This window comes from Phacochoerus africanus, chromosome 2 (assembly GCF_016906955.1).
Source record: "Phacochoerus africanus isolate WHEZ1 chromosome 2, ROS_Pafr_v1, whole genome shotgun sequence".
Classification (NCBI taxonomy): domain Eukaryota; kingdom Metazoa; phylum Chordata; class Mammalia; order Artiodactyla; family Suidae; genus Phacochoerus; species Phacochoerus africanus.
This window is the reverse complement of record NC_062545.1, coordinates 225,676,648-225,820,826: the sequence shown is the minus strand read 5'-3', so window position 1 is coordinate 225,820,826 and position 144,179 is coordinate 225,676,648. Positions and strand designations below refer to the sequence as shown.

At 36.7% G+C, this 144,179-nt stretch overlaps 1 protein-coding gene across 3 annotated transcripts; it reads right to left on the bottom strand.

Annotated features, from left to right (window-relative positions):
- Window positions 1-52,790: 52,790 nt before the first annotated feature.
- Window positions 52,791-142,512, bottom strand: SMC5 (structural maintenance of chromosomes 5). Of its 3 annotated transcripts, XM_047767756.1 has the most exons (25): window positions 142,203-142,512; window positions 137,638-137,779; window positions 130,078-130,130; window positions 117,004-117,166; window positions 110,306-110,440; window positions 108,669-108,809; window positions 107,136-107,297; window positions 106,258-106,329; window positions 93,419-93,674; window positions 90,954-91,108; window positions 87,143-87,256; window positions 78,444-78,538; window positions 77,435-77,567; window positions 74,861-75,034; window positions 74,584-74,753; window positions 72,339-72,462; window positions 71,857-71,979; window positions 62,192-62,317; window positions 59,914-59,958; window positions 59,380-59,475; window positions 58,774-58,878; window positions 58,429-58,548; window positions 56,750-56,929; window positions 56,574-56,669; window positions 52,791-55,144 (listed from the first exon to the last, which is right to left on the bottom strand). In XM_047767756.1, exons 1-25 carry the CDS (start codon window positions 142,397-142,399, stop codon window positions 55,001-55,003), a joined length of 3,321 nt encoding a protein of 1,106 aa, XP_047623712.1. In that variant the 5' UTR covers window positions 142,400-142,512; the 3' UTR covers window positions 52,791-55,000. The 3 variants fall into 3 exon arrangements, with proteins under 3 accessions (XP_047623712.1, XP_047623713.1, XP_047623714.1); XM_047767757.1 differs by lacking the exon at window positions 59,914-59,958; XM_047767758.1 differs by lacking the exons at window positions 117,004-117,166; window positions 137,638-137,779; window positions 142,203-142,512 and having other exon boundaries at window positions 130,078-130,131.
- Window positions 142,513-144,179: the final 1,667 nt, after the last annotated feature.

Sequence of the window (144,179 nt, the reverse complement as noted above, 5' to 3'; positions counted from 1 at the left end):
TCTGACTACATGAAAAGAACTGTGTGCACAGGAGACTAAGAGGTAACATACAGAGGGAGAAGAGCTCAGAAACAGAACCAGAGTGAGCTCTGAAGACCTGTGAAAACTTGGCTACAGCTGCGCCTGTTCCACCCCTAGTATGCAGCGGTGTGTAAGTGAATATCATATTTTGTCTAAGCTAGTTTGAGTTTGGCTTCCATTACTTTTTCAATCTTAATAAAGTGGTAAACTAAGCCAAGTTTATTCTGGAATAGCAGAAGAACTTCAGTTTGGGGAACACTTGTTCTAGCAAGCTACAGCCAGTCTGTTGAGGATTGGAGGTGGGCTGTATTTAGGGGTGTGGAGGGCGGGGGGATCCAGCCAGAGTCCAAGTAGTGAGTTCATGGGTTGAAGATGTGGAGAGATTCTTAGCAGATGTTCATTGGTTAGAAGATAAGTCTTGGTTCTGTGAGTTGGCCATTAATGGGAAATCAGTCTCTCAGTTCTTAAAGTTTCCTTCTTCAGAGGGCACATTTGTGAGATTCTCCATTTCCCAACTTCCAGGTACATTGTAGACTGAATGCCTCTTAAAACTTTCAACCAAGAATTCTACTGCAAATCTGGTAAATGTTTATATCACAAAGTTGACCCAAAAATGTTGGTCAAATAGCAAAACAGTAAAAAAAACTTTTCAGATCTCTGAGTTCTCATTTTTTTAGACTGTGATATTTAGTTTATCTATTATAGATCAAAGAGCATTGCAGTGTTTCATTGACCAGTGGTTCTTTTTGGGACTATTTTCTCCAGAATGAGAGTGGGGGGTGGGGTGGGGGTGGGGGGAGGACTTGGATGGTAAGTTTAATGAATGTCTGGATTCCCTCCCAGACTTTGTTGTTCCTCTCAATCTGAAATACTTGAGTTGTTTTAAATTGTTTATACCTATTCTGTTATGTAAGCAATACTTTAATTGTTTAAAATTTTTAATCTAGAATTCCCATTAAATTGCCCAAGAGCAAACTTGAATTCCTATTAAATTGCCCAAGAGCAAACTGGTAAACAAACACTGCTTCCTACAGTCACTTCACAGATAAATAACATCTGTTCATTCCAGGGAGCTTTTACAATTTTTTTTTTTAATTTTAAGCTACCACTTTATTCTTGTAAGTGCTGATTTTTTTTTTTTTCATTCAGGGATGCCACTTTGCCTGTTTGTCAACACATTCTACATTTTCTATTGGATATTTCTCTCACATTTAAGTAGCTTTAGTAGGTTTTCTTCAAAACAGTAAACCCCAAACCTCTAATTGGATGATCAATTCTTACAACATATTCCTGAAAAAAAAAATTATTAGCCTCAGAGTGTAAAAGCAACATGTGAGAAGCATTGCATAAATTATTTATCATTAAATTAATCTTCTATAGAGAGAAGTTGAGAAAGAACCTAAATGTCCATCATATAGCCTCAATTAAATAAACTATGACAAATTTAGAAAATGGAATAAAATTTGCTGTTAAAAAGAATGACATAGAACTTATGTATGATATGGGACACTTCTCAGGATAAATATTGTGAATAGCATTATACATTCAATTATTTATTGCACATCTACTAAATACCAGATACTGTCTGAACAGTGGGGACACAGAATTTAAAGTAGGCAAGGTCTCTGATTCTCATATGTCTACCTTAGTATAGCATGTTTCTATTTGTGATGGTTTTTTAAGTGTCTCTTTAAGTATACACAAAATTTAAAAATTTGCTTATGTATATATATACACACACACACTTATAATAAGTATATATATAAAATGTTTACTTTACAGTCTTCTGGAAATGTAGCTAATAAAGTGTTTCAGTAATTGCCTCTGGGGAAAGGGAGGGGAGTCTGAGGTAAGAGGGAGCCTTCCTTATCTACCATTTGTGTATTATACACATATATTTCTTTCTTTTTACATTTTCAATTGAAAATACATTACCTTTAAAATGCAACTTTTCAGTATTTGTATAGGCAGTATTTGTAACCTTCACTTTAAATATGTAACTTTCACTTTAAATATATAACCATTACTTGTTAAGGTAGAAGAGTCATTGCTGGTTGAAAAATTGCAAAATCATGACTGGAAGTATTCATTTCCCAATAGATCTGTCTGCTTCTTATGACACATGTCTGGTTTTGATAGTACTTGTGGAAGTGAATAGAGTACATGATAGAAACTGGAGCAAGAGGCAACCGAAAGTAGAAAAACATACACAGAAGAAAGGGGGAATAACAGTAATAAAAATAAGGAAGAACAAATAAAGAAGGGGCTGGTGAGAAGGTTTGGTCTACACTAAGAAAACAAGGGGAAGAGATCAGGAAATACACTGAGTTCAAGTGGTGAGGCAGGTCAAGAAACTTCTAGGTACCAAACATTATAAGGCAGCAAAAGCAGAAGGCAACTCAAGAGAGATAAAAAAAAAAAAAAAAAAAGGATTCCTTCAACACAAGGTGCTGTGAAGGCTCTGCAGGAACAGAATGGACCCCCCCCCACCCCAACTATGGTTCAGACACCCAGGCTAATGATGCCTCACTGTACCAAGAGGTATGAAAAGATTTATTATTCATAAATTAGGAGTAGGACTCATATAGAGAGTAGGCTCCCAAGTTTATCCAAAATTGGCTTGAGTGCAAGAAGGGGAGAGTAGCATGGGCTTTTACATGGTTACGGGTGAGGTTGGGTTGAGGGTTCCTGCAGGTGGGCAGAGACCTATGAGGTTTAAACCACCCACATGGAAGGAAGGGGTACCTGAACTCTCCATGAACTTGCCCAGATGTGTGGCACAGGCAGAAGAGGCTTACAAACCACAGAAGTCAAATGTCAACAACCAAGTCAGACTCTACTTCACCAGGGCCAATGAATTTAGAGTCATTTTCCATTATGCCATTTCCATGTGAAAAAGATAGAAGGGAGGAGAAAATTCTGAATTTCTGTTGCTCTATGTTTAAGATTGGTAAGGAGGAAGTATGGCTCTGGAGAGGAAAATACCCAATCGACAAAGATAAAGTATGACAAAGGCTTGGGAAAGATGAAAAAAATGAATTCAAAATGCCAGGTAATCCTTAAGATGATTTAAGGAGTCAATGAATTGGCAGGCAAGGTTGCTACAATGTCAGAAAATGGCTATAGAAATTGAAGTGTGAGGCAAGCATGGGAGCTCATAGGAAAGATTTTTGTACAAAAAGGCTTTTCATATCAGTATTAAATTTTTTTGTATCCATTTTGCTTGGCAAATATTTGAGGTGATAAGACCAATATCAAATCAAAGTTAGAAAATACATCTTAAAAAGAACAAGGAAAATATGATCCCCTCCAGAAGAAGTCGAGGGAGATCAGTCAGATACAAAAATTGAATACAAAGGCAGTCAGAAAAACAAGGCTTGGTCTCTGAAACAAGATAGGCTCAAATCTCAGCCCTGCCACTTACTGTGTAACTCTGAGTAAATAAGAGACCTGATATTCATAAGCCTTAAAGTTACCTTCTCTACAAGCTGCAGATGATACCAGGACTTACACAATGCCTGTATGGTTAAATAATATATTATATATAACTTATTGAGCACAGAGTCTGGAGTTCATTGTTTGTATTAATATATTAATATAAAAAGATTTTGAGAGTACTTGACAAAAATGGAGGAGTGAGGGTGGCTCTGTCTTGGCACATGTGTTATCTCATTTAATCCCTGCAACAACTCTGGGAGGTAGATACCATTTCTATCTCCACTTTACAGATGCTGAAATAGAAACAGAGGTGTTCTGCCACTGGTCCAAGGTAGGCATTGAAGGCAGCATCTATGTACAGGTCTTCATGGCTCCAAATCCTCCAGGCTGTCTTATACCAAGATGCTTTTCTTTGCTACTCATTAAGGCATATTTTTCAAGCAAGAGAGGAGAGGAAGGACAATGCATCTTAAAAAGAATAGAAATGCGAAAGTTTACAAATGTGTATGCATCAGAAGAATGGAACCAAAGTGCAAAATACACTTGAGAATTTTTTTTAAAAAAAGAGAGAAAAGGGAAAAATAATGGCCATATGTGTATTGTGTTAAAAAATGCAATGTTTGTGGAAAATTTCTTGGCTGGGTGATGGAGGAAATTGTATGTAAATGTGTAAAATGTTAAAACAGCTTTTACAATTAAAACCTGTGTGAAAGAGATAATGAAATTGCTTTGGCAAAATTAAAGATACTTTAACAATAAGATAGTATTAGAAGTGAAGTATTTTCAAGTGATGCTTGATACTGTTCTAATTCAGACAGGGTTTATGGACATAATCTTTTAACTGTTTTTAAAAGAAGAGGTTCACACACAGTAAGTGGGACGCATTTATCCAAATAACTGCTTAGAATCACTTCATTTCCACATTATTGTTGTTCTTGTTGGGATTTGGGGAGATGTCTCTCTTCAAATGATTGTTTCAAGCCAGTCTCAAAGAACGGCATTATTATTTGTATATTCATACCAAATCTATGCCTATAGCAGCCAATCCTGATCCCAGGTTTTTAAGGGTTTTTTTATTAAAGTATAGTTGGTTTGCAATATTCTGTCAATCTCTGCTGTACAGCAAAGTGACCCAGTCATTCTTTTTCTCATACCATTCTCCATCATGCTCTATCACAAGTGATTGGATATAGTTCCCTGTGCTACAAAGCAGGACCTCATTGCTTCTCCATTCCAAATGCAATAGTTTCCATCTACTAACCCCCAAATCCCAGTCCATCCCACTCCCTCCCTCTCCCCCTTGGCAACTACAGGTCTGCTCTCCACGTTGGTGAGTCTGTTTCTGTTTTGTAGATAAGTTCACCTATGCCACATTTTAGATTCTACATATAAGTGAAATCATATGGTATTTGTCTTTCTCTTTCTGACTTACTTCACATAGTATGAGAATCTCTGGTTGCAAGCATGTTGCTACAAATGGCATTATTTTGTTCTTTTTGTGGCTGAGTAGTCTTCCATTGTGTATATGTACCACATCTTCTTAATCCATTCATCTATTGATGGACATTTAGGTTGTTTCCCTGTCTTGGCTATTGTGAATAGTGCTGCAGTGACCATAGGGATGCATATATCTTTTTGAAAGAAACTTTTGTCCAGCTATATGCCCAGGGGTGGGATTGCTAGATCATATGGTAGTTCTATATTTAGTTTTCAGGAATATAATACTGTTTTCTATAGTGGTTTTACCAATTTGCATTCCCACCAGTAGTGTAGGAGGGTTCCACAATCCCATATTTTAACAGTTTTTAATATTCCATACATCTCACAGGTTGCTTCAGTGTTCTTGATGTAAATTCCTCAACATTTAGTTTCTGAAGAGCCACAATGTTTGGAACTGAGCAGCACAAACAATGTGATGAGAGTTATCACCAGATGACAAGTAATTTTGTACCACAATTCCAGAATACGCTGAAGAACAGTCAAATAGCAAAGTCCAAGCAAGAGAACAAGCTTTTGTGTCCTGTCCTCTGGTTCATCTGCTTTAGGTGATGCTCTCTGAGACATATCCCAGTCCTCTCTCGCCTATGTTTTCCTTAGACCCCAATCCAACAGAGAACTGCACTTCATGGTAACACACCTCTCTGTAAAGATGTTTCTTCCATTTGGAAGCTACAGCTGAGGCAGGAGGGCAGATAATGAACAGTCTTTCCACCTGATCTTTATGGGTTCCAAAGACATCCTATTTATTTTTGCAAAATGAATCCAGATTTTATATAAAGTAGTTTTATATTTCCACATTAGAATATAAAAGAATGAATAGACCTAATACCCTTCGTAAGACCCAAAGGAAATCAATTCACTAAGCTGAACATTCTACTCTTCTTGTTTATATACTCAGTAATGATTTTTAAGACTAGACTTTGGCTATAAATTCTGTCCATTTTAATAATATGATAGTTATTTTACCAGCAAAAGCAGGTTTATTCCAGGAGAGCCAGAGGAATTGTAATTTAGAATATATGAGGCATGGGGGACCGTAAGTGAATCCGGAAGCAAGGAAGGGGAACTTGCTTTTTATAGGAAAAAGAGGAGGGGTGGAAGGGGCTCTAGTAAATAAAAAAATCCCTTGGAGGAAGCTGAGAGTCCAAAGTCTGAAGGCTTCTCATTGATTAGGTTGCTACAGTTTCTGATTGGCTGGACTGTCATGGGGCAGCGTTCTCTTCTTCCTGCCTAATAGTAATGTAGGCAACACTTTCACTTTCCTGTCCCAGATGTATGCATAGGTTACTTACTGTCTGGAGTAATTGATAATGCGTAGAGCCCATGAGAGCTCCCCCTACAGGCTTGTCCCAACTCCAAGTTTAGCTGAGACTGCTTTAATTCCACGCTTAATAACAAGTATGGGTTATAATCATCAGTAAAGAAATTCTTCTCCTCCCTCTATAATGATGATAAATAGGTCATTTTTAATTTTAAATGAGAGGATGTCTTCTAGAGGGCTTTTAGACATTGATTTTTGCTTATTCTATATCAAAACCCTCTTATGGAGACCCCCCAGGAACTGGTATCAACAATAGATAAGGCATGGAGTTCCCATTGTGACTCAGCAGAAACAAATCTGAATAGTATCCATGAGGACGCAGTTTTGATCCCTGGCCCTGCTCAGCGTGTTAAGATCTGGCGTTGCTATGAGTTGTGGTATAGGTTGCAGACCCTACTCAAATCTGGTGTGGCTGTGGCTCTGATTGGACTCCCAGCCTGGGAACTTCCATACAGCGCTCCCACAGCCCTAAAAAACAAACAAAAAAAACCCCACAAAACAAACAGAAAAAAAGCAATAGATAAGGCAAAAAAAAAAAAAAACCCCAACAAACATAAACAGGTAAGCAAAACTTTGCAAGAAATAGCCTTCATGCTATGAGTTACTCTGGAATGAGAATCTCTTTATTAATTATCAAAGTCTCTTTTTCTCTGTTAATAGGGATGGTCAGGTTGATTTTTTTTTTAAGTTCTCAATATCTTATCAAATCAATGATTTTAATGTTTTTAACAGCTTTGGTGAGATATGACTGACATACAAGAAACTGCATATATTTAAAGTACACAGTTTATTTTGACATGTGATAACCCTCATGAAAACAATCACAGTCAAGGTAATGAACTTATCTACCAGCAGCCTCAAAATTTTCTCGTGCCCCATTATAATTGCTCCATCTCATTCCTTTCTACTCACCTCTGCCACCTACCCAGGCAACCACTGATTGTTTTCTGATGCTATAAATTGGTTTATATTTTTAAGAATTTTGTATAAATAAAAGAATATAGTTCTATTTATTTGGGGGAGGGGGGTCTGGCTTCCCTTGCTCAGTATAATTATTTTGATCTCTATCCATATAATATTCCATTGCATGGATATACCATACCTTGTTTATTCATTCATCTATTGATGGGTACTTGGATATTACAAAGAAAGCTTCTATAAACATTTATGTAAAAATCTCTCTATGGACATAGGCTTTCAATTCTCTTGAAATACCGAGGAATAGAATAGTTGTATTTTATGGCACATGTATATTTAACTGCTTAAGAAACTGGCAAATTGTTTTCCAAAGTGGTTATATCATTCTACTTTCCCAACAGACTTGTAGGAGAGTCTCAGTTCCTCCCTGTCTTTGTCACTACTTGGTACTGAATATCTTTTTAACTTTAACCAGTTCAGTGAGTGTGTAGTTGTTGAATTACGGTTTTATTTTTTGTCTTTTTGCCATTTCTTGGGCCGCTCCTGTGGCATATGGAGTTCCCAGGCTAGGGGTCAAATCGGAGCTGTAGCCACCGGCCTACGCCAGAGCCACAGCAACGCGGGATCCGAGCCGCATCTGCAAGCTATGCCACATCTCACGGCAACGCCAGATCCTTAACCCACTGAGAAAGGCCAGCAATCAAACCCGCAACCTCATGGTTCCTAGTTGGATTCGTTAACTACTGAGCCACGACAAGAACTCCTGAATTATGGTTTTAATTTGCACTTCCCTAATGACAAATGCTGTTGAGTACTTTATAATGTGCTTTTTTATTTGCATTATCTTCTTCAGTGGTTTTTCTGTTGTAACTTTTGCCCATTTAAAACTTTAGGGTATTTTCTCTCTTTTTCTTTTTTTTTTCCTTTTTGCTTTTTAGGGCCACACCAGCAGCATAAGGAAGTTCCCAGGCTAGGGGTCGAACAAGAGCTACAACTGCAAGCCTACACCACAGCCACAGCAAATCGGGACCAGGGCCATGTCTCTGACCTACACCACAGTTCACAGCAACACCAGATCCCCAGTGCACTGAGTGATGCCAGGGATCAAACCCGAAACCCACAACTAGTATCCACATCCTCATGGACACTAGTCAGATTCATTATGGATTCATTATGAATCCTAAAAATTTAGGGTATTTTCTAATTTGAAAGTATTTTTCATACTCTGGATACAAGCTCTTTATCAGATATATGCCTTTAAATTATTTTGTACCAGTTAGTGAGTTGTTTTGTTTTGTTTTTTATTTTGTTTGTTTGGTTGATTCCTTGGCATATGGAAATCCCCAGGCCTGGGATCATACCCATGCCACAGTTGCAACCCAAGCTGCAGCAGTGACAATGCCAAATTTTTAATCCACTGCACAGCAAGAGAACTCCCATGACCTGTCTTTTTGTTTTTTATTCTTTTACCAGTCCTTTCAATGAGCAAAAGTTTTAAAATTCGATGAAGTCTAATTGAACAATTTCTTATTTTATGAATTGTGCTTTTGGTGTCATGTCAGAGAAACAATTATCTAACCCAAGATCTCAAAAATTTTTCCATTTCCCTTTAGAAGTTTTACAGTTTAGGATCTTACGTCTAATTCTATAATCATTTTGAGTTAATTTTGTGTATATTGAAACTATGGATCAAAGGTGGTTTGTTTTTTTAAATGTGACTATCCAGTTGTTCCAAATGAAAAGGATATCATTTCCCCACTAAATTGTCACAGCAGTTTTGTTGAAAAATTAGTTGTTTGTATATGTGTGTCTATTTATAAACTCTTTATTCTGTTCCATCGATCTATTTATCTATTTTTATGTCCATGGAACACTGCATTGATTAGTTTACAATACCTTTTGAAATCTTCTAGTGTTAACCATCAAACCTTGCTTTCTTTTTCAAAGTTGCTTTGAGTATTCTCAGTCTTTCAAATGTCCATACAAATTCTAGAATCAGCTCGTCAGTTTCTACAAAAGGGCCTGCTAGGATTTCGATTGGGTTTGTGCTGAATCTAGCGATCAATTTAGGAAAAAGCTATCTTAACAGTATTGAGTTTCAGCTTCTGAACAAAGAGTATTTCTCCATTTAATAGGATCTGCTTTAGTTTCTCTCAGCAATGTTTTGTAGTTTTCAGTGTGCATCTTTCATATATTTTACTGGATTTATTACTAAGAATTCTGGGGTTTGATGACATTATAAACTTTTATTTTCAATTTGATTCTTCATTTCTAGAATATGGTAATACAGTGACTTATTTAATAAGTTCTTTTACATTTAAAGTAATTATTGATAGGTAGAGACTTACTGTCACTTGTTCATTGTTTTCTGGTCGTCTTAGAGTTCCTCTCTGTTGTTATCTCCTCTTCCTTTTTTCCTTTTTGGTTTGAAGCCTTTCTTTGCTGGTATATGTAAATTCATCTCTCTTTATCTTTTATGTATATATACTGTAAGATTTTACTTTTTGTTACTTACGAGGCTTACATATAACAACTTAAGTCAATAGCAACTTAAGATTGATCTCATTTTAAAGCTCTACAATTTTACTCTATCCCACCCAAATGTTAGGTTTTTGTTATTATATTTATATGTAATATATTTATATCTGTTTATCTTATGTATCACTTTGATTATTATAAGTTGTTTTTATCACTTTTGTCTTTTAACCTTCATACTAGCTTATTAGTGATTAATCTACCACTTTACCCTATATCTTTCTGGTGAAATTTAGTCTTTTGTATGTTTTCTTATTTTTATTTTTATATATATATATATATATATATATATATATTACTGTACAGCATGGTGACCCAGTTAGACTTACATGTATACATTCTTTTTTTCTCACATTACATGTTCCATCATAAGTGACTAGACAGAGTTCCCAGGGCTAAACAGAAGGATCTCATTGCTAACCCATCCTGAAGGCAATATTCTGCATCTATTTACCCCAAGCTCCCAGTCCCTCTCACTTCCTCCCCTTCCCCCTTGGCAACTACAAGTCTATTTTCCAAGTCCATGATTTTCTTTTCTGTGGAAAGTTTCATTTGTGCTGGATATTAGATTCCAATTATAAGTGATATCATATGGTATTTGTCTTTCTCTTTCTGACTCATTTCACTCAGTATGAGAGTCTCTAGTTCCATCCATGTTGCTGCAAATGGCACTATGTCATTCTTTTTATGGCTGAGTAGTATTCCAGTGTGTATATATACCACATCTTCCTAATCCAATCATCCATCAATGGACATTTGTGTTGATTCCATGTCTTGGCTATTGTGAATAGTGCTGCAATGATCATGTGGGTGCATGTGTCTTTTTTAAGGAGAGTTTTGTCCGGATATATGCCCAAGAGTGGGATTGCGGGGTCATATGGTAGTTCTACGTATAGTTTTCTAAGGTACCTCCATACTATTCTCCACAGTGGTTGTGCCAGCTTATATTCCCACCAACAGTGTAGGAGGGTTCCCTTTTCTCCACACCCCCTCCAGCATTTGTTGTTTGTGGGCTTATTAACAATGGCCATTCTGACTGGTGTGAGGTGGTATCTCATGGTAGTTTTGATTTGCATTGCCCTAATAATCAGTGATGTTGAGCCTTTTTTCATGTGCTTGTTGGCCATCTGTATATCTTCCTTGGAGAACAGTCTATTCAGGTCTTTTGCCCATTTTTCAATAGGGTTGTTGGCTTTTTTGCTGTTGAGTTGTATAAGCTGTTTGTATATTTTAGACATTAAGCCCTTGTTGGTTGCATCATTTGAAACTATTTTCTCCCATTTTGTAAGTCGTCTTTTTGTTCCCTTTTGGGTTTCCGTTGCTGTGCAAAAGCTTGCCAGTTTGATTAGGTCCCACTGGTTTATTTTTGCTCTTATTTCTGTTGCTTTGGGAGACTGACCTGATAAAATATTCATGAGGTTGATGTCAGAGAGTGTTTTGCCTATGTTCTCTTCTAGGTGTTTGATGGTGTCTTGTATTATATTTAAGTCTTTCAGCCATTTTGAGTTTATTGTTGTGCATGGTGTGAGGGTGTGTTCTGGTTTCATTTTTGATTTGCATGTAGCTGTCTTTTTCCCATTTTATATTCTTGCCTCCTTAGTCAAAGATTAATTGACCATAGCTGTCAGTATTTATTTCTGGGTTCTCTATTCTGGTCCATTGGTCTGTCTGTCTGCTTTGGTACCATTACCACACTGTCTTGATGACTATGGCTTTGTAATATTGCTTGAAGTCTTGGAGAGTTATGCCTCCCACTTGGTTTTTGTTCCTCAGAATTGCTTTGGCAATTCTGTGTCTTTTGTGGTTTGATGTAAATTTTTGGATTGTTTGTTCTAGTTCTGTGGAAAATGTCATGGGTAATTTGATAGGGATTGCATTGAATCTGTAGATTGCTTTGGGTAACATGGCCATTTTACAATATTAATTTTTCCAACCCAGGAGCATGAAATATTTTCCATTGCTTTACATCTTCTTTAATTTCTTTGATTAATGTTTTATAGTTCTCAGCATATATGTCCTTTACCTCCTTGGTCAGGTGTATTCCCAGGTATTTGATTTTTTGGGGGTGCAATTTTAAAAGGTATTGTATTTTTGTATTCCTTTTCTAACATTTCACTGTTGATATACAGAAATGCGACTGATTTCTGAATGTTAATCTTATATCCTGCTACTTTGCTGAATTTGTTGATCGGTTCAAGTAGTTTTGGGGTTGAATTCTTAGGGTTTTCTATATATAGTATCATGTCATCTGCATACAGTGACAGTTTTATCTCTTCCCTTCCTATTTGGATACTTTTTATTTCTTTTGTTTGTCTGACTGCTGTGTCTAGGATTTCCAATACTATGTTAAATAACAGTGGTGAGAGTGGGCATCCTTGTCTTGTCCCAGACTTTAGAAGGAAGGTTTTCAGCTTTTCTCCATTGAGTGTTATACTTGCTGTGGGTTTGTCATAAATGGCTTTAATTATGTTAAGGAATGTTCTCTCTATACCCACTTTGGTAAGAGTTTTGATCATGAAAGGATGTTGGATTTTGTCAAATGCTTTTTCTACATCTATTGAGATGCTCATGTGGTTTTTGACTTTTCTTTAGTTAATGTGGTGTATGACATTGATTGATTTGCATACGTTGAACCATCCTTGTGCACCTGTGATTAATCCCACCTGGTCCTGTGTACTGTCTTTTTGATATGATGTTGGATTCAGTTGGCTAAAATTTTTTTGAGAATTTTTGCATCTATATTCATCAGCAATATTGGCCTTTAGTTTTCTTTTTTGGTGATATCTTTGTCTGGTTTTGGAATTAGGGTGATGGTGGCATCATAGAATGTCTTTGGGAGTGTTCCTTCTTCTTCAACCTTTTGAAAAAGTTTAAGGAGGATGGACACCAGATCCTCTTTATATATTTGGTAGCATTCACCTGTGTAGCCATTTGGTCCTGGACTTTTATTTGTAGGGAGTGTTTTTATGACATCTTCAATTTCATTTCTAGTGATTGGTCTGTTCAGTCGGTCTGTTTCTTCTTGATTCAGTTTTGGCAGGCTGTGAGATTCGAGGAAATTTTCCATTTCTTCCAGATTGTCAAATTTGTTGGCATATAGTTGTTCATTGTATTCTCTTATGGTTTTTTGTATTTCTGCAATATCTGTTGTGATTTCTCCTTTTTCATTTCTAATTTTGTTTATTTGGGTTCTTTCTCTCCTCTTCTTAGTGAGTCTAGCCAGGGGTTTGTCAATTTTGTTTACCTTTTCAAAGAACCAGCTCTTGGTTTTATTAATTTTCTCTATTGTTTTTTGAATCTCTGTTTTATTGATTTCTTCTTTGATCTTTATGATTTCCTTCCTTCTGCTGACTTTAGGTCTTTTTTGTTCTTCTTTTTCTAATTCATTTAGGTGGAGGGTTAAGTTGTCAATGAGAGATCTTTCTTCTTTTTTGAGGAAGGCCTGTATTGCTATGAATTTCCCTCTGAGAACTACTTTTGTGGCCTCCCATAGATTTTGAGCGGTTTTGTCTTCATTATCATTTTTCTCAAGGTAGTTTTTAATTTCCTTCTTGATTTCCTCATTGACCCATTGGTTTTTTAGTAGCGGGTTGTTTAGTCTCCATGTAGTAAGTTTTTTCTCATTTCTTTTCCTGTGGTTGATTTCTAGTTTCATACCATTGTGGTCAGAGAAGATACTTGAAATAATTTCTATGCTCCTAAATTTGTTAATGTTAGCTTTGTGTCCCAATATGTGTTTTATTTTTGAGAATGTTCCATGTGCACTTGAGAAGAATGTGTATTCCGATTTTTTTTGGATGTAGTGTTCTGAAGATGTCAATTAAGTCTAACTTTTCTATTGTTTCCTTTAGGATCTCTGTTGCTTTATTGGTTTTCTGTCTAGAGGATCTGTCCATTAATGTGAGTGGGGTATTAAAGTCTCCTACTATGATTGTATTCCCATCAATTTCTCGCTTTATGTCTGTTAATATTTGTTGTATGTATCTGGGTGCTCCTGTATTTGGGGCGTATATGCTGATGATAGTAATATCCTCTTCTTGGATGGATCCCTTAACCATTAAATATTGTCCTTTGTCTTTCTTTATGTCTTTTGTTTTAAAGTCTATTTTGTCTGATATGAGCATTGCAACTCCTGCTTTCCTGTCATGTCTATTGACATGAAATATTTTTTCCCACCCCTTCACTTTCAATCTATATGTGTCCTTTGTCCTAAGGTGAGTTTCTTGTAGGCAGCAGATTGAAGGTTTTTGCTTTTTTATCCACTCAGCCACTCTGTATCTTTTGATTGGAGCATTCAGTCCATTGACATTTAAGGTGATAATTGATAGATGATTATTCATTGCCATTTTAAACTTCATGTTCCAGTTGATTTTATGGTTCTCCATTCTTCCTTTCTTTTTTTGGTTGGATGGTCTCCTATTATTTTCTGCTTGAGTGTTTGTTTTTTTTTTCATTTTTTGCAAATGCAATGTTTGGTTTTGGTTTGTGGTTGCCCTGTTTTTTAAGTATGCTAACCCCTTCCTATAATTGCGTGTTTTAGCCTGATGGTCCTGTAGGTTCAAACACTTCATTACTATACTAAAATTAAGAAGAGAAACAAACAAAAAAATTTTTTTAAAGAATCTATTAATTTCCTTACTTCCCTTGCCCACATTTTATGATTTTGATGACCCTTTTTTTCTTTTTAATTTTATTTTGTTTTAAACATGTTCATGATTAAATCTGTATGCTGGCTTATTTGAGTGACTGCTCTCTGATTGTGGATTCCTCAATCACCCTAGTTCTTCCTCTTTTTTTTTTTTCCTACTTTTTGTTCCTTTCTTTTTGGTTTAGAGAAGCCCTTTCAATATTTCTTTAAGCCTGGGTTTTGTATTGCTGTATTCTTTTAGCTTTTGTTTGTTGGAAAAATTTTTTATTTCCCCTTCTGTTTTAAAGGATATTCTTGCTGGATAGAGTATTCTAGGTTGCAGATTTTTTTCCTTTGAGCACTTTAAATATCTCTTGCCATTCCCTCTTGGCCTGTAGAGTTTCTGTAGAGAAATCAGCTGATGACCTTATGGGGGGTTCACTTACAGGTAACATTCTGCTTTTCTCTTGCTGCCTTTAGGATCCTCTCTTTATCATTAACTTTTGCCATTTTTATTATAATGTGTCTTGGTGTGGGTCTATTTGGGTTCAACTTGTTTTGGGCCCTCTGGGCTACCTGTATCTTGAATTCAGTATCCTTTAGATTTGGGAAGTTTCCAGCACTAATTTCTTCAAATATATTTTCCATCCCCTTATCTTTTTCTACTCCTTCTGGAATTCCTATTATGTGTAGATTGGCCTGCTTTATATTATCCTGTAGGTCTCTTATATTGCTTTCATGGTTTTTCATTTGGTTTTCTGTCTGCTGTCCTGATTGGGTGATTTCCATTATTCTATCTTCCATGTCACTAATTCATTCCTCTACATTATTCATTCTGCTCTTTATTGCCTTTAGCTCAGTTCGTATCTCTGCCAATGAATTTTCTAGTTTTTCTTGGCTCCTCCTTATATTTTCTAGTTCCTTTCTGAGGGTGTCTGCATTACTGTTCATATCTTCTCTTAATTCCTTCAGTATTTTCACTATCTCCCTTTTGAACTCCAGGTCTGTCAGACTGCAGAGGTCTGTTTCATTGTTGACTGCTTTAGGTGAATTTTCCTGTTGTTTTAACTGGGAATGATTTCTGAACTTCATCTTGCTCATGTTTTCTTTTTCTGTAAACATAGGGAATCCGAACTATAGTCGTGTAAGTATTTCTATGCAAGAATACCCCTTTGTATTTTTCGGGGGGGGTACCATTTATTTTTGGTGTGGGGATTTGGATCTTTGCTGTCTCTTTCTTTGGTATGAGCAGTATGTTATCTCCAGGATGCTCAGTGTGTTTTCAGGGAGAAAAGGGCAATGGGTAGGGCCAGCATTCAGAGCCTGGTTATTGGGCTCTCAACAGAAGCAAAGACCTGCAGGAAGGTGGCACAGATTACTCCTATTTGCAGGGTCCTGGGAAGTGGTAATGAGCTCTAGAAGGATATGAAAGGTGACCAGAGAATTTGGCTCTAGCTGCAGCAGGGTGCATGAGTTCCCAGCAGGGTGAGAGCAGCAACGGCTTGTGTTTGATTGCAATGCCTTCCTCTGTGGTGATTGGAACCACAGGTGGTGCCTGTTCAGGGACCCCTAGTGGGAGTGGGCCATGACCATCCCTGGCTTCAGTGATAACTGCTATGGTTTGCAACCCCCCCTCCACCACCACCTGTAAATCATGCAAGAAGCACCTGGTCCTGCTTAGCTCCCACAGGATGTGTTGAACAAGGCACTCTTATTTGCAGGTTCCTAGAAAGGGACAGTGATCAAGTATATGGGTACCTCCCAGGAGGTTTGGCAGTGGTTGCTGCAGGGAGGGTGTGCTCCCAGGGGAGTGAGAGCAACATCAAGTGGTATTCCATTGTAGTGTCCTCTGTGATGCCCTCTGAAGTGGTTGGGGCTGCAAGTGATTTTTGTTCAAATATCCCCAGCTGTGGTAGGCCACGCCTACCTCTGGAGTCAGAGATAATTGTGGTGGTTTGCTCCTACCACCTGCAGGCCTGGTTCACCATGGGCTAGCAAGAGGCTTCCCACTGCTGGAGACACCAGGTCTACAGTGTGCTAGCAAGTGACTTCTGGTCGCAAGGAGCTGCGCTTGAGATGCACAGTCTTGGGCGTGCAGCTTCCTATGGGGCCGGGGCAGCCGGGGGCACCGTGGAGCAGCTTCCTGCTGGGGCAGGGCAGCCCAAGGTGTGGTGCAGTGGTGCAGGGCTTCCCACAGGGGTGGGTTGGCCTGGGGCATAGAGGGCTGGGGTAGGCGCACACGCTGGGGTGCAAGGAACTTTCTATGGTGGTGGCCTGCCCCTTTTCTCCCCTCCCCAACTATGATGCTTTATCTCTTCTGCCGGTTTGGAACTTCTCCTGGGATCCCTCTGCCATGGCTTTCCACTCCCCAGTCCTCAGTGTACCACTTCTCCCGCTGATGGCACACTGCCTAGTCCCTTAGGCTGTCTCCACTGCCAAGCCCAGCCTGCTCCCATGGACTGACCTCCTTAGCCTAAGTCTCAGCACCCAGCCACCACCCAGGCTTCTCAGTCTGTGGTGTCTGTGCCAGTGGTTCAGATGATGTGTGCATCTCTCACTCTGCTTTCAGGTTCTTGGACCCGCTGCTGTGCTTTCCTCAGCATCTTGAAGATCCCTCTGACTTGGCTGATCTTTCTGTTGGTTAGGTGGCTTCCCAGGGTGTGGGTTCCTTTTCTCTTTCACAGCTCCCTCTTGGGAATGCTGTCCTGTCCTGATTCCTTTTCTATCTCTTTTTTTCTTTTGTTCTACCTAGTTATGTCAAGAGTTTCTTGCCTTTTTTGGAGGTTTAAGTTCTTCTGCCAGCATTCAGTTGATGTTCTGTATGAGTCATTTTACATGTAGATGTGTTTTTTTGATGTGTTTTTGGGAGAGGGTGAGAGCATCCTCTTACTCTTCTGCCATCTTGCCTCTTCCTCCCCTGTTTTCTTATTACCTACTAATTAATAGCCTTTCTTTTCATCTTAAATAAGTTCCATTAACATTTCTTTTGAGACCAGTTTAGTGGTGATTAACTCCTTTAGCTTTAGATTATCTGTAAAACTCCTTATCTCTCTTCAATTCTGAATGATAACTTTGTCAGAATATTCTTGGATGGAAGTTTTGGGGGTTTGTTTTCCTTTAAGTATTTCAAATATATAGTGACATTCCATTCTGGCCTAAGTTTCTGCTGAAAAACCTGCTGATAGTTTTATGGGGATTCTCTTGTATGTAACAAGGGGTTTTTCACTTTTTGTTTTTAAGATTCTGTCCTTGTCTTCAGCTTTTTACATTTTAACAAAATACGTCTTGATGTAGATCTCTTTGGGTTCGGAATTTTCTGGGCTTCCTGGATCTGGATTCTGCTTCCTTTCCCATGTTAATGAAATTTTCAGCCATTATTTCTTCACATAATTTTTCCTGGGAGCATTTAAGACCACTTGACAGTTTCCCATAAGTCCCTTATGCTATCTTCTCTTTTTCATTTTTTTTTTTCCTTTTGCTACTCTGGGTGAATTCCACTGCCTGATCTCCAAGTTGATTTATCCTTTCTTCTCTTCCATTTACTCTCCTGTTGAACCTCTCTGGGTATTTTTTCAGTTCAGTTGTATTCTTTAGCTCTCTGGCTTCTATTGGGTACTTTCTTAGGTTTTCCATCTCATTGTTGAAGTTCTCCTTGTGTTCATTTATTCTACTCCCCTGTTTGGTGAGCATTTTTATAATCATTAATTTGAATTCTTTATGAGATAAATTACTTACCTTCATTTTACTAAGTTTTTTCTCTGAACTTTTGTTCTTTTGTTTGGAACACGTTCTTCTGTTTCTTCATTCTGCCTGGTTCTGTGTTGCTTTCTATGCAGTAGATGAAATTTCCCTCAGTCTTAAGGGAATGGCCTTGCATAGGAGATTCATCACTAACCTAGCCCCTGGTTGTCTCTCAAACCTTTGTGACCATCCAAGCACCTATTACATTTTTAATAGCTCCCAGTAGTTAAAAGTGTGCCAAGACCTATCCATATTCCAAAAAGGGATTCAGGTGATTGGAAAACAAACCCTTACATAGCAGCTTTTTCTTTTTTTTTTTTTTTTTTTTTTGGTCTTTTCTAGGGCTGCACCTGTGGCATATGGAGATTTCCAGGCTAGGGATCAAATTGGAGCTGCAGCTGCTGGCCTACACCACAGCCACAGCAACACAGGATCTGAGCCGCATCTGCGACCTACACCACAGCTCATGGCATGCCTGATCCTTAACCCACTGAGTGAGGCCAGGGATTGAACCCGCAACCTCATGGTTCCTAGTTGGATTTGTTAACTACTGAGCCACGATGGGAACTCCAATAGCAGCAGCTTTTAACCTATGGAAATATCTGTAGTTCTATGGGACCACAGGTATAAGTCCCACTGAACACCAGAGCCAGGTGATTTGGAAATGTCCCCTCAGCAGAAGTCACAAGTATCTGGGCTCTAGACATGTATATAAGCTCTTTTCTGGGACGTACTAGTGAGCCTTGGTGAGACAAAAGGAAAGCACAAGGATGATGTCCACTTGCCTATGTTCCCTGAAAACAGTTCCATAGACCCCTAGATGTTCATCAAACCTGAAGCCTGCTCTTTAGGCCAGAGATCCAGGAGATGCAAATAGGTTTATGACACAGTAAGACCGAGGGTGTGTTTCAGTCTGTTGTCTATGCAGGGCCCTGGATTTAGTAACCTGCCAATTAACTACGTCTCCAATTCTTTCTTTCTTTTGTTTTTTATGGCTTCTTCTGTGGCATATGGAATTTCCCAGGCAAGGGCTTGAATTGGAGTTCCAGCTGCTGTCCTACCCCACAGCCACAGCAATACCAGATGCAAGACACGTCTGCAACATACCTCATAGCTCTCGGCATTGCCGAGATCCTTAACCCACTAAGCAAGGCCAGAGATCAAACCCACATCCTTATGGACACTATATCAGGTTTTTAACCTGGTGAGCTACAACGGGAACTCCTCCAATTCCTACAGTCCTTTGGGACCCAGGAACACAAGCCCCTCTGGCCGATAGAGCCAGGAAGTCAAGGTATGTCCCCTGGATGATAGCTGCAAAAACCAGAGCATAATATGTTAAAGCCAGGGCACCTGATACATGTAAGAGCTCCCCTCTGGGAGATGCTGGTGCTCTAGATAAAGGCAGAACCCCCACCTCTGAGGTCTGTGGGAAGGATTACAGTCAGTCTTTAGGTGCGTGTTTAATTAGGAACTCGCCCCCCTCCCCAGGGTGCATCTATGATGGTTAGTTAATAGGCCTCTATTGCAGAGAGACTGAACTCCTGGGTCTGTTGCTTCTTGCTGTTTAGGATGCTAGCTATTTAAGAATTCTTCTTCTTTGGATGTAATTCCACTAGTCCCCGAGCCAGACCATGTAGAAGTAAGTGTCCCTTGGATCCAGCTAAAAAAAATTACGGTGCCACACAAGTGTATATGCTCCTTTCTGGGAGATACTTGGGGACGGATGAGGCAGAGGGAGACTGCAAAGATTGTGTCTAACAGGCTTTGTTCCCTGAGAGAACTTCCTTAGGCCACTAGTTGTGTAACAAACCAGAAGCCTTTCCCTCAAGCCAAAGCTCCTGGACCAGCAATAGTCTTCCTTCACAGAAAGACTAGGAGGGTGTTTCAGTCAGCTGCCTGTGCAGTGTCTTGGGGGTGGTAGCCTGCCAAGTGTCTCTGATGGTTACAGTCCCATAGGACCCAGCAATGCATACTCTCCTGGCCTCCAGAGCCAGGTGATCAGGGGACATCCCCTGGGAAGTGGCTGTGAAAATCAGGGCATCAAACATATGTAAATGCTCCCTTCTGAGAGATAATGGTATTCTGAATCATGGCAGAATGAGAGCATGAAGGTACCCACTGACTGTAGTGAATAAGACGGGGAGCAGAAAGCTGATGACTATAGGAATTTAAAAGAAAAAAAAGAAAAGAAAAAATTGGTACCTGTTGGTTGAGCAAGGCAGAGTGACAGCAGATAGGTGGCACCTGCTAGTCCCTGTCTCCGGAGAGTGTTCCAAAAGGTCTCAGATGTGCGTGTTAAATTATGTGCCTGTCCCTCAGGGCAATACTTTAATATATGAAAATGAACCTCTTACTCAAAGTCTAAATGCAATCTACTGCCTCTGAGTTGGGCCATGGGGCAGGTAAGTATAAGTGTGCAAGCCCTTCTAGAGCCATTTCTCAGATTGCTACAATTCTGTGGATCTTGTGGATAGGAGCCAGAATGGTTTTCAAAGCTAAAATATTTTGGGGGCTCATCTCTCAGGAGCAAGTCTTAAAAGTTGGGGTGACTGATGTGGGTTCATACCTTTCATCCCTCAGGGAGAGGCTCTGGGTTTGAGTACCCTCCTGATTTTTGTGTGCAGTGGGATTTATGACAAGCTTGTGTCCTAGCCTCTCCTACTCATTTCAATGTGGTTTTCATTTCATTTGCTCAGCATAGTCAGTGCTCAGCCAGCCTTTAGTCTTTTTCTGAAGAATTTGTTCATGTGCAGCTGTGTAGCATATGTTCAGTGTGTCCTTGAGGAGAGGAGAATTCAGGATCTATGTTACCATCTTGGGCCAGAAACCTAATTTTTATATATTGATCTGGTATCCTATAAATTTGCTTAACTCACTCACTGGCTCTAGCAGAGTTTTTATAATTTCATCAGATTTTCTATATATTAGAGTATGTCATTTGTGAAAAAAGATGGTTTTAATTCTTCTCTTTGCAATGTAGGTGGTTTTTATTTCTTTTCTCTTGCCTTATTGCACTGCCTAGAATCTTTAATATTGAGGTTAGGCATTGTCTCCTTCCTGATCTTAAGTTTTTCGGTTGTTCACCATTCAGTATGATGCTAGGATTTTAAGTAAATGACCTTTTATCAGGTTGAGGAATTTTCCTCCTATTCCTACTCTTCTGACAGTTTTTCTTTCCTCAAATGATTTTCTTCATCTATTGACATAATCACAAAATTTACATATTTATATTTTATAGATATATTTTTAGTTTGTTAATATGAATTACATTGATGGATTTTCAAATGTCAAGACAGTCTTGCATTCTTTGGATAAACTTCACTTGGCCAAATGTATTAACCTTTTTATAAATTTTGGATTCAATTTGCTAAAGTTTGGTTCAGCATTTTTATTATCTGTTCATGGTAATGGGATATCAGCCTGCAATTTCCTTGTAAGATCTTTATTTGTCTGGCTTTGTTAGGAGGGTAATTCTGGAATCATATCATGAGTTGGGAAGTATTCCCAACTTTTCAGTTTTTTGAAAGAGTTCATGAAGAATTTGTAAATGTTTGGTGGAATTCACCTGTGCTGCCTTATGGACCAGGAGTTTTCTTTGTGGCAAAGTTTTAAACTATAAATTCAATTTCTTTAATAGATACAGGCTATTCATATTATATACTTCCTCCTGGGTAAGCTTTGGTAATTTGTTTCTTTTAAGAAGTTTGTTCATTTCATCTAAATTGTTAAATTTAGAAGTATAAATTTTTTCATAATGTTTTTCTTGATTATTCTTTTAATATCTGTGGATTCTGTAGTAATGTCATTCTTCTCACTTCTGATATTTGTGTCTGGTGTATTCTTAGATTCTTTCCTGATCACTCTGATTTTAGTTTCATTGATTTTATCTTTTGTTTCAGGTTTTTATTTCATTGATTTCCACTCTGATCTTTATTATTTCCCTTCTTCTTGCTTGCCATGGATTTGCTCTTCTTTTTTCAGCTTCTCAAGGTAGAAGCTGAGATCATTGGCTTGAAATATTTCTTGTTTTAATATGGATATTTATTGCTATGAATTTCCCCTGAATTTCCCCCTAAATCTTGCTTGTTATAGGCATTGTACAAGTTTTGAATTTTTTTATTTTTATTTTTTTAATTCCAAATACTTTCTAATTCCCCTTTTGATTTTTTTTTTTTGCACACATGTTATTTAAAAGTGTTTTATTCAGTTTCTATCTGAAGATGCTCCATAAGTTTGGTATTAATTTCTAACTGAATTCCTTTGTAGTTAGATAAGATACTTTGTATGACTCAGATCTTTTTTTTTTTTTTCTTTTTTAGCCAAGCCATAGCATGTGGAAGTTCCAAGGCCAGGGATTGAACCCTCATCACAGCAGAGACCCAAGCCACATCAGGGACAGCACTGGATCCTTAACCCACTGAGATACTAGGGAACTCTTCACTCAGTTCTTTTAAAAATTTATTGAAACTTTTATCAACTAGAAAATGATCTATCTCAATAAATATTCCATATGCACTTATAAAAATATTCTGTTGTTGAAGCGTTCTACACAAATTAAATAGGTCTACGGGTTGACATTGTTGCTTTTCTTCTATCTTTACTGACTTTCTGTTTAAGCGTTCTATCGACTATTGAGAGCAGGGCACTGAATTGTTTAATCGTGGATTTGTCCATTTCTTGTAGAAGTTTCTATCACTTTTGTTTTATGAATTTTTAAATTATGATATTGGGGCACTGCTGTTTAGCATTGTTATGTCTGATTGAGTAATTGATCCATTTATTTTTATTTATTTTTTTGTCTCATGATTATTTTTCCTTTTTCTGTTGATTTTAGCTGAATATTTTTAATGTCTTCATTCACTTTGCCAGCTTATTAGCTGTAATTATTTGTTTTGTTATTTTGTTGATTGTCTTAGGGCTTTTAGTATACATCCATAGCCCACCACAGCCTACCCTCAGGTGTCATTATACTACCTGACATACTTTATTAAACCTTACAGTAACATGCCTGCCTTTCTCACTTCCCAACCTTTGTGTACTGTCCTACCTCTTACTTTCATATATTTAAACTCCACACTACATTGTTACTATTAATTTACATGGTCAATTATATTTTAATAAGTTTTAAATAATTTAAAAATCATATATTTACAGATGTAGTTACCATTTCTAGTTTTTTATTCATTTTAGACTTCTAGATTTCCATTTGATAAACATTTGCCCCTTGAACAGAGGAGGGTTAGGTGTGCCAGCCCACACAGCTGAAAATCTGAGTATAGTCATCACTTGTTATCTATGGGGCATTGGTTCCAGGACCTACCATGGATACCAAAAATCTGTGAATGATGTTGTCCATGAGTCAGCCCTCCATATCCATGGTTCCACATTCATGGATTCAACCAATTGCAGATTCATATAGTGTTTTCTTTATTGAAAAAAAATCCACATAGAAGTCGATCTCTGCAATTCAAACCCATGTTCAATTCTAATTTTCTTTCTGCTTAAAGAACTTATTTGAACATTTATTATGTTGTCAGTGGGCTAGTGATGAATTCTCTTGGCTTATGTATGTCTAAAAATGCCTTTATTGACTTTTGATTCAGAAAGATAGTTTTGCTTTGTATAGACTTATAGGTTGAGTTTTTTCTTTCAATATTGTAAATATGTTGTTCTGTCATCTTCTCACCTTATCATTGTTCCTCTGTATGTAATGTGTCTTTTCTTCTGACTGCTTTTAAGTTTTTCTTTATTTCTGGTTTTGAGCAGTTTGATTATGATTACCTTGATATAATTTTCTTCTTGTTTCTTTTACCTGGGATTCATTAGAATTCTTGGACCTGTAGGTTTATAGATTTCATAAAATGCAGAAATTTTTCACTTTTAATAATAGTAACAAATGTTTTCACACTCAATCATAAAATTATGTGTTTTATGGCAGTAGGTATCAATACCCTGAAAATATTTTACATGTTTTCTAATATATATTTTTGTCTTTTTAGGGCTGCACCTGTGGCACATGGAAGTTCCCAAGCTAGGGGTTGAATCAGAGCTGTAGCTGCTGGCCTATACCACAGCCACTGTAACACAGGATCTGAGCTGTGTCTGCAATCTACATCACAGCTCATAGCAACACAGGATCCTTAACCCACTTGGTGAGGCCAGATATTGAACCTGATTCCTCATGGATACTAGTCAGATTCATTTCCACTGAGCCATGATGGGAATTCCATGTTTTCTAATATTTTTTGCCTATGTATATATTTTTACTGTTCAAATTTTTGAATAATTTTAGTCTAGGATCTGTGGCTTTGTATCAAATTTTATGAAAAGATCACTGGAAATGAGTATATGTGTGTTATTTTTTTTAATATTATGCACCAGTGTACATTATCATTTTAATAAAGTGAGTCAGTGAACAACTAATTGAGAGGGAAAAGCAAGGGCTCTCCTGTTTTAAAAGATGGTTAGAAAATATAATAATCTTGGTATGTTGCCTTTCACAATAGCAACTAAAAAACCACCAAAATTGATTAAATATGCTTTATAAGAAACAGGAACTATTTTCATGAAGAAAATCCTAAATATTCCTGGGATATAGGAATGTGACTAACTGAAGGGAGACATATCTTACCGATATGTCTCATATGGATAAGAAGATCCAATATCATATAAAGTCATTTTTTAAAATTTAATCTGTAAGTTAATACAGTCACAAGCAAAATCTCAATAGATGATTTTAGAATGCCAAAATGATTCTAAAGTTTACCTGGAAACATAAACCATAGGAAAATAGCTTGGGGAATTTTGTGAAGAAAAGTGGACTACTTCTACAAGGTAAGAATATGAATCAATAGTAATTTTTTAAATATGGTAAGAGACCAATGTAATCCAGTGCAGATTGGGGTTTTATATGTGATAAATGTGGAATTTCAAACTAGTGGAGAAAAGACGGACTATTGAATATATAGTATTGGCACAACTACTTGGGTTTTTTGAGGGGTAAGCTTGGGTCTTGATCCCTGCCTTATCCATATATCAAAATCAGTTAGAGATAAAACATAAACTTAAATGTAAAAACCAAACTACAAGAATAATTAAGAAAATACAAGTTAATTACTCATATTCTCTAATAGTAGGAAAAAGCTTTCTTAAAATGACATAAAATACCAATTTAAAAAATCTGATTAAGGAGTTCTCACTAATACAACAGTGTAGTGGGATTGGCGGCATCTTAGCAGTGCTGGGAAACAGGTTCTATCCCTGACCTGGCACAGTGGGTTGAGGATCCCGCATTGCCACAGCTGTGGCTTAGGTCATGTCTGTGGCATGGATCTGATACCTGGCTCAGGAACTCCATATGCCATGGGGCAGTCAAAAAAAAAAAAAAAATCTGTATAAGACAAATTGGGAGAAAAAAAAAAACCTCACAAATCCAACAAATCTTACCTAGAAAAAAACATTAAAAACACTATAAACAAAATCAAGAACACTATTTATAGCTTGTTTATAACTTATATCATGGGTAAGTGGAAATATATATCCTAAAAATCAGCATGAAAAAGTCCCTTGTAGAAAATAATGAGATAGAACATGAATAGACAATTTAAAGAAGAAATAAAAAATGATTGAAAAATATAAATATTGGCTTAATCTCACTAATACAACAGTGGTTCAAATTAGAGCAAAAATAAAATGCCATTAGAATTCCTTGGTAGCCTAGCAGTTAAGAATTCAGTGTTGTCACTGCTGTTGCCAGGTTTCGATCCCTGATCCAGGGAACTTCCGCGTGCCTTTGGTGTGGACAAAAATATACCATTTTTCTTGTCTATCCCATTTAAGAAAATTTAAAAGAGTTGCAATATCTGGTAATGTCAGCCCTTTATATTCTTTAGTGCTGCATCTGCAGATTCAACAATCTGCTATCAAAATAGTCCAAAAAAATTTCTGGAAAGTTCCAAAAAGCCCAACTTGAATTTGCTATGGATTGGCAACTATTTATATAATATTTACAGTGTATTTACAATTATGTACATAGTATTTGCATTGTACTAGGTATCATAAGTAATCTAGAGATGATTTAAAGTATAAGGGAAGATGTGTATAGGTTATATGCTAATACTACACCATTCCATATAGATGTGAACATCCATGGATTTTGGTATGCACAGGGGTCCAGGAAACAATCCCACTGAGGATACACAGGAACATCTGTATATGGGAGTATGTTAACTATGCTAAGTCTGCACTGCTGTAACAGAGATGAAACAATGAAGTATGAAGTAAGTGGTTTAGCAAAGATGCTCATTTCTACTTACTACCCTCTGTGTGAACAGTTCAGGTCAATTTGAACAACTTTGCAAATGGGAACCTAGCCCTGGGACCTGTGACTCAGCCTCCTTTATAGGCTCTGAACTGCATGTCAGGCTGTCCTGGGATAGCCTGTCTTCCTGATCTCAGGGCTTTGAAGACTTTTGCTTCGTAATTACAACAGCCCCTTCCAATCTATGTCTTGTTTTGTGTCCAATTGATGTGACTCCACTGTGCTCTCCCTGGTTGGTCTTAAGTCATGCCCAGCAAGGGACAGACATTTCTTGTGTGAATTGGGCTGCTATCATCACATTGCACATGGGTCCTTTATTTGTCCTCTCCTAGCAGTAGCATGTGGAAGGCAGGGGTGTGGTCAATGGAGAGTGAAAACATGGTCTAGGAATGCAGTGATTCCAGCCTACAGAGCTCAAGAAAAGGCACTTCTGGGAAATATGTTGTTCTATTTTCATGCTGTAAAATTCCGAATGGTAAATTTAACATGTCCAGAAAATGGATGTTTCCTATTTTCCTGCATAGCCAGGGTAAGACCTGCATTTGTCCCCGTCATCAGTGAAGTACTATGATGCTCTGACAGTCACTGGGAGTCACTGGATGCTGTACTCTAGGGAGTCATAATGTAACCAGCATTAAATAAAATGACACTGAGAGCCTGCATAGGCAAGATAACCTATATCGTTTCAGTAGAAACAAATGCCCAAGAGCTATGGTGTTTAAAGTAGTAACAGCATTGCTCCTTCTTCTCCATGTGGAATATAATTATTAGCCAGGAAGGGTGATTTGACAATAAAGAAGTGCAGGTTCCTGGACCCGAACAAGAAAATATTATGCACTTAGTGAAAAATAAGCAGATATTTCAGTACTTCTCTCTCCTCATTATTCTAAATATTCATCGGTAAACCACTACACCTTACGTGGGCCGATATATTTTGTACTGCATTTTAAAGTTATTTACTTTGTAATTGGAAAAAAGTAAAGCTTTTGCAAAAGACTAGGAAGATTTACAACAAAGTTTTTTGTTTTTGACTACTCCACGGCATATGGAGTTCCTGGGCCGGGGCTCAGATCCAAGCTGCCTCTGTGACCTAAGCTGCAGCTGCAGCAATGCCAGATCCCAAATCCACTGTGCCAGGCCAGGGACGAACCTGAGTCCCAGGACTCCCAAGACACTGCTAATCTGGTTGTGCCACAGTAGGATCTTCTATATCAAAGTTTTATAGTGATTGTATCAGAGGGTTGACTTCGTAAGAAACTTTGTTTTGTTTTTTTATATGTTCTAGAATGTGGTCACAATAAACAAGATAATAATAACTTAGATATGGCCACATGGCTAGCTAAGTAGAAGAAACAAATTCTCCTTAAGTCTAAAACTCATACTCTTTTCTCTTAAAATAAAAAAAAAAGTTTAAAAAATAAGTAAATATAAGGTACATAATTCAAAACATACAAAAAGGCTGGTGAGAAATAAATCTTCCTCCCACTCTGCTGTTCAATTTTCTACTTCTTTTCCTCAGAGGCAGCCACTGTTGGCTGTTAGTTTCTTTGTATCCTTCAAGAGGCAGAAAATATAGCTCTGTGTGTGTTTGTATTTTTTCTTTTTAACTGTGAATAATAAATGCACACACACAGTTTAATAATTTGCTCTTTTCATTGCCATAGCTTGGAGATCTGATCATGTCAGAACATAAAGAGCCGACAGCTGTACTGTATTCTACTACATGAGTCTTTGCATCATAACTTATTAACCCATTCTCAATCTATTGCTATTTCAAACAATATTTATTGAACATAATATTCTCACACATATGCTTAGAGATACATGTAAGAGTATATAGGTGGGATAAGTTGCTGTAAGTGGATCTGCTATGTCAAAGTAGATATCTGTTCAAAATATATCCCTAAATGACTCACTACTGAGGTTATCCCAGTTTTACACTCTCACCAAAAATGCTTGTATATCTTTCACCACAAGCTTGCCTACCTCTTGAGTGTTGCCATTCCCCAGGCTCTTTTCATAACAGCATACTACCTGGCTCTGAGTCCCAATTCCAACATTTCTTAAGTCTGTGACTTTGAACACTTCAGCTTAATCTCTTTGATTCTTCTTCCTTAATGAAGATAATATGCATTATCCACAGCTACTATCAAAATCAATGGTGATGTGTGAAAGACCAACAGTACACACAGACTCAATATTTTTATATATTCTACCTATAAATAGCTCTTGGATTTTTCCTCCACTTCTTCACCTCTATTCTTAGCACAGCAACTGTTCAGGCTTTATTATTTATCTACTTGCTTTCAGTATCTTTTTCACAAGCCCTTCCTCCCTTCCCTCTAATCTAATGATCAAGTGGATCTCCCTGAATTCAAGTTCTAGCTTCTACTCTCCCGGTTTAAAAAAAAAAAAAAAAAAACACAGCAAAACCAAACCCAAACCTGTATGGGTAAGAGAATATTCTGTACTTTATTCTCCATTACCTACCCCCACTCTACCTTCCCAAGCAATTTTTCACTATTACAATTGTTGTATTTATAATTCCTTTTAAATATTCCTGAATAAGCAGAGTGATATTACAGGTAGGTTAAATTATCAGTGAGGTCAGTTACCCTAATCAGTAGTTTACACATCAGCATTCTAAACAGAAAGCCTGCATTAGAGAGGCAGGTGTCACAAGTGTTTCTACTATCCATGTATCGATTAATGCCGGATAGATGCTTTGCTAATTGGTATAACGAATGTCGGAAATGGGTTTTTATTATATTGATGGCTTGTAATTAGCATGATGAATGTTAAAAATTGACTCTCACTGAAAAATTATAGGTATTCAAGATATGTATTAGTAGACTGGCTAAAATGTTCAGATATTCCCCTATTATTTTGTGAATTGGGGATAAAAATCCAGTAGGTTCAATGTGCTTTACCCGTAGAAGTCATTTCCCAAAGTGTGAACCCCCAGTAGTTCCACGGCCAGACACTAGGTCTAAACATTCTTGTTATTTCATGCCCATTTAAAGGAATATTATCACATCTGGTATGAATGAACCTGTCATGTAAAGTGTGATCAAATTTACCCAAACTAATAAAGAGCTAGGACTTCATTATGCTTACAAAACAAGATACATGGACAGTTTTGTGCTTGTTTGTTATATGCTTAACAAATACTTGAGTGGCGGAATTTGAGCTAAGAATTTCATCGCATCCTGTTAAGCAAGGATATTGGGGTGGGGGGATAACTAACTTTCATCCATACTAAATTTAGTTTTTTGCCAGTAAAATTCCTCAGAGTTGTACATGACAAGATTAGATCATCTGGGAATAATTGGATGTATATTTTCAACAACATAAACTTCTTTCTACTTCCTATAAAACACCCTATGACAATTTGTTTTCAAGTTCTGCTTTCCCCTTTTGGAAGGTCCACTCTGACTACCCAACTTCTGTATCTTCATGAAGCCTTCCTAGTTTTGAGAAAGATCCTATCCCCTCTTAATTCCGATAGTATTAAATCTGCATATTACTTAACTGCATTTCAAAATTTGTGTTCCACTTGATACTACTTGGTTCATTGTTTCTTTAAAAACTTGTTTTATTTCTTGCTTTTCTTCTTCATCCATTTCTGCCACTTCTCACCTTCCCCCATCACCAGCAACCATCAATCCATTCTCTATATCTATTAGGTTGGTTGTTTTGTTTTTCAGTTTTGTCATTGTTGTTGTTTTTAAATTCAGCAAATAAGAGAGATCGTGCAGTATTTGTCTTTGTCTGGCTTATTTCCCTTGGCATAATGCCCTTGACATCCATCATGTTGCTACACATAGCAAAATCTCATTATTTTTTATAGAAGAATAATATTCCATTATCCACATATATATGCACATTTTATTTATCCATCCAACTATTGATGGACACACTTCAGTTGCATCCATATTTTGGATGTTGTAAATAATGCTGCAATAAATATGGGATGCATGTATCTTTTTGAGTTAGTATTTGCTTTTTCTTTGGGCAAATACCCAGAAGTGGAATTGCTGGATCATATGGCAGTTGTATTTTTTATTTTTTGAGAACAATCTATATGGTTTTCCATAGTTGGCTTCAATAATACACAACCCCATCAACAGTGTACAAGTGTTCCTGATACCCTGCATCTTTCCCAACACTTATTCCTTGTTTTTTGGTGATAGGCATTCTAACAGGTTTGAGGTGATATCTTGTTGTGCTTTTGATTTGCATTGCCCAGATCATTAGTGATGTTGGGATTCTTTTCATTCACTTAGTCATCTGTATGTCGACTTTGGAAAAATACTTACTCAGATCTGCCAATTTTTAAATAGGTATGTTTATTTTTTCCTGTTAAATTCCTTACACATTTTGGATATTAACCCCTTATCAGAAATATGATTTGCAAATATTTTTCCCATTCAGTAGGTTGTCTTTTCATTCTGTTACTGGTTTCCTTAGTTGTGCAGAAGTTTTTAGTTTGATGTAGTCCAAACTACATTTTTTATTTTTTCTTTTGTTGCTTTTGCTTTTGGTGTCAGTCAGATTAAAAACATCATTACTAAAACCTATGTTGTGGAGCTTACCGCTTACCTTTCTTCTAGGACTTTTGTGGTTTCAGGTCGTGTGTTTAATTTTTTAATCCATTTGAGTTAATTTTTGTGTTATAAGATTAGTGGTCCAGTTTCATTCTTTTGCAGGTGGTTGCCCATTTTCCCCAACATCATTTATTTTTAAAATTTATTTTATTAAGGTATAGTCAATTTACAATGTTATGTTATTTCTGCTGTTCATCAAAGTGATCCTGTTATACATACATACGCATTTTTTTTCATATTCTTTTCCATTTTGGTTTATCACAGGATATCGAATATGATTCCCTGTGCTATACAGTAGGACCTTGTAGTTTATCTATTCTGTAATATAATAGTTTGCATCTGCTAATCTCAAACTCCGAATCCATCCTTCCCCACCTCCCCAACATCATTTCTTAAAGAGACTGTCCCTTCTGCATTGAATATTGTTGGCTCCTTTTTCATAAATTAATTGACAGTTAATTAATTTCTGGGCCATTTTGTTCCATTCGTCTATGTGATTATATTTATGCTGGTAACATACTGGGTTAATTACTGTAACTTCGTAATATACAGTTGACCCATGGACAATATGAGTTTGAATTGCATGGGTCTGCTTTTTTCTCTAAATACTCACTACAATACTACATGATTAGCATTTGGCTGAATCTTCAGATGTGGACCTGCAGATATGGGAGATGACTGTGAAGTTAAATGCACACTTGACTGTGCGAAGGGTTGATGCCCATAACTACTCTTCTGTTGAATGGCCAACTATAGCTTGAAATCAGGGATTGTGGTGCCTCCAGCTTAGTTCTTTTTTCTCAAGTTTGCTTTGGCTATTCAGGGCCTTTTATGGTTCCATACAATTTTTAGAATTGTCCTAAATTTGTAGAAATTGTTCTACTTCTGTGAAAATGACATTGGAATTTTGATAGAAATTTCATTGAATCAGTAGACTGCTTCAGGTAGTACAGACATTTTAACAATATTCTTCCAACCCGTTAACACAAAATATCTTTTTAATTTCTTTCATTAATGTTTTGTAGTTTTGAGTATACAGGTTTTTCACTTCCTTAGCTAAATATATTTGTTTTTTTTTAATTTATTTGTAAATAGGATTGTTTTCTTCATTTCTTTTTCAGATAGTACATTATTAGCATATACAGATGTAAGAATTTTTTTGTGTTGATTTTGTATCCTGAAGTTTTACTGAATTCTTTTATTAGTTCTGATAGTTTTTTGGTACAGTCTTTAGGATTTTCTATATATTACATCATGTCATCTGCAAGTAGTGACAGTTTTAGTTCTTTCTAGTCTTGTTTTTTTTAGTCTCTTGTCTAGTTGCTCTAGTTATGACTTTAAGTACTATCTTGAATAAAAGTGGTGAAAGTAGACATCTTTGTCTTGTTCCTGATCTTAGAGGAAAAGCTTTCAGGTTTATACTGTTGAGCATGATTTTGGCTGTGGCTTTCTTACATATGGCCCTGGTTATGTTGAAGTATGTTCCCTCTACATCCACCTTATCGAGAGTTTTTATCATGAATGGATATTGAATTCAGTCAAATGTTTTTCTGCACCTAATGTGATGATTGTATGTTTTTATATGTTTTGTTAATGTGGCGTGTCACACTAATTATGGACATTGCATCATCCTTGTTTACCTGGAATAAATCCCACTTAATCTTGGTGTATAATCCTTTTAATGTATTGTTGAATTTGGTTTGCTAATATTTTGTTGACTATTTTTGTGTCTATGTTCATTAGAACATAGAACATTTCTTTCCTTGTGGCATTCTTGTCTGGTTTTAGTATTAGGGTAATGCTAACCTCATAAATTGAATTTGGAAGAATTACCTCCTCTTCTATTTTTTGGAAGAGCTTGCTAAGAATTAGTATTATTTTTTCTTAAAATATTTGGTAGAATTCATCAATGAAGCCACCTCCTGAACTTCGGGGGTGGGGGTTAATTACTAATACAATCTTCTTACTAGTAATCAGTTTGTTCAGATTTCCTATTTCTTTATAATTGTCTTAATAGGTTGTATCTTTCTAGGAATTTGTCTGTTTATTCTGGGTTGTGCAATCTGTTGGCATCTAATTGTTCGTACTGGTCTTTTATAATCCTTTGTATTTCTGTGGTATCAATTGTAATATTTCCTCTTTCATTTCTGATCTTATTTCTCTGACTCTTTCTTTCTTATGAGCCTAAATAAAGCTTGTCTATTTTGTTTATCTTTCCAAAAAGCAGTTCTTGTTTTCATGGATCTTTTCTATTGTTTTTTAGTCTCTGTTTCATTTATTTTTGCTCTGATCTTTGTCATTTCCTTGCTTTTACTAAGTTTGGTCTTTGTTCTTCTTTTTCTATTTCCTTTAAGGTATATTGTTAGGTTGTTTGAGACTTTTGTTGTTGAGGTAGGCATTTATCATTAGGAACTTCCTTCTTTAGCTGCTTTGCTGCAATCCATAAATTTCGGTATGTCATATTTCCATTTTCTTTTAATCTCAAGGTACTTTTGGATTTTTCTTTTGATTTCTTCTTTGACCCATTGATTGTTTGGTAGTATCTTAATATTCACATGTTTGTGCATTTTCCAGTTTTCTTCATGTAATTCATTTCTAGTTTCAAACTGCTGTGTTCAGAAAAGATGCCTGATATAATTTCAGTCCTATTAAACTTAGTAGGACTGGTTTTGCGACCTAACGTAAGATCTATCCTGGAGAATGTTACATGTGCATTTGAGAAGAGTGTCTATTCTATTGTTTTTGGATGGAATACTTATATATGTGTGTGTGTATATATACATGTGTATATAATCTGTTTCATACATGTGGTCTCATGTGCTATTTAAGGCTATGATTTCTTCATTGATTTTCTGCTTAGATGATCTATCCATTGATGTAAGTGGGGTATTAAAGGCCCCTACTATTATTGTATTGCTTTATATTTCTCCTTTCAGGTCTTTAATATCTGCTTTATACATTTAGGTGCTACTATGTTTGATATATAAATATTTACAAACACTACATCCCCTAGTTGGATTAAAACCTTTGTTGATATCCCCTTTTTGTCTTTATCTAGAGTCTTTGTTTTAAAGTCTACTTGTTGTGATAAAAGTATAGCTACCCCAGCTTTTTAAACTTTCATTTGCATTGGACATCTTTTCCACTGATTCACTTTCAACCTATGTGTGCCCTTACATCCAAAGTGAGTCTCTTGTAGGCAGCGTGTAAATGGGTCTTTTTTTTTTTAATCCATTTAGCCACTCTGTATTTTGATTGGAGAATTTAGTTCATGTATGCTTAAAGTAATTATTGATAGGTAGCATCTTATTGTGACTTGTTCATTGTTTTCTGGTGGTTCTGTAGTTCCCCTCCATTCCAATTTTCTTCAATTTCTCTCTTTTTTTTTTGTGGTTGGATGACTTCCTTTAGTGATACTTTCTTTCTCTTTGTCTCTTATTTATTTCCTACAGGTTCATGCTTTGTGGTTATCATGAAGCTTACACATAACAATTTATATCTGTAAAAGTTTTTAAAGGTGATAACAACTCATTTGATCACATTCTAAAGTCAATATTTTATCCTCCACACACATTTTTATGCTTTTAATCTCATATTCTACATACTTCTACTTGAATATCCCTTAATTATTATAATCACACTTATTTCTACCATTTTTTTCTTTTAACCTTCATACTAGCTTTAAAGTGATCAATCCACTACCTTTATATCTTTCCAGTGAGATTTATTCTTTCATATGTTTTCTTATTTTTAGATAATACTCCTTAAAGATGTCCCATTAACATTTCTTGTAAGATCAAGAATGACGGTGATAAACTCCTTTAGCTTGCTTGTCTGGAAAACTCTTTCTTTCGATTCTATGATAACTTTGTCAGGTAGGGTATTCTTGATTGGAAATTGCAGTTTTTTGTTTTTTTTTTTTTCTTTGAGGACTTTAAATATATAATGTTACTCTCTTCTGGCCTGTGACACTGTTGCTGAAAAATCTGCTGATAGTCTTTGGGCATTCTCTTGTATGTAAAAAGTTGCTTCTCTTTCTGCTTTTAAAATTCTCTCCTTGTTTTCAACTTTCTATGTTTTAACAAAATACATCTTGATGTAGATCTCTTTTGGGTTCCTCTCATTTGGAATTTTCTGGGCTTCCTGGATCTGGATTCTGATTCTTTCCCCAAGTTAGTGAAATTTTCAGCCATTATTTCTTCACATAATTTTTCCTCCCCTTTCTCTCTTCTCCTTCTGGGAGCTCTATAATGTAAATTTTAGACTATTTGATGGTTTCCCATAAATCCCTCATGCTATCTTCTCTTTTTCATGATCATCCTCTTGCTGCTCCAATTGGGTGAATTCCACTGCCTTGTCTTCAAGTTGACTGATATTTTCTTCTCTTTCATTTAGTCTCCTGTTAAACTCCTCTGTGTATTTTTCAGTACTTTCTTATATTTTTTTATCTCTTTGTCAAAGTCCTATGTTCATTTATTCTACTCCCCAGTTTGTTGATCATCTTTATGATCACTACTTTGAACTCTTTATCAGCCAAACAACTTATCTCCATTTATTAAGGTTTTTATTTTTCCTTGTACTTTATCTTGTTCTTTTGTTTGGAATATAATTCTATGTTTCTTCATTTTGCTTTACTCTATGTTGGTTTTTATGCATTGAATGAAATAATACTTCTCTCAGTCTTAAAGGAATGGCCTTGTGTAGGTGGTAAAACTTGTCATTCAACACTGACCTAGCCCCTACTTGTCTTTCAAACCATTGTGACTATCCAAGCACCTATTATATTTTTAATAGCTCCCAGGAGTTAAAGGTGTGCCAAAACCCATTCACATCCCAGGGGGAGGTTCTAATTATTAGATAATACTCATTAAAGAAGTCCCATTAACTTTTCTTGTAAGATCAAGAATTATGGTGATAAACTCATTTAGCTTGCTTGTCTGGAAAATTCTTTCTTTATAGATTCAGGCTAATTGGAAGCCAGACCCTCAGGTAGTATCCTTTAAAAGTATGGAAATATATGTTTTCCGTCAGACTCCAAGTGCAAGCCTTGTTGGCCACTAGAGCCAGGAAATCTGGAGGTATCCCCTGGGCAGCAGTCACAAAAACAGTGGCTCCAGACAAGTGTATAAGCTCTTTTCTGAGAGATACCAGTGGGCCAGAGCAAGGCAGAGGGAGAGTGCCAGGATGGCATCCATGGCATGCATCCCCTGAGAACAACTTCATAGGCAACTTGATGTGTGACAAACTTGAAGCCTGCTCCTCAGGCTGAAGCTCCAGGACAAGTACAGCAGTGTAATTCATGGAAAAATTGGGGGAAGGGCTATATTTCAGTCTGCTCTCTGTGCAGTGTTCTGCCAAGAACTATCCCTATGATTCCTACAGTCCCACGGGACCCAAGACTCACTCGGCCATCACAAGCAGGCAATCAAGGGGTGTCCCTTGGGTGGAAATTGCAGAAAGTGAGGGCCAGATGTATAAACCAGGGTATCAGACATGTATAAACTTCCCTTCTGGGAGACAGTGGCACTCTGGAGCATTGAAATGGCAAAGCTTAAAGATAGTACCCACTCTCCCAGATATCTTGAAAATATTCAGACAGCACCCAGATGTGTGATTAATTGGAAGCCTGTTTCTCAGGCTGCAGCCATAATGATTTTTAATAGGCTTCTTTAAAGACTTAAGCTCCTGGGTCTATTGGGTCTTGCTGTGCCCTGGGTATGGTAGCTGTTTAAGAACTATTTCTCCATTGGTTACTGTCCTATGGGACTCACTGCCATAAACCCGATGGCTGGCAGAGCCAGGCACCATAGAGGTGTCTGCTGGCAGCAGCTGTAAAAATTGTGGCACCATATTTTTCTGGTGACACTGATTGCTATAGTCCCAGAGGGCCAGGGACACAAGTTCCTCTGGCCTCCAGAGCTTGGTGGTGAAGAGGTTCTAGCCCAAAGCCAGAAAATCAGGGCACCAGATGTATGTGAAAGGTCTTGTCCAGGAGATATTTATGCTCTAGAGTATGGCAAAGGGATAGCATGAAAGCACTTGCCAGTTTCTGTTCCCACTGAGTGTTCCAGCCAGCTCCTAGATGTGTATGTCAAATTAAACATCTACCCTCAGGCAGACTGCTTAAATTTAAGCAGACAAGCCTCCTTCCCTTTATATTTGGGTGTGATCTGTTGTTTCTAAGCTGTCCCCTGGGGTTGGTGAATATGAGCACAGTAGCCCTTGAAGAGCCATTTTTTCAGATCACTGTAGTTTGGGTCTCAGGATACAAGCCATTTTGGTTATCAAAATTAGAGGATTTGAGGGCTTGTCTTTCAGATGCAGGTCTTAAATTTTAGGTGCCGTATGTGGGGTTCCAACCTTTCATTTCTCATGGAGAAGCTCCAGGTTTTGGGCCCACTGAGGGTGGCATTTATGATGAGTTTGTGTCCCAGTCTTCCTACCCTCTTTGATGTTATTTTCTTTTTTGTCTGATGTATAGTCATCATTTGGCCAGTCTTTAGGTTTTTTTGTTGTTTTTTTTTTCTTTTTGGGGCTGCACTCATGGCCCGTAAGATCTGAGCTGCATTTGCGACCTACATCAGAGCTCACAGCAATACCAGACCCTTAACCCACTGAGAAAGGCCAGGGATTGAACCCGCATCCTCATGGGTCCTATTTGGGTTTGTTAACCACTGAACCATGACAGGAACTCCTAGGGTTTGTTTTTTATTTTTAAGAGGAAATTTTCCATATGAGGCTCTAGACTCAATGTGTATATGGGAGGAGAGTTCAAGATCTTCCTTAGGAATATCTTCGATATGGGATTTGCCATCTTGAACTGAAATCCCTACCCTAGACCAAGTTTTTTGACAGTGAAATCATATTCAGACCTCCTCTTCTTCTTGTCCTTCTCCTCCTCTCCATCCCCCTCCCCCTCCTGTTGAGGTAGCAATCAACACAACAAAGTCTCTGTGTTCAGAGAACTCACATTCTAGCAGAGAAGAAAAACAGCAAACATAATGATAAGTAGTGATAAGTGCTATGAAGAAAAATCAGGGTAAGAGAATAGCAGAGGGGATTAGGGATGCTGTTTTAGATGAAGGTAGAATGGGGAGATAAGTAGAAATCTTGAAGGCTGTGACATCTGGATTCTTATGAATGTGATGGAAAACCTACCAACTCCTTTCTCTGAAAACATTGCCAACAGGCCATAGGGTAATTGGTTATCTAACTGGGTCTATGGCAGAGATTCCCTAATATTCACCCTTCGCTTTTTTGAGTAACAGAGTGGCTGAAATTTAACTAGGCACATAGCCACATAGGTAAAGATGACATATTTAAGGCTCTCTTTCCATCAATGCTCTTAAAATGTCTTCCCCTTATGCCTTTCTCCCTTCTTGATTGTTGGGATAGACAAGTTGGCAAGAGCTGAACAGCCAACTTGGACCGTGAGAAGAAACCTGCAGGTCCTTGTGGTTGGCAGAGCAACAAAATGTGAGTTGGGTGAGGGTCACAGACTGCTTTATGCTTTGTTTAGAAAGGAAAAAAAATTGATCTTTTTCTTGGGGAGAGGGTGTTACAATGGGAGTAACTTGTACCTTAGTTCAGGGACATATCGGAGAAGCAATATCTTACCCACAAGGAAGTTAGTTACATAACCAGGAACTGTTTATTGTCTAGATTGAGTAATTCAGAAGGCAAAGTATCTTGATAAAAAGGCAGCATGGTATTCTAAAATAAAAATAAATCTCATTTTTCAGCCCCACCTCTGCCATTTACCAGTAGTAAAATCTTGAAAAGTCATAATAATACTAAGTTCTGTTTTTCCATCTACAGTACGGGCATATCCCATTTTATTGTGCTTTGCAGCTATTGTGTTTTTTACAAATTGAAGGTTTGTGGCAATCCTGCATCAAATCTATCCGCACCATTTTCCCAACAGCATTTGCTCCCTTTGTCTCTCTCTGCCACATTTTGGTCATTTCTGGCAGTATTCAAACTCTTTCATTATATTTGTTATAATGATCTGTTATCAGTGATCTTTAACATTACTATTGTAATTGTTTTGGGACATCACGACAGGTCCCTGTAAGACACAGAACTTAATAAACATGATTATTCTGACTGTGCCACTCACCAGCATTTCCCTCATCTCTTTCCCTTTCCTTGGACCTCCCTATTCCCTGAGATACACTATTAAAATTAGGCCAAGTAATAACCCTACAATATTCAAGTGAAAGGAAGAGTTGCATGTCTCTCACTTTAAGTCAAAAACTGGAAATGATTAAGCTTAGTGAGGAGGGCACATTGAAAGCCAAGATAGGCCAAAAGCTAGGCCTCTAGCATCAAGCATCCAAACTGTAAATGCAAAGGAAAAGTTTTTGAAGGAAATTAAAAATGCTACACCAATAACCACACAAATGATAAGAAAGCAAAACAGCTTTATTGCTGACATGGGGAATGTATGAGTGACTGGAGAGAAGATCAAACCAGCCACAACATTCCCTGAAGCCAAAGCCTAATCTAGAACAAGGCCTTAACTGTCTTAAATTCTCTGAAGGCCAAGAGGTGAAACAGTCACAGAAGAACGCTTTGAAGCCAGCCCAGTTTGGTTCATGAGGGGTAAGGAAGATGCCATCTCTATAATATCAAAGTGCAAGGTGAAGCAGCTGATGTAGAAGATGCAGCATGTTATCCAGAAGATCTTGCTTAGATAATTAAAGAAGGTGGCTACACTGACAACAGATTTTCAGTGTAGACAAAACAGCCTTCCATTGGAAGAAGCTGCTATCCAGAATTTTAATAGCTAGAGAGGAGAAGTCAATGCCTGGCTTCAAAGCTTCAAATGATGAGATTATTCTGTTAGGAGCTAATGCAGCTTGTGTCTTAAGTTGAAGCCAATGCTAGGGCCCTTAAGAATTATGCTAATTAGACTCTGCTTGTGTTCAATAAATGAAATAATAAAGCCTGGATGACAGCACATCTGTTTACAACATTGTTTCCTGAGAATTTTAAGCCCAAAGTGGAGACCTACTTCTTGAAAAGACTCCTTTCAAAATATTATTCCTGCTCATTGACAAGGTACCTGGTCACCCAAGAGCTCTGATGGTGATGTACAGTGAGGTTAGTGTTGTTTTAATGCCTGCTGACACAACATCTATTCTGTAGCTCATGGGCCAAGGAGTCATTTTGACTTTCAAGTCTTATTATCTAAGAAATATATTTTGTAAGGCTACAGCTGCCATAGTTGTTCCTCTGATGATTCAAAGTCTATTGAAATCCTTCCGGAGAGGATTCACCATTCTAGATGCCAATAAGAACATTTATCATTTATAATTCATGGAAAGAAATTAACACACATCATTAACAGGGAGTTTGGAAGAAGCTGATTCCAACCATCTTGGGTGACTTGGAGGGGTTGAAAACTTCAGTGAAGGAAACAACTGCGGATGAGATGGAAAGAGCAAGAGAACTAGAATTATAAGTGGAACTTGAAGATCTGACTGAATTGCTGCAATATCATGATGAAACTTTAATAGATGAGGACTTGCTTCTATGGATAAGCAAAGAAAGTGGATTCCTGAGATGGAATCTACTCCTGGTGAAGGTGTTGTGAAGATTGAAAGATTTAGAACATTACATAAACTTAATTGATAAAGCAGAGGCAGGTTTTGAGAGGATTGACTCCAATTTTGAAAGAAGTTCTAGAGTTGCTAAAAGGCTATCAGACAGCATTGCATGCTACAGAGAAACTTTGTAAAAGGAAGAGTCAATCCATGCAGCAAACTTCATTTCTGTCTTAAGAAACTGGTATAGTCACCCTAACCTTCAGCAGTCACCACCCTGAAATGTCAGCAGCCATCAGCATCAAGGCAAGACCCTTCACTAAAAAAAAAGATTATGACTTGCTAAAGATTCACATGGTTAGCATTTTTTAGTAATAAAGTATTTTTAAAGTATGTATTTTTTAAGACCTAATGCTATTGCACATTTAATATATTGACTACAGTACACTATATAAACTTTTCATATGCACTGGTAAACAAAGAACTTCATGTAACTCAATTTATTGTGATTGCTTTTTATGGCAGTCTGGAACCAAACTTATACAATAGCTCTAGGTGTGCCTGTACAGGGTTGTATTTTAATATATATTAAAATACATCAAAAGTATATCTTATAAACAAATTACTATAGCATCTAGTTTACAAAATAACTTATTTAGGCTGATCAGTGCTAGCCTTAGTCACTCAAATGATGCCTTTTCATGATTTAGAACTGAAGAAGATGACGTAAGCAACCTGGAAGGTCCTTTCCCAAGTCCAACAACCTAATATGTGAAGGTAAAGAATACGGCAGGTCACAGAGATCACTGGGATGAAATTGAGGTTTCAAATACATGAAAGAAACTAAATTTTATTATTCTATCACAGCATTCATTGGAAGTTTGTCCTAAATCTTCCCTCACCCTGGAATGATTTGTCTCAACCCATTCCTTATTGAATATTTGTCAGGAATGACCATGTGACCCCCTGGCATCCTTGTCCCCTCAACCTCCACTCTAAACACATGGACCTGAATGCCAAGAGGGTGAGTAAGCATGCTCCTCAGAGGCATTTTAGTTCAAAATGAAATGAAAGTTTACTAACCAAAGGGCTATCAGAAAGACAAAGTAATAGTATTTGTGGAAGGAGAACATCCTGCATCCATTTCTGACCTGCCTAAAAACAGCCAACTTATATCCCAGTTTCTCAGATGACCCAGGGGCCCACAGTGCCAGAGCAGTTTTTAGATTGCTCTTGGTTTCATCAAGTCCTCTTAAGTGCAGTTCTTGAGGCTAAGTAGAATAACACTGCTATTGCTTTTTTTTTTTAATTATAGTTTATTTACAATGTGCCAAATTCTGCTGTAGAGCAAGTGTGTGTATATATACATATATGTACACACACACACACATATGTACATCCCCTTTCTTATCATTCAGAATGGCCTATCCCAAGAGATTGGATATAGGTCCTCATTTTTATCCATTACAAATTTATTTATTTATTTATTTTCATTTTTCTTTATTACTCAAATGAATTTATCACATCTATATCCATTACAAATTTAATAGTTTGTATCTACTAACCCCAAATTTTCAGTCCACCCCGCTTCCTCCCCTCTCCCCCTTGGCAACCATAAGTGTTTTTTCCATGTCTGTGAGGCTGTTTCTCTTTTGTAGATAGGTTCATTGGTGTCATATTTTATATTCCACACGTAAGTGATATCATATGGTATTTGTCTTTCTCTTTCTAACTTGTTCCACTTAGTACGAGAATATCTAATTGTATCCATATTGCTCCAAATGGCATTATTTTGTTCTTTTTATGACTGAGTAGTATTCCATTGTGTATATATATCATATCTTCTTAATGCATTCGTCTGTTGATGGACATTTAAGTTGTTTCCATGTCTTGGCTATTGTGAGTAGTGCTGCTATCAACATATGGGTGCATGTATCTTTTTGAATGAAAGTTTTGTCCATATGTGTGCCCAGGAGGGGGATTGCTGGATCATATGGTAGTTACATTTTTAGTTTCCTGAGGAACCTCCATACTATTTCCATAGTGGTAGTATCAACAGTGTACAAGTGTTCTCTTTTCTCCAAACCCTCTCCAACACCTGTTTTTGTAGACTTATTAATGATGGCCATTCTGACTGGTGTGAGGTGGTACCTCATTGTAATTTTGATATTGAACATTTTGTATGTATTCTTTGGAGAAATATCTATATAGGTCTTTCCCCCATTTTTTATTGTGTTGTTGGGTTTTTTGTTGTTGTTGAATTGTGGGAGCTGTTTGTTCTTGCTTTTTTAAACAAAACTGGCTTTTAAAAAATACCCAAACCTTCCATCTAGTCATCAATAACTTATTTTGGAGCAATGAGTGAATAGTTATTATCAACACTTTAAAAAAAATTCCACTACATTTGTCTTTTCCTTTGGGAATAAAAAATAAGCCCAAATTATCAATAGAGTCTAATCTCTCAAATGTACAAACTATTAATTATAAGCTTTCCAAACTATATGGTATGACTATAATTATTGAGCTGGATTGGTATAAGCATCTTCAGGGCAACACATCTGGCTAACATATAAAGTTCATGGTAGGGGGAGGATCAAGATGCACCAAACCCTTTTCACCCTCACCTTCTCCCACAAACATATTGAAAAAAAAATCTAAATATAGAACAGTTCACACAGAACATCTACTGAATACTGGTGGAAGAAATTAAATGTCCATATGGGCAAGAAAACTTCCACATAACTGGGTAGAACAAAAGAAAGAAAAAGAGAGAGAAAGAAAAGGAATCAAGATGGACCAGCACCCTTGAGAGGGAGCTGTGAAAAAGAAAAGGAACCCACACCCTGGGAAGTCACCTGACAGGGAGTCAGCTGAGATGGAGGGACCTCAAAGTCACTGAGAAAAGTGCACCAGCTGGACTGAGGAGGGAAAAGCAGAGAGAGTTGCACAGATCCTTTGCACCACCACCCCAGACACCACAGCCTGAGACACTCAGGAGGGGGCTAGGCACTGATACTCAGGGTCCAGAGGTCAGTTCTGGGAAGAGTACTAATGTCTGCTGTGTGGAGACAGCCTGAGGGGCTAGGGATCAGTGCACAATGGGCTAGGGAGCAGAACACCACAGCTGATGCAACCTGGGAGGAGGTCTGGACCTGCAGGAGAAGCAAGGTGCCATTGTTGGGGAGGGCAAGAGGATAAGGGGCAGACTGCCATAGGAATCTCTTTCCCTGTGCACATGCGGGGTCTCAGAGGGTAGGGTGCCTCTGGCACAGGCTACAGGTGTTGAGAGATTACGTACTTGGGCTACGGGAGACCAGACACCTCTGGTGTGGGCTAAGGGCAGTGGGGGGGGCTAAGTGTGATGTGGCACCTCTTACATGATCTACAGACAGTGGGAACAAACCATAGCAGTCATCTCAGAAACTAGAGGGGGGCGCTGCCCACCACCACTAGGGGGTCTGTGAACAGGCTCCACCTGTAGCCCTCATCACCTCAGAGGTTGGCAAAAAAGGAGGGCACTGCAACCACTCACCACCCACTGATGCTCTCACTCCCTTGGGAACACACCTGCCCTGCTTCCACCACTGCCAAACACTCCAGGCAGTGCCCACACATGCTTGATCACCATCACTTCCCAGAACCCTGCAACTAGGAACAGCCTGTGCAGCAAGTCCTGCGTGGGCTAAGCAGGATGGGGTGTTTTTTGCTTGGTATACAGATGACAGGGGCAAAACACTGCAGTTATATCTGACTGATGGGCGTGGTCCACCACCACTAGAGGTCTGTGAACATGACCACTTGCAGCCCTAAACACCTCTGAGGGCACCACAGAGGAGGGCATTGTGACTGAACACCAGCCATTGTTGCTCTCACTCCCCTGGGAACTCACACATCCTGCCACTGCAACTGCCGCTACCAAATGCTCTGTGCACTGCCTAAATATGCCTGAAGCTCATTACCACTTCCCAGGGCCCTGCAACTAGGAGTAGCCTGCACCACCTTCCTGCATGTCCTTGCTACTGTCAAGAGCCCAGCAACCAGGCTGACTACTGACTACTAGCCCTGCCCATTGCCTCCTTCTCCCTGGAAACACATTCAGCACCCTACCAAGTGGATATACTGCTCACACTAAAGAAAGAGACAACAAATATCCAAACTCCCAAGCCAAAAATATAGTAGCCCCCCACAAAATAAAAAGGTGCGCTCTTGCATAGAAATAGCCCACCAAGACTACAGTAGTTGGTTTCCCTAAACTCACAGGAAAAGAAAAACATACACAAAATGAAGAAGCTCAGAAACCATTCCCAGTTAAAGAACAGGAGAATTCACTGGAAGCAGAAAACAATGAAATAGACCTCCGCAGGCTAATGGACACTGATTTCAAAAAGAAAACAGTGAAATTGCTGAAGTAACGAAGGGTGAATATGAAGGAATTAAGAGTGGATATAAATGGTAATAAAGATTACTTTAGAAGGAAACTAGAAAATACAAGGAGAAACATAGAAAAATTAGAAAATTCTCTTGCAGAGATGCAAACTGAGTTAAAAGCACTAAAGAGCAGAATGAATAATGCAGAGGAAAGAGTTAGTGACTTGGAAGATAAAATAATGGAAATCACCCAATCAGGACAGCAGACAGAAAACCAAATGGAAAAACAAACAAACATGAAAGCAATAGAAGAGATTTATGGGATAATATAAAGCGGGCCAATCTACACATAATAGGGATTCCAGAAGGAGGAGAAGAAGAAGAAAAGGGGATTGAAAATTTATCTGAAGAAATTATGTCTGAAAACTTTCCAAATCTAAAGGAAACATACCAAGATACAGGAAACACAGAGAGCCCCAGACAAGTTGAACCCAAACACACACACTAAGACATATTATAATAATAAAAATGGCAAAAGCTAAAGAGAGGATTCTAAAAGCTGCAAGAGAAACACAAAGACTTAATTATAAGGAAATCCCCATAAGGCTATCAGCTGGTTTCTCTATAGAAACACTACAGGACAGAAGAGAGTAGCCAGATATATTCAAAGTTCTAAAAGGGAAAAATTTGCAGCCTTGAATACTATATGCAGCAAGAATATAATTTAAAATAGAAGGAGAAACAAAGAATTTCTCCAACAAACAAAAACTAAGAGTACAGCAATACAAAACCCATTCTAAAAGAAATACTGAAAGGCCTTCTCTAAATAAAAAAGAAGTAAGAAGAAATAGGATGGAAGAAATCACAATTGGAAAGCAATCACTGAAATAAGCCAGTACACAAATGTAAAAGGAAAAAAAAAAAACCTATTGTAAAAGTAATGATAAACAGAAAGCAAAACAAAAGGACAAACATGAAGATGTTAAAAAGGACTTTGAAAATCATAGAAAGTGGAGTTCCCATTGTGGTGCAGTGGAAAAGAATCTGACTAGGAACCATGAGGTTGTGGGTTTGATCCCTGGCCTTGCTCAGTGGGTTAAGGATCTGGTGTTGCCATGAGCTGTGGTGTAGGTCACAGACACGGCTCGGATCTGGCATTGCTGTGGCTCTGGTGTAGGCTGGTGGCTACAGCTCCGACTGGACCCCTAGCCTCAGAACCTCCATATGCTGTGGGTGTGGCCATAAAAAGGACAAAAAGACCAGAAAAAAAATCATAGAATGTGGAGAAGAAAAGTAAGAAAATCTATGTGTTTTTGTTTTTTTGTTTTTCAGAATGTGTTTCAGCTTATATGACTATCAGGCTACAGCAAGCAGATATAGTAAGGCGTTACTGTACTTGAAATACATTGCATGCACAAAAACTAAAAAGAAAAGTATGCAAGAACAAAATAAGTGGAAATCATCCAACCAAAGAAAGAAAGGAACAAAGGAGAAACAAAGAATCAACTGGAAAACAAGGTTAAAATGGTTATAAAAACATATTTATCAGTAATTGCCTTAAATGTCAATGGACTGAATGCTCCCATCGAAAGACAAAGAAAGGCAAATTGGATAAAAAAACAAGAGCCTACAATATGCAGTCTAAAAGAGACTCATCTTAGGGCAAAGGACACATATGAATTGAAAGTGAGGGGATGTGAAAAGATATTTCATGCCAAAGGAAAGACAGAAAAGCAGGAGTTGCAGTACTCATACCAGACAAAATAGACTTTAAAATGAAGACCAGAAAGAAAAGACAAAGAAGGACACTACCTAATGCCAAAAGAATCCACTCAAGAAGAGGATATTACAATCATCAATATATATGCCCCTAATATAGGAGCACCCAGATGCATACAACAAATACAGACAATAAAAGGAGAAATGGATGGGAATACAATCATACTAGGAGACTTTAACACCCCACTCACATCAATGGACAGATTCTCTAAACAGAAACTCTGTAAGGCAACAGAGATCCTAAATGAAACAATAGAAAACTTATACTTAATCGACATTTTCAGGACATTACATCCAAAAAAACCAGAATATATATTCTTCTCAAGTGCACATGGAACATTCTCAAGGACTTATTACTTATTGGGACACAAAGCTAACCTCAACAAATTAAGAGCACAGAAATCATTTTAAGTATCTTCTCTGACCACAATGGCACGAAACTAGAAATCAGCCACAGGAAAAGAAATGAGAAAAAACTAACTACATGGAGACTAAACAACATGCTAGTAAAAATCCAATGGAAGAATCTCAAATTGAAAACTTAACCCACCACCTAAATGAATTATAAAAAGAACAAACAAAACTTAAATCAGCAGAAGGAAGGGAATCATAAAGATCAGAGAGGAAATCAATTAAATAGAGGTTCAAAAAATAAGAAAAAAAATCAATAAAACAAAGAGCTGCTTCTTTGAAAAGGTAAGCAAAATTGACAAAGCTCGGGCCAGAATCATCAATAAGGGGAGAGAAAAAACCCAAATAAACAAAATAAGAAATGAAATCTCAAAAGATATTGCATAAATACAAAAAAACATAAGAGAATACTATGAACAATTATATGCCAACAAATTTGACAACCTAGAAGAAATGGACAACTTTCTAGAGACATACGGACTGCCAAAGTGAATCAAGAAGAAATAGACCAACTGAAAAGACTGATAATTACAAATGAAATTGAACATGTAATAAAAACACTCCCTACAAACAAAGGTCGAGGACCAGATGGCTTTACAGGCAAATTCTACAAGACATACAAAGAAGATCTTATACTCATCCTTCTCAAACTTTTCCAAAATGTTGAAGAACGAACACTCCCAAAGACTTTCTATGAAACCACCATCACCTTAATACCAAAACCAGGCAAAGATATTACCAAAAAAGAAAATTATAGGCCAATGCCTTTGATGAATATAGACGCAAAAATTCTCAAAAATATTTTAGCCAACTGAATCCAACAACATATAAAAGAGATCATACACCACGACCAAGTGGGATTCATTACAGGTTCACAAGAATGGTTCTACATATGCAAATCAATCAACATCATACACCATATTAACAAAAGTCAAAAACCACATGATCATCTCAATAGATGCAGAAAAAGCATTTGACAAAATCCAACATCCATTCATGATAAAAAGTCTTACCAAAGTGGGTATGAAAGGAACATATCTCAGTATAATAAAAGCTATTTATAACAAACCCACAGCCAATCTAACACTCAGTGGAGAAAAGCTGAAAGCCTTCCCACTAAAATCTAGAACAAGAAAAGATGTCCACTCTTACCACTTTTATTCAACACAGTATTGGAAGTCATAGCCACAGCAATCAGACAAACAAAAGAAATTAAAGGCATCCAAATTGGAAAAGAAGAGGTAAAACTGTCACTGTATGCAGATGACAAGATATTATATACAGATATCTCTACGGACTCCACACAAAAACTACTCGAACTGATAAATTCAGCAAAGTAGCTGGATACAAGGTTAACATTCAGAAATCGGTTTCATTTCTGTATACTAAAAATGAAATACTAGAAAAGGAATATAAAAATACAATACCTTTTAAAATTGCACCCCAAAGATCAAATACCTAGGAATAAACCTGTCCAAGGGAGTGAAGGAGTTATATGCTGAGAACTATAAAACATTAATCAAGAAAATTAAAGAGGATTCAAAGACATGGAAAGATATTCCATGCTCCTGGGTTGGAAAAATTAATATCATAAAAATGGCCATGTCACTCAAAGCAATCCACAGATTCAATGCAATCCCTATCAAATTACCCATGACATTTTTCACAGAACTAGAACAAACAATCCAAAAATTTATATGGAACCATAAAACACCCAGAATTGCCAAAGCAATCCTGAGGAACAAAAACCAAGCAGGAGGCATAACTCTCCCAGACTTCAGGCAATATTTCAAAGCTACAGTAATCAAGACAGTGTGGTACTGGTACCAAAACAGACATACAGACCAATAGAACAGAATATAGAACCCAGAAATAAACCCTGACACCTATGGTCAATTAATACTTGATGAAGGAGGCAAGAATATAAAATGGGAAAAAGACAATCTTTTTAGCAAATATTGCTTGGAAACCTGGACAGCTACATGCAAATAAAAAATGAAACCAGAACACACCCTCACACCATGCACCAAAATAAACTCAGAATGGCTGAAAGACTTAAATGTAAGAGAAGACACCATCAAACTCCTAGAAGAGAACATAGGCAAAACATTCTCTGACCTCAACCTTCACAAATGTTTTCTCAGGTCATTCTCCCAAGGCAACAGAAATAAAAGCAAAAATAAACCAATGGGACCTAATCACACTGACAAGGTTTTGCACAGCAAAGGAAACCATTAAAAAAAAAAAAAAAAGACAACCTACGAAATGGAGGAAAATAGTTTCAAACAATGCAACTGACAAGGGCTTAATCTCTAAAATATACAAACAGCTTATACAATTACAGCAAAAAAGCCAACAACCCAATGGAAAAATGGGCAAAAGACCTGAATAGACATTTCTCTAAAGAAGATATACAGATGGCCAACAAGCACATGAAAAAATGCTCAACATCACTGATTATTAGAGAAATGCAAATCAAATCTACTGTGAGGTACCACCTCACACCTATCAGAATAGCCATCATTATCAAATCCACAAATAGCAAATGCTGAAGAGGGTGTGGAGAAAAGGGAAACTTCCTACACTGTTGGTGGGAATGTAAGTTGATAGAGCCACATAGGTACCACTATGGAGGTACCTCAGAAAAGTAAATATAGAACTACCATATGACCCAGCAACCTCACTCTTGGGCATATATCTGGACAAAACTTTCCTTGAAAAAGACACATGCACCCATATGTTCGTTGGAGTACTATTCACAATAGCCAAGAAATGGAAACAACCTAAATGTCCATAGACAGAAAAATGGTTAAGAAGATTTAATATATATACACAACAGAATACTACTCAGCCATAAAAACAACAAAATAATGCCTTCTGCAGCAATATGGATGCAACTAGAGATTCTTGTACTAAACGGAATAAGTTAGAAAGACAAATACCATATGTTATCACTTATATCTGAAATCTTACAGGACACAAATGAACCTTTCTACAGAAAAGAAATGCATGGTCCTGGAGAACAGACTTGTGATTGCCAAGGAGGAGGGGGAGGGAGTGGGATGGACTGAGAATTTGGGGTTAATAGATGCAAACTATTGCACTTGGAGTGGATAAGCAATGAGATCCTGCTGTATAGCACAGAGAACTATATCCAGTCACTTGTGATGCAGCATGATGGAAAATGTGAGAAAAAGAATGTATGGGTCAATTTGCTGTACAGTAGAAATTGACAGAACACTGAAAACTACAATGGAAAAAATTAAAATCATAAAAAAATAAAGTCCATGATGGTAACAAGGTATATTAAAATTAATATTATTTGTACTGTCCAAGTATCACTCAGTATATAGATGTCTACAACTTTTAAACATGTCATTATCAATAAAATATATTAAAAATCTCTACACTAATTTTAGAATACTCAGACTTTAATGTATAAAATACAGAGTACACTATACTTTTCAAGATTTAAAATATGAGATTTCAATAAAGCTGGAGAAAAAAAAATGACAAGAGAAGGAAATGCTAGGTGCCCTACTATGCCCCTGATCTCATTTGCATCTTTTTTCCCCCTCTTTAAAATTTTATTGGAGTGTGGTTGATTTACAATGTTGTATTGGTTTTAGGTATACAGAAAATGAATCAATTATACACATATCCATTCTTTTTTCCAAGATAGGTTTTAACAGACTATTAAGTAGAGTTTCCTGTGCTATACAGTAGGTCTTGTTAATTACCTACTTTCTACACAGTAGTGTGTGTATGTCATTCCCATCCTCCTAATTTATCCCTCCCCACCAAGGTTCCCCTATGGTAACCATAAGCTTGATTTCAAAATCTTTGCTTCTGCTTTGTGAAAAAGTTGTTTTGTGTGATTTATTTTTTGTCTGTCTTCACTTAGTATGGTAATCTCTAGACCCATCCATTATGCTGCAAATGGCATTTTTTTTTAATGGCTGAGCAATAATATTTCATTGTATATATGTACCACATCTTTATCCATTCCTGTTGGTGGACATTTGCTTCCATGTCTTGGCTATTGTACATAGTGCTGCAATGAACACTGCAGTGCATATATCTTTTCGAATTATGGTTTTCTCTGGATAGATGCCCAGGAGTGCTGGATCATGTAATAGTTCTATATCTAGTTTATGGAATCTCTGTTAGTATCATACTGTTTTGATTACTGTAGCTTTGTACTATAGTCTAAAGCCAGGGCACCTGATTCCTCCAGCTCCATTTTTCTTTCTGAAGATTGCTCTGGCTTCTCAGAGTTTTTTGTGTTTCCATACAAACTACAGTTTTGTTATTGTTGTTCTAGTTCTGTGAAGGATGCCATTGGAAATTTGATAGGGATGGCATTGAATCTATAGATTGCTTTGGGCAGTATAGTTATTTTGGCAATATTGACTCTTCCAATCCAAGAGTATGGTATATTCTTCCATCTATTTGTGTCATCTGTGATTTCTTTCATCAGCATCTTTTAGTTTTCAGAGTACTCTTTCATCTCTTTAAGTAGGTTTATTCCCAGGTATTTTATTCTTTTTGATGTGATGGTTAATGAGATTGTTTCCTTAATTCCTCTCTGTGATCTTTCATATTGTTGGTGTATAGGAATGAGAGATTTTGTGTTAATTTTTTCCTGCAACTTTACTGAATTCACTGACTACAGATGTCTACATCTTTTGAACTGACATTATCAATAAAATAGAATAAAAATCTCTGCAAAACTTTAGAATTCTCAGAACTTGATGTACAAAATATGTAGTACATTATATTTTTCAAGATTTCAAATATGAGATTTCAATAAAGTTGGAGAAAAAAATATGATGAGAAGGAAATTACAAAAGATCAACTATAATGCCTGGTGCTCTACTATGACCCTGATCTCTTTTCAGCTTTTCAAAGAATGTGTGAATTACTTATTTTCCTCAATGGTGAAATGAGGTAAATACTTAATTTACAGAGAATAAGTAACTTGTCTGCAAGTAAAATCTACCTTAAAAAATAGGCTTTAAAAAGTTACTTCAGATAGTGGTTTAAGACAAAATGGGCTATTGGGAATTGTTTTTTCCAGCAAAGATAGGGTTTCAATCTAAAAATATTTCATACTTGCCTGTAACTAGTTTTCTTAGATGGTTTAAACCTTTTCTTCATGTATTTATTGTTTCATTTAGACTGTAATTTACTTGCAGGCAGACAAGGGACTAAATGTCCTATCCTTCTGGAAATGGACTGCCAAATTCTATTCTATAAATGGTAGGCATTCGATAGACTTTTCAGCAAATCTGAAAACCAAAATGACTCTTATAAAGGTTCAATGTATATAAAAACAGTTCTTATTTAAAATAACAGTTTCCACTGTGGCTCAGTGGTAATAAACCCGACTAATATCCATGAGGACTCGGGTATGATCTCTGGCCCTGCTCACGAGGTTAAGGATCCAGTGTGGCCATGAGCTGTGGCTTAGGTTGTGGGTATGACTTGGATCCATGGTTGCTGTGGCTGTGGTGTAGGCTGGCAGCCTCAGCTCCAATTTGATCCCTAGCCTGGGAATTTCCATATGCCCCTGGTGTGGCCCTAAAAGGACAAAAAAAATAAAAAACCCCAAAAAACAAAAAACAAACAAACAAAAAAAAACCACCAAAAGAATAGGAAAATATGTATTTATTACCAACAAAGTAGCATTTCCCACAAAGAGTTTTTTTCAATTACACATCAGCGGTCACACAATAGCAGGACAAAAATTACATTTTTTTTTACATACTTAAGATTCATATTCTGAAGGAAAAAGCACATATTCAAAAGACAATTAGAAAGCAGCAAGAATGCTAAAATCTTATTAGAGATTCTCTTCTTAGCCAAATCGACGAAAATTTCATTATTAAAAATATCTGCTTGTCACCTTAGGATTTTAAATATTTTATTCATCAAATCGAACTGTTACTTGGAGTTTTTACAATTTGCATGTAATTAAAATAAACTTTTGCAGAAACTATGTGAAGTTTCAAGTGGCTGAGACTAATGTGCTAGATTTATTCTTTTATTAATATGTTACAATGATACATAATTTATCCTTCACAGCTCAACATTCAATGTAAAACCAAGTATTTGTCCATTAGAGAGATACAAATGCTTTTAAAAAAGTGTGGAATAATTATTGGCATATGTAAACTGAAATGTAATTAACCATTTTATTTTCAAACACACCTAATCTTCAAAGTTCTTTTTCACATTGATATTCATTTTGAAGAAATAAGATTACTGGAACTAAGACAATAAACTTCACCAAGCACATATTAGTAAAGATACTTTGGAGCAAAACAAAATATTAAACAACAAAAACATCTGGTAACAACATCCATTTACTAATATGTTACTAGTTTTTTCAATGTTTACATGAGTTTTTCACACCAGTAAAAATGTTATTTTAAAATATTTTCATAGTACATGTCTTAGACTTAGTTTAAGAGGGGATTTTTTTCTTTCAAAAATTTTATGAAGGAAAAAATAGCTTTTTAAACAGAAAATGTCCAAGCAAGAGGACATAAACTTATGGTTCATTATTTTTTGAACTAACAAGAATATAAATTTAAGTGGCTATTTTAGAACATACAAAACCCAAACTGAATGCAATTCTTAAATTTAGTCAAGCTACTAATTCCAGAAAAAATTTTTTGTCATTACTGGCACAGATCCAATCCACTGTTCAAAGGTATGTCCTTGGTCTAGTCCATTATTTTACAAGATTTAAAAGAAAAGAATTTGTTTTGGCACTGTTAATTAGTGTAACTCAGAGATAAACAAATGATTTTTTCATCTAATTGTTTCATGCTGAAAGAGTAATAGACTAGATACTCTTAAGATAATGGGGTAGGATCAACACTGTAAGTTTAGAAGGACCTATAAGCTGAGGTTCTAAAAACATTAGGGTTTTAAACAAGTCAATGCTTTCCCTCACTCTTTACATAACACTGAGAAATTTCAAATATAAATCGTTAGAAACCAGTATATGAAATCTTAAGAAAAATCTTACTAAAAAATAATTATAAAAATGCTTTAGAAATTTAAGATGTAAAATACAATTGACTTTAAATTAAAAAAAAAAAACAAAACCCCATCCACATTTTTATAGGGTAATTCTTTAAAAAACCCTTGTTACTTGATTTTCTCTATCAATCTTCTGGTTGCATTTTGCATCATCTAGTGGCCACCTTGTGGCAGTTTCAAAGAAGTCCTGCTACCATTTTTGAACTCCAGTACTATTTCTTCCTTTGAGCTCCCAATACAGTTATAGTATCAAGTTTCATAAAACTTTTTTTAAAGTCCCGTAAAATTCCATTTCCTAGTGGAGATAAGGTAATCTTTTTAATAGGAAGAAATGAATAGATTTGTCATAAATAATTACTATACATTAGACTAGCTAGACACTTCCGTATCAAATTTTAAAAATTAAATATAACACTGGGAGAAAACTATGACTTAAGCTGTAGTCACCATTAGAATCTAAAAGTAGTTAAAGTTACTTTGAATTAAAAGCTCAGGGTTACCATGTCAAACTTCTTGTAACTGATAACCCTTTCCAATTTGATGAGAGCAGCAAAGAGTTTGAAAAGTGGGGACCCCATGACTTAAGGTCAGAGTGCTAAGGATTCAAGAAGACTTAATTTTTACTACCAGATGCTATTTCACAGAAAGAAGTTATTTTGGTCTCCATTCATCAACCCATTTGTACCTAAAAGTGGGTTTCCAAAAATAACTGATGTTTTAGCCTTAATGAATCTCCTAACTTCTATTCAGTTGACCTGTCCTTATAAACAGGATTTAACAGAAAAATCCCAAAGTTCTTGCCCTTTACTTTTATTGAGAAGGCTGAGTGAATGTAATACGGCGCCGCCGCCTCTGGAAAGCCTTTAAATTCCATCTGTTTGGTTCCAGCATATGAGGACCATTGTAGACAAACAATATAGTCATCTTATCAGAGTAAGGAAGATTTTGCAGGAGCTGTAAATGTTTAAACAAACTGTCACATAATGCTATACATTAAGAAGCACAAACTTTGCAACCCTACATGTGTACAAATATTTTATTTGTACAATTAATGAAACACTTAATGAAACTCTCAACTCAATATACACCTGCCAGACTGTGATCCTTACCTGCACTAGCATACCGGAAACTGGGCCTAAGGAAACATCAATGTATCTGGGAGCCCTCTCTATTCACAGGCCAAATGATATCATAAAATTTTCTAGGTTGACACTGGAAAAGTGTGTCCTCCAGAATTTTCCTAGGATACTTTCACTCTTTTATCCATAAACACTTCTCAAGTAACTTCTATTGTCAGGTACTGTGGCAGATTGGTAGCCTGAAAAGTGTGTGACAGGACAGTTGAGTTTATAGGCCAGCATGTTTGGTAAACAATACGGTTTTAGTGATTTGGCTATTCTAGAGCATCTGCTGGAACAAGAAGATAGATTATATGAGTCATTAAAAATTTGAATTTAAGGAGTTCCCATCGTAGCTCAGCAGTTAACGAGTCTGACTAGCATCCATGAGGACGAAGGTTCAATCCCTGTGCTCACTCAGTGGATTAAGGATCTGGCATTGCCGTGAGCTGTGGTGTAGGTTGCAGATGCGGCTTGGATCCTGCGTGGCTGTGGCTGTGGCGTAGGCCAGCAGCCCAGCTCCGATTTGACCCCTAGCCTGGGAACTTCCATATGCTGCGAGTGTGGCCTTAAAAAGCCCCCCCCCCAAAAAAAAATTGAATTTAAGATAGGATCTCCAGCGAAATTTTTCATAAAGAGTTAAAAAAGAAAAAAAATCTGACTACATTAATAAATACATCTTTGAATACTGTACATCAGTTTTATAACTGAGCCATAGTCCAAGATGTCACAAAAGAAAATTTTCCACTGCACTGGCTCTAGCTTATGGAAAATTTTACATACTGATAATGCTATTTTTTTAAAAGTTAATATGTGAATAGAAGATGTTGGGGTACTTAGATTTCTTCTGGGCCACCACTTTATTCAGTGGTGAATAAAGGGCAAAGTAAACCAAGACAGGCCTTTTTGGGGAAATGAGGAGGACCAGCATTCCAGGGTTTGTATTGTCATCTTGTAGTGCTAAAAGAGGAATTTCTCTAAAGGAGGATTAAATGCCAAAAGCAGAGAGGAAATCTTGGTTCTAGAACATAATGCTATGCCTCCTATGTTTTTTCCTCTGATAAGGTTAATAAGGTTAATAAGGTTCCTGATTAAGTATGTCACTGGAACTTGTCCCCTTTAATAAAATAAATATTAGTGTAATCCTTTTAGTCCCTTTTCTGGGAGTGTTCCTGCTTATATTTACCTATTGGGCCAAATCTGCTGTATGATTTAGCCTCAGAGGACCTCTGCTTGCATGAATTTTTAGGTTACTTATTACCTACCTTTGGTGTAATAAAGAAGTACTGAGATGTGTTTTCTTTACAAGCAGTATTTACAACCAATTCAAACACTCTCCGTTCATTGATAGGGTCCATTCCCTAAATAATGACAATAACAATGATTAGATTTAAATCTATGACGAGATATAGTGAAACCCAAGTCAAAGAATAAGCTATACCTGATTGATTTCATCAACTACTCTGAATGGACATCTATTAAGCTCCTGAAGTGCCATCAAATATAACATGGTAGAAACACTTCTTTCACCTCCACTTTGATGATGAGGAGTTAACTCTTGCAGTTGAGTATTTGTGCGAAATTTGACTCTAATTCGAATTCCGTATTTATCATAGTCTTCCTAAAAAACATTAAAAAAGTTTATGAAAGGTGAATTTTCTCTGATAACTTCTTACTGTTATTGAAGGCAGAACGAATAAATCAATTTTAAAAGTCAAGAACTTGGGAGTTCCCATAGTGGCGCAGCAGAAACAAATCCGACTAGGAACCATGACGTTGCAGGTTTGATCCCTGGCCTCGCTCAGTGGGTTAAGGATCCAACGTTGCCCATGAGCTGTGGTGTAGGTTGCAGATGTGGCTCAGATCTGGCATTGCTGTGATGTAGGCCAGCCACTATAGCTCCGATTCAACCCCTAGCCTGTGAACCTCCATATGCTGTGGGTGTGGTCCTAAAAAACCAAAAAACAAACCAAAAGAAAGGCAAGAACTTAATGATATTAGTTTTACCTAAATAGATCCTTGGAGATCCCTAGAGCTTGAAGCCAGCAAGTGGTTCTAATATTTTATTGTTTCACTTTACAAAAGTGGGTTGATTAAAAAGTACAAGTTTGTAGAATGGTTCTGAGAATTCATTAAGATAAAACTTGGAAGTGCCTAGAACAGTGTCTTGCACACAGAACACATAAAAAGTACATTATAAATTGTATTTGTTACTTTAATATATCCCTTACTTTTAACAAGCCCAAAGACTATATACATGACAATTCTCATGACAGGTCTAATATATTAAAACTTAAAAGCGAAATGACATTTGCTAACCTTCTATCCTACATTAAGCAGATAAAGGAGTCACGGGGCAAAGTTCTTAAGGGGAAATAAAGGCGCTACTCACTTTCTATTTATGTATGTAATATATATGCCATAAAATAGTTGAGCTATGAAGGAAAGGGATTTTTTTTATTATCTTCCTTTATTTCTCTCTTAAAAAATGCTTTATTAGGGGGAAATTTCAACACATACAAAATTAGAACCCTAAGAGAAGCTCAATTATCGACCATCAACTAGTCTCAACTATGATTAATAAGTAATCAATCTTGTTTCATGTATAATTCCACCCATCTCTCTTTCCCTATTATTCTGAAATACGTCTTAGTTCATATCTTCATACATTTATTTCTTAATGGAAATCTTATTTTACCCACAATTACAATGCATGAACATATATATAGCTTAAGAAATTAGTACCAAACTTATGTTAGCTTTTATTCTTGTGAACTGTTAAAATTCTTGATCAAAAAAAAAAAAAATGCCACCGATATTATACTTATTTCAGTTATGTTTGCCAATTTGTTTATGACTCTTCAGATGTGAGGAGGGATAGATTAAAAAAACAATGCATTTGCTCATCACAGCTGAATAACCATTAGACTGGATACAAAAAGTTAGTAAGATTTTAGTCACTAATCCCAAATGTCACCAAAAAGGGGGGAGCGGAGTGAGCCCGATGTAATCCCATATATGGTCTTTTCCTTCCTTTTGGAACAATTTTTTGGTAAGTACATGTACTTTTAGCATATAGTTAGAATTTCTTGCCAAGAAACACTTTAAATGCAATTTTACCTCGTTTTCTGTATGGAGATCCACTTCACCAGCACACTGCATGGAACTAAAAAAATGGCTGAATTTTTCATTAATTTTTTCTACCAGCTCTTTTAAAGGATTAAGCCACCTTTCTTTTACCTACAAGTAAAGGCAATATAAAAACACAATTTAAAAGAAATGTTATTACATCGATATAATCTTTACATAGGACAAATTTAATATCATTATCAATCTGGTCACAAGAACATACATTGCATTTTTTTTCTTAAAAGTTTATTATTTTATTTTGCATCATTCTACATTCCCATATGATGGAATGGTAAGCACATGACAAAAAGAAAAGATAAAGGCTGAATAATTTACCTGTGAAATGTTTTCCCTATATTTATCCAGTTCAACTTTCTTTATCTTTAATTCCTCAGTTAATTGCTCTATTTCTTCTTCTCTTTTTGTGTACTCCTGAACAACCTGGCAGGAAAAAAATAATTCTTTAAGATAAATCTACAAGAGAATAAAATCATACGAAATTTTGCATCAATTAAAACATTACGTGAAAATGCCAACTGTGTTGAATTATTTGTATGTAGTTAATTCATGTTCTTATACTAAAAATGCCATTTTTTAATCCTTTAAAAAGAATAGACACTGCAGTATTTCAGGTTAGCCCAAGTATTCTTTTTATAAAGAAAAGGCACAGAACACTGTGTTCCTTAGGAAGAATCTATTTAAAATTCTAATAGATTCAGAATCTGGCATTTAAAAGCACATTGTTCCTGCTGTCTAGCTTATTATTACCAAGAGCTCTAGTACAGAGTGGGAGGGAAGTACTGGAGGGAACTGTGTGTGTGTGTGTGTGCGCGCGCGCGCGCGCGCGCGCACGCGTGCGCACGCATTTGTGCGCAGGCGAAGGTGTTTGGGGGAGGGTGGTGGTGGTGGTGGCTGCAATAGGAAGTAGGGAAAGCAGCATACTGTAGGATTCAGTCCTGTGAAGCAAGAAGCTCTTGATCTTTCTTCAGTTAATAAAGCATCAATTTCGTCCAATGTGTTTGGAAGATCTTGGAACGCCTAAAGAAGAAAAAAATTGTCCCCATTATAGATAATATAGTGAAAACAGTTCAATTTAAATAGTTAAAAGAAAAATATTCTGAGGGAGTATCTACTGTGTTCAACAGCATGCTAGCACACAAGGACTCAAATGAATTATAAATACAGCTTTTTGCTTTCAAAAAGCTTATACTTCAAAAGAAAACAAAACACATACACGTAGTAACACTGGATAATACCTTAAGGCAATGTATGGATGTTGAGTATTAAAATAAGCAGCATATATCATACAGATTATGGAATTTAGACAAAGGAAGAACCAGTTCATGCTACAAGAGCTACAAGAGAGTAAGAGAGTTCAGAGGCCTAGAATTCATCTCTGGGTCTTAAGGCAAATGGCAGGGAAAAGCAAGGCAGAGGGGAGACAGGAGCTTGGAAAAAAGAATGAGCACTGCATACCATGGGGGGTGAGGAGTTGTGTCCATTTGGAATGGTGGGTACTTGCTGAATTGGTAGAATGGGTCCAGAATATGTGGGGCATTGAAAGAGAGCAAGAAGTTAGAACTTTATACTGTACTTATGAAGAACTATAAAAGCATCCTAAGAATGCAGATACTCTTGACAGTAGAATTTCACCACAATACTATGTATCTTTTGAGACCATGTCACAGAGACACATTAGAACAGATACTTTCCTGTGAGGGGAGGCAAGCAAAAAAAGGAAAATGCAAAAGTTTAAGTAATAAAATGACTCCCGAAACTTTAAAAAAAGATCCTAAAGGAGTTCCCATTGCAGCTCACTGGTTAACGAATCTGACTAGGAACCATGAGGTTGCGGGTTCAATCCCTGGCCTCGCTCAGTGGGTTAAGGATCTGGTGTCGCCCTGAGCTGTGGTATAGGTCGCAGATGCGGCTCGGATCCCACGTTGCTGTGGTGTAGGCTGGCAGCAACAGCTCCAAGTAGATCCCTAGCCTGGGAATCTCCATGTGCTGCGGGTGTGGCCCTAGAAAAGACAAAAAAGACAAAAACAACAACAAAAAGATCCTAAACACTACATCTAATATCTTACATTTTTTCCCCCTAACCTTTTAGAAAGCAGTTCAACTTCCATAGGACTTCAGATGACTGATAAGTAAATATACTGCTGAATCTGACTGGGCTACTGAGCTTTGAACTTGTATGCCAAATATTTACTTGGTATCTTTACTTGACTCCTCAATTTAAGACAGTCAAAGAGAAATCTTCAACTTAGCCACCTTCCCTACCACTTTAAGCAAACCTATCTGTCCTTCAATCTCTTCCATCTTAGTAAATGCCAAAATCTAGGGGTTCTCTCTCTCTCTTACCCTTCAACTCCTATCCATCAGCAAGTCCTGCTGGTTCTGTCATTAAAAGATATCTCAAATCTGTAAACTGCTCTGTCTCTAGTGCTTCCACCCTAATCCTCGCCATGACAAACTCTTGCCTGGCCCAAATCAATAATCTTATATATGGTCTTCTAGCTTCCATTGTTGCAGCCCTACTTTATTCTCCATGGAACAATCAGAGTGCTCTTTCACAAACTGACGTTGTGCTACTTCTATCACGTCTCTGTTTAATGTTCTCCAGTGGATTCCATCTCAAAATAAAACCTAAAGTCCGTGTATGGTCTGTAGGACCCTATAGGATCAGACTTCTGCCCTCCCTTCTGCTTGGATTATAAACTTTAGCCCCACTGAGATTCTTTCTATCCTGAAACTGGCCAAAAAACCCTTCTGTCTCAGGGGCTTTGTATGAGCTGTTTTCTCTGCCTGGAATGCTTTCCCCTCAAATCTTCACTTGACTTATTTCTTCTCTTTATTCAGGACTCATCTAAAATAGCTATCTTCTCTTGGAGTTCCCATTGTGGCTCGGGGGTTAACGAATCCGACTAGGAACCATGAGGTTCCGAGTTCGATCCCTGGCCTTGCTCAGTGGGTTAAGGATCCGGCGTTGCCGTGAGCTGTGGTGTAGGTTGCAGATGCGGCTTGGATCCCGTGTTGCTGTGGCTCTGGCGTAGGCCGGTGGCTACAGCTCCGATTCGACCCCTAGCCTGGAAACCTCCATATGCCGCAGAAGCGGCCCTAGAAATGGCAAAAAGACAAAAAAATAAATAAATAAAAAATAAAATAGTTATCTTCTCAAAAGAGCCTTCCCTAACACTCTAGCCTCTTACCTTATTACATTCTCCTTCGTAGCACCTTTTGCTATTGGATATTACCTATTTGCTTTTTGATTTGTCTTCCCAACTCTCCAGACTAGAATATAAATTTCAGGAGAGAAGGAAGTATATCTGTCTTATTCAATGGCTGATATACAGAAGGTAATCAACACATTTTTAATGAAGATTCAACTATCTTCTTATTTCGTTCCTTTTAAAAATAGTAGTGTGTCAAGGATAGCTTTTTGGGGAAAAAAGCTTTTTATTGGAAGAATGAATGTTATGGTACTAATAATTTTGCAAGATGATAACCATGTTTTAGTAACTTTAGTACTAAGCAATAAGATTGACTGGTGTCCAGTGTGAATATAATGACAATCTGTTGAGCAAAATTACTTTATGCACATAGTTTAAAAATGGGGTGGGGGGGAGTTTTCCCATATTTTTTATGGCATGTCATGTTTTCTGTGGCCCGGTACAATGCTTAATACACTTTAAGCTTAAAAATATTATGCTAAATATGTTAAATTGTAGCATTATATACTTTTTATACTTACTGTCTGATACTCTTGAGGAACGGTCTGTTCTGCACCCAGGTTACATACTTGCCTGGCTCTCTTCATAAGTTCCTTGCATTTCTGCAATAATCTCTGTCTATTTTCATCCAACTCAATGAAATGTTGCTATTACAAGAAAAACATTTTGAAAACTTGTATGTTACTGTTAAATCAGAGGGGTACTTTATTACTGCACATTATATCAAATATATTATTGAATTTTATTCCGATAAGCAAATCATCTGAAAACTGTATCTCAAATTGAGACTGATTTTACTGTAAAGGTTAAATTTGAACTTAAACTATAAATTATATCAGGACATTAAAAACATAGCATTTCTCTCATCCATAATAACTCTGAAATTTAAACTTAATTGCCTTTTTCTGAAACAATTTAACTTAGTTATATATAATTATACTCTAATAAAATTTCATATATACAGTATGAGGCTTAGAAAACTCAGCATTCAGTGTAAGTAAAACCTTTAGTGTCTGATAGTCTTCCAAGCAGTTATCATTTATTCATGGACCCCTCCACCAAATAAGTACTGATAACCTATTAAATGCCAATATTTTATTATGCATTTAACATAAAAAGGTGATAGAAAGATGCAAAAAAATCATTATCATGAAAGAAACAGCTACTATTTACAGAAAGTTTATGTGCTAGTGACTCACAATTATTCCCTTACTTCTCACAACATGTACAGTATTATCTCCATTTTGCACAATAAAAAAGAGGATTTAAAGCAACTTGTCCAAGCTCTCATATTTAATTGGAGGCTGTCAGGATGCAAATTCATGCTCTTTTCTTATAGCACCCTGCCTCTCAGTGGGAGAAAAATGGACAAAGTAAAGCAAAGAAAGTATGTATGTGGTGGGGGCAGGGGATCCAGGAAGCTAAGATCGGCTAGAAAGGCTATGATAAATGAATGATCTTAAAGAACAAATAAGAAATTGCTAAAAAGCAGCAGAAGATGTTTCCAGGATAGATGATTACAAATGTAAAGGCGCTGAAGCCTCAAGAGCCTGCTTATCTAGGGAACAAGAAATCCAGTGTGGATGGAAGAGAGGTAAGGATGTAAAAGATTAGAGTGGCAAGGTGGGCAAGAGCCAGACGGCAAGTTTATATGAACAAGGACGGCATCACAGAAGGCCTTCTGTGGGCAACCATAGTTATAACCACCATCCTATATGTTAATTAATCTAATCTTCATTATCTTCTTAAAGAAATGTATTATCTCCCTTTTTACATGTGGCTCAAAGACATTAAGAAACTTCTCAAAGTTATGGAAACCGCAGGTGATTAGGTTCCTGAGAAAATGAAAACAGGTCTAGTTTGCTTGTTCCATTAAACCTCAAACTTTGGTCTGCACAAAAAGTAGGAGGGCAGAGGTGGCAGGTAGGAGGAAGACTGGTAAAAGAGTACTGATGCCTAAGCCACATCTCTGATAAATTCAGTTAAGATCTCTGAGGCCAAGGCCTGGACGTTTGTATTATTAACAAGATCTTCAGGTAATTTTTAGGCACACAAGTTTGACAGCAAAGAAAATAAACTAAGGAGTTCCTATCGTGGCGCAGTGGTTGGTGAATCTGACTAGGAACCATGAGGCTGGGGGTTCGATCCCTGGCCTTGCTCAGTGGGTTAAAGGATCCGGTGTTGCTGTGAGCTGTGGTATAGGTTGCAGACATGGCTCAAATCCTGCGTTGCTGTGGCCCTGGTGTAGGCCGGTGGCTACAGCTCTGATTAGACCGCTAGCCTGGGAACCTCCATATGCCGCGGGAGTGGCCCTAGAAAAGGCAAAAAGACAAAAAAAAAAAAAAAGAAAGAAAAGAAACTAAGACAAAAGTTATAAAAAGTCAAAGGATGTATACTGGATTTATCTGAAAATGCAAGCAAGCCTTTATACTAATCACTTAGCATAGGGTTTCCTTGAATGGATTCCTTAGCCCCTATACCCAAGAGAAATAAAACGGTAAAGACTCCCAGTTACCCCAGCTCTTGTCTAGAGCCTGTAATACTCAGGCAAATGTAAAACAAGAGATAGCTAGACAGAAACTAAACACTCCCAATGTCTCCTATTCATGCTTCCTATTCGTCTGGACCTTGCTCAAATGAAGTATTACAACATTATAGGAAATAAATATTCCTGAATTGAATATTTGGGGCTCTGGGCTTAGGAGAACAAAAGCTCATCAAATAGTTTCCGTTAGGTGGTATGTGTCTAACAAAATCTTTATTGGAGAAAACCTTCTTTTTATACATACATGTTTGTGATACTTCACATAGCACCTGTTCTCCCTCCCACTCTGTAATTCTTACTGAGTTGTGTGTATGGGGGGGTATTTTTTTTTTTAAGGAATACAAGTAAATGAGATAACGCTATAAATTCAGGCTAGTAAAAATGGCTTTATTTAAATTTCTGCATAGAGTCTAGCCTTTAACAGTTAAAAAACCATAGAAACATTTCATCTATGCGTAAAAAAATTACAAATTTACAAAATATTCCTCACCAACATCTCAGAAAAGATTACTGTGTAAGGACATGCCCTGAAATTAATACGTATTATCTTTTCTCTGAAATACATTTTGATAAAGTCCAATTGTTATGAAAGCTATACAGAAATACCACCTTGACATTGAACAAGAAAAAGCTTCTCTAAGAGGGCCCTCTAGTGGAAGAAATCTTATTGTTCACAGAATTTCTTTTTTTTTTTTTTTTGTCTTTTTGCTATTTCTTGGGCCGCTCCCACGGCATATGGAGGTTCCCAGGCTAGGGGTTGAATTGGAGCTGTAGCCACCGGCCTACGCCAGAGCCACAGCAACGCGGGATCCGAGCCGCGTCTGCAACCTACACCACAGCTCACGGCAATGCCGGATTGTTAACCCACTGAGCAAGGGCAGGGACCGAACCCGCAACCTCATGGTTCCTAGTCGGATTCGCTAACCACTGCGCCATGACGGGAACTCCTGTTCACAGAATTTCTTGCCAAAAGCTATGTTGCACATTAACACAGTTAAGTATTCTACTTAACAATTTATTAAAATAAGAGTGAAACAAAATGAAAGCCATTTTTGGTATAAAAGGAATTAAGGTCTAGGTAGCATAAACTTTTAAACATAAGTTGGAGATTAAAACATTTCTTTCACAATTTCCTTTCATACCAATACAAGAATCAAACTTCACTCCAATTTTTTTTTTTTTAAAAATTTATTATAGGAGTTCCCATCGTGGCTCAGTGGTTAATGAATCAGACTAGGAACCATGAGGTTGTGGGTTCAATCCCTGGCCTTGCTCAGTGGGTTAAGGATCTGGCATTGCAGTGAGCTGTGGTGCAGATTGCAGACGTGGCTCGGATCCCACATTGCTATGGCTGTGGTGTAGGCCTGCAGCTGCAGCTCCGATTCAACCCCTAGCTTGGGTACCTCCATACACCGCAGGAGCGGCCCAAGAAATAGCAAAAAGCCAAAAAGCCAAAAAAAAAAACAAACCAAAAAACCCAAAAAACAACAACAACAAAATTTATTACAGTTGATTTACATTGTTCTGTCAATTTCGGCTGTACAGCAAAGTGACCCAGTCATACATATATATATATACACTCTTTTTCTCATATTGTCTTCCATCATGGTCTATCCCCGGAGACCGAATATATAGTTCCCTATGCTATACAGCAGGAACACACTGCCTATCCATTCTAAATGTAATAGTTTGCATCTATTAACCCCAAACTCCCAGGCCATTCCACTCCCCCTCCCTCGCTTGGTAACCACAACTCTGCTCTCTGTGTCTGTGACTCTGTTTCTGTTCTGCAGGTTCATCTGCACCACATTTTTATTCCACATATAAGTGATAATCATATGGCATTTGTCGTCTTCTTTCTGACTTCACTTAGTATGAGAATCTCTAGTTCCATCCATGTTGCTGCAAATGGCATTATTTTGTTCTTTTTTATGGCTGAGAGGTATAACTTCATTCAAGGACCTGTAGTCTTGGCTGGCTATTGTAAATAGTGCTGCGATGAACACTGGGGTGCATGTATCCTTTGAATTATGGTTTTATCGAGATAGATGCCCAAGAGTGGGACTGCTGGATCACATAGTAGTTCTATATTTAGTTTTAAGGAACCTCCATACTATTCTCCCTAATGCTTGTACTAATTTATGTCTCCACCAACAGTGTCGGAGGGTCCTCTCTTCTCCACACCCTCTCTAGCATTTATTGTTTGTAGACTTTTTGATGATGGCTATTCTGACTGATGTGAGATGATACCTCACTGCAGTTTTGCTTTGGATTTCTCTACTACGTTGAGAATGTTGTCATGCACTTTTTGGCTATCTGTATGTCTATTTTAGAGAAATGTCTACTTAGATCTGGGCATTTTTTTGGTTTTTGATGTTGAGCTGCATGAACTGTCTATACATTTTGGAGATTAATCCCTTGTCGGTCACTTCATTTGCAAATATTTTCTCTCGTTCTTTGGGTTGTCTTTTTTGCTTTGTTTATGGTTTCCTTTGCTGTGCGTAAGCTTTTAAGTTTAATTAGGTCCCATTTGTTTATTTTCATTTTTATTTTCTTTACTCTAGGAGATGGATCCAAAAAGACTGCTGTGATTTACATCAAAGAATGTTCTGCCTATATTTTCCCAAGAGTTTTATAGTAACTGGTTTTAAATTTAGGTCTTTAATCCATTTTGAGTTTATTTTTGTGTATGGTGTTAAAAAATGTTCTAATTTCATTCTTTTACATACGGCTGTCCAGTTTTCCCAGTATCACTTATTGAAGGGACTATCTTTCTTCTATTGTATATTCTTGCCTTCCTTGTCATAGATTAGTTCACCGAAGGTGTGTGGGTTTATTTCTGGGCTTTCTATACTATTCCACAGATCTATATTTGTTTTTATACCAGGATCATATTGTTTTGACGACTGTAGCTTTGTTCCATAGCCTCAAGTTAGGGAGCCTGATTCTTCTGAGGATTGCTTTGGCTATTTGCAAATTTTTTTGTTTCCATACAAATTTTTTAAAATTTTATTCTAGTTCTGTAAGGAATGCCATTGGAAATTTGATAGGGACTGCACTGAATTTGTAGATTGCTTTGGATAGTACAGTCATTTTGACAAAACTGATTCTTCTAACCTAAGAACATGGTTTATTTCTCCATCTCTGTCAACTTCTATTTCTTTCAACAATGTCTTATGGTTTTTGGAGCACAGGTCTTTTGCCTCTTTGGGTTGGTTTATTCTTGGGTAATTTATTCTTTTTAATGAAATGGTAAATGGAATTGTTTCCTTACTTTCTCTGTCTGATCTTTCACTGTGTATAGAAATGCAACAGATTGCTGTGCATTAATTTTGTATCCTGCAACTTTACCAGATTCATTGAGGAGCTCTAGTTTTCTGGTAGTAAATTTAAGATTTCCTGTGTACAGTACCATGTCATTTGCAAACAGTACAGTTCTACTCCTCCTTTTCCAATTTGGATTCCTCCTGTTTCTTCTCTGCTGTGGCCAGGACTTCCAAAACTATGTTGAAATAAAAGTGGTCAGAGTGAACATCTTTGTCTTGTTCCTGATTTCATTGCATCAGGGCATATAAATGCTTTGTAGTACTCTCTTATGATCCTTTGTATTTCAGTGGTGTCAGGTGTAATTTCTTTTTCATCTCTAACTTCATGTGTATTTTAAGGACTTAGAATCAAAAAAGATATAACTTCCTAATACTGATTACAGGTTGAAATAATTTAATATATTGAGTTGAAATACTATTATAGATCATTTTACCTATTTAGCTTACATTATATTTCTATTTAACCGTGCTAAAGTAAATGATTTGTCCTATATAGTCTCTCATATTCTAGATTTTGCTGACTGTATTCCTATGGAGTCATTTAGCATATTTTTTGCTTTCTTGTATTTTTTGTAAACTAGTTTTAGAACAGTGGTTCTAAAATGGGCCAATTTTGCTCCTCAAGGCAGTGTCTAGAAATACTTTTGGTTGTCACAACTGGGGGAAGGGTGTACTACTAGCTTCTAGCAAATACAGGCCAGAAACACTGGTAAAGACAGCCCCCCACAAAAAGAATTACATAGTGCAAAATGCTGATAGTGCTGAGGTTCAGAAACCTTGTCTAGAGGCTTAATCAGACTGAAATTTGATTTTTTTTTTGTAAGATTATTCACAGGTGGTATTCCATCAGGATACACATAGATATCTAGCTATCTTTTTTGTGATGTTAGCAGCTAATGTAATCCACTGATCCCCATCTCATTTATTTGTTTACCCTAAATAACAATTTACATTAAAAAAGTCAGTGTAATGCTAGATTCTCTTTGCCATTTTTCAAAATCATGATCTTATCCCCTAATATCTTCCAAAAATGACCATTATTATTATTTCAGGTGCATTATGAATCATAGGTTTATATTTTTGAGTCTTTAGACCCAAAATGATCTCTTGCGCTCATTGTCCTTTTATTTTAAACCTTTCTAAATCTTTCTTTTGGATGTTAATCTCATATTATGCGTAGTACTAGAATTTGAAAAAAGAAATTTTTTTCTTTTTATGGCCACACTCCTGGCATATGGAAGTTCCTGGGTCAGAGACTGAATCTGAGTCACAGCTGTGACCCGGGCCACAGTGGCAGCAATACTGGATCCTTTAACCCACTGCACTGGACCAGGGATCAAACTTGCACCTTTGCAGCAATCCAAACTGCTATCATCAGATTCTTAACCCACTGTGCCCCAGCAGGAACTCCCAAAAAATATTTTTGAAAAGATGAATTATACCCTTTCACATTTAATGACATGATTAATGTTTGGCCTTAGTTCTGCCATTGTTTTATGGCATATTTATTTTTGCGTCATATATATACATTAAATACCTCATCTTTAGTGATATGACCTGTTTTATACTATTTCCTTCCCTCTTTACTGTACATTTTTTTGGCATTTAGGGAAGCTTCTGTTTTTATTTGAAAGATTATTTTTATGCAAAGACATTATATAACATCCTTAGGGTCTTAATATCTTTTTTTGAGATACGGTGTCAGTTCCCACTATAAACAATATTGAAATTCTCTCACATCTCCCACTCCCAAAGAACCTAATTTCTATTAATATCCTTTCATTTCCTGATAGTACCTATAGGACAATCAGCAAATATATTCTATTTTACATATACTGCCTCCCTTCTCCCAAGTTTATAATGCTGTGCCTTTAGCTATTGCCTTCAAAACCTTCATTGCCTTATAACCTCATACTTGCTTTACTGTCTCCTTAGTCTATCATGTAGTTGTATTTCTCCTCAGGAATCAGCTTTGTTCTGCAAAGTAGTATCAGTTGGTTTGAGAGTTCAAATGGCTTTCACCACCTGACCCTTCCAAACCAAATGAGGCCTCTTTCTTTTAGAGATGAGTACCTGCTGACTTGATTTTTGGATTCTTTGAGACTTGCCTCTGCTTCTTCTTCTTTTTTTTTTTTCATTTATTTTATTTTTTATAATTTATTTTTTTCCCCACTGTACAGCAAGGGGATCAAGTTATCCTTACATGTATACATTTTTCCCCACCCTTTGTTCTGTTGCAATATGAGTGTCTAGACATAGTTCTCAATGCTACTCAGCAGGATCTCCTTGTAAATCTATTCTAAGTTGTGTCTGATAAGCCAAAGCTCCCGATCCCTCCCACTCCCTCCCTCTCCCATTAGGCAGCCACAAGTCTATTCTCCAAGTCCATGATTTTCTTTTCTGTGGAGATGTTCATTTGTGCTGAATATCAGATTCCAGTTATAAGTGATATCATATGGTATTTGTCTTTGTCTTTCTGACTCATTTCACTCAGTATAAGATTCTCTAGTTCCATCCATGTTGCTGCAAATGGCATTATGCCATTCTTTTTTATGGTAGTATTCCATTGTGTATATACACCACTTCTTCTTCTTACCACAAACTTTCTGATACCATGCCAAACGTGATGCTGCTACTTTGATCTTACCCACTTACATTCTGGAGTTCGCAGATATTATATAATAAAAATTTGACACTTTTCCCTGGTTCTTTGGATTGAGAATCTAAAATGCTAAGGATTTTCTTTTTTTTTTGTCTTTTGTTTCTTCAGGCCTGCACCCACAGAACATGGAGGTTCCCAGGCTGGGGGGTCTAATCGGAGCCACAGGTGCCAGCCTATGCCAGAGCCATAGCAACACCAGATCCAAGCCGCTTCCAAGGCCTACATCACAGCAACACTGGATCCCCAGCTGTGGGAGGGGTGGGGGGCAGGGATCGAACTGAGCGAGGCCAAGGATTAAATCTACAACCTCATGGTTCCTAGTTGGATTCGTTTCTGATGTGCCATGATGAGAACTCTGAAAATGCTAAGGATTTTCTGAGTGATAGGAGTGTCTTTGTTGTTCATGAGGTCCTAGGATCGATCACACCTGGGCTTAAGCTAAGGAGATGACTAAGAATGAGGGCTGGCAACGCCAGAAAGACAAATTATGTGATTAAAGGGTTGGGGCTTTGAGTCTTACTACTACGCATCTAATCTCTTGACTTCCAGGAGGAGATTTCCAGAGCTAGAGACTGAGTTCAGCCACATGGCCAATGATCCAGTCAGTCATGCCTAGGTAATGCAACCCCTATAAAAACCATTACAGTGAAGCTCCCTAGAGCTTCTTTGTTGGTGATCACACTGATTTCACCAAAAAAGGGTACAGAAACTGTTAGGTACCCTCCCAAACCTCACCCCATACGCCTCTTCATTTGACCAGGAGTGATTTGTATCCTTTACAGTAAGACTATAATGGTTAAGTACAGCCTTTTCCTGAATTCTGTGAGTCATTCTAGTGAATTACTGAATCTGAGGGAGTCACAGGAGAACCTCTGAATTTGTAGCCAGTTGGTCAGAAGTGCATGTAGCCTGGAGACCCCTGAACTTGGAGCTGGCATCTGAAGTAAGGGCAGTTTTATTGGGGGCTAAGCCCTTAACTTACACAGCCTGATGCTAACCCTGAGTGGTCAGTATGAGAATATACTGCAGTACACCAGTAGGGACACTTTAAAGCTTAGTTTGTGGTTGTTATGTTATCCTAGTTGCTCTTCTATTTTTGGGAAAGAAATGTGCAAGACTCAAAACTGCCACTGTCACTACTCTTTTGTTACTAGTTTTTTGGAATTTATCTTAACCTAGTATACCACCACCCTGCCCCCTCCCAGTTTCAATATCTCATTTCAAAGATACTAACAGAAGACTAAATCACCAAGATTACACACTAAGGCCACTCTTAGTGTTGATTACAACTCATCTGCAATTTACTTTATAAGATACAAATTGCAAAAAAACCTACTAGTTGCTGTTTGATAATAGCAATGACGATAACTTACATGGATTAAGAAAGCAGACATGAGACACTCGTTTCCAAGGGACTAAATCAGATACTCTGATTTCTTTTTTTTTGATAATTACTACCCCTCCCCCCATCAAATAACATAACATGCAGAATACATACAAGTATTCCAAATATTGCTTCCTTGTCAGCAGGATGCATTAAATTCATAAATTAAAGAGCACATAACAAACTGCATATTGAAAGGGATGATATAAGTATGTATGTTTTCAAAGTGGTCTAAATCCCCAAATAAAAAATAAAACCAAAAATTTTACCTCTGTGAGACGTAGTTGTGATGAAGCAGCCATATAATCTGACTCCAATTTGTTCTTCTTAGAGATCACTGTAGTATTTTGAAGAATTAAATCTACTTTTTGTATATGCAAAGAAGTACAAATCTAGGAATAAAAAACCCCTAAGAGTTTAATTTTTTTGTAAACCTAAGAAAAATAATAGTTTCTTTTAAAAAACAAAATTATAAAATATGTAAAAAATAACATTTTTCTAATATGACTGATACCTCTCTCAAGTAATTCTTCTTATAATTTTCTTCTAAGAGAATTTTTAAGTTTTCCTGTATATTTGTATCATCTAGAATAAAATAGCTTAATGAGTGCTTTTGACCAATTTAACTAATGTATACCAAGAAATGTCAAACAGAAAACTAAATTATTGATATTGATAAAAATCTCTTGCTAAGATTTTACTATCTACTTGCACTCAAAAAAATATGACTCATATCAAGAAAATGCCTTACCTTTAATAGGTTTGTTAATTCTGTAACAAGTTTTGCTTTTTGAACATTTATTTCTTTGATTTTTGTATTAGCTTTTCTCTCCTCCTCTTCAAGGTTGCAAGTATCCTGTTCCATCAGCTTTAAACTGTATGAAGTGCATAATGATACAGTAATCAGAAAAAACACAAGAATGGAGGCCAAAGCCTTAGGTTCCCTGCTATTTTATGGGCTGTTTAGCAATGCTACTCAGATGTGTTAACTGCTAGCGTTTAGATTAAACAATCATTTTATACAACCAGTCAGGATTGAAAAAAAGTATTTTTTGAGATACGTTATGTGCCCAGCATAATCTACCTACATAATGCTAATGCTAATGGTTATAGGATCTGGAGTCAGAAAGATGGATTTGAATTTCCTCTTTGTCACTAATGAGCCATCTAACTGAACAAGATACTCTTCTGAGCTTCGGTTTTTCCATCTATAAATTGGATATAATAATAGTACCTTTCCTATAGGGCTTGGTGAAAATTTAAAAAAAGGCCAATGACGCAGTATAATTAGTGTGTAGCCTATAACTGATAAACACTGTTTACAAATACAGTCCCTTCCGTTAAGGAGCTAAACTAGACACTTTATTCATGGCATACTAATTTTTCTTTGAAGAATGACGGATAAACTATGGTTATTCTGACTTTGGTATTAAGCAAATTTCCTTTTCCACCCAAAGTGAATGAAGTGTAAGCCTATCTTAATTACTGATAATATTTGTTGCCAGGAGTTCCCATTGTGGCTCAGTGGTTAACGAATCAAACTAGGAACCATGAGGTTGCAGGTTCAATCCATGGCCTTGCTCAGTGGGTTACAGATCCGGTGTTGCCGTGAGCTGTGGTGTAGGTTGCAGACGTGGCTTGGATCTGGTGTTGCTGTGGCTGTGGTGTAGGCCAGCAGCTTCAGCTCTGATTAGACCCCTAGCCTGGGAACCTCCATATGCCACAGATGCAGCCCTAGAAAAAGACCAAAAAAAAAAAAAAAAACCCCAAAACTTGTTGCCAATGATAGGATTCAAGCTGTCAAGTAAAAACCAGAATTTTGGAAACTTTTTATCCACCACTGTGTGCTTCACAGCTTCCCAATTCTAAAGGCTCTTCTGATTAGACTGGAGATAATGTGATTCTTAAAAATATTACACAATAAAATGTTATCTGAAGATCTACATGATTTGGTGAGCCAATATTTTCCAAATGATCACTGCATAATATAACAAAGTCATTTATGGGTAAAAGAAGCACTTAAAGTAATGTAAGAGTACACAACTTTACTGATGATTTCAGATCCCATTTGCAATTAAACTTTAATTTGGCAAGCTGTGATGTAACATTAAAGAGTATACGTAACACTTGGAGTTCTTGTTGTGGCACAGTAGAAACAAATCCAACTAGGAACCATGAGGTTGTGGGTTCAATTTCTGGCCTCACTCAGCAGGTTAAGGAGCTGTGGTACAAATCACAGACATGGTTCGGATCCCGCGTTGCTGTGGCTATGGTGTAGGCTGGCAGTTGTAGCTCTGATTTGATTCCTAGCCTGGTAACTTCCATATGCCGCAGGTGCTGCCCTAAAAAGGAAAAACAAAACAAAAATATATATATATACACACACACATACACACACACACAAACACACATACACACACAACACTGAAAAGTCTATTAAAGCACTCCTCCCTTTTCCAGCTGCTTATCTATGTGAGGTCAGATTTTTTTTTCTTCAACGCAAACATCTTAGAACCGAATGACTGCAGAAGCACATATGAAAAAACTGACTTCACCTAAAGAGATTTACAAAAAGGTAAAAAAAAAATGCTACTCTTCTTGCTAAATGTATTTTGTTTGGACAAACAGTTGTTTTTCATAAATATTTTATGTTAACATATAATGAATTATTTTTAATGAATTATTTAATTTCTAATGTGGTAAATATCAATGGATGCAATCCATATCAACAAAACTTCCTTAAGGTCCTCAATAATTTATAATAGAAAGGGGTTCCAGGGATGAGAACAGCTAATGAAGGAACAGGAAAACAACATTTAAGATTCACCTACCTTGTCCTGTGTTTTGGTGGTAGAATTAAAATCTGAGAGAGAAGTGATTACAGAACTTCCCTGTGGGAATTGTGTCATCATTCCAGGGTATAACTAATAATATCCTCACAGTGCTTTTGTACCAGCCCCTGACAGCCCTTACCCCAGAACAGGCTGAAAAGATACCTTCCCAGTTTGGAATTGATTTTTTGTTCCAGTTGTCTTTTCTTGGTTTTCCTTTCAAGAAGCTCCTTCTTCTTTTGTCTAAGTTCATTATCTTTGTGTTCCAGATGTTTGTTTGTCTCACGTAAGGTAATCATCCCTGATTCTACTGCTTGCAATTTTCTATTAATTTCCTGTGGAATATGCAAAATTGTTAGTATATTTAAAAAACTGTCTAGTTGAAAAAATATTAATTGGACTTCTACTAGTTTAATAATCACACTAAATTAAAATGACCAACCTTTAGCTGTTCCTCTAAGTGTCGTCTTTGCTCTAGATCCACAGTGACTGTGAGAAATTGGGCTACTTTTAGGGATGTGTTACTAGAAATAACTTTGTTTGAATAGAAAGAAGCTTTCACCACATACTTTTCTTCTGCTGTATAAATTTGTTTTAATCGGGTTTCTTGTATTACCTATAATGTAAAATAAACATTCAGTGCACATTTCAGAATGATTATATTTTTAAAAGACTAAATAAAGCACTAAAAATATGATCAAAGTGAATTTTAAAAGATCAAAACATATATTTTCATTTATGTTTTTTGAAAAATGTATCCAACATTTCAGGTGATATATTTCAGGTTATATTGTGGAAAGCAACACTAAGGAAGAGAGAATTGAGAGAAAAACCAAGACACTGAGCAAAGTCAGCTATACTTCTACTTGAGTATACAATCTCTCCCCAGTAAGTATACTTTTGGATTTCTGTTTTATCTATAGAAGAGATGCCAAGAGTCAGTAGCCCAGTTGAGTGAACTGTGATATCTCAAGTCATTTACTCTCTCCTTCCCTCAGTTATAGTGTTCAAAGATACATAATCTTATATACTTAATTCCTGTATATTTGGGGAATACTTAATACAAGCAACTTTCCAAGGATTTCAAAGACTTTTTTGCATTTTGGAGATCTTTTCTTTCAAGAACTTATACAAGGAATTTCATACATTAATGCATATTCTAAACACCATAACATTATTGCATCTGCTTCTATGTATTTATAAAAAGGCTGTTGTACTGCAGGCTTTTCCAATGTCTAAAGGTTGTTTTTGTGGCTTGTTTCTGCCCAGAAATCTATAGTCTAAGTGAAGAGATAATACTTAGTTTAACAGGATATAAGCTGGCATCCACAAATGCTGAATAATTTAAAATGAAGGAAAAGCCTAACTAAGATTAGCCTACCCAAATTTCATGCACATTGAAACTGGTAAGAGTGGTTAGTGCATCCTCAGCAAAAAGAACATTATAAGCTAAGGAGGTCATCAGACAATTTAAACAAAGAGTCTCAGAAATTAACCAGAGAATAATTCTATAAACAATATAATCATTTAGAGAATCTAAAATGTTAAGACCTGATAATAAAGCAAAACATTCACTAAAGAATGTATTTTTATACTAAGGAAGAAATATTATTCAGTAGACATGAAACATTAAAACAGTAAATGTCCTCAGTGAAGGTTTGCATCTTCTGAAAGATGGCCAAGACAAAGTCAAGGGCTTTACTAGGTGTCTGACTTTGCTTTATTGTATACAATGTTATTTTTCTACAGTTGAAGCTCTCTAGGTGACTTAAATGTTAAAAAGTACAAAGTACATAGTAATTCAACTTGAAGTACTACTCAAAAAGTGAAAGGATTTTCCAAGTGCAATACTATCCTTCTGCCCAAAGTAAAGCTATGAAAGCCCTTACCAAAGTTTCTATAGTTTTTCTACAATAGTAAAGAATTTCTACTACCTTAATCTTTGGAGACAGTGCCTTACCTAAGCCTGAAGTTATGACAAAAATTGGTTTGGTCTATGGATATAGTCTTATCCTCTTTTTTAAAACGCTATCCATTAGGACAGAACAGAGGTACACCCACACGGAGAGTGCTATTTTTGGTTTCCCCAATATGATATAATTTTTAATCCAAGACACAGGTAATTTACCATAATAATAATCTGCTGGTCTTTGCAAAATGGGTTGATAATGAGCCTCCATTTCTATCTTCTGTTAATGAAGTATACAGAGGCCCCAAATTACAAATGACTATCCTAAGGATACTTGAAGACTAGTTGTTAAAAATTTAAAATGCATAGACATTCAGTATTTTAAATAGCAGTTAGGTCTGCAATTGGGTCCTAGATGCATACAGCACTTTTAATATGGCGATTTTTGGTGTTATGGAAAAATCTGTTCTAGAAGTGACTTCTTCCCTCTTTCTGCCTATGATAAAAGCAATGAACGTGGTTTGGAGTCTTGGAGATTACTTTCAAGGAGAAAACTCCGAACAGCATTAACAGAATATAGGTACCTAGAGCTTATGTAGCTCTATTAGCCAGGAAAATGAGATCCTATTAAGGGTGGTCTTTCATCTATGAGATAATCTTAAGTGGAAGCTTTAAGGGGAGGGCTTATCAAAATAGTTCTTTATCTCAGCCTACTATCCTTAAGTATAATCTTTCTGAAAAATAATCTAAATGATTAAATTTAATAATTTAAATGATTAAATTACTACTGTTTGAACAAAGGTTTGTTAAGCAAGGCAGAATCAGATAAGAAAGCCAAGTGCCTCTTTTCAGGTTTTAACCTTATTTACCATACAAATATCAAGTATCTAGTTACTCTTGGTAGCTCCACATCACTCCCATCATTAAATGTTAGTCAACTTCACTGTCCTGTGTCATATTAAAAATGTAAAACACCAAGATAATTTCTGTATGGTTAAAAACCATGATATGTTTCTTTATTAAATTTTTCACAATTTTTCCTAGACTTTAAGCTAGGAAGTTTTAACAAAATGACATTTTTTTATACTGATTCAGTATTTTTTTTACCTGTTCAATTATTTCTCTAGTTCTTTCAGTTCCTACAGGAACTTCATGAATGTGATACTGGCGACAAAGGTAACTCATGACAGGATCAGGTGCATCAAATAACTCTCGCAAATAAGAGAAAAATCCATATTGTCTGAAAGGAAAAGAATCTCTTAGGTTTCTCAAAATATCATTTTAAAAACTCTGCTAGTTTACAAATGACACATAAATAATAAGGAAAATATATAAATTATTTAATGATGGTACAGGAAGTCTTTTTTCTTTGTGTGTGTGTGTTTTTTTTTTTTTTTTTTTGGTCTTTTTAGGGCTGCACTCATGGCATATGGAAGTTCCCAGGCTAGGGGCTGAGTCACAGCTGCAGCTGCCAGCCACAGCTACAGCATATCCACACCAGATCCAAGCCGTATCTCCCCCTATACCACAGCTCATGGCAATGCTAGATCCTTAACCCACTGAGTGAAGCCAGGGGTTGAAACTGCATCCTCATGGACACTAGTCAGATTTCTTACCACTGAGCAAAAACGGGAACTCCTTCATTTGTATATTTTGAAGATACTTAATATTAAGTGATTAGTATTCAGATTTATTTCATCAGAAAAATTTAATATTTTTGTATTTATGATTACAAAGTATTAATCTGTTTATTTGTTCTGTCATTGCTTTTCCACAGAGTTAAGACTATTTACTTATAGCGGTTTATAACTGCAGTTTTTCTATTTAATTCTTTTGGAAATTATTTTTGCATTATGAAGTGATGATTTATTTTACTTTCTTAACTAACCAACTATTTTAGTATCTTTTATTAGATAGTCCATTATTGTTCCAGTGATTTGAAAAATCACTGTCATATACTAACAATACTATGACCTATTACTGGGCCTAGATTTTTCCTTATTTTAGACTTAAGTAGAGGTCCTAAAAGAAAATAATATGGCCTATAACAAATGGGTAAATGATGATTTAATATTCAAAGGAACAGCTTAGTTGTAATAATATTTTCAAGACTTACTTTAGTTCATTCAAAGATCTTGAGGGTACTTTGTCTGCATATGAACTCTCAGGAGCAATAACAGCATTTACTCTTAATTTTTTATTGTCACGAACCTGAGTATAAGGAAAATACTACTTTAATTATCATATATAATCAATCAAAATGACTTTTAAAGTTACCATATTTCTAGTGGCATTCATGGAATGATCAAAAATTTGAACACTGACTGGATATTTATTGATACTTATAAGAAAAATTTTTAGTCTGATAATGATATTGTAGCTATGGGTTTTTACACAAAGAGTACAATACACTTCTTTGATTCTTTTCACTGATAAATTCTGTCAAATAGATAAGGAAACAGTAATACCAAAACTCTTTCAGAACAGAGGAAGGGCCATTTCCCAAGTCATTTTATGATTCCAATATAATCTTAATAACAAATCCTGACAAAAATATTACAATATCTCTTATGAACACAAATGCAAAAATTCTTAACAAAATATTAGTAAACAGAATCCAGCATACACAACCAACTAGAGTTTATCCCAGGAATGTGAGATTGGTTGAATTTTAAATGCTACATCAATCTAATTTATTATATTATTAAAATAAAGTACAAAAGCCAGATTATCATCTCAAAATTCTCAGCAAACTAAATTTACAAGAAAACTTCCTCAATCTGGTAAAGTGTTGATAAGTGTAGAGCAGACATAATACTTAACTGTGGAATACTGAGTGCTTTTCCCCTAAGCCTCGGAAAAAGTAGGGATACCCTAATCCAACCACTTCTCTTCAACACTGTCCTTATAGGTACTAGAAAATGCAGTGAAACACAAAATACAGAGGTTAAAGATTGAAAAGGAACAAAGACGGCCTTCCTCAAAAAAGAAAAATCTCAAATCAAGAACTTAAACTATCCGCTAAAAGGATTTAAAAAATAAACAAAACCTAAAGTTAGCAGAAGGAAGGAAATCCTAAAGATCAGAGAGGAAGTCCATAAAAAAGAGTCAAAAAACAATAGGAAAAAAAAATCAATAAAACTAAGAGCTGGTTCTTTGAAAGGATAAACAAAACTGACAAACCTCTGGCCAGACTAACCAAGAAGAAAGAATGCAAGTAAACAAAAAAGTGAAAAAGGAGAAATCTCAACAGATACTGCAGAAATACAAAAAACCCTAAGGAATACTATGAACAATTATATGCCAACAAATTTGACAAACCAGAAGAAATAGGCAACTTTCTAGAGACGTACAGCCTACCAAAACTGAATCAAGAAAAAACGGATCAATTGAACAGACTGATCACTAGAAATTAAACTGAATATGTAGTAAAGACATTCCCTACAAACAAAAGTCCAGGACCAGATGGCTTTACAGGCGAATTCTACCAAACATACAAGAACTTGTAGTTATTCTTCCTCCTTGAAATTTCCAAAAGGGTGAAGAAGGAATAATCCCAAAGATATTCTATGAAGCCTAATACCAAAACCAGACAAATATACTACCAAAAAAGAAAACTATAGGCCAGTATCTTTGATGAATATGGACATAAAAATTCTCAACAAAATTTTAGCCAACCAAATCCAGCAACACATAAAAAAGATACACCATGACCAAGTGGGATTCATCCTAAGGATGGTTAAACATAAGCAAATCAATCAACATCATACACTACATGAACAAAAGAAAAGTCAAAAACCACATGATTATTTCAATAGATGTAGGAAAAAGCATTTGACAAAATCCAACATCCATTCATGACAAAAACTCTTACCTAAGTGGGTATAGAGGGAAAATACCTTCACATAATCAAAGCCATTTTATGACAAACCCACAGCCAATATAATATTCAATGGGAAAAAGCTGAAACCCTTCCTGCTAAAATCTAGAACAAGACAAGGATGCCTACTCTCATCACTTTTATTCAACAGACTACTGAAAGTCCCAGCCACAACAATCAGACCAAAAAAAAGTATCCAAATTGGAAGAGGCAAAATTGTCACTCTAGGCAGATGACATGATCCTATATGTAGAAAACCCTAAGGACTCCACATGAACTACTTGAACTGATCAACAAATTCAGCAAAGTAGCAGGATATAAGATTAACATTCAGAAATTGGTTGCATTTCTGTATACTTAAAATGAAATATTAGAAAGGGAATATAAAAATGTAGTATCTTTTAAAATGGTATTCCCCCAAAATTAAATAACTAGGAATAAACTTGACCAAGAAGGTGAAAGATTTATATGCTGAGAACTATAAAACATTAATCAAGGAAATTAAAGTGGATTCAAAGAAATGGAAAGATACTCCATGCTCCTGGGTTGGAAGAATTTATGTAGTTACAATGGCCATACTACCCAAAGCAATCTGTAGATTTAATGCAATCCCTATATTACACATGACATTTTTTTTTTTCTTTTTAGGGCCACACTTGCAGCATATGGAGGTTCCCAGGCTAGGGGTCCAATCAGAACTATAGCTGCTGGCCTATGCCACAGCCACAGCAATGCCAGATCTGAGCCATGTCTGTAACCTACACCACAGCTCACAGCAACATCAAATACTTAATGCAGTGAGTGAGGCCAGGGATTGAATCTGCAACCTCATGGTTCCTAGTGGGGTTCATTTCTGCCACGCCACAACAAGGAACTCCCGCCTGTGACAGTCTTCACAGAACTAGGACAAACAATCCAAAAATCTATACAGAACCATAAAAGACCCAGAATTTCCAAACCAATCCTGAGGAACAAAAACCAAGCAGGAGGCGTAACTCTTCCAGACTTCAAGCAGTATTATAAAGCCACAGTCATCAAAACAGTGTGATACTGGTACCAAAACAGACATACAGACCAATGGAACAGAGAATAGAGAACCCAGAAATAAACCCTGATGCCTATGCTCAATTAATATTCAACAGAGGAGGCAAAAATATAAAATGGTGAAAAAGTCTCTTCAGCAAGTGGTGTTAGGAAAATTGGATAGGTGCATGTAAATCCATGAAGCTAGAACACACCCTCACACACTGCACAAAAATAAACTCAAAATGGCTTAAAGATTTAAACATAACATACAACTCCTGGAAAAGAACACAGGCAAAACATTCTCTCTGACATGAACTGTACAAATGTTTTATTAGGTCAGTCTTCCAAAGCAATAGAAATAAAAATAAACCAATGGGACCTAATCACTCAAAAGTTTTTGCACCACCAAGGAAACCTTAAAAATATCCCAAAAGACAACCTACGGAATGTAGAATATAGTTGCAAATAATGCAAATGACAAGGGCTTAATCTCCAGAATATACAAACAACCCACACAACTCAACAACAAAAGATCAAACAACCCACTTGAAAAATGGGCAGAAGACCTGAATAGACATTTCTCCAAAGAAGACATACAGATGGCCAATAGGCACATGAAAAAATGCTCAGCATCAATAATTATTAGAGAAATGCAAATACAAACTACACTGAGGTACCACTTCACATTGGTTAGAATGGCTATCATTAATAAGTCTGCAAATAACAAATGCTGGAGAGAGAGTGGAGAAAAGGGAACCTTCCCACACTGTTGATAGGAATGGAAATTGGTATAACCACTATGGAAAACAGTATGGCAGTTCCTCAGAAAACTAAAAATAGACCTACCTTATGATCCAGCAATCCCACTCCTGGGCATATATCCAGACAAAACTTTCATTGAAAAAGACACATGCACCCCTATGTTCACTGCAGCACTGTTCACAACAGCAAAGACATGGAAACAACCTAAATCCATTGACAGATGAATGGATTAAGAAGATTACATATACCAAATGAATACAACTCAGCCATGAAAAAGAACAAAATAATGCCATTTGCAGCAACATGGATGGAACTAGAGATTCTCATACTAAGTGAAGTCAGTAAGAGAAAGCCAAATACCATACGACATATCTTATATGTGGAATCTAAAATATGGTACAATTGTGGAGTTCCCGTCATGGCGCAGTGGAATCAAATCCGACTAGGAACCATAAGGTTGCAGATTCGATCCCCGGCCTTGCTCAGTGGGTTGAGGATCTGGCGTAGCTGTGAGCTGTGGTGTAGGTCACAGATGTGGCTCAGATCTCGTGTGGCTGTGGTGTAGGCTGGCGGCTACAGCTCCGATTAGAACCCTAGCCTGGGAACCTCCATATGCCACGGTTGCAGCCCTAAAAAGACAAAAGACAAAAATAAATAAATAAATAAAATATGGCACAAATGAACCTATCTATAGAACAGAAACAAAGTCATGGACATGGAGAACAGACTTGTGATTGCCAAGGGGGAAGAGAAGGGAGTGGGATGGACTAGGAGTTTGGGGTTAGTAGATGCAAACTACTGCATTTGGACATTTGGAGTGGGTAAGCAATGAGATCCTGCTGTATAGCACAGGGAACTATATCTGATTATTTGTGATGGAACATGATGGAGGATAATGTGAGGAAAAGCATGTACACATATGTATAACTAACTAGGTCACTGCTGTACAACAGACACTGACAGAACACTGTAAACCAATTATCATAAAACAATTTTCAAAAACATGAAGAAAAGAAAAGGAACAAGTAAAAAGATCTACCTGTAAAGATGAAGATTTTTTTACATAGAAAATCCTATGAAAACTAGGTAGTTTCATGAGCAACAGAGTATTTTCAAAGTCTCAATGTACCTCCACACACAATTACAAAGAGAAAAAGTTATTTTCACTAAAATGCTTGTTTTGAAGACACATTTATTTCAAGAAATTTATATATTTGGGGATACTTTAAGCATTATGTGCATCTCACATTTGTTGACATGCAATTACATCCATGAGAAACATAGGTGAATGCAAAAAATTTCATGTAAATAAATGGAGCTGAATAGAAATAGGACTAATTTGTGTACAAATACACAGACACAGTCACTTATGATGGAGCACGATAATGTGAGAAGCAAGAATACATATATGTATGTGTGCTGGGTCACCTTGCTGTACAGTAGAAAATTGACAGCACTGTAAACCAGCTATAATGGAAAAAAAAAATTTTAAAAAACCCAAATATACACACATCCTCCTTTCAAATATTTCAAATATTTACCAGCTACTTCAGTTCACACATAAGTTATAAGCCATACTCAACCACCTCTGGTGTTACAACTTTCCATACAGTATCAAACACGTGCTTTACAATTGCTTTACTTACCATATAATTCACAAACGGAACCTTCTGTGGGGAGAAATCTTCCTGATGTATTTTCTAAACCCTAAGGAAACTGTAAGTAAGGAGCTCAGCAAGTCATGCATTAACTGAGAGGACAAGGTGTCGACTTTGGAAAACCGGGTCAGCTCAAGTCAGAAAACTGTTTGAAACAAGCACTGATTATTCCTCAAGATGATATGCATAGATAGCTGACACCAGCCTTATCAATGACCTTTAGATACAGAATGTTAGAGTAAAGGTCAGGGTTAAAATACATTGTGACTGGAGGCAGAGGGCCTTGGGGTTTCTATTTTTTCACATTCCTGAGAGCACAATATAGACGATGAGGCATTGACTTTCGAGGCTCTTGTCTCATGAGGTCTTGAGTCTTCTGGTCCCATCTTTAACTTTACTCTGTCTATATGTCTTTTTGTGTCACCATGTAACATTTCTTAAGCTTTGCAGTGCCTGCCCTTTGCTCTGGCTCACTGAGCTGGTCTCAGCACCCTTACAATGCCTACTTCCACAAGCCAACTTCAGATCTTTCAATAAGGCACAGGGTTGTATGTTACAGTACAGGGAATATAGTCAATACTTTATGCAAACTTTGTATGGTGTGTAATCTATAAAAATACCTTATTATATTGTACTCCTGAAACTAAGTCAACTATACTTTAAAAATGAAAAAGCATCACATTTATTGTATTTATGTATTTCTTAATAATATAACGTGTAAAACTGTGCTCCCCCCATAGGCCCTGTGGGGTCTCTATTGCACAATTTTGTATAGTACAGTAATTTTTAGGAATGTACATATTGGTTACAGCAAAACTGACTACACTTTGCAATTGAGAAATAACAAACAAGGAAAAATGTAAATAATTACTAAATCTGGGTAAAAGATATATAAGAGTCACATGTATGACTCTGTAACTTTTCTGTAAGTTTAAAGTTATATCAAAATAAGTTTTTTAAGAAAACACTAGAAGAGTAGAGGTACAGATGAAACAATATTGGCCATGGGTCAGTATACCGATAATACTAGTGTATAGGGTTCAATAAGTTTAAAAAAAATCTATTGTTTTACAAATGTTGGAAGTGGTGTAGGAAAAAGGGAACCCTCCTACAGTTATGGTGGGAATGAAAACTGGTGCAGCTTCTATGGAATATATAATGGCGGTTCCTCAAAAAACAAAACAGGAGTTCTCATTGTGGCACAGTGGAAACGAATCCGACTAGTAACCATGAGGTGGCAGGTGTGATCCCTGGCCTCACTCAGTGGGTTAAGGATCTGGCATTGCAGTGTAGGTCACAGACATGGCTCAGATCCCATGTTGCTGTGGCTATGGCATAGGCCAGAAGCTGTAGCTCGGATTTGACCCCTAGCCTAAGAACCTCCACATGCTGTGGGTGGGGCCCTAAAAAGCAAACAAACAAACAAACAAAAAAACAAACAAAAAAACAAAAGCAAAACCATATAATCCAGAGTTGCCATATAATCCAGTAATCCCACTCCTGGGCACATATCCAGAAAAAAATATAATTCAAAGGGACACATACATGCACAGCAGTACTATTCAAAATAGACAAGACTGGAAAACAGTCTAAATGTCCACTGACAGATAAATGGATAAAGAAAATGTGTGTATATATGCATGTGTATATATGTATATACACACTCAACATAGTGCAGTATTACTCAGCCATGAAAAAGAATGAAATAATGCAATCTGAAGCAACACGGATGGATCTAGGGATTATCATACTAATCAAACCAAGTCAGAAAGAGAAAGACAAATATATGCTATCACTTATATCTGGAATCTAAAATATGGTACAAACGAACCTATCTACAGAACAGAAACAGACTCACAAACAAAAACAGACTTGCGGTTACCAATGAGTGGGGAATGTGAGAGGGATATAGTGGGAAGCTGGGGTTAGCAGATATAAGGTACTATACATGGAGGAGATAAACAACAAGATTCCACTCTAAAGAACAGAGAACTATATATTCAATGTCCTATGATAAACCAAAATGGAAAAGAGTATTTTTTTTTAAAGTTATATGTACATGTAACTGAATCACTTTGGTGGAAAGCAGAAATTAACACAACACTGTTAAGTCAACAATACTTCAATTAAGAAAAAAACAACTCACTGTCTAGGCTTAAGTAGTTTTAAATAAATGTTTAACTTTTTTCGAGTCCATTTATTTTATAATTCTATAGATTCAAACCTTTGTATCCAGTCACCTTATACACCATTCCCTGCCAACTCCCAAATCAGATGGAAGGCAATACAATAAAAGTCAAAGCAAGTAATAAACATTCTTTCAGATCACTTCGTGTGCCAGAGAAACAGAGGACCACAAGTTAATTCAGGTTCCAGTCCTCACTTAGACTTATTAGAAAAGGTTTAAACAAAACAAATTCTAAACCTTATCCTTTTGGGGCCTTTTAAGAAGTAGAGGGACATGCAAAGGGAAAACAGAAATCTTACTGACAACAATACCAAGATATACAGCTACTAACATATATGATATACATACATAAGAATACATAATAATAAACACTTCTAAATACATTTTCATTTATTAAATGATTTAATCTCCACAACCACCTTTTGAAGTAGATAATATTATCTCGATTTTATAGGTGAAGAAATAAATAAAACATTTAGTCAATTGCCCGAATGGTCAGAAAAGCCAGAATTCACGGAGTTCCCGTCGTGGCGCAGTGGTTAACGAATCCGACTAGGAACCATGAGGTTGCGGGTTCGGCCCCTGCCCTTGCTCAGTGGGTTAAGGATCCGGCGTTGCCATGAGCTGTGGTGTAGGTTGTAGACGCGGCTCGGATCCCGTGTTGCTGTGGCCCTGGCGTAGGCTGGCGGCTACAGCTCCGATTCGACCCCTAGCCTGGGAACCTCCATATGCCGCGGGAGCGGCCCAAGAAATAGCAAAAAAGACAAAAAAAAAAAAAAGAAAGAAGAATTCAAATCAGAATTCAAATCCTGGTAGCCTATCTAGAGTCTATGCTCATAACTAAGCCATGCTGGCTTCCAGCTTCTTAATCAATGGTGTTTTTCTAGTCTTGTTCTTTTTAAAGATTTTTTTATTATTTTAATAGGCAACATTATATTGATTTTTGCTCCAAAGGAAAAAAATGAGTTCATCCCAATATATTTCCAAGAAGAATGTCCAGAACCAAAGACCCATCATTATGTTTCTTTCTCTTAAAACAAGGTGACAAAACTACTCTTCATATTAATTCTAGATGATAATTTCAAATTGTTACAGATGGAATTATGGGCTATTCTTTCTCTTATAAAACAAATTCAATTCCCAATAAAGGCAAAGACACAAAAGAAATTAGCAAATTTGACCTGATTTTAAACGAGAGTTACTTATGGCAAAATTAATCATTATCATTTTTTGCTCTAGTTTAAAGTTAAAAATTTACTGGAAGATAAGTGAGTTAAAGTATTATATCAGTTAGTACTTGCCTCTTTGAGGAAAACCTCCATATCTTCTTGACTTTCAAATACAAAAGCTCTCAAGTCATTCGATGAAATATGATTTTCAATGTATTTGGCATTTTTATTATCTTTCATATTGATCTAAAAAAACAAAAATATATGCTGATTTTCCTGAAACCCAAAATGATTACTAGAACATAATTATACTCAACTTAGATTTATTTATATTAATCCTCAAGAAAAAAGAAGACCAAAAGTTATGTCTGGTATTGGAATCAACATTTTAAAACATCTATTTAATTTACTGCCCCAAAGATCCAAAACAGTAAAACAAAAGCCAAGACTTCAATAGCACCTAATGTATTTGATTTTGACATTATCTCAGAAATAAGTTCCTTTCTGGTCAACTTACTGAAAACATCTGAAATAAGCTTAGATTGTAACCTGAGTATTAACGGTTCTCATCCATCCCTCAACTTTTTTTTTTTTTTTTTTTGTGGCTGTGGTATATGGAAGTTCCTAGGCTAGGAGTTGAATCAGAGCTGCAGCTGGGCCTAAACCACAGCAATGCTGGATGTGAGCCTCATCTGTGACCTACGCCACAGTTTGTGGCAACCCTGGATCCTTAGCCCACTGAGTAAGCAGGGACAGAACCTGAACCCTCACAGAGACAATGTTCGGTCCATAACCCACAGAGCCACGACGGGAACTCCTGTCCCTAAACTTTTAATATTTTTCTTCTTAATCTTTAAGAGGAATTCATACTATCCATGGCAATATCTGGTTAGTACAAAAACACAAAGACCTGAACAAAACTTTATGAAACCAATGAAAAAAACTTGCTATGGATTAATTATAATTATTAGTGTTTTCAAGAGAAACCCTAGGTTTGTACCACTAGAGTATAAAGTAAAATTATATATTAAAAAATACTAATAATTAGACATTTCTGCATATGAGGCTCAATGCTATGGAAGATACTAAGTTAAAGAAAATAAATGATTTCAAGAATATAATGTGTTTATTGTTGAAGAGATGTATGCTGAATATCAAACTATGCTAAAGCTCCATAACAGAAGTCTATCAAATATTATTTATGCAATTTTAGAGAGATAGATTAAATCTCTGAAAGCTTTATTAGTTATTTCATCTATAAAATGGGTATAGTAAAACAGTCGATATCTCATAGGACTATATGTGGATTAAAATAAGTAACAGAACAAAAAATTAGTATAGTGATTGTCACAAATATTGGTCAATATTATTTTCAAGTGCAGGATATCAATCAGTGTAGAAAAATGGGAAATCTGATATGCAAACAAAATAAGCCATGTAAAATACCATCACCCAGACATAAACACTACAGATATTTAGTGTCTATTGTTGCGCATTTTTTTTGGTATGAAAGTACTTTGTTGGAAGTAATAGTACAAATGAAAAAAAATATAGTGGGTGTTGGCTACCACTTATAGAAAGGGTAAAGTAACCCAATATCAACATAGGGAGTCACTTTTTTTTTTTTTAAATAGCTATGGAAAAGCCAACTAGGACTTAGCTCTCATTTTCACTCTCCATCAGGCACACTTATCAGACGTATTCTGTCCTATCAGATCCTAGCGCCCCCATCTTGTGTAAGTTGGTTATACAGTCATCTAATTCTTTGATGAATTTCACCTGCTTATTTAGGTAATGAATCTCAAAGCCTTCACACAAGTTGGGGCCATTTTTGTTATTGGTCAGCTTGTGCATTTCCAGTAGTGTCTGATTCAAAATTTTTTGCAACTCTAATACACACTCCATTGCATTCATTGTCTGGTTTCCTGATATCCTGAAGGAAGATTTGGTCACCTTATTGGTTCTGCACCTTCATTAGCTTCTTAGCATGCTCTTTCTCCTCATGAGGCTGGTGATGAAAATACTAGGGAAAATTCTTCAAAGCCACATCTTCATAAAGTAATCAGACAGACAGGTAGACATAGAAGGTACAGCACTCCAAGATGGTGATTGGTTGATGGCAGAGTCCTGTTTCACAGTTTCTTTAAATGAAATCTTTCTATACATCCTATCTTTAATCTATTTTATAATTCATTAACATATTGTAAGTGTCCCTTTATATTAGTAAATAGAGACCTATGGCAACATTTCAAATGCCTGTACAGTATTCCATTATAAGGACATAGAGTAATTTAAATAACCAATGAATGTCTTTGGAAATTCTCTTCTTTGCTTCATCATTCTGCTATTATATACACTATTGTGAGGGGAAGCTGTAAAATAAATCTTTGCAATTCTCGATTAGAACTGTTAGACATAACTCATGGGAAGAGACTGCTAATTGATAACGTGATTAAAATTTTAAGTTTATATATTGTTAATTTGCCTACGGAGATGGCAGCATTTCAGCTAGATCTTGAAGGGCTAGTTAAGTGACCTTGGAGAGTCAGGTAAGTGTATGGGTGGGATTCAGTTAGAAGGAGGTGGCAGGAAAGATGGGATATTCTAGGAAGGGTTAAATAACAGAGTATCTCCTTTTATCTTAAAGATTCAAATGTAATTTAAAAGGTAAATATATGCCAGCTAGTTATCTGACTTGGTGATAAGCTATTAACAGGAAATCAAGTGACAATAGGAAGACAAATCTAATAAAGCTTAAAAGTATTATTTTGAAGTAGGCACTTTAATAAAAATCTGTTGATATTTACACTTGCATTATAATTTATTACACTAAGAGTCACAATATTTTTTTTCTTATATTTTCTTTCAATCCTTAGTAGATAAATCAAAACAATAACGTCTGCATCCAAAATAGGTATTCCCTTCTTGGTCTGGCAAAAATATTCTAATAATATATACCTGAGCAAGAAGAGAATACAGTATTATGCATACTAATATTGCTAACATAAGATATAATAAAAAACAAATAACTATATGAAATGATTCTGAATAAAGCATAACATAAACAGGAGTTACAGAAAATAACCTTTTCGTGAAACCTCCAAGGGTCTACAGTGAATTCTTCTCTAAAGTTAAAAAAAAATTAGCTAAGAAAAACAATTCTTATATCATTTTTGAGTAGGTTTTAAGTTTATGTTATACACACACACATATATACACATATATAAATAACATATTAGTTGCAAATAACATATGAGTGGCAAATAACATATTAGTGGCCAAGTGTATATATGTGACATATATACACATATATAAATAACATATTAGTGGCAAAGAAGAAATAACATATTAGTGGCATGGCCCAACTTATCATTTTAAGTATTTTAGATGGAAATCTTCCTAGTCAATCTATGCTCACATTTCATTAAATGATTTACTGCATACAACTTGCTCTATTCGTGATGATCAATGTTCATCAGTAAGATCTAGCAAATATTTACGAGATCAATGAACTGTTGGTTTCATTCTCAGAATCCTGAGAATGCTTATTTTTATAGCAGATGCTTGTTTATCCTGTTAACCATTCCATATCAACTATATTTATAAATAATTTATAGTAGTTTTCTACTCCTTCAGCAGCATTTAATATATTGTCTGTTATAACCTAAGAATAGCAATTGCCAGAAGGAACCAGCTAATCAAGTTTATACATGATTCTTGGTCAATAAGCTATCAGTTTCATACTTCTATCAAGAAAAGTTCACAGGTTTATTGATCAAGGGCCCTTTAAAAAGCTCATGTGTGGATTCAGCAGTACACTAGATGCCTCTAGTCTAATAATGGAAAACCAGGGTGTTAATAAGGCTAAGATTCTTAAAACAACAAAAACCTACAATGGTTAAAATAATCAAACAGACACTACCAAGATGAACAAATTTCTTACCGTGAGCATTATAGGCTCACAGACTCTTTGCTTAAATTTGTCTCTGTTACTTCTTAGCCATAAAACAGCATCATATGTATCACGGTATCTCTGTCTCAGCTTATCTTCCTTTTGATTCATAAGATTGTCAAAACGTACAATATGATCATCCACACCTGAATTTGGAAAATAATACAAAGCATTATTTCTATGAAAACTTTAATTAGTGAAATAATTTATTAATAATACAAAAGATTATCTTGGATCTAAGTTACAAATACCACCCACAAGAACCCAACACAGTGAAAAAGATTTACCCTGGACAAATCATCCTTAAATTTCTAAACACCTGGGATAAAAGATGATCTTGAAGCCATCAAAAACAAAGAGGTCACATACAAAATAACGAGGAAAAATTATTTTCAAGTTAGATTTTTATATACAACAAAATCAAAAACAGAGATAATAAAGATGTCTCAGGGATGCAAAGACTCAAATTAATCCCCAAATACTTTTTTTAGGATACCTGAAGATGTACTCTTACAAAACAAGAGAGTAATATAAGAAAAAAACAAAGACAAATGATTCAGAAATAGCTTTATCCAACACAGAAAAAGTGTGAGACAAATCCCAGATGAAGCCATATAGGAGACCTTGGGAACAACCAGTTTAGATGGAGGAGGAGGATGGAAAGCTCCAGAACTCAGGAGAACGGCTGATAATTTTTTTCCTAATTTAAGGAAATGCTAAAGCAAATGGTGATTCTAAACAAAAGCATATTAAAGTCTTTTAATAAAAGTTATCAATGAAAGGAAATTAGATCATAATGCACTATTTGCTTCTGCTGTGAGCAAGTTTTACTGCTATAATAACATAAATAATACTTAATATTTCTAGCTGTTAGAATCAAACCAAAACAGAACATATAAAACCTAATTATGGTTCTCAATAAAATGTTTTCAGCCTTGAAACTCTAAAAACCAGAGTAGATTAAAGAATTTAGAATGTAAGGGAGGAAAGTAAAAAGAAAGGCTAGGAGTACTAGTATTTTTAGCTTAGATGTAAGAATATTACTTACAATAAATCAACACTAATGAATGTTGATGATTATTAATATTAATATAATAATCCCATGTGAGGAAATATAACAATAGGTAGAGGAGATGTTATGAGTTGAAATCCAGATCTAAAGTAGCAAAATATTAAAAGATAATATCTAAAGTTGATTAATCAAGCCATGTTAAAACAAAAATATTTTATATTTTTATAAAAATATTTTAATAAAAATATCATGAAGATATATTAAATAGTATTAAAAAAATCATTGAAATTAATCTTTTTTATTTCCAGCTGTGCCTATGGCATGTAGAAATTCCCACGCCAGCAACTGAACCTATGCCACAGCAGTGACCTAAGCCAAGGCAGTGACAATGCCAGGTTCTTAACCTACTGTGCCACCAGGGAACTCCAAGTATACTTACTCTTTTTTTTTTTTTAAGGGCCACACCCAAGGCATATGAAGGTTCCCAGGCTAGGGATCAAATTGGAGCTGTAGCTGCCAGCTTGTGTCATAGCCACAGCAACATAGGATCCAAGTCACGTCTGTGACCTACACCACAGCTCATGGCAATGCCGGATCCTTAACCCACTGAGTGAAGCCAGGGATTGAACCTCATCCTCATGGATATTAGTCAGATTCATTAACCACTGAGCCACAACGGGAACTCCCAAGTATACTTACTCTTGAGAGTGGGTCTGGAAGTTGGAAAGGTGTTGGGCTATCCTTTTTGTCTTTTTTTTTTTCCCTTTTAAACCATACACCTAGTATTTTGCTAAACATAATGTAAGATCTCCTCTATCTGGGAGTTCCCATTGTGGTTCAGCAAGTAAAGAACCTGATGTAGTCTCCATAACAATGCGGGTTCGATCCCTGGCCTTGCTCAGTGTGTTAAGGATCTGGTGTTGCTATGAGCTGCGAGCTGCAGTGTAGGTCGCTGATGCAGCTCCAATTTGACTCGTAGCCTGAGAACTTCAATATGCTACAGGTACAGTCCTAAAAAGAAAAAAAGATCTCTATCTGAATAATGTTACAGATCTACCCATCCACACGATCTATAGGAAATAAAAACAAAGATGAAATTAGACAGGCTTCAAGGAGCAAAGCTAATGGAAGGTTATGAAGGCTAGAATGAAGAGCTTGTTTGACCTTAGAAATAAGAGAATATGAGTGAATTTATAAAGACAATAAAGCAAAGCATTTTGAAAGAACTGAGTCAACTGCCATAATCTGATATGAGACAATGGTCACCTCGTGGCAAATAATCACAATAGACACAGGTTAATAAAATACTAAAATGAAGAACTGAACTGAGCTTCCTTAACAAGGAAATCTGAACATTTAGAGACATGATTCCAAGAAGGCCCATCAACAGAGACATATCTCCAACTTACATACATGCCTTCACTATAAATTTAGTAACACTTACTCTTCTTCTCCTTCTCTAGAGTTTCCTTCTCTCTTCGCTTATCAATTATCTCGCCTTCACATAATGCCTTTTCATCTTGAACTCGTCTCAGATCATTTGTAATTGCATCAATCTGCGGTTGAAGATTCTCACAGTTTTCTGCTGTCCTCAGTTCATTTTGCAGGTCTTCTATCATTTTGCGGGTATTACTTATTCTCCTCTGTCGGTCATGCTCTTCATTTTGTTTTACTGTTAAAGCCTGCTGAAGCTCCTCAATCTAATAAAACAAAAGTAGGTTAGTACTGGAGATTGTTTTTTCTCCTAGTTTGTAATGTTTTTACAGTAAAAGTTTTAAAAATGCAAACAAATCTAAGAACATGGGTGCCTTCCTGACTAAAAGATATCCTGCTAGAAGTAGACTGTTACTCCTACCAGACTACCCATACCTTTATTTGTTCAGTAACACAACCCAAGCACCTAAAGTAGTGCTTAGATGACTTAGCATTTATTAAATATGTCCCAAATAAACAAAATATTTATAAAGCAAATCATCAGACTTCTAAATATATATAGAAAAATTTCATATACTATATATCATAAAACTGAAAATAGTCACATGGTATATGACAGACTTTCAGTAAAGCAATAATAACAGAAATGATGATTATGTCACTATTAATTTTAAACCACAATAAATTTTTTTTTTCAATAAAATTATTTTCTACTAGTACTTCAAATTAATATTTTAGATTTTAATCCTCATTCTGTATGTTTACATTCAGGGTAAATCATTAAAAAAAGAAAAAAAACCCAGATCATGTTAAGTTGTCAGTGGAATTTTTATCAAAACCATATATAGTCATAGTCTACCTAAGTCAGAGTTATGATTTTCCTTAAGACACACACACATACACCCAATTTATTTTTTTACAAAAATAGGATTTTGGGTTAAATTAGGTAAGTTTAATATATCACATTATTTTCTAATTAGCTCCCTTTCAAGTCACATTTATTCCTTCCTCCTCCCAATTATAAAAGTAACAATATATTCATTATAGAAAATATGAAAAATACAGAAATTTACAACAAAGAAAAATCACCTATCTTAAACATTTATATTTTTAATGGCAACATGTATCAACAGAGCATATATGTTTTAGTAAATGGAATCACTAAAAATCTATTGAGAGCAGTTTCTCATTACCCCCGATGTCCTTGTAAAATAAAAATTCAATATCTACATAATGTCCTTTTATGTGGATATGCCATATTTTATCCCATTCCCTATTGTTGGCAATTAGGGTTGGTATCAATTTTCCTTTCTAAAAGTTTAGCTTTGCCAACGTCAAGATAATGAACTGAACATATGCCAAAATCCCCTCTCCTGTAATACACAGAAGTGAAAGAAAAACTTTGAAAAAATTAAGATACATATATATGTGACTGAAAATTAACAATGTTCAATGGGCCTTAAAGAAGAAAGTAGACAAGAAGCCACAGTGTTCAGCCAGGAAACCCATCAAGTCCAAGTCTTTTAGGAGAATAAATTGGCTTGTCATAGGAGACAGGGATAGAATTATGAATCACGAAAGGCATGGGGAAGCCCCAGTCCCTCAAAAAGGGAAAGAAATTTAACAAATATAATTTTTACATCCCAGTAAAACAGAGATCACTAAGCTACCAAAAATCACTGGACTGATGAAGAAATTTTGTACCAAGAGTAGATCTTTGTCTCACCTTGATCTGAAAAACAAAAGCAGCCCAATGGTCCCTGTCCTTCCAGCTAAGTTTTCTAGGTTCCAACTTTAACTCATTTGCCACCTTCATCCAAGGAACTAACATAACTAGCTCTATCACTCATGTTTAGCTCAGGCACAGTAAGTCCAAGCCTCCAAGATCATCCATGATCACTAGAATACCATCCCCATACTTCTCTATATCTTCAATTTCTCTGTATGTTCTCTCTTCTTGTTCTAACCATATCTTGGAATCCATAATCCTGGAAGCCACTTCTTCCTAGAGCCCTTTCAAGTGGTGACCTTTTCCTGCCATAATCATTCAGAGTACTTCAGTATTCAGAGGTGGAAAGGGTATCCTAATTAACCTCCACTGTACTACCTCCTCCATTAACTCAGCCCCACTTCAGATCCTTGAAGACCATGGTAATCAGACTACCACCCTTTATCTTTGTTCTATGTTAACTACTTGCTCAAAATCCTTCCTCAACCCCTTCATTCACTGATGACTTGAGCACTTGATTCACTGTCTTTCCATCATGCTAGCCATCATGAAACTTCAACAAACACACACACACAAAAATCAGTCCAACTCTACGGACTCTGTGTTCCTTGACTTCAACTTCAACCATCTTTTCCTAAACGCCTCGTCGTTTATCTTCTTATGGTTATTTTATGCTATATCTATGCTTATATCTCCTACTAGGATCATGTAAATCACCAATAATCACACCACCTCTGATAAGTGTTATTTCCACAATCCTACTCTTTGATCACTTCCTTTCCTTCCATTTTACTTATTATCATGTTCCTATTGTGACTACTCTTTGACTGCAGAGGGTCCTGCAATCCACTGACCCTACTGTCTTTTCCCAATCCACCATCCCCCTCATTTTTTTCCTCTTAATCTAGAAACACGCCCTTTCAAGGACTTCTTCGCCCTTCCCCACTCCTATGTCACACTAGCAAGGAAAAAGCTTAGTCTTTCTTAAACCTAAATATATACCTTCTATTTCTCTGTTTCTGAACAAGTGAACTAATTGGAGAAACTCTTGAAAATAGGTCTTACTTCAAATTTATGGCCACAAAACTTAAACAGGCACTCAGAACTACCACAAAAGCCTACAATACTTTTCTTTTTTCGCTACAACCATGTTTTGTGGAATTTCCTGAGCCAGGGATTGAACCCGTGCCACAGTTGCAGTCTGTGTCACAGTTGAGGCAACACTGGATCCTTAACCTGCTGCACAGTTTGTGACTTCCATAAGCTTAATTTTTTTTTTGGCCGCACCTGCAGCACGTGGAAGTTCCTGAGCCAGGGATCAAACCCATGCCACAGCAGCAATCAAAGCCATACCAAGCGAGATTCTTGACCTGCTGAGTCACAGAGGAACTCCAAGCCTACTACATTTTTTTTTATATAAATGTATGCACTCATTCTGAGATGAGTTCACATCTTTTCCTCCTTTCTCAATTCTTTACTGCAAAAGGCTATCTACTCATTCAGCTAATGACTGTCACATATTTCATTAATGCCAGAGTTAAAATCAGAGTACTATGGTCAGAGTACTCTTCCTCCCTTCAAAACCATCACCCTACCTCCATCTATACTCACTCTGCTTTATATTATACAATGTAAGGAGAATTCTTGTAGCTACCTAACCCTATCCCTCCAAGGCTACTCTAAGCAGTGTGTCTCAAATTATTTGTGATGAAAGAACATTAAAAAAAAATTCTAAGCAATTATAAGTCAACTTTTATCAACTATAACTACAAAAAATAGTTAATAATCATTTTGAAAAGTTTGGCAATTCCTTCAAAAGTTATATATACATCTATGACAGTCTACTCCCAGTAAATTATACAAAATAAATGAAAGTATATGTTATATAAGAACTTGTAAAAGAATACTAATGGCAGCTTTTTTGGTAATAGCCCCAAACCAGAAACAACTTAAATGTCCATCAGCAGATGAATAAACAAATTGTGATCTTAAGTGAACAAATAACCAAACTGAGTAAAAATAACATTACAACATACTAAAATTTGTGGGGCATAGCTAAAGCAGTGATGAGAGCAAAACATATAGCATTAACTGCATACATAAGAAAAGAGGAAAAGTCTCAAATCAATAATCTGAGCTTCCACTTCCACTTCAAGAACCCAGAAAAAGAGCACTACAAAACCAAGCAAAAGAAAGGAAGTAATAAAAATATGAACAGACATCAATGAAATTAGAAAAATAACAGATAAAAGCCACTGAAACAAAGAGTTAGTTTTCTGTAAAAAACAAAAAAATTAACAGACCTCTAGCAAGATGGATCCCTGCCCGCCACTGCCAAAAACAAAACAAGACAAACAAACAAAAACCCCAAAACCAAGAGTATTCACAAATAACCAATATCAAGAATGAAATAGGGTAGCAGTATCACTGCAGAAGCTACAGATATCCGAATGATAATAAGAGAATTTATGCATAAATTTAAGAACTTAGACAAAATGAACCTATTCCTCAAAGAACCACTACCACCTAACTACCACAATTTATCCAAAATAAAACTGATTATTTGAATAGCCCTGTAACTATTAGTAATTAGAATTCATAATTTTAAAACTCCCAAAATAGAAGTGTTAACTGAGAATTATTAAGAATATTTATTCTACACAATCTCATAAAAAAATGATGAGAACACTTCCAATTTTAAAAAGTTACTATTCTATCCTGATATCAAAAGCAGACAAATATAAAAAGAAAACTAGAGAACAAGATTCCTCATGAATATGGACACAAAAATCCTTTAAGTATTGTTAATAAAATTCATCAATATGTAAAGGGAACTATAAGTTTATATACCTTAAGTAAGAAGGCTTTATTTCAGAAATACAAGGTTGATGTGATATTAAAAAATTGATATAATCCATCATTTTAACAAGCTAACAATAAATATATGCATGGCCATATCAACATAGAGAAAAAACACTTGACAAAATCCAACACTTACTCATGATATTCTCAGAAGCACAGGAATAAAGCAGAACTTCCTGATCTATAACAAAAAAAACTTAACGGCTAACAATATACTTCATAGTGAAAAATTGAATGCTTTCCTCCTAAGATCAATGATGCAAGAGTGTCCACTCTTACCATTCTTATTTAACACAGTACTGGAACTTCCAGCCAGTGCAGTAAGGCAAGAAAGGAAACAAAAGAGATAAAATCAGAAAATAAGAAATAAAGTTGTCTCCATTTGTAGATGACAAGACTGCCCATGTAGAAAATCCTAAGGAAATGATTTTTTTTAAAAAAAAGGGGGACGGAGGGGAGAGAAAGAAAAAAGAAACACATAGGCATCATCTAACAAAACTACATAGAGAACTTGTATCCTGAAAACTATGCAATGCTAATGAAAAAAAATCAAAGATCTGGAGTTCCCAGTGTGGCACAGAGGGTTAATGATCCTCCGGCATGTCACTGTGAAGGTGTAGGTTTGATCCCCAGCCTGATGCAGTGGGTTAGGGAACTGGCATTGTCGCAACTGCAGTGGAGGTTGCAGCTCCAGCTTGGATTTGATACCTGGACAGGAACTTTCATATGCCATTGGTGTAGCTGAAAAAAATAAATAAATAAACGATTAAATAAATGAAGACATACCACATTCATAGATTGGAAGATTCAAAATAGTAAAGATTTCAATTCTCCTCAAATTCATACACATGTTTAATGCAAGTCCTATTAAAATCCTAGCAACGTTCTTTGGTAGATATAGAAAAGATTTGGATGTCAACAGAAACGGCAAAGTAAGGAACTTGGAAAATCCTTTCTTGCAAACAAGCAATAAAAAAATTGACAAAAAAAGTGTCAAAATTAACTCTTTCTGAAAACAACCTACAGGGCATTTATTGAAGAAAAATGCCTGAATCCTGGTAAAAACAAGCAGCCTTGGGCATTGTGAACATACCCTATTCTGATTACCCTCTTCTCAGCTCCATGGTAGCCTTGAAAACCAATGGCCCATGATTAGAGTGAAATTAGTGTAGCCTAGCAGCCACTGATGAGGTCAAAACAGAGTCAGAGCTCTATCAAACTCTAATTCTCAGAGAAGTGTCATTATCTGATCTGTCTGGAAGTTTCCAGGAAAACCTTACTTGCAAGGTTTATCTTCATCTGACGAGACTCCACAGCCTATACACAGCAAAATACCCTTTTTCTTGGAGGCAGCTGCCAAAAACAATCAACGGAAACTGTTTAGCAATACAGCTGCTTGGCATGGGATAATAGTGTTTCAAATAATAAGCCAAACAAAGCACTTCAATGAGATGTCCATAGGAGGCTTTGGAAACTCCTGAGAATCCAGAAGGCCATGTGTGTGCCTGGATAGGCCTGTGTGTATGCCCAGGGCTGTGTGCATGTTCCAGAAAAGACCTGAGGAGGCCCTAGGTCTCAAAACATTCTGTGCAAACAGGAAGTGAAGGCAGAAACACAGCTGTAAACTAGCACTGGAAATTAACCAAAGCTTGCAACAATTTAGGGAGGCATGTAACAACAGAAACTTGGTGGAAAGTGAAAACACTACCTGGATGAGCACTGAAGGTGTGACCCAACATGCACTCAGAGACCCTCAAGAAAGAATGGGAAATATATTAGTTTTAGTCGTTGGAGGAAATACCTCTCCAATAATTAGCTGACTACTAACTGAGCAGAAACATCAACAGTCACATACAACAAAGAACACAGAATTCACAGAATTAGGGAACTAACTAAAAAGGCAAATTGCAACAACAACTACACAAAATACAAATGGCAATAACACAAATCTGGGGGAAGGCAGGAAGAGCTTGTGTGTCAGAGAACACATCCATATGCTAGGAAGGTGGTGCATCCAGAAAGGGAATAGAAGTTCTGCATCACTCTACCCCATACCTGGTGCTATACACCTCTTTTGTTTGGCTGATCCTGAGCTATATCCTTTATAATAAACTGGCTTGTTAAGTATAATGTTTTCCTGAGTTGTGTGAGTTGTTCTAGTGAATACTGAACCTGAAGGGGGTGAGTTGTAGGAAGCTCTGAATTTGTAGCCAAGTCAGACAGAAGGGCAGGAAACCTGAGGTCTGGGGACTTGAGAATGGCATCTGAAGCAAGAGCTGACTCATGGGACTGAGTCATGATCTGTAAACTCTGCTTTAATTCCAGGTAGTTAGTATGGGAACTGAATTGAACTGTAAAAGACTCAGGTGGTGTCAGATAATCAAATAATTATTGCCACAAAAACTATATAAAGAAATAATCAGGGAGTTCCTGCTGTGGCCCAGCAAAAACAAATCCGACTAGTACCAATGAGGATTGGGGTTTGTTCCCTGGCCTCACTCAGTGGATCAGGATCTGGCATTGCCATGAGCTGTGGTGTAGGTCACAGACATGGCTCAGATCCCACATTGCTGTGGTTGTGGTGTAGCTATGGGTGCAGCCCTAAAAAAGCAAAAAAAAAAAAAGGAAATAATCAAAAAACTGTGTTGATGGGCTTATAGTCATTAAAAATATAACTTGTATGACAGTAACAACACGAAGGAGAAGGGAAAGGAGCTATACAGAAGCAAAGTTTGTTTTCAAGTTCATATTAATATAAACTGGAGTATTATAAATTATAAATTAAGATGTTAATTCTAATTCTAAAGGCAATCACTAAGAAAACAGCTTAAAAAATACAGAGCAGGAGTTCCCGTCATGGCGCAGTGGTTAACGAATCCGACTAGGAACCATGAGGTTGCGGGTTCGGTCCCTGCCCTTGCTCAGTGGGTTAACGATCCGGCGTTGCCGTGAGCTGTGGTGTAGGTCGAAGATGTGGCTCGGATCCTGCGTTGCTGTGGCTCTGGCGTAGGCTGGTGGCTACAGCTCCGATTCAACCCCTAGCCTGGGAACCTCCATATGCTGCGGGAGCGGCCCAAGAAATAGCAACAACAACAAAAAAAAAGACAAAAGACAAAAAGACAAAAAGACAAAAAAAAAAACAGAGCAAAAGAACAAGGGAATAAAACTGTATAAAAATGTTTAACATAAAAGAAAGCAGTAACGAGGAAGAAAAGAACAAAAAGGTCCTAGGACAGATGAAAACATAGCACAAAATGGCACATGTAAATCTTACTTGTCAATAATTACATCAAATGAAAATGGATTAAACACTCCAGTTAAAAGGCAAACATAGGCAGAGAGGATTAAAAAAAAAAACCAAGATCCAATCAAATGCTACTTTTTTAAAAAACACATTTAGATCTGAAGACACAAATAGGTTTAAAGACACAAATAGGCTGGAACTCTTCTATATAGTCAAATAGAACCATTTATTTTCCTTCTCCTACCAATCCTCATTTCAGTAAAGTACACCACTATCTATCAACTTTTTGATAGTTAGATTTGACCCTTGATTCTTCCACAATTTATCCTTATATCTGAGCAAATTTTGTTGGTTGAATTCTGTAAATTTTTTAGCAACTGCTATCATCCTTTGTGAAACAACTGTTATCTCTCACCTAGACTTCTTCAACAGCCTAATTGCTTTTGGTTTTGCCCCATATGGAGCAAAAAAAGACTACAGTCTATCTTCCATAAGACAGTCCTGAGTGCTTTAAAAAATATATGAAACATTATTTCTCTCTGGCTTAAAAACTAAATACCTTCAAAGCCTTCTCACATTCACACCTTGCATTTAGAATCAAGTTCAGATTGCTTTTTTTTTTTTTTTAAATTTCAAGGGTCTAACTACTACAGTCTCTGCTTACCTCTCCTATCTGCTACTTTTCAGAAACAATAATACACTCATCCTCTGCTATTTTCAGAGGATTCATTCCAGCACCCCACCATTTCACCAAAATACAAGATACCAATACAAGATATAAATATGCACAGATGTTCATTCTGTATATAAAATAGCATAGTGTGTGTGTATAACCTACACGCATCCTTACTGTAGGATGCAAAGGTACATCATAATTGTAGTTTAACAGCTGTACATAACACATACTTTATTTTTATTGAAAAATTTATTTCCCATCCCAAAGAAAACATGAGTAAAATTAGGTTAAATGTAAAAAGAATTTACTTTTTAAAAATCATCTCTGATACAATGCAAATTAAATGCTATATAAATATTTGCTGGTGTATGACAAATTCAAGTTATGCTTTTTGGAACTTTCTAGAATATTTTTCCCCCAAATATTTTTGAGTTGAATCCACAAATGCAGACCCCAGGCAATGACACAGATTGACAAAGTGTTAAGGAAAAAAAATTTGTAATTTAGATTTCAATATCCAGTCACATTAATACTCAACAGTAACTACAAAAAAATATTTTCAAACATACAGGGACTCAAAGTTTATTAAAGAATCTCTAAAACACCTACAGGAGATAGCCAGTAAGAAAAAAAACAAAAAAACAAAATCCCTACCTCTTCAAAAGGAGAAGCGATAATAACTGTGATATAAGCAGTAACATGACCAAATATGTCAATAAAACATATCATTAAGTCTAAATAAATAGACAGTAAAAAGTTACGTCTTAAACAACTGACAAGTGAAATTTCTGATGACACTGACAATGGAGTGGAAGAAGTAAAAGCTTGCTAAGATTTGGATTTTAATTAAATGGAAGAAAAAAATACCAATTAACATTTTTATTAAGAAAAATACAGAACAGGCTTAAAATATACAACTTTAGAAAAAATGGAATAAGAAAACTTCGATCAACAGCATCAGAAAGTAGAAAGGAGAACAGGAAGAACCAAACAAAAAGCGTTGACGTTGAAAACAATGGTAAATGTGAACTGGTTAAACTCCTTTACTATATGAAAAAGTGCTTCACACCAAACTAAAAAAATTATAAAGCAGGAGTTCCTGTCGTGGCGCAGTGGTTAACGAATCCGACTAGGAACCATGAGGTTGCGGGTTCGGTCCCTGCCCTTGCTCAGTGGGTTAACGATCCGGCGTTGCCGTGAGCTGTGGTGTAGGTTGCAGACGCGGCTCGGATCCCTCGTTGCTGTGGGTCTGGCGTAGGCCGGTGGCTACAGCTCCGATTCGACCCCTAGCCTGGGAACCTCCATATGCCGAGGGAGCGGCCCAAGAAATAGCAAAAAGACAAAAAAAAAAATTATAAAGCAAACACTAGTTTATATTGTTTATAGCAGATAAAAACATGATGCAGAAAGAACAAACAATAAAGCTTAAAATCTACAAAGCAAGAATACAATTACAAGGAAAAATAGACAAACCTACACTCACAGAAGGAAGCATTAATTTTTTGGTTTTCATAGCCGCACCTGCATCATGTGGAAATTCCTCTCCCAGGAACTTAACCAAAGCCACAACAGTGACAACACCGAGTCTTTAGCCACTAGGTCACCTGGGAACTCCGAGGTATTGACATCTTTTATTTTATTTTTGCTTTCTAGGGCCACACCTGTAGCACATGGAAGCCCAGGTTGGGGGCTGAATCACAGCTGCAGCTGCTGGCCTTCACCACTGACACAGCAACGTGAGATTCAAGCTGTGTCTGTGAACTACACCACAGCTCACAGCAATGCTAATAAATCCTTAACCCACTGAGTGAGGCTAGGGATCGAACCTGCATCCTCATGGATACCAGTCGGATTCGTTACCACTGAACTCCAGAACGGAAACTCCTTGATATTTTAACATGGGTAAATCAGGTGGGTGAAAAAATAAGTAGAATATTTGCATAATGTAATTACAGTAAACATGATAGAACATGTACAAAACCAAGCATAAAAGTCCAGAAGAGGTCTCCAAAAAATCTAAAAATAAAGTCATAAAGGCCACATTTATTAACTATAGAGCAATATAATGATAACTATACATTTTCTAAAAAGTTTAAAAATTCTACATCCGCAGAAAAAGCAGTAAGTACTCCTATATAAGCTTAAATGAAAATTATTAGAATGAGCATTATAAAATCTTACACCAAAAAACAATAAAAGCGCATATCAACTCATGAGAGGTAGTCAGAAAAAAATTTACACCCTAAAATGTATTTATTAAAAATTAAGAAAAGCTAAAAATTCTATAACTTATAAAAGAGACAAACCATGGCAAACTCTGATAAAGGAAAAAAAGAAAACACTGGTTCTAAGAGTATTAAACTACTTAAAAGGTTGGCATAATACACTGAAAGAAAAAACAAAAAAACAAAAAAAAACCACAGCTAAGGATGGAACAAAATAAAACTTTAGTCAATCTCAGCTGGTTCAAAAATCCTAAACAAGATTTTCTATTTGAATCCAGTAATCCAAGGATAGTTCAACATTAGACAAACCCTCTGGGGTTTTAAAGATGAATGAACCTTTACACCATTAACTTTAACTAAATAATAGAAATAATGGAAATAATAGAGTAAAAAGGGCTCAATACCACAAGGACAAAAGGAATAGGGAGAGACATCAACAAATGGAGATTTAAATAAATATTCAGAGGAGTAAAAATAGTAGAGGGAAAACTAATTTAGTAGCCTATTGTTAAGAACCATTGTAAAGGGTAAGTGAAAGAGAAAGGAATAAGAAAAGAGCTGCTTTATTTTAAAAAAATAAAAAATCCTAGCAATGCCCAAAACCAGAAAATGTCAAGTATAAAGACATCACACATTAAGTGAGATTTCTGATAGAAAATTCATTTTATATTGGGGATGCAGAGTGTAGCACTGGGAATTACTTTTGAGTTCTGTAAGTTGTTTAATTTTATAGAACCACTATTTCTCCACCAGCTACTTGGATATAATGACGACTGCCCTGTACATACTGCAGAGGGACTTAGAGAAAGAACACCTATCTGGAGTTCCCATCATGACTCTGGTAATGAACCTGACTAATATCCAATGAGGACAGAGGTTCCATCCCTGGCCTCACTCAGTGGGTTAAGGATCTGGCACTGCTGTGGCTGTGGTGTAGGCTGGCGGCTACAGCTCCAATTTGACCCCAAGCCTGGGAACTTCCATATGCCGTGGGTGTGGCCCTAAGAAGCAAAAAAAAAGTAATGACTTAGCTATAAATACATTAAAGTATTGTTGAGCCTTCCAAAAAAAGTGACACATCTCATAAAAGAGAATTACCCCAACTCACCTGACTCTACTTCTATCTCAATGCCTCCCCACCCTCCCTACATACACTTTGAGCACTAACACTGGTAAGCAAGCATCTGTCATGAAAATTTGAGGTTTATTCTCTGGAGAAATTAAAGAGAGAGGACTGGGACTTGAAGATAAAGGTATAGGAAAATTGGTGAGACTGAAAACAGAGATTAACATAATGCCTGAAATAATAGAAATGCTTCATGATACCTATTTACTCCTAATTCAAACTTTAGTTTCTGAATGGTCCTAGAGAACAGAACCCCAAATACATCTGGGGAATCCATTAGCTTAAAAGCCCACTTTCTTGCCTAATAACCCTAAAATGATTTTTGCCACCAAGTCCCACTCATGCATAAAGAATTTATAATCAGTTTTTTAATACCCTACCCTTAAGATAAGCAAACAGAATAAATGCCTTATAATTTCTGGGAGTTCCCACTGTGGCTCAGGTGTGGCTCAGTGGTAAAGAACCCGACTAGTACCATGACTACATGGGTTTGATCCCTGGTCCCGCTCAGTGGGTTAAGGATCCAGCTTTGCTGTGAGCTGTGGTGTAGGCTGCAGATGCAGCTTGGATCTGGAGTTGCTGTGGCTGTGGTGTAGGCCGGCAGCTGTAGCTCTGATTCAACCCCAAGCCTGGGAACTTCCATATGCTGCAGGTGTGGCCCTTAAAAAAAAATAATAATAATTTTTGCTATTAAGACAACAAATTCCAATTTTACCAAATCCAATTTTATCACCTTATTGAAAATCTATAGCCACCCAGCTACAAAGATTACAATGCATATCTATTAGTAGTTTTGAGCAATCTTCCCTAATTATCTGCTGTGCAACTACTATACTTCCAAATTTTAATTCCTCTCACAGATTAAGGTAAGAAATAGAGAAGGAGGGGTCTTAGATAATTCCCAAATGAGAAGCTGTCTTATAACTCACACCCAAGAGAGAAGTTAGGGCAAATAAGCATAAAAAAATTTTCAATACAAGATCTTACGTGTTTATCTTTCCTTTCTATAACATCTTGCTTTTGTTTGCATTTTTGAGATGTCTCCTTAATATTTGTTGCCTGTAAGATTGAACCAGTAAAGAGGAAGTTAGTTAAAGATTCAAGCAATTTAACTACGTGGCCCACTCATCCCAATATTCAGTTGCTCTGTAAGTTAACTGACAATGCTTTTCCCTGATTTCCTTCAAACCATTCATAATTAGCACCCAAAATAGCAACATTCATCTGCAAATCTATGAAGGGTTATTCCTATAAGTATTAAAAATAGCTGTAGCAATATGTGCAGGTCTGTTTCTATATCTCTTCACATTTATTTCCTTATGCTATTTTATCTTAGAAACAATCCTACAGAATAGCAGGGTCCATAGTTTTAAACAATTCTTAAAATATCTGATTCCAAAATCTCCCCAAAAGGTTAAAAGCCATGATCACAAAAGCTGTAAAGTTGTTTTCAAAATATAGGGGACTATTCCATATGCCGTTATACTATTGATTCCAACAAACATGAGATTTTTTTATAGAACACTCTTCCAAAAGGGTATATAATGACCAAGCAGGTTATTATAAATTCAAAACAGGAGTTCAATGTTTCTAGGGATACTACTCTGAATCCTCTTGTAATTAAAACAATCACAATTCAGTTTTCTCTTTTTATATCTTGGAATTTCTACAAAGTTCCAAGCCTCTAACAGTGATGACTAGGACCTTAAAAGCCCTATAAGAGTAGAATTCCTCCTAGTAAAAGAACTTAAGGAACTGGAGTTACAAGTAAATCTATAAAATATTTTAAAAGACTTGCCAAATAAATATTTTTTGTATTTCTTAAAATAAAATACAGGAAATCCAAAACTGAGACTTAAAAGTACCTTCTCTTTGATTAGAGCCTCCAAATTATGACGCTGCCTTTCAATTTCTTCAATTTGACGTGTCATAGGAATCTGCCCTTCTTTAAGTTTTCTGACCTCTTCCTTCGCTTTGTCACGAGCTAGTTTTACTTCTTCATATTCTTGACGAACATTTTCATATTCCTTGCAATAGATTCAAGAAAGAGAAGTTAATACACTCCTAGCTTAAAGTAACATACATACTAAAATCAAGGTAGAGATAGAAACCAATTCTATGAAAAGACAATATTGACATCCCTTTGGTAGGTCTATAAATAAAAATTTTGTCCTCTGAAACTACTTCAGAAATAGTAAATACCAACATAATGATTAACTCAGTGATACCCACTGAGCATTCACCTCTATCACTAGACTCTCTGACTTACATCCTTTCCTGTTTCTGAAATTTATATCCTAATACCTACTAAAGTAAGAATCTCCTCTAGACTCATAAAGAAGGGACTTAAAAATGTGTAACGAAGAAAAAGAAACTCAGTCATGAAAAAACAAAAGGAAAATGTTTTTCAAAAGAAAAACAAAAATGAAGCATCTAAGTAAAAATAATGCCTATCATATCACAGGAATTAATAAATATTTGCTAAAAAAATAAGTGGAGTGCCAAAAGAACATACAGTAAGAATGAATGGGATGAAGAAAGGTAATTAGAGAAAAGAATACACATATACATTACAGAGTAAATAAATAGGAAAAAAGGAATAAAGACTGAAATCAATTTTGAAAGAAAAAGAGAAACTAAAAGACTTCAAAAGACAAATACCAAAGTAGGTACAAAAGTAGTATGAACATAGGCAAAATGTAATCAAAACAAGCTGAAGAAAGGAAAAAGTTTAAGAATAATGGAATTACAGAAAAAGGTAAGGTGAAGCATGGGTGGGGGGATGGGAGAAGGTCACAAATAAATCCACATATTTTTCCAATGTAATAATTATTTCCATTCTAGCCTTTAAAATGTTATTAAACTTTCTTATCTTGTTCTACCCACTGTAAAGTAATGCAGAGGGGAATGAATCAGGACCAAACTGTGGTTTTAAATAATATATATCACACAGTGATTAAAACCTTTAAGCTTCAGTAAACTTATGAAGCATGAGTAGAAGTTTATAGTTAATATCCTTCAGCTCTGTCTACAGCTGAAGCTGATACTAATAACATACTCCAAGTAAACTCCCAGTGACCTGAGGACACTCAAAGATTTAATTTTTACATATGTAAACATTTTTAGCTCATTTACACTTTATAAAACAAAACTATCTGCTGAGGACTCATATCTGGAGGAATGAATTCAGGGCACAGACAATCAACTGTTACCTGTTACAGAATAACAATAACATAGCACAGCTATATAACAGAGACAGATAAATTTTACTAGGTATGATACAAAAAGTAAAACTGAACCAAAGCATCTAATTTGAATACATAGTAATTAGTGCCTTCTTTATAACTTTTTTGATACTCTAGGAATCACTATTTTCACCTTTAATAACTTAGACTTACCACCCATGGCCTTTTTGCTTCAAGCATCTCAATCAAATCTAAATGTCGCTTTCGTTCATAGAACCTCTCCACATCTTGTTTATATCTTTCATTCCTCTGAATCATTTTCTCTAGATATTCAGTTTTCTCTTTGCAGGAGGTCTAAAGTAAATATTTATTTAACAATTAGCTTAACTGAAAGAAAGTGAAATCTTTTAATAATAAAAAATGTACACTGCTAGCAAAATCTCACAGTAAAAGATTCCATAGAAGTTCTTAAGAACTGTGTAAAACAAACATGCACTACTCAGTTCTAGTCTAGGCTCTACAGTTATACAACTGTGAGGAAGCCTTGCCATATCTCTAAGCCTGGACTCTTCTTGCCTAAAAAGAAGTGAGGTATCTGTCCCATTCACCTCAAGAGCAGAAGCAACTTGAACACTCAACGAAAGTTCAAAAACTGTAATGTGACATAGAAATGAAAACTGGTATTATTATGAACAGTATGTTATGAAAACCCAGGACTGAAGGACTTAGAAATGAGATCAAGCAAGGGTAGAACTCAGCCTTTACTTACGAATTAACAAATGCAAAGATGTACTCAAAACCTAGTAGAAGAGATGCTTGTTTTCTTTCAGAGGATGATAGGCCCTTTCAGTGAGTGTTTCAGAGGAGAGTATTAGATTGTTTTATGTTGGAAAGGGTAAAAGGACTGACAGAGTATCTGAAGTATGTTAAAATAATTATAACTCCTTTGGCCACTCACTTTGAGCACACATAAAAATCACCTGCAGCATACAGAAGTTCACAGGCCAGGGATCGAATCCGAGTTGCAGCTGTGACCTACAATGCAGCTATGGCAATGCTGGATCCTTAACCCACTGCACAGGGCTTGGGATTGAACGTCTGCTGCCACAGAGGCAACGCTAGATCCTTAACCTGCTGTGCCACAGTGGGAACTACCTAAAAGGACATTTTTTTTTTTTAGGGCTGCAAGTGTGTCATATGGAAGTTCCCGGGATAGAGGTTGAATCAGAGCTATAGCTGCTGGTCTGTGCCACAGCAATGCTAGACCTGAACTGTGTCTGCAATCTATACCCCAGCTCAAGGCAATGCTGGATCCTTAACCCACTGAGCGGGGCCAGGGATCAAATCCACATCCTCATGGATAATAGTCAGGTTTCTTCCCACTGAGGCATGATGGGAACTCCTAAAGGAACATTTTAATTTTCTTTATTAAAGGTGAAAATAAAAATGGAACACTGCAACTAAATGCATGGTTCTTTCACAAAGTTTATCATCATGCAACTGAAAAAACTATGTTAAGAACTGGCTCAACAGAGACACTAAATTAAAATCTGTATGATATCTGCTATATTATCCAAAGCCAAAAAAAAAAAAACCCTTTATGATTACTGATTATTTAGAAATTCAATTAATCACATATTTAATGAAATGATGGCCAAAATTTTCAAACTTTATATCAAATCCATACTCACTTTTTGTCACCTACTTTGTTAGCAACAAATCCCGCGTGAAAAAAATATCACAAATGTATGAATTCACTCAATGAATCAGAACTACTATTCTCTTTCCCACATTCAGAGACACAGAAGTAAAGGAGAGACAATAAAAATGAGTTGTCTATTTATAAATACCTCTAGTTGTTTTTCTTTCTCCCTGAAGTTTTTGAGTTCACAGTGGTATCTGTGCATTTCTGGAGGACCAATCGACTTCTCAGTAGCTTCAAGGAGTTCAATTTTACTGAGTTTAGCAAATTCTCCAACTTTATCCTAGAGCACAAAACTTAAATATCAGCTAATACTACCATTTACAAACATCTCCAAAACATAATTTACTCATTGACACTTGTCAAAAGAAACTCATTTAAGGGAAAAAAATCTTTATCATGAAATGTCTTAATATAAATTCTGTCATTTCATATATTATTCTTTAAACTAATAAAGATAAACAAGGTATATAAACTGTCATCTTTTTGAGAATCTTTAAAACTTTCAATGTCAGTATTTCCAGGTTGAAATGTTTATATACATAGAATAATTTGGAAATAAAAGAAAAAAAAAAACTCCCCTGGAATGAAATGATAATTATCTACTACATATTAGTTTGGAACAAAATATCAAAAAATGTTTAAAAGGCAATTTTAAACATCTATTTCTGGAGATAGTCTTAGATCAACTGATAAATGCTTTTTAAACTTTAACTTCTATTTAACGTGGATACAATAATCAAGCCATCATTGTTTCTGAAGAAAACAATGAACTATAATTCAGTTGCTAGAAAGCATTCAAATATAAATTTAGAAGTTATTTGACTTTAAATTTGAGACAAGATGGAGGAATAGAAGGACTTGAGATCACCTCTCATGAAAACACAACAATCACAACTAATTGCTGAACAGCCATTGACAAAAGAGAATGGAAACTACCAAAAAAGTTATTCTACACCCAAAGACAAAGAAGCCACAACAAGACAGTAGGAGGGGCACTTTGGAGATATAAGTAAATCCCATACCCACCAGGCAGGTGACCCACAAACTGGAAAATAACTATATATCAAAGAGGTTCTGCCACAGGAGTGAGAGCTCCAAACTTTTCACATCTGGTTCCTTTTTTTTTTTTTTTTCCCCCACTGTACAGCAAGGGGATCAAGTTATCCTTACATGTATACATTACAATTACATTTTTTTCCCCACCCTTTGTTCTGTTGCAACATGAGTATCTAGACAAAGTTCTCAATGCTACTCAGTAGGATCTCCTTGTAAATCTATTCTAAGTTGTGTCTGATAAGCCCAAGCTCCCGATCCCTCCCACTCCCTCCCCTTCCCATCAGGCAGCCACAAGTCTTTTCTCCTGCCCTGGAGGTCTGGCATTGGGAAGAGGAGCCCCCAGAGAATTTGGTGTTGAAGGCCAGTGGGGCTTCAGCGCAGAACTCCACAGGACTGGGGGAAAGATAAACCATCCACTTGGACTGGAAATAAATATACTGACAAACAACTATACTAAAAAAGAAAAAAAGATTTCCCCCAGGTGGCACAGCAGGTTAAGGATCTAGCATTGTCACTGCTGTAGTGTGGGTTCGCTCCTTAGCCCCAGAACTTCAGTGTGCCATGTGTGTGGTCAAAAAGAAAGAAAGAAAAAAAAAAGACTATACTACCTACCCAAGGCATTCTACAGATTTAAAGCAATCCCTATCAAATTATCAATGGTATTTTTCACAGAACTAGAACAAAATTTTTATAATGTGTATAGAAACACAAATGACCCTGAATAGCCAAAGCAATCTTGAGAAAGTAAAATGAAGCTGGAGGTATCAGGATCCCTGACTTGACTATATACTACAGTCATGTTCTACAGTCATCAAAACCATATGGTACTGCAACAACAACAGAAATATACATCAGCGGAACAGGATAGAAAGCCCAGAATTAAATCCATGCACCAATGGAACCTTATCTATTACAAAGGAGGCAAGAATATACAATGGAGAAAAGACAGCCCCTTCAGTAAGTGGTGCTGGGAAAACTGGACAGCCACACGTAAAAGAATGAAATCACAACGCTTCCTAACACCACGCACAAAAATAAACTCAAAATGGATTAAATACCTAAATATAAGACCAGATACTATAAAACTCTTAGAGGAAAACAGACCAAACACTCTCTGACATAAACCACAGCAATATCTTCTCAGATCCACCTCCTAGAGTAATGATAATAAATACAGAAATAAACAAATGGGACTTAAATAAATTTAAAAAGTTTCTGCATAGCAAAGGAAACCCTAAGCAAAACAAAAAGACAACCCACAGAATGGGAGAAAATCTTTGCAAATGAAGTGACTAACAGGGGATTAATCTCCAAAATTTATAAACACCTTCTGCAGCTCAATACCAGAAAAAAAAAAAAATCGAAAAATAGGCAGAAGATCTAAACAGACAATTCTCCAAAGAAGACACAGAGATGGCAAAAAAAAAAAAAAAGACCACATAAAAAGATGTTCCACATCACTCATTATTAGAGAAATGCAAATCAAAACCATTATGAGGTACCACCTTACACCAGCCAGAATGGCCATCATCAAGAAGTCTACAAACAACAAATGATGGAGATAGAGAGGGTGGGGAGAAAAGGAACCTCCTACACTGTTCATGGAAATGTAAACTGGTGCAACCACTGTGGAAAACAGTATGCAGATTCCTCAGAAAACTAAAAATAGAATTACCATTTGATCCAGTAATCCCGCTCCTGGGCATCTATTCAGAGAAAACCATGACTCCAAAAGATACATGTGCTCCAAGACATGGAAACAACCTAAATGTCCATCGACAGAGGAGTGGATAAAGAAGATGTGGTACATAATCATAATGGACTATTACTCAGCCATTAAAAGGAAAGAAATAACGTCATTTGCAGCAACATGGATGGACCTAGACATTATCATGCTAAGTGAAGTCAGTCAGACAGTGAGACACCAACATCAAATGCTATCACTTACTTGTGGAATCTAAAAAAGGACACAATGAGTTTCTTTACAGAACAGATACTGACTCACGAACTTTGAAAAACTTATGGTTTCCAAATGAGACAGGTTGGGGCATGGGGGGATGTACTGGGGGTCTGGGATGGAATTGCTATAAAATTTGGTTGTAATGATTATTGTACGACTATAAACATAAAATTCACTGAGTAATAAAAAGAAAAAATTAAAAAAATTAAAAATAAAGCACATGTTCAATGAGCTGATTAGACATGAACTGTATACAACTAAAAGTAAATAATTGAGTAATTGTGTGTTCTATTCTTTTTTTTTGCTTTTTTTGCTTTTTAGGGCCACACCTGAGACACATGGAAGTTCCCAGGCTAGGGGTTGAATCAGAGATACATCTGCTTAACTTATGCTCCAGCTGCAGCAACACCAGATTCGAGCTGTGTCTGCGACCTACACCACAGCTCATGGCAAGGCCAGACCCCCAACCCACTGAGTGAGGCCAGGGATCGAACCTGCGTCCTCATGGATCCTGGTCAGATCCATTGACCGCTGAACCATGACAAGAACTCCAAATACAGGAGTTTCTAATCCTCCCCCCCCCCACCCCCCGGTGACACATAATCCTCTCACAATCTGTGAAGCTTTTCTTTCTCGAAACAATATTATTAAGTACATGAATTAAATATGTAGGATTACAAAGGAAATCGATCATATTGAGTTACAGTTTTCAAAGCATTTTGAAATATGATATAGAAATATGTACCCTTTTAATTTACCACATTAAATAACAATGGTTTGTAAAAATTTCAAAGTAGTGGTGAGACTAAATACTATCTTGTGAAATCTGTAATAACTGTCACATGATATGAAATATTTGTGATTTCTAAGGACTTAGTATTGAGTTTTATTATCTAAGTACAAAAATTTTTAAATGCTGAATTTCAGTGAGATGTTAGTGAAAATAAAGATGTAATCTTGTTGCTGTCTTAAAAAAAAAACGGTGTTTATTTGGGAGTAAAATTTCGGGATAGGCATCATTTAATTCTCTCAAATGGATAAAGATCTATCTATTTGTGTAAAATAGTGTTAAGACTTGAATCAATGTCTAGATGATTCAGATTCTCGAACATCACTGCTTGACTTAGCTGCTCACTTTCCATAGATGCCGCAGACGTGTACTCTTGCTCTGCTGCTTGAGGAGAAACATGGGGAAACTGGAAGTTCAACAACAACAACAACAAAAACAATTTTGAAAAAACTGACTCATTATGGAATATTTCCAATATTTCTTTTTCAAAATGGTAATTATACTTTCATAAAAATGCAATAGTTTAATGATGAGAAAAGTCAATATTCTTTATTTTTTTTCCTAATTTTTCAAGGGACTCTAACCAACCAACCTGTGTATTACACATTATTATGTCAATCTGGGCTATACATGAGTATGTGAATCACTTGGTAAAATAAAGCTATCATTTATGGGCATTTTATTGGAGTGATAACTTGATGAATATTTGAAATTTTCTATAAATTGGATATCTAGAGATTCCTTAATGTACAAATTAATAAATGACATCTATTAATGTTTAAAAATATTATCAATTGTATTTTTCACAGAACTAGAACAAAATTTTCTTAATCTGTATAGAAACACAAAAGACCCTGAACAGCCAAAGCAATCTTGAGAAAAAACAATGAAGCTGGAGGAATCAGGCTCCCTGACTTAAGACTATACCACAAAGCCACAGTCATTAAAACAGTTTGGTCCTGGCAGAAAAACAGAAATATAGATCAGTAGAACAGGATAGAAAGCCCAAAAATAAACCCACACGCCTATAGTCATTCCATGATAAAGGAGGCAAGAAATCACAATGTTCAACATCACTGATTATTAGAGAAATGCAAATTAAAACTACCATGAGATACCACCTCACACTGGTCAGAATGGCCATCATTAATAAGTCCACAAATAACAAATGCTGGAGAGGGTGTGGAGAAAAGGGAACCCTCCTGCACTCTTGGTGGGAATGTTAAGTTGGTACAACCACTACGGAAAACAGTATGGAAGCAGCTTAGAAAACTATACACAGAACTACCATATGACCCAGCAATCCCACTCCTAGGCATATACCTGGACAAAACTTTTCCTTAAAAAAGACACATGCACCCGCATGTTCATTGCAGCACTATTCACAATAGCCAAGATATGGAAACAACCCAAATGTCCATCAACAGATGACTGGATTAAGATGATGTGGTATATATACACAATGGACTACTACTCAGCTATAAAAAGAAACAAAAAAATGGCAATTGCAGCAACATGGAAGGAACTAGAGACTCTCATACTAACTGAAGTGAGAAAGAGAAAAACAAATACCATATGATTTCACTTATATCTGGAATCTAATATATGGCACAAATGAACCTTTCCACAGGAAAGAAACTCATGGACTTGGAGGACAGACTTGTGGTTGCCAAGGGGGAGGGGAGGAAGTGGGATGGACTGGGAATTTGGGGTTAATACATGCCAACTATTGCCTTTGGAATGGCTAAGCAATGAGACCCTGCTGAACGGCCCTGGGAACTATATCTAATCACTTTTGATGGAGCTTGATGGAGGATAATGAGAGAAAAAGAATGTATATATGTATGTGTCACTGGGTCACTTCGCTGTATAGTAGAAAATTGATGACAATGCAAACCAGATATAAAGGAAAAAATAAAAATCATTTTAAAAATGATACAAAAGAACTTATTCACAAAACAGAAGCAGGCTCATAGACTTTGCTAACAAACTTATGGTTTACCAAAGGGGAAAGGTGAGAGATGTACTGCGGGTTTGGGACTGGCATATGCATACTATTGTACATGGAATGGATGAACAGTGGAGACCTGAAGTATAGCCCGGAAACTCTACTCAATATTCTGTGATAACTTACATAGGAAAAAGAATCTTAAAAAAAAAAAAAAAAAGAATATATGTATATGTATACATATACACTTTGCTATAAAACAGAAGTTATTATAACACTATAAATCAACTATATAGTTCAATTAAATTTCAAAAAAAGAGAAAAGCAAAAGTTACAAATCGTTTAAAAAAAGTATTTAATGTTAACATTCAACATCTGTTATCAGGTTTTTTTCAGTTAAGCCTAAAATATAAATGGTTTCTAGAAAATAAACCTGTAGATTTAAGAGTCTTAATATATAAAATATTTTATACAAATACGCTGATTAAGAAGTTATTAACAAAATTTTAAATGAATTTAAATGAATGGGAGCACATGGATATTCAAGCTACTCGCTATACTTTAACATAATACCTTTATTTCCTTGATAATACTTTTTTTTCTTTTTATGGCCACACCTATGACACATAGAAGTTTCCAGGCTAGAGGTCAAATTGGAGCAGCAGCTACAGGCCTATACCACCACCAAAGCAACACCAGATCCTAGCTGCATCTGCAACCTACATTGTAGCTTGTGGCAATGCCAGCCAGATCCTTAACCCTATGAGCAAGGCCAGTGTTTGAACCCTCATCCTCATGGATATTAGTAGAACTCTTAACCCATGGAGCCACAACAAGAACTCCTCCTTTATAATACTTTAACATGTTTTATTAGTTGAATATTTCTTAAGTTATACTAAAAGTTATTAAGATTATACTGTAAGAGAGCAGATGCTATCTTTCACAAAGAATTGTTTGTATTAAGACCACTATGCTCATTTTAAACAGTAAACATTATAATAAACCTCAAAAAGTACTTGCATTCTTATATGACACAAAGAAAACATTACATAGAAATATTTCCCACCTTTACATGTAATTCTCTCATACCTGAGGTAGAAACTGGCAAAGATTGCCCACTTGAATATTTAAGGCTGCAACTTGCTCTTCTACAACTTTCTGGGTTGTAGGTTTTTTGTTGATGAACCAAAAGGACTGATTTTTTGCCACGTCAATCTCACGAGTGATTACAAGATTTCCAGAAGTCCTGAACCTAGTTAAAAACAATTTAAAAATATCTATATTCACAATACATAATTTTGTTTTATTTATTTATTTACTTATTTTGTCTTTTTGCCATTTCTTGGGCCACTCCTGCAGCATATGGAGGTTCCCAGGCTAGGGGTCCAATCGGAGCTGTAGCCACCAGCCTACGCCAGAGCCACAGCAATGCGGGATCCGAGCCACATCTGCAACCTACACCACAGCTCACAGCAATGCCAGATCCTTAATCCACTGAGCAAGGCCAGGGACTGAACCCGCAACCTCATGGTTCCTAGTCGGATTCGTTAACCACTGAGCCACGATGGGAACTCCAATACATACATTATTTTAGAAATAAAACTTCCAAAAGTCTCTTGTACCAAAGGTTGCCAGATAGGATTATTATTACTTTTATTCCTTTTGCTATTTTGGTCTCTCCAAAGACGCAAAGTTTGCCATTTCATCAGTGATAATACATAAATGACTGCATGTAAATTACAACTCTTTTCAATATTTAAAATCATTAAAACTATTGAAATAAAATTTTTTTAAAAATGTCAGTATTAATTCCCAAACATTGCCAGAGGATACGCGTATCTGGAGTTACTCATCACACTATGCTACCCTCCAATCACATTTGTCGACTGCAATTCAAAATAGGTTGGTATACATAAAAGCCTAACAGTTAAACCTTGAAACTCTACTAGGAAACGGTATGAATGAAAACCAACACTTGCATATGCATTTCCTGTTATCAAAACTAGCCTGCCCTTACAGGTGGCCCATGGCCACCTCATCATGTACACCACCACTCTGAATTCAGAGGGGGGACTGTATCACATGACTATAAAGGAACATTAAACAATAAAAAATCTGAAAGAAGAGTATTTACTTATTTCTTGCTTTTAGAAGTACTACTGCTCCACACCTCCCATCTATTCATCCATCTTCTTCACTGGCAATCAGCAGCATGTGGTAGAAAGATAAATTATTGGTATTCTGGTGGCTAAACAATGTAAATGTTGTATATAACTAGATTACACTATAATCAGAACACTCCAACAATAAGATTTTAGTACTTAAAAAAAAGTAGTCTTCAACTTTCATTTCAAGAACTATAAGGAAGTATTCTTTTTTATTCTCTTGCTGTAAACAACTAAAAACAATAGATAAAATATCTTTATAAATGTCTTTATAAGTTATCATAAAAATAAGGAATTCTAGCCAAATCCCAGTCCAAGAAGGTACCCAGATGTGGAAAAATGAAACTGCCTTTCACCCTGAGGGCATTTGGCCAACTAGGTAACCTTATATATTCATTTTTGTGATCTCCTGAGAGACAGATGTTGTAGACAAAGCTGAGAGTTCTCCCAAGAGGGAAGTCTAATAGGAATCATCCTCAAAGGCTATATTCTTACTGTAAGGGTAAACTATCAATACTCCATTACTTCCACTACCCCTACTACTACAAGCAACAGCAAGGTAAACTGCTTGTCTGAAACTATGACTTGAACTATATAACGAACAAAAAATTTACCCTGAGAGTTGCTACTAACCACAAATTAGTCTCAAAGATTTGTATCCTAAAGCTACCTGCCTAGACCTAAGGAAGTGTAAAAACCCTCAAACTGACAATTCTAAACACTGAGATCTTGGTTTAAAAGTATACAATGGAGTTCCCGTTGTGGCTCAGTGGTAATGAACCCAATTAGTAGCCAGGAGGATGCAGGTTCGATCGCTGACCCCACTCAGCAGGTTAAGAATCTGGTGTTGGAGTTCCCGTCGTGGCTCAGTGGTTAACAAATCCGACTAGGACCCATAAAGGTTCGGGTTCGATCCCTGGCCTCGCTCAGTCGGTTAAGGATCTGGTGTTGCCATGAGCTGTGGTGTAGGTCGCAGATGACACTCAGATCCCACATTGCTGTGGCTGTGGCGTAGGCCAGCAGCTACAGCTCCGATTAGATCTCTAGCCTGGGACCTCCATACGCCATGGGAACAACCCTAGAAAAGCCAAAAAAAAAAAAGAATCTGGTGTTGCTGTGAGCTGCAGTGTAGATGGCAGACCTGGTCATAACATTGCTATGACTGTGGTGTAGGCCAGCTGCTGCAGCTCCAATCTGACCCCTAGTGTGGGAAGTTACATATGCCTTGAGTGCAGCCCTACAAAGACAAAGCAAACAAACAAACAGAGGTATACAATCTTTTAACAGAAGTTAACAAATTTCCTTCTGCAGGAATCTAAATTTATCATCAAAGAGTTTAATGCAGAAAAAGTTCCAAGAGAAAAAAGCAGCTCCCTGGAAACATACACACACAAGAAAACAAAATATCAAGACTAAGAACTAGCAGAAATAGTAGAATCATGCTGGAATTAAAGGACTCAAGTATAAAATAAGTATGTTTACTATATTTTAAGAAATAAAAGATGGAAAATATAAACAAACAAGTAGATCTAAAAATAACCAAAGAGAAATGGATCTAGAATGCAGCACAGAGACATTAAAAGATGAAAAAGATGAAATATGTTAAGAGACATGGATGACTGCATAAGAAAGCCTAATATCACTTTTAATAAGATTTCTAGAAGGAAGGGAGACAGTGGCAATATGTGGACAGAAAACAGGAAAGAATTTTTCAAACTACACATTTAAGAAGCTCATTAAATCCCAAGCAAAATAAATAAGTGCAGATTCACAATAGAAGACAATAGAATTATATTATGCATGTGGAGAAAAAAAATCCATCTGTGTAGAATTTTATATACATCAAATACATCTTTTAAGTCTTAGAGCAAACTATTTACAGAAAGAACCCAAGTGTTAGAAGACCCTCATTAAAGGAAACTTTACAGAATGCCATCGAAAAGTGATCCCAGAGGGAAAAAAAGAAATCCAAGAAAGAATAAAAAGCAAGGAAAATAGAAAACAAACATTCACAGTTTAACTTAAAAGCAGTTATGTCTTGAGTTTTTAAAAAGAGAATTAAAGTAACACATAAGTTCAGAGAAAAAGTTATTAAAATAAAAGTACTCTAAGGTCTTTATGCAATAGGAAGATAAAAATTTAAATAAGTCTAGACTCTAAAGTATCTGTTAAAAATTCTAATAAAAATAAGACAAGAATGCATAATTTCCAAAATAATAAAAAAGGAAAAAGTAAACAAAAAAAAATCAACTGAAGGGAAGAGAGGAAAAGCGAGACAAATTAAAAGCACAAGATGATAAAAGAAAAAAATAAGTCCAAACAAACAATAAGCTCAGTACAAGTAAGCCAAGTAAGATTAAATAAGGAACACTCCCAATGACATTCTATGGAGACGGTGTCACCCTAATACCAAAACCAGCCAAAGACAGTGCCAATAAAGAAAATTATAGGCCAACATCCTTGAATAGAGATGCAAAAATTCTCAAAGTTTTAGCAAACTGAATTCAACAACATATAAAAAAAGAACATTACACCCTGATCAAGTAGGATTCATCCCAAGTTCACAAGGATGGTTCCACATAGGCAAATCAATGTAATACACCACATTAACAAAAGAAAAGTCAAAAACCACATGATCACCTCAATAGACGCAGGGTAAATATTTGACAAAATAAAACATCCATTCATGATAAAAACTCTTACAAAGTGGGTACCAGAGGGAACATATCTGAATATAATAAAAGCTACTTATGACAAACCTACAGCCAATATAATACTCAATGGAGAAAAGCTGAAACCCTTTCCGCTAAAATCTAGAACAAGACAAGGATGCCCACACTCACCCCCTTTACTCAACAAAGTACAGGAAGTCCTAGCCACAGCAATCAGACAATCAAAAGAAATAAAAGGTATACAAGTTGGAAGAGAAGAGGACAATTGTCACTATGTGCAGAGGACATGATACCATATATAGAAAGCCCTAAGGACTCCACACAAAAACTACTCAAACTAATCAATGAATTCAACAAAGTAGCAGAACACAAGATTAACATTCAGAAATTGGTTGCATTTCTGTATACTAAAAATGAAGTATCAGGAAAGGATTATTAAAAAAAAAAACTTTGGAGTTCCCAACGTAGCTCAGCGGAAACGAATCTAACTAGCATCCATAAAGACGAAGGTTTGATCCCTGGCCTCGCTCAGTGGGTTAAGGATCCGGTATTGCCATGAGCTGTGGTGTAGGTCACAGAGGCACGGATCCCACATTGCCGTGAGCTGTGGTGTAGGCCGGCAGCAGCAGCTCTGATTAGACCCCTAGCCTGGGAACCTCCATATGCCATGGGTGAAGTCCCAAAAAAGAAAAAAAAAACACTTTAAAAATCACACCAAAAAACCCTAGGAATAAACCTAACCAAGGAAGTGAAAGACTTATATGCTGAGAACTGTAAAATATTAATCAAGGAAATTAAAAAGGATCCGGGGAGGGGATCAAGATGGTGGAGGAGTAAGATGTGCTCACCTTCTCCCACAAACACATCAAAAAAACACATCTACATGTAAAACGACTCACACAGAACATCTACTGGATGCTGGCAGAAGAACTTAAACCTCCAAAAAGGACAAGAAACTCTTGACATAACTGTGTAGAACAAGGGAGAGAGAGAAAAGGAATCAGGACGAGACTAGCGTTCCTGAGAGGAGCTGTGAGAGAGAAAACGAAACCACATGCTGGGAAGCCACCTAACTGATGGGGAGATCAGCCAAGATGGAGGGACCTCAAAGTTCTGAGAAAAGGGCAGCAGCTGGACTGAGGAGGGCAAAGTAGAGTGACAGCCTCACAGGTCATCAGAACCACCAGCCCGGAACCACAGCCTGAGACGCTCGGGCGGGAGCTGGGTGCCGAGACTTAATGCTCCAGAGGTCAGTCCTGGGGAGAGGACTGGGGCTGGCAGTGTGGGAACAGCCTGAGGGACTAAGGAGCGGTGTGCTATGCGCTGGGGAGTGGAACACCATGGCAGAGGGAACCTGGGAGAAGGTCTGGGCCTGCAGAAGCAAGGTGCCATTGTTGCGGAGGGCTAGAGGAGTAGGGGTAGACCATCATAGGAATCTCCCTGCACACTCACAGGGGCTCTCAGAGGGCAGGGTGCCTCTGATGCAGGCTACGGGTGGCAAGAAGCCACTTGCTGGGGCGAAGGGAGACCAGGAGCTTCTTGTGCAGGCTACATGTGGCCAGGCACCTCTTGTGTGGGCTAAGGGCAGCATGGGGCTAAGTGCAACGTGATGCCTCTTGCATGATCTACAGGCGGCAAGGACAGAGAGTGGCAGTCATCTCATCTAGGAGGCCAGAGGGAGGCATGGCCTACCACCACTGGAGGCCTGTGAGTGGGCTCCACTTGTGGTTCCAGTCACCTCAGGGGTCGGCAAAAAAAAAAAAAAAGAGGGCACTGCAACCAAGCACCACACTCTGTTGCTCTCACTCCTCTGGGAACACACCTGCCCTGCAGTTGCCACTGCCAAACACTCTGGGCAGCACCCAGACGCTTGGTGACTGTCCCTTCCCAAGACCCTACAACTAGGAGCAGCTGGTGCAGCACCTCCTGCATGGGCTAAGTGGGACGGGGTGCTTCTTGCATGGTCTGCAGGTGGTGAGGGCAAACCACCGCAGTTATCTCTGACTCCAGAGGTGGGTGTGACCCACTGCAACTGGGGATCCCTGAAGAGGAACCACTTGCAGCCCCAACCACCTCGGAGTGCACCACAGAGGAGGACACTGCAATAGAACACCACCTGTTGTTGCTCTCGCTCCCCTGGGAGCACACCGGCCCTGCTGCTGCCACTGTTGATTGCTCCAGGCCGGACCCACACGACTGATCTCTGTCACTTGCCAGGATTGTGCAACTAGGATCAGCCTGTGCAGGACTTCCTGTGTAGGCTAAGTGAGATTGGGCATTTATTATGTGGTCTGCAGGTGGCAGGGGCAAACCACCATAATTATCACTGATTCCAGAGGTGGGCATGGCCTGCTACCACTAGGGGTCTCTGAACAGGCACCACTTGTGGCTCCAATCACCTCAGAGGAGGGAACTGCAATTGAATACTAGCTGTTGTTGCTCCCACCCCCTGGGAACTCACACCTGCTGCTGCCACTGCCAAATGCTCTGGGCACCTTGTAAATCTGCATAGAGCTCATTACCACTTTCCAGGGCCCTGCAACTAGGAATGGCCTGCAACACCTTCCTGCAGGTCCTTGCTGCTCTTAAGAGCCCAGCAACGAGGCACTGACTACTAACCCTACCCACTGCCTCCTTCTCCCTGGAAACAACACTCGGCACCATGCGGATAATAGCTTCTCACATTCAAGAAAAAGACAACAAATATTCAAACACCCATGCCAAAAATAAATAGTGACTGCCCACGAAATACAAAGGGGTGCTCTTGCATGGAAGTAGCCCACCAAGACTTCAGTTTGGCTTCCCTTAACTCACAGAAAAAGAAAAACATGAGGAAGATGAAGAAGCTCAGAAACCATTCCCAGTTAAAGGAACAGGAAAATTCACATGAAGCAGCAAACAATGAAACAGATGTCTGCAGTGTGACAGACAGTGAGTTCGAAAGGGAGACAGTGAAAATACTGAAGGAATTAAGGCTGAACATCAAGGAATTAAGAGCAGATATGAACAGTAATGCAGACTCCTTTAGAAAGGAACTAGAAAATATAAGGAGGAACATAGAAAAATTAAAAAAATAATTTGCAGAGACATAAACTGAGCTAAAGGCACTAAAGAGCAGTATGAATAATGCAGAGGAATGAATTAGTGACTCCGAAGACAGAAAATGGAAATCAGCCCATCAGGACAGCAGACAGAAAATGAAATGAAAAAACATGAAACCAATGTAAGAGATCTATGGGATAATATAAACCAGGCCAATCTAGGAATAACAGGAATTCCAGAAGGCGAAGAAAAAGAAAAGGGGTCTGAAAATACATTTGAAGAAGTTATGTCTGAAAACTTTCCAAATCTAAAGGAAACTGATATCAAGATACAGGAAGCACAGAGGGCCCCAAACAAGTTCAACCCAAATAGGCCCATACCAAGATATATTATAATAAAAATGGCAAAAGTTACAGAGAGGATTCTAAAGGCAGCAAGAGAAAAGCAAAGCACTAATTATAAAGGAACACCCATAAGGCTATCAGCTGATTTCTCTACCAAAATACTACAGGCCAGAAGGGAGTGGCAAGATATATTTAAAATACTGAAAGGAAAAATCTGCAACCTAGAAGACTGGAAGCAAGAATATCATTTAAAACAGAAAGGGAAATAAAGAATTTCTCCAACAAACAAAAGCTAAAAGAGTACAGCAATACTAAACCCATTCTAAAAGAAATACTGAAAGGACTTCTCTAAATTAAAAAAGAAGTAAGAAGAAATAGGATGGAGGAAACCACAACTGGAAAGCAATCACTTAAATAAGCCAGCACACAAATCTAAAGGGGAGGGGGGGAACTACTGTAAAAAGCGATGATAAACACAAGGAACAGCACAAAGACAAACATGAAGATGTTAAAAAAAGTATGTCAAAATCATAGAATGTGGGGAAGGAATGTAAAATATAGACTCTTTTTTATTTTAATGTGTTTGAGCCTAAATGACTATCAGGCTAAAGAAAGAAGACACAGGAAGGGGTTAACATACTTAAAAAACAGGGCAATCACAAATCAAAACCAAACTAAACTAAAAAGAAAGTACCCAAGCATTAAATAAATGGAAATCATCCAACCAAAAGAAGAAAGGAATGAAGGAGAAACACATAATCAACTGGAAAACAAGGTTTAAGACGGCAATAAATACATGTCAATGGACTGAATGCTCCATCAAAAGACATGGAGTGGTAGATTGGATTAAAAAACCAAAAACCTGCAATCTGCAGTCTACAAGAGACTTACCTTAGGGCAAAGGGCACTTATAGACTGAAAGTGAGGGGATGGAAAAACATATTTCATGCCAATGGAAAGACAGAAAAGCAGGAGTTGTAATACTCATACCAGACAAAAGAGACTTTAAAATGAAGGCCATAAAGAAAGACAAAGGACACTATTTAATGGTAAAAGGATCCATTCAAGAAGAGGATACAGCAATTGTCAATATATATACCCCTAATATAGGAGCACCCAAATACCTAAAATAAATACTAATATATATAAAAGGAGAAATGGATGGGAATATAATCATACTAGGAGACTTTAACACCCCATTCACATAAATGGACAGATCCTCTAAACAGAAAATCCATAAGGCAACAGATCCTAAATGAAACAACAGAAAACTTAGATCTATTTGATATTTTCAGGACATTACATCCAAAAAAATCAGAATATACATTCTTCTCAAGTGCACACATGGACCATTTTCAAGGATTGATCACATCCTGGTGCACAAAGCTAACCTCAACAAATTTAAGAGTATAGAAATTATTTCAAGTATCTTCTCTGACCTCAATGGTGTGAAACTAGACATCAGCCACAGGAAAAGCAATGAGAAAAAACTAACTACATGGAGACTAAACAACATGCTACTAAAAAACAAATGAGTCAATGAGGAAATCAAGAAGGAAATTTTAAAAAATCTCATGAGACAAATGATAATGAGGACATTACAACTCAAAATCTATGGAATGCCATAAAAAGTACTACTCAGAGGGAAATTCATAGCAATACAAGCCTTCCTCAAAAAAAGAAGAAAAAATCTCAAATCGACAACTTAACCCACCACCTAAATGAATTAGAAAAAGAAGAAATGAAAGCTAAAGTCAGCAGAAGGAAGGAAATCATAAAGATCAGAGGAAACCAATAAAATAGAGATTCAAAAAATAATAGAAAAAAAATCAATAAAACCAAGAGCTGCTTCTTTGAAAGGGTAAACAAAACTGACAAACCTCTGGCTAGCCTCACCAAGAGGAGAGAAAAAACCCAAATAAACAAAATAAGAAATGAAAAAGGAGAAACCACAATGAATACTGCAGAAATACAAAAAACTATGAGAGAATACTATGAACAATTATAAGCCAACAAATTTGACAAACTAGAAGAAATGGACAACTTTCTAGAGACTTACAGCCTGCCAAAACTGAATCAAGAAGAAACATATCAACTGAACAGATGGATCACTAGAAATGAAATTGAGTATGTATTAAAAACACTCCCTACAAATAAAAGTCCAGGACCACATGGCTTCACAGGCGAATTCTACTAAACATACAGAGGACCTTATACCCATCCTCCTTAAATTTTTCAAAAGGCTGAAAAAGAAGGAACATGCCTAAAGACATTCTATGATGCTGCCATCACCCTAATACCAAAAGCAGATAAAGATACCACCAAAAAAGAAAACTACAGACCAATATTGCTGATGAATACAGACAGACACAAATATTCTCAACAAAATTTTAGCTAACTGAATCCAACAACATATAAAAAAGATCATACACCATGACCAGGTAAGATTCATCCCAGGTACACAAGGATGTTTCAACATACGCAAATCAATCATCATCACACACCACATTCACAAAAGGTCAAAAACCACATGATCATCTCAATAGGTGCAGAAAAAGCGTTTGACAAAGTCCAACATCCATTCATTATCAAAACTCTTATCAAAGTGGGTATAGAGGCAACATAATATAATAAAAGCCATTTATGACAAACACACATCAAGTATAATACTCAATGGAGAAAAGCTGAAAGCCTTCCCACTACAATGTAGAACATGACAAGGATGCCCACTCTCTGTATACTAACAATGAAACATTAGAAAAGGAATACAAAAATACAACACCTTTTATTTATTTATTTAATTTTTAAAATTTTTTTTTGTCCTTTTGCCATTTCTTGAGCCACTCCCACAGCATATGGAGGTTCCCAGGATAGGAGTCGAATCAGAGCTGTAGCTGCTGGCCTATGCCAGAACCACAGCAACGTGGGATCTGAGCCGCATCTGTGACCTACACCACAGCTCACGGCAACACCAGATCCTTAGCCCACTGAGCAAGGCCAGGGATTGAACCCGTAACCTCATGGTTCCTAGTCAGATTCATAAACCACTGAGCCACAATGGCAACCCCCCCAAAATACAATACCTTTTAAAATTGCACCCCCAAAAAAATCAAATACCTGGGAATACACCTGACCAAGGAGGTAAAGGACTTATATGCTGAGAACTATAAAACATTAATCAAGGAAGTTAAAGAGGATTCAAAAAAATGTAAAGATATTTCATGCTCCTGGATAGGAAGAATGAATACTGCTAAAATGACCATACTACCCAAAGCAATCTACAGATTCAATGCAACCCCTATCAAATTGCCCATGACATTGTTCACAGAACTAGAACAAACAATCCAAAAATTTATATGGAACCACAAAAGACAGAATTACCAAAGCAATCCTGAGGAACAAAAACCAAGCAGGAGGCATAACTCTCCCAGACTTCAGGCAATATTACAAAGCCACAGTCATTAAGACAGTGTGGTACTGGTACCAAAACAGACATACAGTCCAACGGAACAGAATAGAGAACGCAGAAATAAACCCAGACACCTTTAGTCAAATAATCTTTGACAAAGGAGGCAAGAATATAAAATAGGAAAAAGACAGTCTTTTCAGCAAGCATTGCTGGGAAACCTGGACAGCTGCACGTAAATCAATGAAACTGGAACACACCCTCAGAGTTAATACTTTCTCCGTATTTTATAACTATACCTGACTTAGTAAATTTTTTAGTTTCAATATCTAAGAAACCACTGTGACCAATCAATATCAAGGCTAACCCAGGAGACGTTGTAGGTTAAGTTCCAGACCACTGCGATAAAAAGAATATTGTAATTAAGCAAGTCACTTTAATAAAACGTTATCTTTGCTGAAAACGGTTTCCTCCCATTATAGCCCCATTCTTTTTTAGATGGATTATTATGGAGCCTAAATTTCTATCTTCCTTTTTATGGTTATTGGCTATCCTGCTACTTAGAAGAGTCTTTTCCTTTCCTGAATTTTAAAAAATATTTTATATTTTTCTATTATTATTTTCAAAGTTACCTATTTTTTCACTCAGCCATTAACACATTGAAATTTTACTTATGTACAGTGTGTCTCAGAAGTCTCTAAATTGATGTTTTAAAAAATTAATATCCAATTATTTCACTCAAATTGAGTGATTTATACCCCATGCTTAAACAGCCACCTTTAAAATAAATTAGATTCTCATATTCATTTAGAACTGTTCCTGTTTTCTCCGTTCTGTTCTAGTTTCCTATACCAATACCATACTATCAAAAGCTTTATAATACACTTTAACATCTGTTACACAAATGTCTTATTCATGATTCTGTTTCTTCAAAATCTCTTGGGTTTTCTGGCACATTTATTCTTCCAGATGAACTTTACAGCCAACTTATATAAACTCGTTGAGTGTCACTGGAAGTGTATCAAACATGTACATTAGTTTGGAAAGGACTGGCATATTAACAGTGATTACAACTTTATAGTTTTAGAAACATAACACTTTTCCATTTATTCAGGTCTTAGTTTTGTATCCTTCAGTAAAATACTATTATTATATTTTAACCTCTTATTTTCTTCCATGTGTGCCTATTTCTCACTTCTACATAAATTTTAAAATTTCCAACAAGTTTTGAATAAAACATTTTTTTTCAAATTCTAAAAATAACAGGGCTATTAGATAACCTTTAAGAACTACTTCAGCTAAGAAAATTCCATGACTGTCTATAACACTCCAAAAAACAGCACTCTAAAAATCATCTGAAGGATATGCATATTTGCATATAAAAGACAAGGTATATAAACCAAGGATGCTTAATTGCTTTCATCTTCAAGAGTAACTCTCGTCCATCAGAAATGGCTGCAAAGAGTATGGAAAATTGACAACAACTAGGCTTGAAGGAAAAGGATACCATAATTAACAATTTCTATCATGAGGGAGGGAATGGAAAATGGTGACATAAATTTACCATACATGAAATTCACCAAACCATTAGCAGTGTTATTTGTAGTAGAATTATGGCAAGAAGGCCTTAATTTTCATCTTTTTACACTTCTATATTGTTTGCATTTTTTTAAACAAGCAAGTATTCTGCTTTCAAATCAGAAAAAAAAAGATGGCTTAAATTTGTAAATAATACTGTAACTTCTTAATCAACATTTAACAGCGTTATATTTCTATTTCATCCTCATAAATTTAATTTAATAATTTTTCCAGGAATTCCTATTGTGGCACAGCAGAAACAAAACCAACTGGGAACCATGAGGTTGCAGGTTCAACTCCTGGCCTCGCTCAGTGGGTTAAGGATCTGGCGTTGCCGTGAGCTGTGGTGTAGGTTGTAGATGCAGCTCAGATCTGATGTTGCTGTGGCTGTGGCATAGGCTGGAAGCTGTAGCTCCAATTGGACCCCTAGCCTGGGAACCTCCATAGGCCATGGGTGCAGCCCTAAAAACCCAAAGAATTTTTCCAAAAGAAAATTCTTACAATTCAGGATTTAAAAGCTCCATTTGAAAAAAAAAATTTTTGGAGTTCCCATTGTTCCTTGCAGTAAATAACCTAATATCCATGAGGACACGGGTTTGACCCCTGGCTTCACTCAGTGGGTTAAAGATCTGGCACAGCCATGAAAGGTGGTATAGGTCCAAGACGCCACTCAGATCTGGCATGGCTGTGACTGTGGCACCAGCCAGAAAGCTCCTAGCCTGGGAACTTCCATGTGTCACAAGCGCCGCCCTAAAAAGACAAAAACATTTTTTTCTTTTAATTTTTAAAAAATTAAAAAAACCCTAACTTGTCTGGAAAAAGTATTCCTTAAATATTATTTTCACTATTTAGGCCATAATTCTGAATTATAGCTCTTTACTAAAGTCATGAAGAAAATGTGAACATAAACTAAGAAATTATGCAGGAAAACTGGTTTCAGCACTTTTAACACTTACAATTCAATTTCAACCATGCCTTTGGAACATCCTCTCTTCACAAAAAAGCCAACCTAAAACATAAAAAGACAAAGTGAGCCGTGTGATAACATTCCCAGGTTAACAATCACAGATTCTGTCAGATCGAGATTCTTTTTTTTTGGTTTTTAGGGCTGCACTCTCAGCACATGGAAGTTCCAGGCTAGGGGTCGAATCCGAGCTACAGCTGCCAGCCAGGGCCACAGCCACATGGGATCCCATGTACAATCCAGCAGATCATTACATAAAGATAAGGATTTAATAAATGATTTCCGACAATTAAAAAACTACTTATCAAAACTTAGGAAAAGTCTGAGTTGGTTCTTGGAAGTTGTCTACTCCAACCCCTGTTTTTTGAAATAAAGAAAAACTGAGTTCTAGACAATTGACTAAGGTTACAAAAGCCAATTATTAATAAAGCAGTATCTTGTCTACCTCATAAATGCCTCCCATATAGCATTTTTTTTTTGGTCTTTTTTTTTGTTGTTGCTGTTGTTGCTATTTCTTGGGCCGCTCCCGCGGCATATGGAGGTTCCCAGGCTAGGGGTTGAATCGGAGCTGTAGCCACCAGCCTACGCCAGAGCCACAGCAACGCGGGATCCGAGCCGCGTCTGCAACCTACACCACAGCTCACGGCAACGCCGGATCGTTAACCCACTGAGCAAGGGCAGGGACCGAACCCGCAACCTCATGGTTCCTAGTCGGATTTGTTAACCACTGCGCCACAACGGGAACTCCCCATATAGCATTTTTAAAAAACATACTTTGAATAGATTTATCATCTTAAGGGGTTTATAACTCAATATTGTAACCTACATTAAATTTTACGCCTGGCTAAGAACCCTGTAATAACATTTTGATAATACTGCAATATTTACAATTTTAGAAAAAAGAATCATTTCAAGTTTTAAACGTATTTTACAGTGGAGTAACAATTCAACTTTTAGACTTTCTTTTTAAAATGTGTTTTTATATGAAATACATTTATATAAACAGTATGTATAGGAGTTCCCGTCGTGGCTTAGTAATTAATGAATCCGACTAGGAACCATGAGGTTGCGGGTTCGGTCCCTGGCCTTGCTCAGTGGGTTAACGATCCGGAGTTGACATGAGCTGTGGTGTAGGTCGCAGACGAAGCTCGGATCCCACAGTGCTTGTGGCTCTGGTGCAGGCCGGTGGCTACAGCTCTGATTCTACCCCTAGCCTGGGAACCTCCATATGCCAGGGGAGTGGCCCAAGAAATAGCAAAAAGACAAAACAAACAAACAAAAAAACAGTATGTATAAACTTCATGCACTGATTAAGGAATAATAAAACCAGTTATCTATCAATTTAAGGAACTGATCATAATCAGTGTATCTGACATTCTGTGTGTAACTCTCCCCAACTGCATCCTTCTCTCTCAACAAATGTAAACTCTAAACTGATTTACTGATCATTCTTTTGCTTTTATTTTTATTATATACATCTCTATACATTAAATGTTTTTAACCATTCCATAAACAAATTCACATTATTTTTTTCAAGATAGCATTTTTCCTTAAAATTATGTTTTTGAGATTTAACCACTGAGCTAAAGTTTTTACTGTCATATAATATTCAATTTATTTGACTATACTAGAATTTATTGCAAACAAAACTGCCATAAATATTTCTATAATTTCACCTAGTATAAATGTACAAGTTTACTAGGGTACCTAGGAGTATAATTTTTGAGTGACTGAATATAGGCATTTACAGATTTACTAGGTAATGCCATATCATTTTCCAAGGTTTTACAAACTCATATTCCAATAAGAATGCAAAGTTACCATTACTTTATGTCCTTATAAACACATGGCACTGCTAGAATTTTTCCAGATCTGATGGAGACAACATGCCAGGGTTAATTTGCTTTTATCTGATACTTCATGAAGCTGAAGATCTTTTCAAGTATTTACTGGCTGTCCGGGTTGCCTCTTCTGTGAGACGTTTGAGCTGACCTTTTGCCCATTTTCCTTCTGAGTTGCTATTTTTTGCTTATCATATAATCTAGATACAATTTTGTTATATATACCTTCTTCCAATTTGCAGCTAGTGTTGTCTCTATAAGGTGTCTTTTGATGAACAAAAGTTTCTTAATTTTATTATAGCTGAATTTACCAACTGTTTCTTTGCAGTCTATACTTTTATTTAAGATTTTTTTTCTTTAACCTAAAGTCAAAAGATATTCTCATTTATTACCAATATCTTCTAAAAACTTTCTGGTCAATCACATTTAGATCTTTAATCCACCTATAACTGATTTTACTAAAGAGTGAGGAAAGGACTCAATTTCACTTTTTTCCCATACCATGGATAGACAGTTTGTTATAGAGTTGGTTATACAGTTTGATAACCAACTGCCTCAGCACTATTTATCCATCTTTTCCCCATTCATCTACAATGTCAGTTCTAATAAATAGTTTTTACTAAGTATGGCTTTGTATCTGGGCTCTTTATTGTCACATTGCACATGTTTATTCTACACCAGTATCACAATGGATTAGTTTATTGTAGTTTTGCATTGTCTTGACATCAGATAGGTGAGTTTTTCCATTTTGTCCTGTTTCTTTAGAAATATCTTGGCTATTTTCTGCCCTCTGCTCTTCCATCTAAATTTTAGAACCAGCTTACAATTTGTATTGACAGTACTGGGATTTTAACTGGAATGACACTCAACATGCAGTTCAAGACATTTGAGAAGAATGACATTTTTATATTAGGTCTTCTTGTCCATTAATATAGTGTATCTCTCCACTTAAACTTTAATGTTTTTAAATAAAATCTGTAATTCTTCCACATAGGGCTTACATTCTTTTATTAATTTACTGCTATGAACTGTACTTCTGTTATTACAATACCCATTTTTAACTGCATTTTCTGTTCACTGTTAGTGTTAGAAATGCAACTGATATTTATCATACAACTTTTTTGAGGGGGGTTCTCAGTTTTTATTTCTAATTGGCTAATTATTTCTAAGTTTATTATTAACTCTAATCGATAGATATAACCCAGAGAACTCTGACGTAGGCTAGTGGCTACAGCTCCAATTAGACTCTTAGCCTGGGAATCTCCATATGCCACGAGTGCAGCCCTAGAAAAGACAAAGAAAAAAGAAAAAGATACAACCCACAGAAACAAGCGGTTTTGGAGTCCTCAGTAAGTTAAAGAATGTAAAAAGGTCTTTACTGTAGTCTGGGCTTCTATAACAAAAAAAACCATAGACTAGGTGGCTTAAACATTTACTTCTCACAATTCTGAGGTTAGGAAGTCCAAGATCAAGGTGCCCACAGATTCAGTGTCTGTGTTACACAACCTTATACCTAGCAATCCTAATAAATGTGCATATTAAGCCATCAGGAGGCTTAACTGGAGTATGGAGATACTCATAATTGTGAATGACCATTTTCTTTCTTTCTAACATATATCTTTTCTGTCCTACCTAGAACTTCCAGTACAATGTTCAACAGTAATGATAGCAGGTAATCTCAACTTGTTCCTGAACTTGCTATACATTTTCATAGATATCTTCTATAAAATTAAGAAAGGTCCTTCCTATTCCTAGTTTGCTAAGAGTAAATTATTGTGGAATTTAATTGAATGCTTTTTCTCTACTGAGCTGATGATGCAGTTTTTCTTCAAAATGTGGTGCATTTTGTGAATTTTTTTTCTAATATTCAATCAACCTCTCATTCTCTGAATAAATCCAATTTGGTCATGATGTATTCTTTATTCTTAAATTCAACATATTAAAGCTTCTTTTTTTCTGTGATTTTTGCTTCTAGATTCAAGAGTGAAACTGGCTTGTAATTTTCTCACTCTATCCTTGACTGATTTGGGTACCTAGAGTCACATTCTCTATTTAAAAGAGGAACTTACTGCTGCCAGAACTAATCCATAATTGTTTTTGTCTAGTGTTCTCTATGAGAAAAAAATTTACCAGTTAATTTATTTTTCTACTTAATCAGTTTTGATAATTTAAGTAGTTGTAGAAACATATATTCACAACTTTTTAAAAATGTAAACTCCAGTGACATGTTCCTTGTAATATTCTTACGTAATTTTTTAAACCTCTGTTACATTCTTGTAACACCCTGGTGGTAGTCATCAGGGCAGTTCATGAATATTCTGATTCTCCTTTTAAGCCAATGGTATGACTGCACTTGCTCTTTCCCTCTGACCCAAGTTATATCCTTGTGACTTGCTCCGTCCAATGAAATATGAGTAGAATATATATATTTACTATTAAAAAATATTCATATACAAGTTGACCTGCATAGTTCAAACCTGCACTGTTAAAGGATCAACTGTATAACTGAAAAGAAGATTCCATCAGCCTAAGTACCTAAGTGATCATAAACAGCTTACAATGGATAAACAGTAAGAATTGATCTTTTGTAAAAAAATAAAATAAAAATAAATTTAAAAAGAAAAAAAGAATTAATCTTTTGTATGTTTAAACCACTTAAATTTGAGTGTTTTCTGGATCACAATATAACATATCTTAACTATTACTTTTTGCCACTCTTTATATTATTTTTTTCTTCTTTTCTTTTCAAGCCCCCCTATATCTCAGAAGTTTCTGATTTCATTAGTCTTATTGAAAAGCAATTTTTGGTTTTGTGGTCCCTATCGTATCCTTGATTACTATTTTATTAATTTCTGCTCTTAACTTTTCAGTTTCCATTAAGATTTATTCTTTGACCTGTGTATAAGAAGTATACATTTCATTCTGAAAAAATGGGAAAATTTTAGTTATCTTTGTTATTATTTCTATCTTAGTAGCACTGTGGTCAGAGAACATGGTCTATGTGGTAGTAATTCTTTGATATTTTTGATACTTGCTCTATGGCTCAGTACACAGTTAATTTTAAGAAATATTTCCATTTGTGCTTAAAAAGAATGTGTGCTCTCCGACTGTTCAGTGCAGTGTATACAACATGTCCATTAGTTCAACCTGTTGCTCATACCTTCTATACTCTAATTTTTTATCCGACCAATCTATTGAGTACTTAGAGCTCTTTTACTATGACTAGGGATCTGATAATGTGGCTTTAAGAATTCTGTGATTTCGCTTACATATTTTAAAGCTGGATTATGTGAATTTGAGAACTGAATTATCTGCTTGCTGAACTGAACCTTTCATCAATATTTAATGACCATCTTCATCTCTAAAAGTTGTTTTTCTTTTAAATTATATTTTGCCTGGCATTAAATCAGCTACACCTACTTTCTTTTGCATATTTGCTTGGTATGTATTTTTTCATCCTTTTACTTACAAGTTCTCTGTAGCTTTTTATTTTAGATATTCTAACTATAAACAAAATGAAATTGAACTTTATCTATCTATTCTAATAGACTTTCTCATTTAATAAGAATTTAGACCATTTATAATTATTGTGGTTGTATTGTACATGTATTTCTACTATCTTATTTTATGTTTCTTAATGACGTCCTTTTCTGTATTTCTGTTTCTTTTTTCTTCCTCCTCCTTTCTCAAGATTCCTTTCAGGTTGTTTGGGCAGTGGCTATTTTTTTCTCTACTTTTTTAACCTCTCTTGTTTGAAAGTTTTATATTTCAATTTTTTCACTGGTTTACCCTAGAAATATTTTTTTAATTTTTTTGCTTTTTAGGGCCATACCTGCAGCATATGGAAGTTGCCAGGCTAGGGGTTGAATCGGAGCTATGGCTGCTGGCCTACACCATAGCCACAGCAATGTGGGATCCGAGCCATGTGTGCAACCAACCCCCACTGAGAGGGGCCAGGGATCAAACCTGTATCCTCATGGATCCTAGTCAGATTCGTTTCTGCTGAGCCACAATGGGAACTGCTACCCTAGAAATTTTAACATGCATATTTAACTTAATAAAATCTAAAGTTAACTAATTATCTTAACTCCCTCTCAATAATACAAATTCATAGGCTACTTTAACTCTGATCACTTCCTTCCTGTTGTCCAAGGACAACAATTTATTTCTATCTTCCTTAATTTACAAACTTGACAAATGAGCCATTAGTATTTTATACAGTTTACATATAACTTCCCTACATGCTTACCATTTTCTTGCTCACCATTTCTTCTTACCTCTCAGATGTTCCTTCTGGAATCATTTTTTTTCTTCCTAAATCATATAATTTCAAAGTTCCTTTATGAGGATCTCGGGCTTTATTTTTTTCCCCTCTGTTCTGATTTTGAGACCATATCATGACTATGTTTGATATTCTGGAATTCCCTACAATTTATGTCTATTTGTGTATTTCATTTATCTCATCAGAGATATATTAGGTGTCTTGAATCTGGGAATTCAAGTTTTTCAATATTGCTGAAAAATTCTGAGTCATTCTTTCTTTGAATATTGCCTCTTCCTTAGTCCACTATATCCCTATGGAGATACTTAGATATATACTGGACTATCTTCCTTTAACTATCAGATCTCAACCTTGCTTTCATTTCCCCCCCTCACTTTAGCTTTATATTACATTTTTAGAAAAACAGTCAAGTATTTTGGTTCACAAATTCTCAAATGTGTCTGCTTTGTTGTTTTACCGGTCCACCAAGTCTCTCTCCCATGTATTTTTATTTCTTTATATTCTATTTGATTCTTTTTTCACATTTACCTGATCTTTTTGTTACTTATTCTTTTGTTATACTTGCAACCTTCTTTAAGTTTCTTAAATAAATTAAGTACTCCTAGTTTACATTCTACAGCTGCAAGCTTTGTAGGTCTGATTGTAAAGTCTGTTGTTTTTGTTAGCTTTTATTTTTGGTGATTTATTTCTTTCTATGCTTTGTGATTATTTTTAAGGTACGATTTATGAATTTCTTGAAACTTTATGTCAGAATTCTTTCGAGGACAGCAATGAAGGTATTTTCCTTTAGAGGATTTGCATTTGCTTCTGCCAGGTACCTAGAGATATCAGTAACTGGGACTACTTTACACTACAATTACAATATGTGTGTTAAGGACTGTTTGGAACACTTTCTTTTTCTTTTTTTTCCTACTGTATTCAGAGCTAACAATGAGATAAGTAATTCCCTGGTCACATTTTGTGATTTTTTTTTTTTTCTGCTACACGCAGTGCTTAGGTTCTAGTTTTATCTTCTAACTCCCCACTTTCAGGACCCCTCCAATCCTATGCAATCAATTCAAAGCCAGGTTTTAGGGTGTAAGATAAGCAAATATCCCTGGGGAAACAATTCCAGGGGCTGCTGAAATCTTCAGATTCAAACTACTTTGTTTGTGCCCTTTGTAAACTTACTTCACCTTTCTACAAGCCAAGCAATATCTTTCAAAAGATATATTTTATGCTATTTTTAAGGTTGCAGCTGTTACATACTTGGAAAATTCTCTAGGTATAGAGTGCAAAATACTTCTGAAAATGACAACCCACCAACTTTATTATTTATATTCAAGCACAACACATTTGCTACACCCAAGGACCTCAGACAGAAACTGCTTTGTTACTAAAAGCAATTCATGGCTTTGAATTTTGTTAAAAAGAACATACGTTAACTCACCTTATCTGCCCGTCCCATGAAAGCAGGTTTGCCCGCTAATCCAAGGCAAATGGCACACACGATGCTGGACTTCCCTGTTCCATTAGCTCCAATAATCATATTCAAGTGGGGCCCAGGAGATACTTCACAGATATCATATGTTCTAAATTATAAAGAGGTAATATTACTAAGCAGAGATAATAAGTGAAGGATAGTTTCTTACCAAAGCACATTTTCTTACATTACAGGCTTCCTCAAATTCCTTTGAAAACCACCTAACCTTATTAATTTAATGTAAGGTTAATTTACAGATTATTAATCAACTAGAGAGAAAAATCTGTTAGTGGGAGAAATGAAAAAGTGATAATGCATATCTAAAATAAGAACATTCAAAAATAAAAATTAAAAAAAAAACATTCATGGAGAAGTAAGACTTCATGTGCTTTTCTTCAAATATAAAGTTTGCTGAATAAAGCGAAGTTCGATATTATTCTTTAACACGAGAGTGTATTAAGGCTAATGTACAAATAAAATAACTTTAAAACAAATTATACTTATAAAAATGAAGCCATAGCTCATCCTAAATCTGTGGATCTTATATTTATATTTCTCTCACTCTGTTTTGTTTTTTTTTGGGGGGGGGTCAGTATAACCTAAAGGTTAACTGATTATTTATTTCTCTTGAATTAAAATGCTTACTAGCAACTTCTCATGGTTTAATACTTGAAAACAATCCGAATTATCTTTATTCTAGTTAGAAAACTGAAAATATATCAATTCAATAATTTCATTTTATTATTAATTTTAAAAATAATATCCATTTCCTTTAATATACTGTCAGACATTCACCAAAGGATCTACTTTTAGCATATATTCAAATAAATTTTATTCCTATGGGAGGAAAGAGGAGTGTATCATCTCCAAGCACTTCTGTAATATTCCTTCATATCAGGAAGCAGCATGCTCTCTAGCACTCTACCTGCAATAGTGGCATCTAATCCTTATCAGTCCTCAGGGACAGCTAGGGCAAAATGTGAAGCAAACTCTGACTCAGATATCTTTCCAACTTGTCTTTGAATATCTTTTTTTTTTTTGTCTTTTTGGTATTTCTTGGGCTGCTCCCGCGGCATCCGGAGGTTCCCAGGCTAGGGGTCAGATTGGAGCTGTAGCCACCGGCCTATGCCAGAGCCACAGCAACGCGGGATCCGAGCCGCATCTGCAACCTACACCACAGCTCACGGCGACACCGGATCCTTAACCCACTGAGCAAGGCCAGGGACCGAACCCGCAACCTCATGGTTCCTAGTCAGATTCGTTAACCACTGCGCCAAGACGGGAACTCCTATCTTTGAATATCTTGAATTAGAACCCATAAGTAATGTTCTGTTCCCATAGAGTTTAAGTCAGCTGCCAACTAATTCCCTAAGAATAAAAGCTTAGCCCGCTACTAACCTGCCAAATAGTTTAACCAAGTACACTTCAACTTTAATACTCAAAGAAATTAATAATTCTGAAATGCTAGGTGGTAATAAAATAAATACAGCTTAGTAGCATTTTCTGGCTGGTTTCCAACTCCATATCTCTGCACAGCACCTACCTATCTTTTCAGATGCTTTATTCTGTTACCAGCTGAGTCTTAAAGCAACTCTTTACAATGGTTAAAATAAAACTAGTTTGGGAATTTCAGACATCTGGAAAATTAACTGACTTGGAACTTCTTAATCCCAACACATGAAGCCCCATTTTTTAATACTTGAATTTCCTACTATTAAATTTCTGAGCTACTGCTGTTATCTCATGTATTCATCACAGTCTTAGGTAGCATCTATAAGTCAGGTGATCTATAAATGCAATTACCACCTCGAGAATGCTATTTGGATGGCTCATAACAGACTTCAAAATTGAGAACTCAACCCACCATCTTTTCCATCTAAAGCCACTCTTGCGGTCCTTAGTGAATGACATCAAGGCATTAGTTTTGTATCATCTTTGATTCTTACCTTCTCCTTCACCTCTATCCACACTACCACTCCTTCATCCAATCACCAAATCATGTTGGTAGAGAAACAAATCTGACATTACTTGTTTAAAAAAAAAGAGAAAGAAAAATAGGACCCTTCATTATTTAGCTCTAACTCATCTTTTTCTACTATCTTCTTCCTCTATGCTCTTATAAGACCTCTAAATTCAATCCGTAAAGAATTTCCTTCAGTTTCTCGACTATCCCTTATGCTTCCTTCTTTTTCTAAGCCTTGCGCACACTATTCCTTCTGCCTAGCACTCTCTCTCTCCACTCTCAATCCCATTTGACTTGGGAAATCCTTTCCTAGACTACTCTCTCTCGGGCCATTTTGGTTTTCTAAGCCTCAAACACCTCTCCACTGTGAACATAAAACAAAACTTCACCTAGCTTTGCACTTTCCAACTACCTTTTCTTGCTCCTCTTCACATTCAAGCTATATTTCCCCACGTTCATTCACTCTTCTATTACTTACAGTTTTCTGCCTACACAACTTCATCAAAGAGTCAAAGATTTCCTAACTGCTAAATGCATGGGTTCTTTTCTCTCCTGTAATCTGAATTCAAAGTAGCAAATAATGTTTTTGGATCTTTTTCCTTGGCTTCTTTGATAATACTCTCCCACAGTTCTCCTCTTACTTCTCTGAACAGTTCCTTCTCAATCTGTGAGATATGCCTGGCCTTAAATGCAGAGATTTCTCCAGGACTCTGTAGTTGGTCTTCTATTCCCAATCATATTTCCTTTTGGGCAATTTCAACCATTTCTGCAATTTCAACAACCACTTATATGCATGATTTCCAATTCTCTCTCCTGTTCACATTTTCCAGTAAGCTCCAAACACTTAGAAATATTGCCTATAGGTACTATTCCCTTGTGGTACAGTGGGTTAAGGATCTGGTGTTGTCACGGGTTGCTGCTGTGGCATGGGTTTGATCCCTGGCCTGGGAACTTTTGCATGCTGTGGGCGCAGCAAAAAACCAAAAACCCTCCCTACAGAAGATCTTTTAGATGTCCCACAGGAAATTTCAAGGCATTTATTATCTTCCCCAAACTGTTCCTTCTACTGAATACCACTATAAATGTCCAATTCTCCAAGGCAGAGACTTAAGAAAAATGCTGCATTCCTCCCTTACTATCATGCCTCACAAATAATCTGCAGCCGGAGCCTGTCAAATCTCTTCTTTCTGCTCCCACTTTCCAACGCTAGGTTCAAACTCTGAATCATCTCTGCCCTTGTATTGTAAAAGCCTTGTTGCCTTCACTTTTGCACCTTTTCTAAATGATCCTTCACAATGCTGCCGAAGTAATATGTCACATGTCATGCATGCACTTAACCTGGCAACCTACAGCATAGAACTGGAATTCCTCAGCATAGGAAACACAGACCCCCAAGAGTTGTCTTCAGTATAAACCCTGTTCACATATTCACATCCTGTGCTCTAACCATACTAAAATACTGGAAATTTCTTAATCATAACCATTTCAGGTAATTCCTTCTGTCAGCAATGCTCTTCCTTTTTAAGAATGTCATAATCTCCAGTACAAAGCCCTTCTCACAGTGGTGGACAAAATTAACCATTTTAGCCATTGCTCCCCCTTGCATCCTGATGCACATATGTTATTAAGGCAAATACTTCGTTTGATTATATTTATCTTTCCTGATTTGGATTCAAACAACAATTCCGCTACTTATTAGCTGTGTAAACGTGGGCAAATTAACCTCTGAGCTTATCAATGGAAATAATATAAAGCGTTGTTACCAGGAAAGAATGAGAGCATTGTGTAAATAAAGCACCTACTTCTATAGCATATGACAGATGCTTGAAAAATAATGTTAGTAAGGTTACTGCAGTTCTGTTTTCCCTATGTTACTCTGCGCAAGCTTAAAAAAAAATAAATCTTAAATGAACTTTAAGGTGCTAGACAGATACACGGTATTTGTGTTAAAACATATTTAAAAATTCTACAGTGAGTATTATGGTTAGTTGTCTGAACGGATAAAAAAGGAACCAGAAAGCCAGATTTGAAAGGGTCAAGGGTCTTCTGGGAGCGCAATAACTGAGAGTAAGGCTTAATTTTCAGGTACATTTCAACCTCCATTAGGAAACCTTCACCATCTTTGTCCACCTAGCAACTGCCTACTCTTCACGAATCTGTCACAGCATCACTGCCGTTCTGATTTAACTGTTGCTTCCTCTGAGTTCCCAAGAACCACAGTTTTGCGAATTACAGATTACGTCCTACCTCTACAGGCTGTGACTCCCAGCGGGCAGAGATCGAATCCCTACTACGTCCACTGCCCGCCATATGACGTCTTCAAACAACATTGGCGTTAAGAATTTTAAAAAAACATATCACCCAAGACACACTCCTACCACATCGACACACACGTCAATCTTCATGGCCGACGAATAAAACTCCTGACGGCAATCTCAGCACGAATTTACTGTCAAATCCACAAGCCAGGCACACATCCACCCACCTACCCCTGCACGCATGCAGCCTGCGCCCCCAGCCCGAGGGCCCGCTCGCCTCCCCAGCCCCGGCCCGGCCTCTGGCCACTCACAGGAAGTTCTCCATCGCGATGCGGACGATAGAGCCTTCTACGAAAGGCCCTGAAGACTGCAGCGGCAGTGGAGGCGGCGCCGCCGGCGGGGCCGAACTCTTTTTCTTGCTCGGGACCTCCGACGAGGGATCTCTGGGGAGAGCTCTCTTGGAGGCCAGGGGGATTGGTGTAGACGTTTTCTTGCTCGGTGTCGCCATTCTGGCTTCCTTTCCTTCTTGAGCTGGCTTCCGTTCCCACCGACCTGCAGGCCCTGCGCTCCAGCGCCCGGCTCCCGCGCGAACTGCCCTGGCGCGCGACTCCCCCACCCCCTGCCGGGAGCCCGCCCTCGCGCCTGCGTAGCTGAGACCGCTGGCGTCAGCGGTCACGCACCGCCCAGCGCTGGGCCTGGAAGGCCGAAACCCGTACGAAGGCGGGGGTGGAGCTGGGGGAAGCTGCTTCCGGGCTCTTTTCTCTATGTCTGAATACTTTGAGAAATTTTGTTTTGGTTTTGTTTTTTAACTCAAAAAAAGACATCAGTTGCATTTAGTATTTTGAAAGCCTTTTCAGTGCTCTGAGGAAACATCCGGGAGAGAAAGGAGGACGGTGTTTGTGATGGCACCTCGAGTGGGCAACGTCAGACCCCACTGGTGATGCTCGGAGTCTGCCCTCGGTTTGGACCTCTTCGTCTTCTTTCTTTGTTTTCAAGCAGGTTCCCATGTCCAAAAAGAAAGAAAAGAAAGGAAACTCTTCCAAATGGCTGTATGCCTTTCTCTCTCTTAAAGCATGGCGCTATGGTCTCCTGCACGCTCCAACTGGTAGAAAGACTGCACCACACAGATTCTCCTCATTGACTGTCCATCCCCTCGTTAATTCCCTTTTAAGACTCCCTCCCTCGAAGTTTCCAGAAACCCCGGAGCTCCCTGGCATGGTCTAGAGGGTGCTTCCACTTAAACTGGCTCACATTTGTCTAATTAACCTCCCTGTTAAGATGAGGTTCCTGTGACCTACTTATGTGTCATTCCCTCAACTAATAATGTCTAATCTACCAGAGGCTGGGTTGTGGCCTTGAGGGAGTGAGTGGAGAGATAGAAAAAGAACAAGTTAACCTAATTTCTGGCGGAGATAGGTGCTCAGAAGAGAAAAACAGAATGAATGTGATTGGAGAGGCAGGGAAGGCCTGTCAGAGGAAGTGATATTTGCGCTAAACCCTGAAGGCGAAGAAAGAGCCAGGTGTGGAGATAAGAAAAGAGCATTCTGGGCAAAGACAAAGGCTGTGGGTGGGAGAGTAAACCATGGAAGGAGTTAACAAAGGGAAGGCTGGCAGTAGAACCCCTGATTTCTGACCAATGCTCCTTTTCCAGGTTTCTGCTTCTTTCTCTCACAGGAGTGAAATCCACGCTCTCAAAGTTAGAACCAACGAAAAAATGAGTTGAAAAAACATGTAATTTTTCATGGTTATTAGGAAAAATATATATATATATATAAAATTTTGACTTTGCTTGCAGCATGAAGTTCCCAGGCCAAGGATGTAATCTGCACTATAGCTGTAACCACGGCAGTGACAATTCTGGATCCTTAAGCTGCTGAGCCACCAGGGAGCTCCACAAAAAATTTTTAAATAGAAATTAAAGAAGAATTTTGAAACTTCTGAACAGGAAATAATAAAGATAGTGCTTAGGAGGGCACTATACCATTATATGCTACACTGCTAGTAGAAATTGTTTGAAAAGTAACTTGGTACTCTGCTTCAAGAGCCTATTTCTTTGGAGAAATAGTTGTATTTGGGAAAATCTACCCTAATGGTAAAATAATACAGGCAGCAGTAATAGGAGTTAAGAGTGGGGAACCAATATAACCATCTTTATACCATCAACAGTTCTTCAGTGAATTAATCAAATTATGCTTATAAACTTGAAAGTTGGGAAAGGGCCTCTGAACTTGTGATGATCCCACAAATGTGCACACACTATGCGTTCTTGCCTGAGCACCGGCCAGTCA

Excerpts from the sequence above, each read along its gene's own strand:
- SMC5 (XM_047767756.1), bottom strand. The coding sequence starts at position 142,399 with ATGGCGACACCGAGCAAGAAAACGTCTACACCAATCCCCCTGGCCTCC. Across the intron at positions 130,131-137,637 it reads TCATGGGACGGGCAGATAAG|GTTGGCTTTTTTGTGAAGAG; the intron begins GTGAGTTAACGT and ends TTTATGTTTTAG. Across the intron at positions 72,463-74,583 it reads ATCAATTCCAAACTGGGAAG|TTTAAAGCTGATGGAACAGG; the intron begins GTATCTTTTCAG and ends CACTTCATACAG.